The sequence below is a fragment of the Talpa europaea genome (assembly GCF_964194135.1).
Source record: "Talpa europaea genome assembly, chromosome: 1".
NCBI lineage: Eukaryota > Metazoa > Chordata > Mammalia > Eulipotyphla > Talpidae > Talpa > Talpa europaea.
The window spans coordinates 105426877-105571055 of NC_140073.1; the positions used below are offsets into that span (position 1 = coordinate 105426877).

General features: G+C 35.3%; 2 protein-coding genes across 2 annotated transcripts; one reads left to right on the forward strand and one right to left on the reverse strand.

The window, feature by feature from the left end:
• Positions 1-8614: 8614 nt before the first annotated feature.
• SCN9A (sodium voltage-gated channel alpha subunit 9) lies at positions 8615-82220 on the reverse strand (the record flags this gene model as incomplete). Its single annotated transcript, XM_084257828.1, has 26 exons — positions 8615-9804; positions 13184-13454; positions 15071-15195; positions 16007-16148; positions 17045-17098; positions 17757-18038; positions 21826-21948; positions 26429-26602; positions 28364-28518; positions 33449-33569; positions 46288-46764; positions 51668-52024; positions 53031-53204; positions 55445-55683; positions 57140-57269; positions 59746-60117; positions 61411-61698; positions 63201-63407; positions 65800-65941; positions 67199-67262; positions 72470-72685; positions 73666-73757; positions 74793-74921; positions 75765-75858; positions 76193-76307; positions 81963-82220. The coding sequence occupies 26 exons, from the start codon at positions 82218-82220 to the stop codon at positions 8615-8617; spliced, it is 5991 nt and encodes a 1996-aa protein (XP_084113954.1).
• Positions 82221-139581: 57361 nt separating this feature from the next.
• Positions 139582-139905, forward strand: LOC311185422 (ATP synthase-coupling factor 6, mitochondrial-like; the record flags this gene model as incomplete). Its single annotated transcript, XM_084256048.1, has 1 exon — positions 139582-139905. The coding sequence occupies one exon, from the start codon at positions 139582-139584 to the stop codon at positions 139903-139905; it is 324 nt and encodes a 107-aa protein (XP_084112174.1).
• Positions 139906-144179: the final 4274 nt, after the last annotated feature.

A 144179-nucleotide genomic window follows, 5' to 3' on the forward strand; every position in this document is an offset into this window, starting at 1 on the left:
CATATTAAAAAAACTAGCAACAACAAATGCTGGCGAGGGTGTGGAGAAAAAGGAACTCTTCTGCACTGTTGGTGGGAGTGCAAACTGGTCCAACCACTGTGGAAAGCTGTGTGGAGATTTCTGGACCTACTAAACATAGAGCTTCCATATGATCCAGCAATTCCACTCCTAGGTATTTACCCAAAGGACACAGAAACATCAATTCCAAAGAACACCTGCACCCCTATGTTTATAGCAGCACTGTTTACAATAGCTAAGCTTTGGAAACAACCCAAATGCCCAAAAATAGATGACTGGATCAAGAAGATGTGGTACATATATACCATGGAATATTACTCAGCATTCAAAAAAGATAAACACATGCAATTTGCAGCAACATGGATGGCGCTGGAAGGGATCATGCTCAGCGAAATAAGCCAAAAAGAAAAAGAAAAATACCGGATGGTCTCACTCATAGCAGGAATCTAGAAAACTTAAATAAGGGACCAGGAAAATGAATAACTATAAGAAAGTGAAAATCAAAATCAACAAAAAACTATGAACCAGAGACACTTTTAGGGGGGCGGGAGGGGAGGGATTGGGGTCAGAATGGGGGGGGCTGCAATTGTATGGGGAATATAACAATAAAATTTATAAAAAAAAAAAACATGCATATAGCTAAAATCTGGACCCAGATTCCCAGGAAAAATAAGCACAAAAGAAATATCAAGGGGAAACAAAATATATTTAAATTGCACTGTTACCCTGTTGAATGGAAATAAACTCTCTTTGAAAAGTTAAAAAAAAAAAAAGAATTTTAAATTATTTTCCATTTGGTTTTTGGTGTCTCCATGATATCCAATGCTGGCCTGTTTCCCTCAGCCAATAAAAGGATACTGAGTTTAAGGAAAGGAAAGTGGTTGTTTTTGTCGACAAAGGAGGAGGAAAGCCGATTCATGTCTGAAAGACCACCGTCCTGCTCTTTGGCAGAGGGCAGGGGTCTCTATGCAAAGGGGAAAAGAGTGGAAGAAGATGGGCCAGGGCATCTTCTGGCTGCTTCCTGCTGAATGGGGTCATGGTGGTGGGGGGTTTACTATGGAAGGCCTGCACTTGCTGGTGCCACAGTTCCTGATATGAAGTTAAGGCCCTGGTGGCAGTGTGGCAGCAATAATGTGTACACCTTATTGTAGTCCTCAATGTAATAGGGATGGCTTTTTCCCTTCCTCAAGATGATGACATTTAGGGCACAGCCCTCACTGAAGAGGACCAGAGACTAATAGTGACTGAGACATCATTTTTCTCTACCCTCACCCAATTCTGTAAAATAGTAAACCAAATCTAATTTTATACAATATTACCTATATTTGCATAAACTCATAAGGCAGAACAACCAATCAGAAAGTTGTTGGCTTTGTTGAAAACTCAACAGGGCCTAGAGTGAGCTTTGTAACACCCAGTCCATGTGGGCTTCATCAAAGTTACAGGGCTTTTTCCAGGTTTTTTCCAGTCCTGCCAATGGAGGCAAGCTTCCTCACCTTTCATGGAAGTCTTTGGAACCCGATAAGCAAGGTGACAGGCTCTTTATTCTTGGCCCACTCTTCTCAGTTCAGCTCAAATTTTGCTCCCAAAAGAATCTCAATCAAAGCCTTGTAACAAAACATGTTTCTGATTTTCTACTTTAAGGAGAAATAAATAAAATTCCCTATTGAGATTATGCAAAGATAGACATTGTCCTGAGAAATACAAATATGGCCTACACATTTGGGGATGAGAAAAGAGAAAAGTAAATGTTCCAGTTTGCTCATAAAAAGACACAAATTACCAATGCTAATGTAACAGGGTGGTCCCCAGGAAAGGGGGAGGTTCCAGGTTTCCTTCCCCATGAAAAAGGAGGATGGAGCTGAGCAGGGAGGAGAAGCTGCAGAGACTGAGGAAGGAGGGAAGCAGAATGGAGAGCCAGAAGGAGACCTGATGGAGGCACATGAAGCAGAGAGACATGTGAAGAAACTACACTTGCCTTTTGGTTGTGGACTGGGTGACACAGATGTGGGTGAGAGACCCGGGGGGAGGTGACAGTGGCGAGTTTTGTCTTGATTTTGATTTTGCTCTTTTCCCTCCAGACTTGTCTGGTTACTTCTAATCCTTTTCTGTGGGTCCCCACTGGAAGATGATTTAGACTTGTGACAGGCTTTGGGGCCTTGCTCTGGGCCAATCTCATTTGGAAGGACTTTTACCCACAAGGGGACAGGTAACTTTGGGTACTTGATTTAGAAACTATATTCTTTGTCTTTCCTGTATTGTTTCCTAATTGTATTAAAGTTCCTTCCCATGAAAGTCTCATGTGTTTTGTGTTGATGTAGCGGATGGCAGAATCTATTTAGAGCAGGCAGGTTTGGGCGGCCTGGGGGGCCCCTCTCCCTGCCCTGTACCATTAAGATCATAGCCCAGTTTAAAGACAAGTTCTCTAGAGATGAAAAACAAAACATTAAAAACCAATTTTTTAAGTCATTAAATATTATACAAATTCTCCACAGTGTACTTTTCCCATGTGTATTAAGTCTCCATCTTCGGTTGGCAATTTTCATAAATCCAATTTTTCTATAGGCTCAGTAGGTCTTCTCAGTTCCAAAGCATATCTATATTGTCAGTCTCTTTTTGTGAATTTTCTGAAGACAAAGCTCAGCAAGTAACCTTTAGAAATAATAAAAACTTGAAAATGACCATACCTAAAATTATGGTATAAGGCAAAAGACAAGGATGTTTGCTCAATTTTGTCTCACACACATACACACACACACACATATATTTCAGAATAATCAGAATCATCCAATAATATTATACCGGAACATACTAGGTTTTAAAAATCTCATGATTTTAAAACACTTTAATCAATTTTTATATATGCTGAAAAGGTATAACTTTTTCCCTTCATGACAATGTTTTTTCTATGAAGTTTAAACATCTCTAGATCAGTCCAATGTGTTTTAGCATTTTCCTACAAGGAAAATAATTTATTAAGAGTCCTAAGACATATCCAATCATTTTCCTGATCAAAAGCTTTACTATTTCTGAAATTTGACTTCAAGAAAAATATTGTCACAGGCTTAATAAATATATGCAGATTTTTATAAAACAACAGTAAATTACCTAGAGTGGTAACTAGAGGATTTTAAAAGTAGATCTGTTTTTACAGTGCTAGAGTCTTTACTGCAGATGAAAAAGAAATTAAAGTTTGGTTTTACAGACATACACTGATAATAAACTTAAATATTTTTAAAGCAAGTCATTCTAGCACAACATTTTTTAAAGATACCACTCTCAGACCTTGAACACTTTTTTTTTTAGCCTTCCTATCTTGCACCATTTCTTTTTTAAAGATAGCCATTTTGTTTTGACACTACATTTTTCAAGACCTTTAGCATATCTGTTTTAAATACATTTCTTAACACACCTCACTTTATTTGCATTTAGAGTTACGACATTCTAGTTTTTTGATTTTTAGATTGTAAGACAGTTATGGCAGAATTTTGTCTTTATTTATGCCCACAGGCCCAGAAGAGATCTTTTCCCAAAGTCTGCACCCGGACATTTAGGTGACAGAGCATCCATTGCTCCAGCAGGGGCACATTCCCACTTTAAAGCAAGCATGGAGTATAGAAGCAGGAGATTTCCAAGAGGTCATCCGGGTCATCTGGGGTATGCAAGTCAGGCACCTGGCCAGAAACAGTCCCCATCAGTCACTCCCTGAAACTTTCAGTCCACCCCGAGGCCCTGTCCCAACATAATTCAAGTTAATGAACAGGTCAGCCTCACATTTTCCACTTAAGACATTGTAAGAGCTGTTATGCTATTATTCCTGTGTACTGGATAACTCATACATAAACACATGTTTTATTTATTTTTTTCTTGGGTTAGATGACAATAAAGTTTAGTTTTTCTACAATAAGAAGCAAAAAATAAACCAAAACCTTGTTAGGAAATCAACAAATTTTCATTATTAAATGTAGTAGATCCTTAGTTTCATAGGAGAAATATACCACCATTTAAATAATGATAAAAAGAACAGATTTAAGATAGAGATACCAACTGTAGCTATAGTTTTTCTTAGGATAGGAAGTTCAAATTGCAGAGTTACAAATGAAACAATTTCCTATGCCAAAGGTTTTTTATTTATTTATTTTTTATTTTTGGCAAAGACAAGGGAAGGAAAAATCAATTCAGGTGCTTACCCAGGGAACAATGGTACTTCTTTTAAGGGGAAGAAATAGTGGGTTAGTCTTTTTAGAAAAGAATTTTATCAAAAGCAGTGTGGGTATAAACAACACCACATTTACCTGTGTTAACATAGACCAGGTCAATAACTCTTTTGACTACTCCAAGCTTCTTTTTTTCCCCTAATTAAACACATAAAACTATTAACTCCCAATATTATAAATTTAAGACAGTATGCTTTAATTAATCCATTACATTTTGAAGTAGCTTTTGTTAACAATTTTAGATCATGACCTCAAAATTTGGTGTTTTTTTTTTAAATTAGAATTTATATGGGTGCCCTTTATAATAATTTCAACATAACAGCCCTCTGGACACAAAAGACACAAAGGCAAAGACACAGACACAACGATCTCTTTCACTTAGAATTTGGGCCATTTGCACTAATTTTTAGTTCCTCCATTAATTCTTTGATCTCCTGCATTTCTTTTACTTCCCTCTTTAGGGACTCAATTTCATTCTTCTGACCACTGTTTTCCCTCTTTAGGGACTCAATTTCCTTCTTCTGATCATTGTTTTCCTTTATGACTTCTATCACTTTTTTAATCATGGCAATTTTAAATTCTCTTTCTGGAAGGCTCAGAAGTTCTTCCACGTTGCTGTTGTTGCAATCTGGGGAGTGGTTTTCTTTTTGTGGTGTGCTTCTTTTCTGAGGAGTTGTTAGGTTGCGTGTGGTTCTTCTACTCCCTACTGTCTGTTTTCTAATTTGTCGTATGCATTGGGACACTGTGTTGCTCGGACTGGCCGGCATCTTGGGTGAACTTCTCCGCTCCCCTCTGGCTCCTCCAGGAGCCATCTCTGGCTTCTGGGGGAGCTTTCTGCTGGTTTTAGGCAGTCTTTACTGAAGAAATGTCCCTGTTCTAAAATGGCGAAGCGGGATGCAGTCCCTGTGCCTCCGGTTTCAGGCACACTCTTCTGCGCACCCGGTCTGCCCCAGACGTGGGTGCCTGCTCCCTCTGTGGGCTCAGACTGCTGGTCGGAAGGGGCCTGGCGTGGGCTAACTTCCCAGCTGGCCACTGGGTCCTCCAGAAGCCTTCTGCCCTTTTCAAGAAGTCTTTTCTTAAGAAGTTTCCCTGTTCTATGGGGTGTTAGTGACTTTTTTTTTCTAGTCGCTAGGTGGCGCCAGAGATCTCTCCTATTGTCCTTGGGGGGCTGTTTTTCGAGCCCCCCCCCCCCCCCCGTGGGACAGGGAGCAGAGCGAGAATGGTAGGGTAAACCTCAACGGCTTTGGGGTGCTGTGTCTGCCTTGTGCCCCACCGTCGTGGAGAACCCATGCCCCAAATTTCGTGCCCTGGGTCTCTGTTCCAAAGCCCTCAGTTCCAGGATGCGAGCTGTAGCCCAGTTCAGTGGCGCGGGAATGGCGCCTTTTGCACCCGCTCCCGTGCCTGGGCGCCTGGTTCCTGCTCACTCAGTGAGGGACTTTCACCTCAGTGAGGAGGGCCACCGCCCGTCTCCCCGCAAGCCTAGGTTGCAGGCGCAGGGACCTGGGCAGCCGCGATCCCGGTCCGCATTTGCTTTTCAAGGGCGCCAAGCACGCCGCTTTTCCGCGCAAGCTTACCGGCAGCCCGGGCTGTGTGTGCGTCTCCCGGGGTCTTTGTTCTTCTCTAATGGCACCCGGAGCCATTCGCTCACCGCCGCGGCGAATCCTGCAGGGTTCTCCACAGCTCCCGTTCACGGGGTGTGGTGGCTGCAATAGTTCCTTTCCACTCACAGTCCCGCTTGCTGCGTCGTTTGTTCTTGTTGGCCGTTTTGGTTTGTTGTTTTCCTCCTCTCTGCTGGTCAGAGAGTGCCGACTCTGTGGGTGGGGGAGGGGAGCAGGGTTCTGTGCTTCCCTCCCTTCTAGTCCTCTTTTATGGCCACTTTCTTCTTTGGGTAGTTTGCTGGAGTCGTCTGTTTATCTTCCGTGTCCCAGTTCTCACTGGGACCTGCCGCTTTTCCTCCCTATTAACGTTTTTTAATGGGAGATCTTACTCGCAGTGTCTCCTCGCCGCCATGTTGCTCCGCCCCTCCTGCACTAATTTTTAGAGATATTGATTTTACCAGTATTTCTGACAACAATTACTAATTTATTTTTAAATATTAGTTTTTGAACTAATTCCTTCAGATAAGAAAACATTTTTCAAGTTATATTTGTAAGCATGCCCCTTGAGTTCTAAAGAAAGTGGGGCAGAAAATTCCCTATCAGTTTTTTAAGGCCACATTTTTCCTTAAGTTCCTAGAAGAGATTTTTTTTTTAAAAAGATGTATTTATTTATGCATACAAGAGCTGGGGTACAGGCCATAGATGTGGCGGTGAGAGGATTCACCAGAGACAATGGGGAACAGAACAGGCAGACTAACTGAAATACACTGCTGAGGGGAGCAGCGGGCGAGACAGGAGAGGTCTGCTGTGCCATGTGGGTATCTCCCTTGCTGGCCGGGGATTGAACTTGTGCTGCAGAGGCTGTGGATTACTTCATAATGCGGTGCTTAACCCCTTGCACCACCAGGGAGGCCCTCCTAGAAGAGATTTTGGATGGGTGGACAGTTCCAACAAAACTATATCCCTTTTCAAGACAAAGATAAATTCCTAAAATAATTGAAGTGTTTCAAGTTAAGTCGATATAACCATTTAAGTTTGTTTTTTTTTTTTTTGTAATCAAGGAGGTTTCTAATATAAGATGGATACTAAAGTGCTTACATGTTATAATAAGTGTCCCATTTTAATCATTTTAAAACCTCTAGAGCCCAAGATTGGAACCATCTTAAAGACAAGCATAGAAAATTCAAATTGCTTTGCAATGTCCTGGTTTCTGTTTGACCTCACAGATGAGGCCTAGTCCTAGGAAAGATAAAAGATACCTTATTCATAGACCCTGAGAAGGATAGGAGAAGAGATAGATTAAGATCTTACTTTGAAGTTTGTCTGTTCTTAGACCTTTATCAGAAATTTGATAAGGAATGTCATCTACAGAAACCTACTATGTAGTTTTGATTACTAAATTGATTATTTTAAATAAGAAACTTAGATTTTTTAAAAGAAACCTGTAATTTTTATGTTTTTTTTAAAGATGTATTTATTTATGCATACAAGAACTGGGGTACAGCCAGAGATGCAGGGGTGAGGGGTGTGAGAGGATTCACCAGAGACAGAGTGGGGAACAGAACAGGCAGATTGACTGAAAATACACTAATGAAGGGAGCAGCAGGCGAGACAGGAGAGGTCTGCTCCGCCATGTGGGTAGCTCCCTGGCCAGCCGGGGATCAAACTTGTGCTGCAGAGGCTGCTGATAGCTTCATAGTGCTGTGCTTAGCCCCTTGAGTCATCAGGGAGGCCCAAATCTGAAATTTGTAATGGCCAACAAGAAGTTTAGAAATTTTCCAACCAACTGGCAAGCTTTCTTTATAGCTGACTAGAAAGTCCAAAGTAAGTTTTACAAAACCATCAAGATTCGATGTGGAGAACAGAGTTACAGAAAAGCAAGACACTTATTGAGAGGCAGGGAGGGAGAAGAACAGGAAAGGTCCCCACCCACAGGGTCCTGCCAGGCAGCCTTTGGGGGTGGGCGAGAAATGGGTGCTTACACGGAGAGAGGGTGCAAGGGGAGGGTTCTGGTCCTTGGATTTCTGTGTGCTGTGTCTGTTGCTGATTGGCTGGGCTCGGGGGTCTCCTGGGCTTCTGAAATTGTGGGGTTCTCCTGTACCACCTAGGTCCGCTGAGTGTGTGGGGTTGTCCTGGGCTACCCAGGCCCACTGAGGGTGCCTACATGACCTGGCTGACCTTTCTGAAAGCAGCCTTTCATGTCGATAGCATTGTGTTACTGTGTTGGTGTATGAACTCTCTAATCAGACTATTAAATGATGTAGGGTTGGGGGGTGGTCAGTGGGGTTAGGGGGCCGGTAATGGCACCCTCTTGGTTCTAGCCCAGTGTTTCTTAATCAGGCTGAAAAGTGGACTTGGGGGTTGGGGGACCCTGTTCCTAACTGACTGCCTGTAACCAATTCCTTGCTTCTTCCCTCACTATCCCCAAATAGCATTAGTCAGCTCAATGTGATTTTTAAAGGAAAAGGTCCCTTCTCAAGAGCTCCAAGCATCTGAAAATTACTCAAAATGACTAGTTGATTTTATAAAATTAAATCACTTTTGTTTGTTGTAATCAATCCCTACAGTGTAGCTCTTACAATTTTTACAGATTAATTTACTGCTACAAAAAAAGCCATCTGTGAATGCTGCCCACCTATCTTAGGGAATCAGAGCTAGTGAATGCACTGATTTTGAGAATATTTTGATTAAAAGAGTTTTGGCATAGACCCCGTTAAAAGAGTCTTATTAACACAATTATATCACCTTCACAGGCTGTAAACATATATCAGAAGTGAAGCTCTAATTGCTGTCCTTGCCATCTTTCCCTTTATCTTCCTTTTCTGTTTTATCTGTTTCATATTTCTCTTTGTCTGGCTTTGTTACACTATCATATGATGGTGGAGAGATGGTGGATGGGGTTGCATCTGTTTTTTCTGGAGTTGAGTTCTCATTAACATTATCAAAAACCATATCTTCTTTATTGGGCAAATCATCATCTCTGTCTCCATCTTTTATGTATATGCTTGATATATTTTTGACATGTTGCCGTAAGCGGTAACGTCTGTAAGCACGCTGAATAATAGTAGCAGATACATCCTCTTGTTTTCGTTTTAGTGTTGTTGTGATGGGTTCATAGGACACTTTAGAAGGATTTGCAGACATGAACCTTTCTTCCATCTGTGACCGAAGAGAGTCCATTTCCCCACCTTCACCCAAAACCCGCTTTGTAAAAGCAAATAAGATGTCCAGACAATGAATCCGGTCCCCACTGACCATGGGCAGATCCATGGCAATGAGCTGGACTTTGTTTGGTTTTGCTATGAGAAGAGGAGGATCCAGGGCAGCTGCAAAATCAGAGAGTTTGCTATATTCGATAAACTGGGTGGCATCAGGATCAAACTTTTCCCAAACCTCATAGAACATCTCAAAGTCATCCTCACTCAGGGGTTCAGTACTTTCTTCAGTAGCAACACTGAAGTTCTCCAGGATGACAGCGATGTACATGTTCACCACAACCAGAAATGATATGATGATGTAACTGACAAAATAGAATATCCCAACAGATGGGTTCCCACAGTCTCCTTCAACTGAACTTCCAGGATGAATTCTTTTGGGGTCACAGTCGGGAGGGCCACTATTAAGAATAGGAGCTAGCAATCCATCCCAGCCAGCAGAGGTGGTGATCTGGAACAGGCAGATCATGCTATTGCCAAAGGTTTCAAAGTTGAACATGTCATTAATTCCAGCTTCTTTTTTAACATAGGCAAAGTTGGACATTCCAAAGATGGCGTAGATGAACATGACCAGGAAGAGCAGGAGGCCGATGTTAAACAACGCAGGAAGGGACATCATCAGAGCAAAGAGCAGTGTGCGAATCCCCTTGGCCCCTTTGATGAGACGCAAGATTCTGCCAATCCTGGCGAGACGGATCACTCGGAACAAGGTAGGAGATACAAAATACTTTTCTATTATATCAGCTAGAAACATACCTGGTGAGGAGGAAAGGAATTAAAGTGAAATATTCATGCTAAAGAAAATCATGACTCTTAATAGTTTTATCTGCCATCTTATCTCTTATGATTTTGGAACTGTCATTTTATATCAAAAGCAATTTCATAATAAAGATTTGTGTGACTCCAAAGGAAAATTATTAGAATTACTTACTATGACATTTTTTTCTGTTTTATTAAGTTTATGGACCTTATCTTTCCCCCTCCATGATGATTTTTTAAATTATAAGGATAATACCTACTCAGGAAGAAAATTTAAGTGACAGTAAAATACTGAAAAGGAAATATAAATCACCTGAAATATCACCAACTGTAACTATTGTTAATATTTTATGTATTATGATGCAGACACACACACACATAGATGTAATTATGTCATACAAGCATTTTTTTCAATAATGTGTTTTAGTCAATTATAGGTCAAGGAGATATTTCCAGACAAATGACAAGGTGATTTCTTATAATTGAATAATATTTCATAAATATATATACACATACATATATGATTCTGAGGAAATATATGTTTCTGGTTTTGGAGGGCTGAAGTGAATATCTAAGTACATACATTTTTATTCCTGATTGCAGGAATATCTTTTTGTAGTATACTAATAGAATTTATTAGGTCAGATTGTCAAAATTTCATTACATTGCCAAATAATACCAAACCTATCTTGAGAAAGTTTGTACAGTAAGTGGTATGAAAGTGCCCACATTTCACATGCTTACCAGTTGTCATTCTTTATAATTTTTACCTGAAAATATTTGTGATATTTAAAAACATCTCCTTAATTTCTTTTCATTATTTTTAGAAAAAACAATTCACTTTTCTTGTTTACTGGAAATTACGTATGCTTGTTGGCTATTTTCAAATTTATTTTTTTTAAGATTTATTTATTTATGCATACAAGAACTGGGGTGCAGATCAGAGGTGTAGGAAGGGGTGAGAGGATTCACTAGAGACAGAATGGGGAGCAGAACAGGCAGATCTACTGAAATGCAATGCTGAGGAGAGCAGCGAGAGAGACAGGAGAGTTCTGCTGGCCATGTGGGTAGCTCCCTGGCCAGCAGGGGATCCAACTCGTGCTGCAGTGGCTGGTGATAGCTTGATAGCGCTGTCCCCAACCCCTGTGCCACAAAGGAGGCCCAATTTCTCCTATTTTTGACCTATTGAGGTCCTTTGTTAATTTTTCTCTTGGGAAATTTATTATTTTCTCTCATTTATAAGGATAATCTTTCTATTGGAAAACTAACCCTTCATTAGCCTTAGATGTCACATAAAAATTTTCCATGTTTTTAAACTTTTTCTTTCTGGTGCAGTGAGTTTTCCTCCATAGGATATTATATTTTTGTGCAATTGTCTATTTTTTTCTTCATAGACTCATGCGTAGTCATGAAACAAGGATTTTCAAGTTTATGGTTATAAATCTGTTTCTATTAAAAATACTTTTTTCACTTTAATCAGTCTTTGATTCATATGCTCTTTTTTACTGAGTAAGTTAGTTTAATCTGAAGTTTGATTTTTGGATTATCTACTTGAATCCACTGAGTTTTCTTCTGAACACTATTTACTTCCTCAGGGTTATAAGTTTTAATATCTAGCAATATTCTTATTTTCTTACATATGGCTTTAGAATCATTTAGACTTATTTATTTTACATATTTATTTCTCTACCACAAAAAATATATTGATATCCTCATTGGGAGAAAAACTGATCTGGAAAAAAAGTGTTCATGATAACAGAGAGTCTTATCAAGTACAAGAAAAGCCTTTCATTTATTTAAGTTATATTTTATTTTTTAATTTTCCTCATAGAAGTCCTACATATTTCTTATTAAGTTTTTTCTAGATAATTTCTTTTTTTTAAGATTTATTTATTTATACAAGAACTGGGGTACAAGAAAAGCCTTTCATTTATTTAAGTTATATTTTATTTTTTAATTTTCCTCATAGAAGTCCTACATATTTCTTATTAAGTTGTTTCTAGATAATTTCTTTTTTTTAAGATTTATTTATTTATACAAGAACTGGGGTGCAGGTCAGAGGCGCAGGAGGGTGAGAAAATTCACCAGAGACAGAGTGGGGAACAGAACAGGCAGATGTACCAAAGACACTGCTGAGGGGAGCAGTGGGCAAGACAGGAGAAGTCTGCCATGCCATGTGGGTTTTTCCCTGGCCGGCGGGGAATTGAACCCTCGCTGCAGAGGCTGCGGACAGCTTCACAACATGGCGCTCAACCCGCTGCACGACCAGGGAGGCCCTAGATAATTTCTTTTATTGCAACTGTGATCAAGATTTTTAAAACATATTTTCTAAACTTTTGTCTACATATAAAAAATTTAACGTTGGCACATGTCATTTAAAATTTGTACCACTGAACAATAACTGAATCCATTTTTTAGTTAATTCTCATCTATTTTCAATGACTGCCACAATATGATCCAAAAATGAATATAATTTGCTATATTTTATATATAGCAAATTTGTTTCTTTGTTTTTTATCTTACACATTGGTCAATATTTTTAAAAAAGAGGTGATATAAGAACACTTTCTTCTTAGTGGGAATGCTTCCACTGCTACGCTTGTGGTTAGTATTATATTCCAACCTAAATTTTAAGTAAGAATACTCTTTTCTAATTTATATCATCATCAATATTGTGGTTTTAGGTCATGTGACCCTTAACATTTGTTGCCTGTCTATTTCATCATTTGTAAGTTGAGTTTGTATTAAATGATCTTTACAATCTCTAATTCTAAATATAATTCTAAAAATAAATATAATCCTAAAATATTGAGAAAGACGTGTAGATGATGAAAAACAAAAAGACAGAAAAATGCCTATAGCAATCAAAGAGGAGGAAGTGTAAAAGCATGTACTGTAATTCACAGATATGGCAGATTATATGAACAATGATTGAATTATATATATGAAGTTGACATTTCTTGAAATCTTCACATTGCATTCAGGAAGAATTTGCACAGAATTGCTAATAGTCTGGCTATTAATGTTATCATTAATCAGGGAGAAATTCTCATATGTACTAAAACTGGAAGTGATTTCAGATTCTGTGTTATCTTCTAAGACATGTGTATAAAAAGACACAGTTTCTACCTTTGTGAAGGTTAATATTGGAATTCCAGTATCAAGGAATATGCTTCCAGCAAATGAAAACCATTTGAAGACTATAGTATGAACCCTGTGATTCTTATGCAGTTTTGTTTAGTTTTGCTCTTCAATTTCCTTCATTCTTTCATGTAGTTAACTGACTTACTCAAAAGTAAATTTACATTGAACAATTCAGAAAATCCTCTGAGCATCTGTGGAGTTTGATTCAAATGTGATAAATAAATGGTCTTACCAACAATGGAGAGAATCACAACCACAAAATCAAAAATGTTCCATCCCACAGTGAAGTAGTAGTGTCTGAGGGAGATCAATTTCAGCACACATTCTCCAGTGAAAAGGATAATAAAAACCAAATTTATCCAATATAAAACATCAGTCATGTATTTACTTTGCCCTTCTTTTTCTACCATCATGGTTACCATGTTGAGGCAGATAAGCACCATGATAGTGATATCAAAAACTTGGTTAGTTACTAGGTCAAATATACATCCTTGGAATTTGTTCTGCAAAGACACAAGAGAAAAAGTGGAATGCAGATGAACATTTCATAAATTGTATATACAGATCATTACATTAGTTAAAAACAAATCAACTTTAATTTTTTTTTATAAATTATCCCTGGTCTTAGGATCTTACTTTTATAAGAAATATTAATAATGGGTTAAATGCAAATCAATGAAAATTTTTTTTGTTGCTGACTTTCAGTATCTAGGACCAGTTTTCAAGTAACCTTGTATACTAACATTTGCTTTTAAGCTTATCTACCCTAGTATTATATATGAATTGTCATGATCAAAGACAAGATAATTTTACTATGAAACCCTCAGTTTTATAACTTAGGGGATATCTCTAAATTTCTACTTTGTCATTGTTTTAACTAATGTGTTACATAGTTTTGAACTGATATATCAGAGGGATGTATTTTCCTACCTTTTGTATGTAGAGAATGTTTCCATACATATCTTTACTACATATCATCTCATTGCGAGTATTATGCCTTCTAGAATAAAGAAGTTTTTCAAAATTCCCTTAATAGTTGCACAATCAAGTTTTAATTTTTTTTTAATAGAGGCATGTTTTATTTATTTATTTATTTATTTGTTTGTTTGTTTGTTTGTTTTGTTTATACATGCACTGGGTACAGTCAGAAGCGCGGGAGGGTGAGAGAATTCACCAGAGCCAGAGTGGGGAGCAGAGCAGGCAGAAGGACCGAAGTACACTGCTGAGGGGAGCAGCGGGCGGCAGGAGAGGTCTGCGCGCCATGTGGGACCCTCCTCCGGTGGCCGGGGAGCAGCCGGGGATTGAACGGCGCCGCAGAGGCCGCGGGCAGCTTTGCAACCCAGAGCTCAACCGCTGCGCCACCGGGGATGCCCACACAATCAAGTTTTAAAGCATTGTATCAAGACCAAATATGGCACTCAAAAAACTTTATTCCAAGACTTTCAAATCTATCAATTATGATTTAGCAGTTTTAGGTGAGCGCAGAAGAACGTCTATTTAAAAAGTGCTAAGTGATTGTTATGAAGCCAGCCAGGTACTAACTGGGTATGGAGGATGCTCTCTGTCTTTAGCCATGACTCTTTAGTAATGGATGTTGAATATAAATTGAAATGTACTTAGGTGTTTTTTATTTGTTGGAGGAATACAAATGATTCTTTTGACTACTAAGACTCAATATTCCCAGCTGAGTCTATTCTGGTCTCTGACTCTATAGTAGAATAAAGTTTAGATTCATAAATGAGCCAACTAAATCTCTTGCTATTTGTTGTAGTAGTAAATATCTAAATGTTAATGACACCATACTGATAGCAAGCACTACATCATAAATTCACCATTTAGATAAATTTAGATAAATTTCTTTAGATAAATTTCGATCAAATTTCTTAGGCCACAGTAAAACCATTTTACTTGTAGAAAGTTGTATAATGGATATAAAAGTAAAGCATATATAATCACTTAATTTTTATAGAAATATTAAAAGCTGTGATAATGTTCAAAATACATAAATACAATTTTATAAGAACTTTTGTTTAATATATTAAAATGCATGCATTTATGTTTAAGAAACCACTGTACATTATGTTATTGCTACAAGTTTTCAATTCATATTTTTTTTTACCCCTGGTCGAGGTATTGGCTTTTGTGGTTTCTTGGATCCCAGCTTTTTCATTGCATTATAATATTTCTTTTGTTCTTCTGTCATAAAGATGTCTTGACCTCCAAGGTAAAGAAATAAAAATAAATCTAGTTAAAATCAGTATCATTGTCTAGATGTTTCCTCAGATCACTAAGATAGTGTCTGATGTCTGATAAGAACAGAAAAGATACACAGAGAGATAATCTGACCACAGATGCAGAGACTGTTGCCACAAGCCAAAAAACACTTGAGCTACCAGAAGTGGAAGGTGCAAGGAAGGCCACTCCCCTAGAGGCTCTGAAGAGATAATGGCCCTGACAAAAGTTTAATTTCAAATTCTGAACTCCAGAACTGTGAGGGAATAAATTTCTGTTTTTTTGAGATTACCCAGTTTGTGATACTTGGTTACAGCTGTTATAAAAAACTAATACAGTTGATGTGAAGATTAATGAAACAGAACTTTCAGGGGAGTGCCTTACATGCAACATTCAGCAAATCTTAATTTTCATTACTTATATATTATTTTTTCTACTAAAAACTCTTCAGTCTCAGGAACGATATATTGATTTGTTCTCCTTCAAGTGTTAGCCCAACACACACCAGACAGAAAAGTAGCTTAGAACAGAATATAATGAGTACTTATGAAATGTGTTTTGAATAGTGAATTTTTTTATTCAAATTTTATAGAGAACATTAGAAAAAACTGAAGAATGTATATTACTTAAGAAGTTATGGCTTAGGAGATATTTTCTGTGCAGAAATGATAAGATTAAGCATACCTATTAATGTATACTAGCCATTTATTTGAGAAATAAATGAAGCTAATTACTAGTAAACATGAAGTTAAATTTCACATAACATTTTTGGGAAAATAACCATTTCATCTTTCCAGTACAATTAAAAAAAAACTTAAAATACTTATCTTCTTTTTCTGTTGATTGAAATTATCTATGATAACACCAATGAACAAGTTCAAAGTGAAGAATGAACCGAAGATGATAAAGATGACAAAATAAAGATACATGTAGAGACTGTACTCATACATGGGCTGCTTGTCTACCTAGAAAATTAATAAAATTTAGTGGTACATTGACAGTAACATTCAGCTTTTTCTTTGTCATGCTGTTTGACAAGATACTCCAAGCAGTATCACCCTAGCTAAACTTAGCTTTTTCTGACACTAAAGCATTGTTGAGGTTCAACATAAACATTCTTAAAAATTTATTCACATTAAATATGTATTTCATGCATATTATGTACATAAATATAATCTTCAAATGACTGCAAAGTATTAGCCATAAGATGCAGTTGTTCTCAGAATGTTAGAACAATTTAGTAATCAAATGACCAAAAGTATGAGTTTTATTTATAGAAAAAAACAGTGAATGAGAAAATGCTATATTGACATAAACTTTGCTGATTTTTTCATATGGTATAGAAATATCTTCACTTGCTATTTGGGCAACATGAAGTAGCTGGTAGTATTCATACTTTCTTAATGTGAAACTTACTTGACATAAATTCTTATAAAGTATTTCAAAATATAAAAATTAAAAAGATGAATAAAATGTAATTTCATTTTTGTCTGAAAAACTAACATATGCCGATCCATTATTAGTATAAGGCTTCACTAAATGCCATACTTGGATTTTCCTGTTGGATTTTCAGAAAAACTTCATGAAGTAAGCATGAATTGTTTTCCATATACAGAATAATAAATAGACTATGTAAATTTGCTCAAAGTCAGTTGTAAAACATTAATGATTATGATAGATCTAGAATTTTATTAAATCTCTGTCTTCAAATGCTGCACTTGTAACTACCAGGCTATTAGGCAGAAGTTCTTTATCATGTGTGTACATACAAAGAGCTCTTTGAGCTATGGTTTGAAAACTTCTGACCAAAACAAAGGAGCTTGAAAAAGTCATTGAATTTAGGTGAGGTACCAATACTTACATTAACAGAGTCAACAGCAGCATACATGATATCCATCCATCCCTTGAATGTAGCCTGTAAATATAACATTTGTAGATTATGAATATGGAGTTCACTCTCCAAAAACAGTCATAAATGAGTTTAGTTTATTTAATGCTAAAACAATCAAGTAATAAATTACTAACTTTGTATTTCAAAATACCAGTCTATGGATGCTATGTCAAAAACAAAAAGGACATCTTTCCAAATCACTTTAGAAACTTCTCTTAGTTAATCATTCCCAAGCTGTTACAATTGCCTGCAAATTTGCACATGAACTTGTATTTTTCCAGCAGAGGAGGAAGAAAAATCTTTGAAAAAGGCTGAAAATAATTTTGTCCATTTTTGTAAAGATTCTCTGTGCTAGTGGGAAATACTCATTACTGTGTAGAATAAAAATGGCAGTCCAAAAATGACTATTCATTTTTGGAGTAATATTCAGGTGGTGCAATGATTGTGGCTGGGGATGGTGGTACAATAACATCAAGAAGTCAAATATGGATTAATAACTCAAATGCAATAGCACCTAAGTTTAATTTTGCAATACATGTTTTAAGAAAGACCAAGTCTTCTTTTAAATTCACTAAGTATTTTATCTTTAATATCTAATTGATAGATTATTTAAAAAATGATTTATATACATCATCCAGTTTCCCCTATAATATCACATATTCGTGAAAGGGTGGTCACTTACAACTTGCAGCAGAGACAGGTAACCGAGTCCAACATTATCAAAGTTCACTTTCAGGTTTTTCCATCGCACATTTTGACTAACATTCATAAGTGCCAAACACTCGGAACGATTTGAAACCACACTTTGAGGAAAGCGTGACCCATCTGTGGTGTTAATACACTCATAGAACTTGCCGGCAAACAAATTTACTCCCATGATGCTAAATATTAGCCAGAATATAAGACACACAAGCAGCACATTCATGATGGAAGGAATTGCACCTATGAGAGCATTTACAACCACCTGGTATTCAAAAGAAAGAAAAGAATGATAATGATTAGTACAGTGTTAAATAGGTCACATTAATGAAACATACTAGAGAAGTAAAGATGTCAGAAAAGTCACCCTAAGTGTTTAAGATATCAAATTAACCAATGTGTATTTATTGACTACCTAGTAAATGCTCAGCATTATGCCAAGCAGTATAAAATGTCACAGGAGCCTTGAAATCAATGATTTTACAAAAATACATGATGAACATGTAGTGAAATTATTAGCAGATATATCAAACAAAATAGCTAAGGTGAGTCTACATAAATAAAAAGAAAAAATAAACCAACAACCTAATATATGTAAGATGAACTCATAAAATCTGCAATATCTAGAAAAGAAATATATAAATATGTTAAAAATGAATAAAATGTACATTTTAAAAGTTCACAGTGTTAGAATTACCTTTGCTAGGACCTCTGTTTCCTCATCTGTAGAATGAGTAATTTTTTCAAATTTACTATTCTAATTATAAAATACATATTTGTAAGTCCTTTGTTAAAAATAGATAGTGCTGACCTTAGTTAAAACAAAAATGGGGGCCTCCCTGGTGGTGCAAGGGGTTAAACACAGCACTATGAAGCAATCCGAAGACTCTGCAACATGAGTTCGATCCCTGGCCAGCCAGGGAGATACCCACATGGCACAGCAGAACTCTCCTGCCTTACTCACTGCTCCCCTCAGCAGTGTAGTTCAGTCAGTCTGCCTGTTCTGCTCTCCACTCTGTCTCTGGTGAATCCTCTCACCACCACCCCACTCCATACCTCTGACCTGTACCGCAGCTCTTGTATGTATAATAAATAAATCTTAAAAAAATGAAATATAGTTTATCCTTAATACTTCTTCTGTTTCTGCTTTTCAGTATTTCCATTGCTATTGGTCACCAATGCCTCTTGCAACTCCAGTTCTGGCATCCACTGTAGGATTTATAGCTTTTCAGATTTTCTTAATTTTCCTTTCCTTCCAAATCTTATCTTCTTATACTTTGGCTCTAGTCCTTGATGAGTGCAAACATGTTAACAAGGAGTTTAAGTGAAGAGTACTATGTGAAGATTAAGTACTGATTATTATATCCCCCCCTCTTATTTGCAATTTAGCAAGCAGCCTCTCCAGTCATGTCCAGTGGGGAAACATTACAGATTTCTGACTATCTTGGTGATTGTTTATAACAGAAAGGCTGGCAAGCATTTTTAAAGTATATTTAGGCTTTGTTGATTATACCATCTATTTCAACTATTCAAATGATCAATCCATGATCATTGTTCTTATGTGCTCTTGAGGGAACTAGGGTCTATTCAACATTAAACTTTTAAAAATTATTTATTTATGCACAGAAGAACTGAGTTGCAGGCCAGAGGTGTAGGGTGGGGGAGAAGATTCACCAGAGACAGAGTGGGGAGTAGAACAGGTGGATTGACTGAAATACACTGCTGAGGGGAGCAGCAGGCGAGAGAGGAGAAGTCTGCTGAACCATGTGGATTAGCTCCCTGTCCAGGGATTGAATTCAGGCCATAGTGTTGATAGCACTGAGGCTTAACCCCTAGGCCACCAGGGAGGCTTCAATATTCAACTCTTTTCTATAAGATAGAATATGTTTGCTGGAAATATGTAATGTGTCTGGCCTTCCTGGTGGCGCAAGGGGTTAAAGCACCACATTAGGTAGCAATCCTTGCCTCTGCAGCATGAGTTCAATTCCCGACCAGCCAGGGAGCAACCCACATGGCACAGCAGACCTCTCCTGACTCGCCCACTGCTCCCCTCAGCAGTGTGCTTTGGTCAATCTACCTGTTCTGTTCCCTGCTCTGTCTGATGAGTCCTCTTACCCTCCCCCCCACATCTCTGGCCTGTACCCCAGCTCTTGTATGCATAAATAAATAAATCTTTAAAAAAAAAAAGAAGAAAATATGTAATGTGTCTCTGAGAAAGACAGGTGCATCTTGTTCTGATGAGATGCCATTTGGGAAAGCCATTAAGCTGAAGAGTCTCAAGACTCAAAGGAAACTAACTACAGAATGCCTCAAATATAATGTATTCTTCGAAATGCCACTTGTACATGGATGGTTTAGTGGAGGGTGAGTGGAACAACTGCACAAATCAAGAGCAAAATTGTAAGCCCTGAAATTAAAAATTAAAAAAAAAAGCCACAGCAGGATAAAGAAACATCGCCTATTTTACATAGTTAATAAATACAAATATACATATTCCTTCAAATATTCAAATATTTAAAAATATTCTCCTGTATCCAATTCACTGTGTAACAGAAAATGAACAAAATGCAAGCAGAGTTAAATAATGGGCTGGCCTAATAATCACTGAAGGAAGTAGTTTTCTAGTGAAAAATATAGCTTTTGTTCATGAAAATGTAATATATTGTATATTCAAATCCAGGCATCAGCTAATAGATTCTAAATATATTATAACATGTTAATGTTTGAAAATGCCATTAATATCAATGAATTCCAGTATCATCTATGTTGAAATGGAAACATAAATTTTCAATTCTTATATACACTGGATACATTAATCAGTAGAGAAGACTGTCATAATTAGGTTAGCAGGAATAATAATGATTTGCTAGACTAAAAGATATCTAAAGCTCACCTGAGGCTTCAGATTTCTGAATCCAAGCCCAGAATTTATGATTTAGTATGTCTGGAGTGAGATCTGGGAATTTTTATTTTTAATAAGGTCACAGATGATGCTATTAGCTGATCAGTAGACCGCACTTAGAAAATCAGTAGGCTAGACTAAGCTGTATATTAAATTGTACAGAGACTACAGGCCTAGAGGCAGTCAGGTAAATTAGCAAGTAAAATACAATATAAGAGTTTTATGTGTCTGAACACAGAGAGAGGATGCCCAATTATGCCTGGTGGTGGACAAAGCAAATTTTAATTGCGGTTTAAAGTAGGGGTAGATATTTGTCTGCTATATTGATAAAGTAGGGTTAATTCAGGGCAGGGAGAAGCATTCCCAGCCAAGAAAACAATAGTCATGAGAAAGCAGTTGTAAATCTGGAGAAGAAATTCAAGGAAAACAGCAACAAATGAGGTTATGAACTAATTAAGGAAAATTAGGTCATTGTCCTCAATGTGTTTTTATGAGGAAGTTGCTGATTTAATACAGCCCTTAAAGCTAGGCTGTTGGTCGTCATAATCTCACCTCTCTGGAAAATACATCTCTTTTCAGGCACCATGCTGCCTACTGCAAATTAAGTGAACTCTCAGAGCTTTTGTTTTTTCAATTAAAATTGAGATGATTCCACTTTGAAATATATTTTGAAGATGAAATTAAAAGTGATGGTTGATGCTATTTCACTTTCCTATCTTTTCTTATGCCCCCTACCAAGGGTATACCCTTAAAAAATATGATTCCAGCAAGTGCTTGATGACATGTATGTGAGAGATGGTGTCAAGACTGGTAGTGTTCCCTTAACCTCAATTTCATAGAATAGGGAAGATTTTCATTTAAGAAGGGAAAAATTACTTTATTTAGATCTTTGCCTAAAAATATATGAAGGAGGCATTACTGTATTTGCTTTACTCTTTGTTAAACAATATGCATTGAAATACTATGTATATATGTTTATGTGTACAAGTACACACCCTTATGTACATAAATAATTCTTATATATCCATATACGGTATATATATGCTTATATACACATGCTTACTAATATAGAGGTCATAATTTATACATATCCATGTTTTTTGTGTTTTATACTCCACTAAAAATATTAGGAAGTTTAGAATTTTCTTACCCTCATTCCTTCAAATCTCGATAAAGCTCTTAGAGGTCTTAAAGCTCTCAGTGTCCGCAGGGATTTGATAGGGCCAAGGTCAGAGTAACCGAGTGTGCTTGCCACTAGAGTAACCAAAGAAACCTATAAAAAACAAATTTTTCATTAATCTTTACAATGCAATAATAAAGCACAAAGAGGTAAAGTCAATTTCAGAGGTCATTAAGAGAAGCCCTCAGTAAGAACAATATGATTTTATATATTGAATTATTTAGTCAATGCCTAAAAATTTGAGTAAGATGGATGCTTTTGTAAGGAAATAGATTTAAAGGAAGGTTAACCAAAGTAAGAAATAATAAAAGAAAGTAGGTTATTTCTTATCCCTGAATAAAAATCACATGGGCTTCAGACATTTTCAGTTAATGCTTATGTACTTGCTTATTAATTCTGACCATTGAATTAGAACAATTATCAAAAGTTCAACTGAAATGAAAACCAGGGCATAACAAAATATGTGATTATTTTGCTACGTGGCATTCACTCAACCAAATCTAAGCATTCTGAAGACTCATAATTTTTGAAATGGGACTAATTTCTCATAAGATTGTTCTGCTTTATAATTTCTTATATCAGACCAAGGAACTACCTAGTAATAATTAATATAGAAAAATCTCAAGTAAATTGAAAAGAGTGTGATCATACTGGCTTCACAATATAGACATACCGAACTTCACATTAGATTTGCCACTACGATTATATTCAGCATTCAACAGAAATGTGTGTTCTGATCATGATTATTTCAGGAAAAAAAACAGAAATCAAATCAATACCCATTTTGATAATGGATAAATGAGTTCCTCAATGACCTTAGATCTGAATCTGTAAATGCATTCACTCTCTGAAGAAGTTTCATTTAAAATGTTTACTCATTTTACACTATGTATAGCAGGAGGCAATATCTAAGAACATCTGGAATGCAGTTCTTCATTATAAATTAAATGACTAAAAGCTTCAAGTTTTCTAGGGAAGAACAGAAAGGCTTGAGAGTCAATTTCCTTATCTTGATCATTGAAAAAGTAGGAAAAATCATTGCTCACAGTTTCACTTGTTGCTGCTTTGAAAGACAAGTTAACTCATTTCTCAATCAGGATGCGCTGTTTTTGGTCTTAAATAGTTACTTTCCAATAGCTCACTACATTTGTAACAATACTGTTTCTTTTTTAGTCCTCATGATACATATTCTGCACAACTGTCTCTCATACCATTCTTAAATTCACCCATTCAGATTGTTTTCCACTTAAAAAAAATAGTGCATTTAAAATATCAGAATAAAAGTGTTCCTTTTAATCAGTAAAAAATGTAAATGTTCATTATAAGTTGAATTATCCCTAAAAAAATTATAGACCTGGTCTCCAAACCATTGTAAAATGTTACAGTATTGAATATATGTATATTATTGAGAAAAATACAGTATAGTCTGTAACTGAGTAGAATTTATGTGTGTGTATATGTGTGCATCTATTACCTATCTATGTATACACAAGTATATATGCAATATATGCTCATACTGATTACTATACCTCAATTAAATAAGTTTCAAATAATCTAGACACCAGAAGAAGTCAAATAAGTCCACCCTCTGAAATCAGACTAGTGGTTCTAAAACCTGAATATGAAGAAGCAGAAATTAGAGAGCTTGTTAGAATAGCTTACTGGATCCCAATTTGGGGATTTCTCATTCAATAGGTCTTGGGTGTGCCTATGTTGTTGGTTCAGGCATCACAGTCTGAGAACTGCTCTCGAAAAGTTTTTCAATTTTTTGAGAAATAAAAAATTTCAGTCCTTCCCCTAATTGTATTCCTAGGTAACAAGCAAGAATACTGTGTGCAGCTTTGCTTCACATTACATATCAAATACTTATGTTTTATATACTGTTTTTATATTTATATATGTCAATATTTACTTATCTTTGTTCAACATACTAAGTAATACAAACACATGTTATATAATCTCTGAGTTCTGAATATCCCTAAAATATTGGAGTCACTAATTCAGATTTTCACATACAAAAATAATTGCTGTTTATTTTTAAGATTTATTTATTTATTTACACAAGAACCGGGGGACAGGCCAGATGCATGGGAGGGTGAGAGGATTCACCAGAGACAGAGTGGGGAACAGAACAGGCAGACTGATGAAATACACTGCTGAGGGGAGCTGCGTGCGAGACAGAAGAGGACTGTGCACCATGTGGGACCCTTGCTGGCCAGCGGGGATCAAACTGGCACTGCAGAGGCTGCAGACAGCTTCACAGCGCTACGCTCAACCGCGGGCACCACCAGGGGAGGCCCGAATTTCTGTTTTTAACCAGTCATCTCTCTTTCTTAATACATTTAATTGTACTTGTAACCTTTTATTTCTTAAACTGCGTGATGGAAATTACTATGTGATAAGAGGTTTTTGAATATCTTAAATATTTTCTAGCTTAAGACCCAATCATATTTAAAGGTAGGAGGAAAGAAATGAAATAATCTACATTCCTTTTAAAATATCCTCTTCTTGGGCACCGCTGGTGGTGCAAGGAGTTAAAATGCAACCTATGAAGCTATCTGCAGATAGTGCAGCACAAGTTCCATCCCCGGCCAGGGAGCTACACACATGGTGCAGCACACCTCTCCTGACTCGCCTGCTGTTCTCCCCAGCAGTGTATTTCAATCTGCCTGTTCTGTTCCCCACTCTGTCTCTGGTGAATCCTCTCACCACCACCCCCACAACTCTGTCCTGTACCCCAGTTCTTATATGCATAAATAAATAAATCTTTGAAAAAAAATCCTCTTCTTTTGGCTAGCCAATCTTTAAAACTATTACATTATGAAAACATCCATCTTACCATTTCTTTTCTCTGGCAGTTACAGGGAAATATCTATCTATCTATCTATCTATCTATCTATCTATCTATCTATCTATCTATCTATCTATCTAAAAGGTGAATTAAAAAACCAAACAATATGAAATCATTAATTTAAGGTATCATAAATCTGAGTTCTCATAGAGAAAGCACAAAAGAATATATGAGGTGTAGCATGTTTTACCTTGGAAAACAATTTTTTTCCAGATCTATGTAGAAAACAAAAATATTATTGATTTTAATATTTTTATCTGTTAAAAAAGAATTTACTGAGTTTGAGATAAGCTGAACTGAGTAGGTATGATAAGTTTTGGTTTAATTTTATAATCAGACTATTTATAGTCATGCTTAAAATTTTGATATCTATGAATGAAGCTATACTAATTTATCTTTTCTGAAAAGTCATATAATGCAAAAGTTGATTAAATGTGAGAGCACTTGTTTGAACTGCAACAATTTCATGTTGCTCTCTAATTCCAAGCATCAGATGGAAAACAAATCTCTAAAAACTGTGATTATAGGATGATGTTCTTGCCTAACCACAAAGACTAGATTTTGGAAAGTCTAGGAGAATGAATCAAAGATTGAAGAATATATACCATTCTGAAAAAATAAGATTGGGGGATTGAGATCATAACTTAGTGTAAGGAAGACTTTCAAATAATATAAAATAGAATATATAATAATTTTAATATATGACATATTATGAAATGCCATTAAAATACAAATAGATTATACTAAATAATGATGATAATAATGGGTGTTATATCATTAATTTCTACTTGAGATGCCTTGATTTCACTTGCTGTTTTAGGATATTTTTCTTGACTGTTGCAACAAGATGTTTAAGATAGATTTTTGTGTTAAAAAATTTCACTTTGATTCTATGGGGACTCAGTCTGAGGGGGTGGGGGAAAGCAAATATTGTCTAAAAACTTTAAAAAATGATAAATGTTAAAATAAAAAATAAAAAATTCACTTTGAGGCATTCTTACATATTTTCTATCATCCAAGTATTCAATAGCTTTCTGTATTTATTATTCAAAAATGTTAATTACTATTTCTCTACCTTACTATCACTCTACAAATGAAGAGTAGGTTAGATCTTTGAAACGAGTAAGAGTTGTGACTTATTTTGGCTTTCCTAGCATTGTGACTGAGAAATATTTTTCTAACTATTTCTAAATACTTCTAAATATTTCTAAATACTTTTCTCTAACACGGTTATTTAGTGCTAGCACTACCACTTTTACATAAATCTGAGCTCATCTATATCAGACAACTTAATACACCCCTATCCTCTTTTTCTAATTCTATTAAGGCAATATATTTATTCTCTTCATTTGTCTTTGCCCTTTTCTATTGCCACCCCCCACTTCCTGGTTTTTATTTTATTCCTATTGCCAAAAAGAAATATTTAACATGATATTTAAATCATATACATAAAACAATCACATCTCTGATTGCAGGAAATATTTGCAAATATAAATATTAGAATGGAACAGAAGACAAATTACACATGTTGAAGGATTTCTTTTAATATTCCCTTATGTTTCCACAGGCTGTATTAATATCACTAAAAACATAAACCTAGAGCCTAAAATTAAAAAAAGCTAACCAAAATAAAAAATGACAATATATAATATTAGTGAAGGTTTTTCAGAACACTTCGTAGTAAGAATAAACCCTCTTTTAAATTTTCTCAAAAGTACATACATCAACAATTAGGAAATCCAGCCAACACCAGGCATTGGTGAAGTATGTTTTATAACCATATGCTATCCATTTTAGAAGCATTTCCAGAATGAAGACATAAGTAAATATCTTGTCAGCATACTCTAGGACAACCTTAATGGTCTTTTTCTTTTCAATATATATATCTTCAAAAGCCTGTAGAGAAAATATTCAGATTTTAATTCACATGAAATTTAAAGCTTATAATTCATGATAAAAATGGGAAATAAAATTATGATGGAGAAACCACTGAAACAGGACATTAATATGGGACAGCTGACTTTCTTCTGCCTTCCAGTTACCGTGTAACACTTACTTCTAGTCTTCTCACCAGTGCAGGCCACAGGTCATCAGAAATCAAGAGAAAATACAAAGATGAAATTATTTGACAGCCATTCAAAATGGTTGTCCTAATAATTTATGTCATTATTCTAAGGTTAGCTCCTTTTATAAATCTTTCTCACCATGCACTCTCCTTCACACTAGTATGATTTGGACCCTCTTCTTCAGCACAAGATGCTTGTGCAGTCCCAGGGCCTACCACCATGTCAAGAACACAGCAAGAGAATAGCAAAGGTCTGCTAAATGAATGAGTGCAATCACCTAATGGAGCAGCAGAAAATAGAGGATGGTTTCTTCCTCTGCATTTTATACCAAATTTCATCATTCTTTCAAAACTTCAGTTCCCCAAATCACTATATAGTCTATTAATGTTTCCAAGAACTTTTAGTAAATAACAATGATAGTGTGGTCATATTCATAAATGCCTTGGAAAACAGTATGAATGGTCTTTTCAAAGTTTTCTCATTTATTATTATTATATTTACATTATTATATTTTTATATAATATTTATATTACATTATATTATTATATTTTTTATTATTATATTTATTAAAAATATGTTGAAGTTCACATACCTTCCTACACCATGGTAATAAACTCCTTGTCTCAAACTTGGAATTTTCATATCTTCTGCCAATATTTATCAAGCGTAACAGGTTAACTTATTGTAAGTAAGGATAAAAGTAAATCCCAGATCCACCAAGACTATCTCTGAGGCTATTTTAAAATGTTCTGGAATATTTTGTTTTTAGTACAATGGAATTTCCAAAGCTTTCTCTAGCTGAAGATGGATTTCTATTGGCTTATCTCTGTTAGTTTCAGCAGGAAAGAAAAACAGGGAAGAAAGGGCTCAGGGAGTTTGTAACTCTCCCAGGTTCCCTCAGTCCTTATTGAAGGTGGTTGGTGTGTACAGAACGAGAAACTTGTCACATCCATCCTACAAATACAGTCTGTTTAGCCAGATAACACGCACAGTACTTCATAAGCTGACATTGCCGATCTTAGTCGCCATATCTCTGGGCACCACTATCTCCCTGTATTTGCTCTTCCTCTCATGACACTTTCAAAAGATTGGCAACTTTTCAATTCTAGAAAATATAATTCTCTTTATGCTTCCTTACCATATTATACATACCATTTTATACAGTCCACCTTGTTTGGTTAGAAAATTGTTATTAATCCTTTTAGATATTGCAAAGCATCATCTACCTTTCTGAAGTCTCAAGCAGAAAATTGTTCTCCTTGCTCCAGAGGTTTGTCATGTATACGCTGTACTTACAAACATACCCCATTTCTGTAATCACTTGTGCCTCTCTCTTCCTCAGTGTTCGCTGAGCAACTTGAGAAAAGTACCTGGATCTTATCCATCTGTGCATTTTGGGCAGCAAGAATAATACCTGCTATGTAGTAGTGCTCAGTAAATCTTTACTGAGCGAAACTAAGTTTCTCCTTGGTACTAACCATAGTGATTAAATTTTAGATAAAATAATCTGCCATGATTTTTTATCTTGCAACTCATTTATTTAAAAATGCTGACTTAATCAATTTATTGCTTTAAATGTCGGATCACTTACCAGTGCACCACTGCTGAGCAGGATCATGAGGACAATGAAGCTTTCAAACCAACTGTGTTCAACTATTTTGAAGCAGGTTTTCCTGATATTCCACCAAATCTTTCCTTTCCCTGATTCTATGTTAACTTGGCAGCATGGGAACCTCCGTACACAACCTGCCAAGAAAGGCATGCATGTAAAATCTTAATGTTTAGAGTAAAATGCACAAAGGAGATATAAAGCAAAGCTTTCCTTAGGATAGTTCCTCAGCCAAATGGTTTCTAACACCTATACCTGCAGCTTCACATAAATTCTCATTGGATGCTACCTTCTCTCACCTAACTCTCCATAGTGAGATTAATCAGTTGTTTCTAACTTAGAATGTATTTGTGTCTTCTTTACTTCCCCAATTTCTCACCAATCTCCACAGTGATTAAACCACTTACTTTTTCATTATTGCAATTCTAATATGGTGCTGATACAGGATGAACACTCAATAATTACTTGATATATTAATGATGAACTAAAACCTGAAGACAAAATATATTTTGGGGTCTTGTTTGCTAATGAATGACTTCTTCCATGTGGAGTTATATTTTTCTCAAGCTACCACTATACTAAAAAGTCCTTTGAAAAACATTATCCCAGGTAATATTAAGAAAATTAGTGAAAAATCTTAAAACCAAGCTCAAAAGAAACAGACCTTAATTAGGAGATGAAACTATTTTAAGTATTTTAAGAATAAATCCAAATACTAAAAACACTCAAGTCCTAGGTATAAAGCATACTACTGAGAAAAACGGAGCAACATTTTATTTAATATGCATAGTTTTTATTCATTTCTCCATTAAACATTTATTGAATATCTTCTATATACTCAGCTGTCTACATAGCTTCCTCTACATCATAAATTTATTTTTGGTTTTGGTTAGATAGATGATATAGAAATAAATGACTAAATTGGACAACTAAAAGGAATTTAGAGTTAAATTTAAAAAATTAGAGTTGATTAAAATATAAACAACCAGGATTGCTTTGAAGAAAAGAGAAAATGTAATTACATTCTTAAAAATTCTAGATGAAAAACCATTAGGAGAAAAAGAAAGCACTATTTAAATTTAATGGGGGGTGTAATAACCTATTTATTGAACATCTGCTATGCTTTTCTTTTTTTAAAATTGAATTAACACTGGTTTATAACATTATGAAATAACTCAGGTTTATAGACAAATATTGACTTTGTATATTAATCACCAAAAGTCTTTTAGATACTTGTTTTAGAAGTATGTAAGTTAGGTGCTTTAAAAAATAATTGCTTTTTGTAAAAAACATTTTATAAAAATGTTGAGCCTATTATTTCAGATCAGTATGTCTTGAAACAACAAAACTAGAATTCTCATGATGAACTAGACTTAAGACAATGTCTTCTTATAGCTTTTTCCATAATTATGAAGTGAAATTACTTTGTGGGTTCAATTAATACAGGTGTCTCCTAGGACTTTAATTTCCTGCTCCATAATATGTAAAAAGCTGTTTCCCCTCTGCTCTCCCACCCCACCCCACCCCCAGTCTCTGATTTTGTTATGATGGATATTTTGTGTTACTGTGCTTTCTCTCTGGAAGTTTTTAAGTTCCCAGAAAACTAAAGCTGTTTGTCATACTACTTCTTCATGCTTACAGTACTTGCTGTCGTTCTCTATAGCCCTTAAAATGCTACGTATAGTTGGCTTAAAACAGATGTAATCCCCCTAGAGTTTTAACATTTTCTAAGCACTTAATCATTATCTGAAAGGTTGAGTCATTGTGAATACTAGAATTTACACAATGACTGGATTAAAATACAGAGTGAATTTAAAATATACATGTCTTCATTTACACATTAATTATAGTTAACATGACTTTATATCTTAAAGAAATTGTCTTTATTATATTTAAAATAATACTTTATATATCAAATGTATTTAGTAAAGAAAGAATATTTTATAAAATTATATGGAAAGATATATTGGACTTCTACCCAATCTCTTTCAGGACAAAAGGAAATACCAGAAAGAGTAAAAACATTTAAGATAGATTTTTAATATTAACTTGATATTTGACACTGTAGAATTTATTTCAAATTAAAAACAAAGTCTCATCAGAACTCAATCTATCTGCCTCAAGTATAATTACCAGAGGATGAAGTTATCCCTTTGCTTAAGAAAATTTTACTATATGGAATTTATTTTCATTAGTCTTGAAGTTGAAGAGAAATATTACTTTTATGATTGAGGCAAGAAAAGGCACTATACATTTTAATTAGAAAAGTAAATATTTTATCTGAGATGAAGGCTCATAAATATTGCCCTTAGGATTTATCACACCTCAGAGAGTTTCCCTCTCTCATTTTGAGGCAGGAGTGTTCGACCTCCTGTCTGGCTTTTAGCAAAGGAATATCCCAAGTGATTTCCAACCTAGCTGGTTAGCAACGTTATCACACCTTCTTTTTAAAAAGGACTATTAATTAAATGTAAACATAAGAGAGAACCTCTCAAACATTTTAATGGGTCCCCATGGGTAAATGCTATTTCTTTTGGATGTTTTCATTAACTTGCTTCTCGTGATATATTACATAAAGTCTATACTGGGTTTCATCATATTAAACCAATGCTCTCAAAAAAGAAGTCACTTTTGTCTCCAAGACAAATTATCCATTAATAAAAATATATTAGCATTATTTGTATAATTGATGCAAACTTTGATTAGGAAAATCACTTCTTAAAAATTTCTAAATCCTCAAAAACAAATGCTTTATCCACATTTTCTTTGCCAAAAAAGGACAAATACAGGTACAAAGGAGTTGCTATTAAATTATTAAAGTTAGAATTGCCTATTATTTTATAGGGTGTTTACAAAATCAGAACATTTGGGGGGCAGAAGTTGGATTGGCTGACCTATCAAAGTAACAGAATATGTATTACTTTGAGGAAAGAAGGGTATCCTTCTTACACCCTAACCTGCTAAATATGTACATATGTACACATTTATCTGGGAAAGTGATGCTTTATATCACTACTTTACCTCTTACCAATCTTCAAGTCTGGGACTGGAATGCGGAAGGTGTTTAATGATTATTTGTTCTAATTATCCTAGAATTTTAGGTCAAAGTCATAAAATGGGTAGAAGAAATCTTGGTAGAATCTGTACAAATTTACATTTACCATGGTGCTAATCAATTTATTGAGACTCAGGCAACACATGCTATAAGCATTAAATGCCTTTAACAAGAACACTTTTAAAGGAAACCATGTGTTTTGTTTATGGTATGAATTTCAGCAAACAAAATTTCTGTCAATTTGGTGTCAGACTTGTTTGCTTCTCATATAAAATGGTATTTGACTTGCATTTAAACAAAACTTATGTACCTATTATAGTTTATAAATATCTTTATTCATTTTGTTTCCTGAATGACTGTTAAAAGGAACTGGTTGACAAAATCTTAGAAATGAAAGCAAATCAATGATTTTTACAAAAAAAATTAATGATCATTGTAAGCCCATGAGTAGACATTAAGTCTTTAGCATCATTGTAGTCATAGATTCTATATAAGACTGGTAACAAAATACTTCAAAAGAAAGAGGGAGAGTAGGAGGAAAAAGAAGATAGGCATTATACTAATTAACTTATAAGTATTATTTTTTAAAGTTAATCTCTTTTCAACTCTATGATATGGATGTGGTTACTATAACCCATCTTATAGATGAGCAATCTAAGGTATCAGATTTTAAAATGCGTTCAGTGTTTCAGAGAGAGTTGGCAGTAGAGCAAAACATTCATTTTTATCAGGCTTGAAAACCTGCGCTCTATTATTTCATTATACTCCAACTCTAGTTTTGTGTTTTTATTTAGATGACATAATACTTTCTCAGACAACAGTACATACTTTCCTAAGTCAAGTTCAAATAAAAAGTTTGAATGAAATTCCTGAACAATTCCAGTAGTAAGATGTTCAGTAAGGCAAAAAATAAAATGGAATGAAAGGACATACAGTTAGAAAAGGAATAGACTGAAGCCAAATACACAGGCTTCACACGCCATCATCCTACAGAACAATGATTCACAAATTTTAGTGTGAATTGGTTTCCTGAAAGACTTGAGGCCTCTCCCCAGAGCTTCTGATCAACTTGTAGTTTTTGTGATCAATCTGTAACTAGAAAGGTTAAGGCTAACTCAAAGTCTTTAGCTTGAAAGACAGGATTAAATCATAATGTCACAAAATGAGCTAAAGATTGGAAGAAGCTATAGATTACATGGGGGAGATATCACTAAAGTTTATTTGAAATGTATTAAACTTAAAATATTTAAAGACAATAGGAAAAGATGATCAATGGGGGGAGTTGTAAGCAGTACTAGAACTCAAGAATGAGGCGAAGGGTAAAAACAATGATTTAAGAGTCAACAACATAGAAATCATGATATAACATAGAAACACAGAAACCAGAGATATCACGATAAAACCCATGAGCATATAGGAAATGAAAAGAAGATAACCAGACATGAAGTGTTTGTCCAGGGATGTCATTATTTTAGGACGTGCATAAACAACAGTCACTAAAAGAAATGAGAAAATCAACTAAACTCTCAGAGATACAAAACAACAAAGGCAGATTCTAGTCTCTGAAACCAAGAAAGGATAAATGTTGAGACAGACTGCGGTCAAGTTTCTTGAGAGTTAGTGAGTACACTGAACTTTCAGAAAAGGGCAGCAGGACCACTACCCAAGTATTCTAGTGGTCCCATGGTGTTGGGCATGAGTTAAGGATTTTAAGTGAGAAGTATGAACAAGCAACAGTAGCAGGGTGCTTTTCACATTACGTATACAATGTAACATACATTATGTATAACACAGTGCCATTGTAAATTAGGACTAGTGGATTATCATGGGTGTGCAAACTGAAGCTTAGAAAGCTGCAGTGATTTGCCCTTAATCATAGACACATGGCTGGATCAGCATGAAATGGAGTCTTTTGACTTTTTGCTAAACAACCCCCAGGAAATAATAAGTTTTAAGGCATAATTCAAAGCACTAATAAATGAATGCAAATTAAGTTCTTAATTTTTTCTTACCATCTGTAAAACAGGCCTCTGGCTCATCTGGATTTACAGGTTCAGCCTCTGCTTCTTCTCCTTCTCCAGGTAAAGGGTTATCAACTGTGCTGCACTCAGAGGAACTTGATCGGTTTGGTCTCTAAAAAGTAAGTTACCACCCCACCAGATAGTTCATTTAGAGTTCATTCAAATCTTGCATTTAAGCCATATTTAATAATCAGAGTCATGCAGAGTATTATGAAAAAAGATTAACAAGTGATGGCCATAAAAAACATACAAACACAAATTGAGGTCAAGTACCCTTCCAATGTATTTATGCTTGATCTTTCTATCTAAACATGCTGTGAAATATAAATTTATTTCTTTCATTATGTTAACAAGGAAGTACTTTGAATTAACATAAAGTGATGTTTTGATGTGAACATTTGCAAAATATTTGCTACATTTTATTCTGTTTTTAATATAAATTTGTGTGTAACAATTATTACTTGAGGTCAACCAAAACATAAAATGCCAATTGCCAATGCTTGATAATTGAAAGGTCAGATCTGACTGTTGGCAGAAAAAAATCTTGTTGATACTTAAAATTTATAAAAAGAAATTAATATAAAGTGAAATTCAAACATGTTCCTTCTATTATCTCTTAGTTGTAAGAATATATATCAGGATGATATATATAGAAGACATTTCAAGACTAAAAAGTCAAATATTGTCTTGGAGTCAAACTGTCGAAGATCATAGTAAAGATCTCATTCAACAGCACCCATTTTAGTCATACAAATTCAGAATATAATAGAAAAGATCATACAGTATTATTTAAAATGTCAACAAATAGTGGATACCAAAGTGAATGCCACATGCAAACTCTGGAACAGACTCGATGAAATTAAACATGGCAGACTAAAATATGAGAGGAATGAATTTTCATTATGATCACATACTGATCATAACAAATCAAGGTTTTCCCACCTAGAATTTTATGATCAAACATGTTTACACACATACACATACACAGAAATTTTTAGAAAAAATACATACAGCAATTGTAGCAAAACTCCATCAAATTTTCCTAATATTGTTTTCTAAGCAGCACTTTAAAGGAAGAGTTCATTTTTCATTCTCATTTGCTAAACAACATGTGAATATTGAAAACTACTAGTTATTACAGTAAAAACTTCTCTTATTGAAATTACAGATTTAATTAAAAATATAATAGTTCAAACAAATGCAAGTACCAAAAATGAGAAAATACTCATTTTAGTTAAATTGATTGTTTTGATATTATAAATATGTCACTTTGTAACTTTCATGTGGACTTTATCTTTAATAAATATTGAAATATACTTTTGTCTAGTACTTCTTTACTTATCAAGAAAGATAATCTTTTTATCTTTGGCAGTCTACATATAAAGTGTAAAGACAGAGCCAAATATCAGCATTAAGAATAAAAGAATGCTACAGTTAGTATCCCTGCCTCCCTATTAAATATGATATTGACTATAGGTACTTCATAAAATTTTTTTAAAGCTTTATTTATTTATTTATACAAGCACTGGGTACAGTCAGAGGCGCGGGAGGGTGAGAGAATTCACCAGAGCCAGAGCGGAGAGTAGAACAGGCAGAGTGACGAAGTACACTGCTGAGGGGACCAGCGGGCGGCAGGAGAGGTCTGCGCGCCATGTGGGACTCTCGCCCGGTCGCCGGGGATCAACCGGCCCTGCAGAGGCTGCGGGCAGCTCCGCAACCCAGCGCTCAACCGCTGTGCCACTGGGGAGGCCCACTTTATAAAAGTTTATCCTTTAAATTTATACAGTTGATTAAAAAATGTTAAATATAATAGCATATAGCTAAAAATAAAAACCCCCTTCATGCTACCCTGATTCTATCCCTTTGTGATAACTACTATACAGGATATACAAATACACACATATGCAAATTGTATATGCTATTTTTCCATATTCTTCAATTATCCATAATACACTGAAGTAGTACTGAAATATGTCTAATCTTTTTTTTTTTGAAATATGTCTAATCTTGATTATAAACTATTGTGGGTATCTAGGAAGTCTCTTTCAATTATTGAAAATATGATCAAATTAAAAGCTTCTTTATTCTTTGTGGTCTTCTTTTAATTGCCTGAAAGTGTGTTTTCTATATCATTTCATATTAAATATAGGTGTCATATATGAAATTGTCTTAAGCTAGTCACTTATAAATTTATTACTGACATTTCCTGAGATAAGCATTCACATTGCAATGCTATTTCATACTACTATGAATAGTAGCTAATACTAATTGACCATTTATTATTTCTAGAAGTATGAAGTGAGGTTGTCCAAAAACTTGATAATCTGGACACTTAAAAGCAGAAAACCATCAAATATATGACATCATTTTAGAAAACATAGAACTCAACAAAAACCTAAACCCCAAAGACATATAATGAGATATAAATCAAAATTACCTCAATAAAAAAAATTACAGAGGATGGTTGGTGTTGAAAACTTTCCAAAGATTTTAAATTTAAAGTACACACAATGTAGTGTGCTTCATGCAACAAAAAATTTTCTTTGAGGAGTCAAACCTAGAATAGTTATTAACTTGAGCATCAAAACAGAGGATAACAGAAGGTTGAGCAAAGCAAATCAAAAGGAAAAGATGGGCATAAATGAGCAGAAAATTAAGGGAGACATTAGTGATAAACTAAGTTCCAATGTATGTCAATAAACTCAAAGGACACTTTAGAGGGGGCATTCTGCAGATAGCTACTATACTGTGGGACAGAGTTCAGTGTTTTCCAACTTCACCCTTCTCTTATGGGATAACTTGAATTTTAAATAATCTTTTACTGGTATAGAAAGAAAATATGATCTCATGCCCCTTGCAACTGTTAGGGAGTTGCCTATTTATTTGTTTTGTGGGATTTAGCCTTCTTGGGTAAATGCAAACATTATCATTTATAGCCTTTTAAAAATTGGAAATCACCAAAGATATTACTATTTGTGTCTTTCATCCAGAGTATAATGATATTTAGTTTCTTTACAAGTTTTAGCTTTAGGGACCCCTCAAAGTCCCCCCAGTCCTTTTCGGTTCTTGCTGAAATTCCTATCTCTGTTAAGATTCCTTTAAAAATGTAACGTCCTGAGTGAAAAGTACTACAATATTCTCCATCAATGGAAAATTCAGTAGTATTTGCCAATGTTATTAGATTTAAATTTTACTTCCACTTAATTTAGCAGAAAAATTCTCTATTTACTAGTTACAATAAACTCTTGGCTCACATTATAATTATGGGCAACTAAAACACCAGCATTTTTTCAAATACAGATCAAGTAAACAGACTTTTTCATTTCCTGGAGTTCTTTGTTTATTGCTACCAGAGAAACTGTGTAGGCTTTCTGGGAACAGCTGCTTATTCAGCAGGAAATCCACTTAACAGTTCCATCACAGGGTCAATGTGATATGCTGGTGAAATAATGAGGTCATCTCTCAGTAACCACCAGGGAAATTCAAAATAAAACCAACAGTTTTACTGAGAGTTCTTAATTTTCCGAGAACCTTCTAACTAGGACATTTTCTATCCAATAACATGACAAATTATGTGAATAAAAGATAGGGTCTTGAATACAAAATCAAACAAACAAATGCAACAGCATTTAGCCTTATAAGAAGGTTGAACAGGCCATGCATTACTCAGCCAGATTCTGCGGTATCATTGTGGAATTTATTTCTGATGAAAGGAAAGCAGTTATCAATCAGGTCTTGGAATGAAAAGCGATCGAACTATTAAAGGGTTTTTGTGTGCTAACACAAAACTGATATTGCACAGAACAGATATTTCAGTAGCTGGAATACAGTGGGTCAAATCCAAATGTATGTTTTAAAACCTTTGAAGCAAACATTTAGAAGCATTACTAGCACCTGCTAGAAAATTGCAAAAACTAGGTCAATTAGGATCAGAACATAGGCAAATGATGGCAAAAGTAAGGTAAAAGCACAGACTCTAACACTCAAGTTTGTTAAATATTATTTATATTCAAAAATTAGAAAAAGCTAGCTGTACATTTGAGTAATTTCTGTTATCTCCTGAAACTACCTACAATTAGAAAGCAAAAGACTAATTCCAATGAATGGAACAATGACCAGTATTTTAAAAATGTGGATTTAAAATTTGAAAATATAATGCAAGTAAAAATTAGCAGTTAAAACATCTTTCCTAATTTTATGTAGGCAACTTCTGCCAAAGGAAGTGACATATTTCAAGTAATTTGTCATAACTGATATATATCTACAGATTTTTTTTTTTTATCAGAAGGACCATTCATTAATATACACTTCGTGTTTTCTAACATGGCTAAAAAATGCTAACAAAAATTTAGGAATTCAAAGAATAGTTTGCCTGTTTTTCTAATGTCTTTTACTGAGGAGGACTCTTAAAATTAACTTCAAATAAAACAGGACAATAATATATGTCTTTTAAAACCTGAAAGTTTTAGCATTATTAACCCTAGAGAGTATCAACCTCAGGATAAAGTTTTGCTTTCATCATTGCACAATGGAAAACAATAATACAAACATCCCAATATGATAGATAAATAAAAGGTAGGAAATGGATTATAAAAAAAGGCAAGATTCTCATTAACATGGATTTCCCCCCAAAGAACATGTCAGTTATTCAACAAGTTATGCTAAAATTAAGATATTACATCTGAGTTGTAATTTTCTTTTATACCTGTTAGAAATATTATATATATTTCTAATTTTAAGGGAAGTGTTTTTATCTTACTGATAGATTTTTCCATGTAAATTTCTTATTTTCTTGAGGCTACTCTGTATGTGTATATATCTGAGGGAGCTGATGTAGATGTGTGTGTGTAGATATATCAGAAGCTTACTCTCATGAGTGCATAATATTGCTTCTGGAATGAAAATAAGCATTTCAAGCACATATAACTCATTCACTCATAGGCAGGGCCTGTTAATTTTTAACTGATGTATTTTTTTATAATCAAACATTACTTACTGAAATGATTATAGCAATAAAGGCCTAGTTATCATTGTGTTTAAAATCACCTTATAAAGTTTTCCTGGAAACTAGATACTTTGATTGTCCCCAACTTTCTAGATGTATACTCAGAAAGCAGCTTAACTGTCTGAGACTTAATTTCTTTAAATGTTAACAGAATGGTCCTTTTTGGTTCTGAGATTTTATGCTTATGCCTGAAATATTTCTCCCATAAAAATTCTTAATAGTTTCAATTTGACTTTTTAAATATGACTTTTTCCAACTTTGAGATATAATTGTTATGTAACATTGGGTAAGTGTAAAGTATACAGTATAATGATTTGGTACATATGGTGAAATGTTTACCAAATAAGGTTAATTAACATATACATCATCCCACATAATTACCATTTTTTTGTTGCAGTTGTTGCTATGGTGAGAATATTAAAAATCTACTCTCAAAGCAATAAATGTGACATATAATATGTTATACATTTATACATATATAGATAAAATAGGGAGGCAAAATTCAAATTAAATGTTGCTCCATGATTCATGCCACCTTCTATAGCTTACTTTTATAATCCATCCAGTAAAAATCTATGTATCATGCATTTGAAATCACCTAAAAACATGAAGATATATCAAGGAAGTCATTAAGGGAATCACAAAAAATGATGAAATTGCCCCAGTAACATGCTGTGATATCATCTATGGCACAATTTTGTGTTTCTACTTTCGCAATGGGTCAGGCAGAAAGATTTTGTAGCTGAACAGCATGCATGACACTGAAAAAAAATATCATATATGTATGATTTTTTTTTTAAGGTAACCTGTTTATAAGTGGCCACATATGTCTCTGCCTGGTTAAAACCACAGAGTTGCATCTTGATTGATCCAATTTGTTTTTACCCCTGTGAGAAGTAAAAAGGTCAGGTACTGAAGTTTAGAAATATAGCATGATGAGTCACGTGATCTAAAAATGTCTTACATACTTGTAAGCAGAAATTAGTTATATGCTTGAAAACACATGCTACATGCTCAATGCAAAGCAGTATTATTGAAACATATTAATTCTATTAAATATTAAACGTTGACTAAAAAGTCCTGCTATATAATTCTATTATTTTGGAGATTAATTTAAATACTATAAAGTGCTAAGGAACTCTTTTGCTCTTCATAAGAGCTATTTTAAAATATCCTCCTGACTGCAAATCTAAGGGACCCAGAGAGGTAAGATGGGAAGTAGGAAATAAAAAGGGAAGCCCCATAGACTATGGTGGAGGATTACTGGTGCACTTGTTGGGCATGGTATTATACAGACAATTGGAGAGGTGTGCACCTATGTGCCCTAAACATGCAGTGTTATGAGCAAATGTTACTTCAATAAAATAAACTAATATTAAGTGATTCTCAATGTTGGAGTGGGTTAAGAATAATGTAGTTTTTAAAAGCATATGCAAAATTTAGTATTTCTTGATTTACTTTTTAATTGTCACATTTAATTTTGACATTTCAAAAGAACTTTAGGAAAGGGATCTTTTCAAATTGATCAAAATAGAACAAAAATATTAATTTGAATATGTCAGACAAAAATTTCATTGTTTTTTGACAAATGAGCAAATACAATAAAGATGAAAGATTTTCAAATAGTTTGGAAACAATCTGCAAAAAAGAATAGTTGAAGTAAATTTCTATAGAATTTTTTATATTTTAAGAACCCGTGCATAAAATATGGAATCTAATGTCAGTTTCCCATAAAGGTTTAGCTATAAACATTCTCTATATTCTGCCTCTTTGAGGAAAAATCTTTATAAACAGTTTAAAGTGTATCTAAATGGCCTTTGAATATCACACATGGGACCAGAGAAAACTGCGAGGAGTGGAAGTACTAATACCTTAAAATTATCATCAAATCTCTCAGTTAAGCTGATCAAAAATGCTATCATCAAAAAAGGTATTGCTAAACATAAAAAACTAGGCTCAAAAGTGTGTCTCCCGGGTCTGTCGTCACCCAGTCTTACTACCTAACATAATCATAGTTTCAACCTCCCTGAAAAGTATATTTGTAAATCAACCTGGAGCTTCCTTGTCACACTAATGAGGTAATCTGCATGATAATCTTATTGTTAATAAAATGACAATTCAAGCTCTTAAAAAAAATTCTACACATAGTCCTGATAAGAAAATGATTAAGACCACCATATGGTAAAAAGACATCAATATTTAGCCTTGATAACTGCAAATATTCAAACAATGCTTTATCAAATCCATAAAAGAAGAACATTTCATAACAAGTTAACACACTTGTTTTTCCAGAGATGAATAACTGAGTAAACAAATGAATGGAAAGATAAATGAACAAGTAATTAGGTGAATACTGTTTTTTCCTTTGCCTGGAATTTCCTTCTCCACCATAATCACCCAATGAAATGAACATCATTTAGAGTCAGGCTAAAGTTGTTCCACTTTTCATGTGCTTTCAACCTGATATCCTCAGTAGACTGGTTCATTATCTGTTGTGGAATGTGCTATATTACCATGGCAGACTATAAACTAATAAATTAGCATTAAGGAAATTAGAGGCTGAATATGAATCAGCAAATGTACAATATCATTATAAAATTTGATCCTGAATTGCAATATTATATGACCATAACAGAAATTAATTATACTGCTGCTCACTCCCTTGCCTTATGATGTTATGTGGCATGGTGATAAAAAAACTTGGAGTTTGAATTTTTAAAAACTCCCAGAAATATCAGTGTCTAAACAGTTTCATTTCTTAATCCTTTAGCATCTTAGTCATCTGTAAATAATTAATAATATCCACTATCTCAGGTTGTCTCAAGGAAGAAAATTATATAATGTATATAAAAATGGCTAATGTATATATTTTTCTTTGTTCTCTTTGATGCTTTCTTCTTTTGTGTTCACCTCTCAGGTGCTGAATCATCACTTGTCCTATGATTTTTTTTTAAGATGTATTTACTTATGCATATAAGAACTGGGGTACAGGCCAGAGGTGCAGGGGAGTAAGATGATTCACCAGAAACAGAGTGGGGAGCAGAACAGACCGACTGACTGAAATACACTGCTGAGAGGAGCAGCGGGTGAGACAGGAGAGGTCTGCTGTGCCATGTGGGTAGCTCCCTGGTTGGCCAGGATTAAACTTATGCTGCAGAGGCTGCGGATAGCTTCATAGTGCTGTGCTTAAACCCTTGCGCCACCAGGGAGGCCCTGTCCAATCATTTTCTGTTGTCTCTGTAGTGTAAAGATGCTAAGGTACACTGCCCAGATCTTTTAGGCAAGTCACTCATTCCTCCAGGAATGTTGGCAGCTGAAGTCTCAAGGCAAGTCCCTCAATGGGAATTGTTATGCAGAGGGGAACTGTCTTATCCAGGGTTTCACTTCCTCCACTGGAAGGGCAGGGGAAGAGCTTGCATTTGTTAGGGAGGTGGAGTTGGTGATCTCAATCAGCGAGTGACAAACTTCACCCCTACCTCCACACTTTTGACATCTGATTACAACTCCCAGCATGCTATGAATCTGTCTCTTCCTAAAAGAGGGGGGAAGTGGATGGAGAACTGCTGAGAACTAAGAGCAGAGCTGAGAGGCCATACTGACCCTGAAAAGACCAAAACCAGGCGGTCCTCCTCCTTTTTTACTTGGAACAGGCAGTGTGGACCTGCTTCTCTCTTCAAATAGGTTTCAACCATCATCTTCACCTTGGATGGATTATCCAACTTGGATGGTAATTTTGAATTTCAGGTCTCTCTGAACCATAGTTTCTGGTTTCTTTAAGTGTTTCTCCTCAAAGATAGGAGGCTAGTTCTACTCTTTTTCATTTAAGATGGTACCAGACAAAGACCTTTAGCCTATATGCTCTGTAAAAGTGAGTGCACTCATATCATGTTTTCTAGTGTCTTCCATGGCATACATATAGTAACAACCAGGAGCTTAGTAAATGTGAGGGGAACACACGGATAGCAATAGTGCATAGAAAATGTACTTGGGTGGAGTCCTTTGAAATTTTTATTCCACAATGATCAAAGTGAATGAGGGGTTCATATGGGCTTTGTTTCCCTATGGAACTTGAAGCTTTGCATAAATGTGTTTGCAGTGTTTTAATCTGCACCCGGGAAGGTGAGAAGTTGAAGCAAAATATAAAGGTTTTGTTGCAGTATTTTTTCCTAGTACCTCAGCAACAGTGTCATCATAATCTTGACAGAGTGTTTCAAGACTCTAAAGAACAATTAAGTAAAGCTAAGTATCTGCACTGACCTGAGAAGGAATAAATGGGGGCTCCTTCTGTGAGGAGATTTTACCCAGAATGTTGAACTCTGCTGAGAATGTGAACAAAATCACTTAAGCCTGCCTTCGTAAGTAAGTTAGATTTGTCAAAAGAGCAGTAAAAATGGAATTGGGGATTTATTTACAGTGCATTTTAGTTTCTCTGAAAGCTGTAAGAGTTTATACCACTTCAAATATCATATGAGGCCATTATGTTTTAAAATATCTAGAAAAATAAAGTGGATAAATTTAATGTTTTTCTCAGAAACTTGCATAAACTTTCAAAATCAATGTTTTAATTCTTTTAAAATGCCTTTAGTTTTCTCATTTTTAAAACAGAGAATTTGTAATAAATGAAAGCAAAGGGACTCTTTACCCTCTAAGAAGGAACTCTCAGCTTTATTCTTTTTTTTATTTTTTTTTATATAGACGCATGTTTTACTTATTTATTTATTTGTTTGTTTTGTTTATACATGCACTGGGTACAGTCAGAAGCGCGGGAGGGTGAGAGAATTCACCAGAGCCAGAGCGGGGAGCAGAGCAGGCAGAAGGACCGAAGCACACTGCTGAGGGGAGCAGCGGGCGGCAGGAGAGGTCTGCGCGCCATGTGGGACCCTCCTCCAGTGGCCGGGGAGCAGCCGGGGATCGAACCGGCGCCACAGAGGCTGCGGGCAGCTTCGCAAGACAGCGCTTAACCGCTGCGCCACCAGGGAGGCCCGGAACTCTCAGCTTTAATAAAGAAGTTATTTAGAATTTTAGAGCTTTCAATTTTGAGGCTTGGCAGGATTTAAAAAATATATACATTTTAAGGATTTAGTTAAGCAAGATGCCAGTCAGATTAAATTATTGCAGTTGGGTGATTTTTTTTTTTTTTCTTAAGCAACTTTTAGCATAGTACCTGGAGCTTAGCAGATCTCAATAAATATATATTGAATGAATGGGCACATTGCATGCTTCACTTTTGGCTAATAATGAAGTGGCACTTTGCTGATAGTAGTAAATTTCTGTGCAGTATGTTTTTAATGTTTGCTGTGTGCTTAGAGGGCTGCATTGTGCCAACAGAGAAGGCTGATACTGAGGGAGCATCAGCTGTGTTTGCATTCTGAGGAGCAGTGACACAGGGCTTATTTTCATGGCAGCACTCTCTTGATCATAAAACTGACTCTTATCTCCAGTGAGATGCTGATGTTCTGTTGTTTCCTCAGCACTGTTTAAGATATTTTACCCAACACTTTACTTGAATTCATCTCTTCCCTCATTTTATGTAAGGGGTTTTATTGTAAAATATTTGACTTTATTCTGGAATAAATCTCAACTTTTAGATGATAGTGTTAATGATTAATTCAATAATAAAATAGTTAACATTTTCTAATTGTGAGTAAAGTTCTTTGCTCTTCCTGAGTTGGTATTCTTAGTTAGAAAGTGAAATACTAAATGAGCATATCTAGAAGATTCCCTTTAACATGTAATAATTCAAACTACAAAGAATAAGAATGTTGCCAGCAACTAAGGAAATCCATGTAAGATTAGGCACAGGCTATGAGCAAGGAAAAACAACCAGGTAAGAAATAATTTCTCCCAAATATTAAAACATAAGAAGTGTTTTGGATATTCTACCAAGCTATCAAAATTCCTTAACACCTAGAATTCCAACTTTATTCCAAAAGACTGCCAGATTAGGATTTTACAACTCTAACTCTTGTTAACATAGAGTAAAACCAACTACTGTTCCTACTGTATGTGGAATCTGATTTTCTACCTTCAAACTTAAAAAGCCATACATTTTGAATTTGGAAGCTAGTCCTTCTTTCATGGAAAGGTTTAAAAACTAAAAAATATTTTATTCTTTACTTTGTCATCATGGAAAAAATATCTTTGGCTTCTTAGAAATATATATTCAAAATTTATTTGAATTTTGAACATATTTACTTATGTTTTAAGTAAATATTTAAGTAAATATTGAGCATTTACTGTGTACCTAACACTGGCATATGGCCAGTACACACACTCACACATGGCTTATTCCAAATCCATTATAAATTCATGGAAGCAAGCCTTCATATAGGAGCAAGCAGTTAGAAAACATTTAATAAATACCTTTCAAATACATTCAAATGTAACCTAATGACAGGAAATATATTTGAAAGTGATATCTTGAAACTTTAAAGAGATGCCATAAAATGATTTCTCATAAAATTTACTTATGGTTATTATATCCCCTATTAATAAAAGTATAGTTTAATGCATTGAACACATGCAACAAGATGTGGCGAAAGATACAAAAATTTTTAATGAAAGGGTTGCTTCTCTCAGTGAGTTTACAGTTGTGGAATATGCTATCTTACCATGGTAGATTATAACAATTTCTCAAAAAAAAATTAAAAGGCTATATAATAAATGCAAAAGATTTAAATTTTGTGGGTTCAAAATGAGTAGCAATCATACCTGTTTGGGGAGAAATTAGGAAGGATGCAATAGCTACTACTTTTGAGCAGTTTGGGTGCTGTTCTAAGCATTCTTTTTTTTTTTTTTTGAAAGATTAATTAATTAATTAATTAATTTATACAAGCACTGGGTACAGTCAGAAGTGCGGGAGGGTGACGGGTGACAGAATTCACCAGAGCTAGAGCGGGGAGCAGACCAGGCAGACTGACGAAGTACACTGCTGAGGGGAGTAGTGGGCGGCAGGAGAGGTCTGTGTGCCATGTGGGACCTTTGCCGGCAGCTGGGGATCGAACCGGTGCTGCAGAGGCTGTGGACAGCTTTGCAGCCCAGCGCTCAACCGCTGCGCCATCAGGGGAGGCCCCTGTTCTTACATTCTTACATGTGTTAATTCACATAATCCTCACCCAACCCTATGATATTGGGGTAATAGTTTTACACACAGGGAAGGTGAGGGCTACATCTTCAAAGATGTGTATCACATTTTGACCAAAGAAGGAAATCTCAAGTAAAGTCATGCAGATAGTTGACTGTGGCTCAGAAGGAAATCAGCTTGGACAAGGAGCAGGGGAATGCTTCCAGGTAAGTACTTGGAGAAAACTGATCAAAGCTGGTCAAGCCCTAGTGTGAAATCTTACACTGGTCTGTAATTCAGGAGACTTGGGAGACGTAAGACACTTCTAAGGAGAGACTTGTTTACAATGGAGCCCAAGTAAAATTTATCAAGTAAGTGGACTACAGTAGATAGGAAATGGAGGCAGCAGTTGGGACTTACACCTTGGAATGATTTAGGCAAGAAGTAGTAAAAGCAAAGACAAAGATGAAAAGGAGCTGTGGATCCATCAGATACTGGAAGGAAACTGACGTTAGGACTGGTAACAAGCAGGATGAAGGAAGAGCAGACTCAAAGATACCTAGTTCTCTCAAATACACCTAAGCAGGATTAACTAAATTATTAAGAACCAGCATAATCTTACCAGATGAATCTTCAGAAAGTTGTGTATAGACTCACTACCAGCCACATGCTATATTAGAATTTATGACAGCAAAAATCTGAAATTTTGATTGATTTTATACCAATTCATAAGATGAAACAAAGTATATTAAACAATCTTACCCCTTTGCTATATTCACTATCTGTGTCACTGCTTAGTTCTTCAGTATTCATATTTTCCAAATCAGATTCCCCAGGGGCAATTGGCACTGTTACCGTCAGGCTGGCATTATGAATAAATGATTGACAATCACTTTCTTCCATGAAGTATCTGTCCATGCTGCTTTCAAAACCACTGGTTTTATCTTTGTCCTTGTGGAAATTCTGATCTTTGCTCATTTCAGCAAGTGTGCGGTTGGAGATAGAGTTTTCCTTTGTATTATTTGGATCTTTTGCTTGTTTTATCTCTTTGGAAACCTTTGGTTTTTTGAAAAATGCTTTTAGAATAAATTCATGTAAGGTTTGCTTCACATAATTTATTCCCTTCTTGATTCTGGCCACAGCAATCTGGAGGTTGTTTGCATCAGTGTCTTCTTCAATTGCTGTAAGGTTGTCTGAACTAAATGAGCTCAGTAATAAAGCCAGAAATAGGTTCAGGACCTATATCAGGGTGGGGATAGTGTGTGGCAAAATAGGGAGAACAAAAAAAAAAAAAAGAAAAAGAAAAAGAAAATAAGCACAATGTTCTGAAATACAGGTTAAAAGCCAAACCAAAATGAGCAGCCTTACACTTCTTCACACATTGATAAGAATATGTGATGTCTGGGAAGCAGAGGTCAGCCGTATCCATGAAGTATCATGCGAAGCAAAGAGAATGCTCCACCACCATTATCACTGTGTCATTTCCAACCCCATTTCTGCAGCAGGAGTTCCTTGGTCAAATTCCCTACTATGAGACTAAAAAGTCATCCTAACATTCACCTATGTTTACTATTTAGTTACCTTAAAAAATAAGTAGAACGAGAAAATTTTGACTAGTGTCTGTAGCACTGCAGTAACGTAGGCCAAGATTCATGCTCACTTTTCCCAAAAGATAAAATGCCATTTGTCATAACAAATGGAATATATAATACTTGCAGAGCTCCTACTAATAAAATATTCTGTTCAAGAAATTGTGCCAGGTTCCAACTTAATGAAGCTTTTAAAGCACATAAAAGGACCTGCCCATTGAACCCAACTGAAATGAAGTAATGGCAGTTTGATTGGATGGCTTCATTGCCAACCATTTGACCCTGGTAGAGAATAAAAGAGGTCAGGACAATGCCTAGCCTTGAAGCAAAATTTTGTTTGTGTGCTGTCTGAGGTAGGAGTCCTGATGAACTCAAAAGTGCTAAAAAAAAGAATTTTGATGGAGGGTTGAAAATATGTAAAATGTATTTAATTACTTTATATGGAAAATAATATTATTGTTAAATAATCTTGTTAATGAACAAGACTATTGAATTACTTTCTTGTAAACTTTCTTCACGACCAAATACATCCACATGATATTAAAAGAATAAAAATTAGATCAAGTAAGGGGAAGAGACTCACCCCTGATTTTGGTCACACCTAAAACATTTTCTTAGAGATTTAAGTAGAAGAGAATAGGTCAAAACTTTCTATATCAATAAATCTAGATGAAGAGGACTACTTGGTTGGGGGAGAGGAGGTCGAGGGAGGAGATAATCACAGAAAACAACTTTGATGACTCACTTAAGGAATTCTAAAGTTTTATCTTCACTTTGATCTTTACTGCCCATGAGAAAATACATTTCACAATGAATTGTTTGATATGTGCATTTTAATAGTTATGTTGACGATAAGTCAAATTAATTTTACTGCTTTAGCCTCCTTAATCAATGCAAGTGTTAACAGACTTTTAAAAAAAAATTTCATTAGCTTTATTTCCAGATTTATTGAGATGTAATTAACATATAACATCGTGTAGGTTTGAGGTATACAATATAACAGCTTGATATACATTGTTATTGCAAATGATTATTTCAATAGAGTTAGCTAATGCCTCTATCATGCCACATAATTAACATTTTTTAAATAATTTAAGATCTACTTTCTTGGGAACTTTCAAGTGCATAATATAGTATATATATATATGTATAGTATATATATGTATATGGTATAATACAATATATATCAACATATAATATGGCAGTATTCACCATCATCACCATGGTCCCAGAACTTATCCATATTTTAAATGGAAACCTGTACTCTTTGACCAACATCTCCCCATCTCCTGCACCCCAGACTCTAAACACTATCATTCTGGTCTCTGTTTCCATGAGTTCATCTTTTTTTAGATTCCACATATTTCAATAATATGCTTCTGATATATCACTTCTTCACTGAGGATAAATACTACAATAACTCCCATTCCTTAAAAAATTAAAACAACTAATAATTTATCATAATCTACTGGCTATCACAAAGAAACATGAATTCCACACTGTATCATGTACCCATCATCATGTTAAGCAGGGAAAGAAATATTGGGTTGTCAGAAAAGTCATGATGTATTCTTTCTATGTTTTTTCAAGCAAATATGTGCCATGACTTTTCCGACAACCCAATATTAACGTATATTTGATCAAAGACTCATACTGATAAATGTTTGTCACCAGTTTCCTATTGAAGCCATTAGCATACTAAAATCTTCTATTTTTCTAAACTATACTTTTACTGTTATGGTTTTAAACCTTTTCATTAATTGGCAGTAAAGTGACCTAAGTAATAAATAAGAGTGGAAAAAAAGATATGTTAACATATAGCTGTAATATATGGAAAACCATATCAGAAATATAATTTTTTGTTTCTTTTCAGATTTTAATTCTATATCATTAATAATTTCTTAGTCAAGTGATGGTCATCAACTTTATCAATCACGCTTTTGGTTTTCATTATCACTATTGAATAATTAATAAATGTCACATAAATCACTCATGACCAATTCTACATGAATTAAACACTTGCCAATACATCCCATTTATTTTTAATTATAAATTTATATTGCTTTTTAAAGTAATCCCTCACTCTCATACCTATGCTCATGTTTAAATATACTATGTTAATATTCTTTGAAAACCCACTGAAAAGCCTCCCTTGAGTTACCATTTAGAACTTTCCAAGTAGCAACAGCATTTTATTTTTACCTTGCAGCTAGTATTTTCTATTTTTTCCTTTTCTGATAATATTTGCATACTACTTTTCTCTATTGTAAAAGACTGTAAGCAACTTGAAGACTGATTACTTCATAAGTATTTTTTTTCCCAATGGCCTCACAATACCTAAATACATTACCTTTCAGAGAAAATGCATAAAAATACTTAAATGAATGATCTGAGATAGTCTAAGGAATCCCTCTCATTTTACATATAAAATTTAAAATATTTGTGACCACTGACTTGTTTTGACTCCCTATTTGTTATAAAGAGTTACATTTCCATATTTTTTTGTTGAAAAATTTTGTACAAGGAAATATACAGATAAATCCCTTTATGGGACCTGACAAGTGCAAAAGTTAAACTCTGAAGAACTACTCAGAAAATAGGCATTTCATTTCATATTGAAAGGTATTTGTGAAGTCTATATAAAACTAGAAAAAGTTTTACGAAAACTTCCAGGTTATCAAGAATTACAGAATTGAAACTCAGTCAATACTTTGTGCAGTTTGGACTGCATAATTTACTTCATGTATATCTGACCATTTAATGGCACCAAACAGTGCCATTTATTATGTGACTTATTGGATGTAGACATCTGTTCTAGGTTCTGAATTACTTTTGCCATGGAGGCCTTTTGAAAGGATAAAATAGAAACTGCTTCTCCAGTTAGTGGGATTTGAACCACAACCTGGAATACCTGATGAGGAATACAATGTATGGCAGAGCCAACATGGTAGCTTTGAAAAATCAAAGTGGGTGAGTAATAGAACATTCTACCTGGATTTTCTCCTGCTTATAAGCTCAAAAGTCTGCCCTAAGGTCTTTAAGTACATTTGTTACCAAATAAACATTTTATTACATATCAATATCTGGTCTTTTCTTTTGGATTCAAATCTCCAAAAATTTTAAGTAATGATAATAATGCAAAGCCAAAGAAAAAGAGTTCAAGTCAAGCAAACATTAATGAAGTAGTAGGAAGATCAATTTAATTTATTTTTTTAAATTTTTAAAAAGATTTATTTATTTATTTATTTATACAAGAACTGGGTACAATCAGAAGCGCAGGAGGGTGAGAGAATTCACCAGAGCCAGAGCAGGGAGCAGAACAGGCAGACTGACGAAGTACACTGCTGAGGGGAGCAGTGGGCGAGGCAGGAGAGGTCTGTGTGCCATGTTGGACCCTTGCCAGTAGCTGGGGATGGAACTGGTGCTGCAGAGGCTGTGGGCAGCTTCGCAGCCCAGCGCTCAACTGCTGCACCACTGGGGAGGCCCAGAAGATCAATTTTAAAAGATACTATAGAGCAGTGGTGGACAAGCATTTACTGTAATAAATATTACAGGCTTTGTAGGACGCATAGTCTCTACTGGCAACTATTCAACTCTATTCTTGTAGAGACAATAGCCATGGACAATATGTAAATGACTTAGCACATCCATGTTCCAACAGAATTTTGTTTGTGGAGATGTGAATTTTGATAATTTTCATGTGCCATGAAATACTATTTTCTTTTGACTTTTAAAAAATATTTTAAAATATAAACACCATTCATAGCTTGCAAAAGTTCTTTGAGTGTCCTGAAAAAACTCATGGGCCACAGTTTGCTTATTCTTGCCCTAAATACTAGTCTTATATGTCAATGTGATGCAGCAGGACTAACCCTTTAATTTGCCTTGTTCCATTATAACTTAAATTTTATTGTTATTTTAATCAATTCTATTTGCCATCACAGCTTCATATTTGATTACACTTTTAAGAGAGATGAAAAGCAAATGTAATTCATGTGACATCATTATCAAAATGAGAAAATAAAAAAAATTTCCATTAAAAATAGGCCTTATTGGGTCTCCCTTGGTGGCGCAGCAGTTGAGCGCTGGGCTGTGAAGCTGCCCGCAGCCTCTGCAGCACTGGTTTGATCCCCGGCTGCCAGCGGGGGCCCACATGGCGAGACAGACCTCTCCTGCCGTGCCCGCTGCTCCCCTCAGCAGTGTATTTCATCAGTCTGCCTGTTCTGTTCCCTGCTCTGGCTCTGGTGAATTCTGTCACCCTCCTGCGCTTCTGACTGTACCCAGTGCTTGTATAAATAAATAAATAAATCTTTAAAAAAAAAAAAAGGCCTTATTAAGAGAGACTGTGTGGGTGTGTGGGTATATATTATCTGGGTAAAGTATTAAAAGAACATTTTACTTTCTTCTGTGTTATCCCATTTATTAAAATAACTATTATATTACAACTAATAGTTTTAGATAGAATAAATCCTAAAATCTTTAAAATAACCAGTCATATCATCATAAAACATTTTTATAGAGAATTTTAAATATGTGAACATCTGTTTACATACCACAAGGTTTCCAATCACCATGACCATCATGTAAACAATAAGGCACATGGCTTGACCGGCGACCTCCATGCAGTCCCACATGGTCTCTATCCACTCTCCACACAGCACACGGAACACGATCAGGAAGGAGTGGAAGAAATCATTCATGTGCCAGCGGGGGAGTTTGCAGTCTTCATTGATCTTGCAGACACATTCTTTGTAGCTCTTACCAAAGAGCTGCATGCCAACTACAGCAAAAATGAAGACGATGATGGCCAACACCAAAGTGAGGTTACCCAGAGCTCCCACTGAGTTACCAATAATCTTTATCAGCATGTTCAGTGTTGGCCAAGATTTTGCCAACTTGAAAACTCGGAGCTAAAAGTAAACACAAAGCTTAATATTAATTATTGTGAACAAGATCTCAACATATGTAACATTGAGTTTTGCTCCAAAATTTAAGTTTTTAATTACTATTATCACTGAGCTAAATTTGATTATTTCTATTTTCATTTTCAACTATACTCAATATTCCTGTTATTTTTTTTTATACTTGCCATAATATAATTACTATTCAGGTTGAAGGAACTATGTAATTTTAGCTTAGTATTAACAATATCTTTTATCAAGATATCAAGTATTATTTCCCTCAGAACTGATCATTTTCCCTTAAATCTATTTTACTTTTTTTTTATGCTGACTAGGAACAAAATCCAAAATGATACACAAAAATAATTTTAAAAGTCCTTATCTTAAAAATATTTTTGGGGCCTCCCTGGTGGCGCAGGCGGTTGAGCACTGCACTGTGAAGCTGTCCACAGCCTCAGCAGCACGGGTTTGATCCCGGCCGGCAGGGGAGAATCCCACATGGTGCAGCAGACCTCTCCTGTCTCACTCGTTGCTCCGCTCCGCAGTGTATTTTGTCAGTCTGCCTGTTCTGTTTCCCACTCTGTCTCTGGCAAATCTTCTCACCTCCTGTGCATCTGGCCTGTACCTCAGATCTTGTATAAATAAATCTTAAAATTTTTTTTTGATATTGTACAGTTGTTTGGGGGACAATTTTTCATATTTAATTATCAAATCCACAAAATAATGATATTATAATGGTTGCAATTCTTTAAATCATAAGCTTCATATTGTGAAATTATTTTCCTATTATTCATACTAGCATATATATCTGAATATATCTCAACACCCTAAAATTAAAATATTGTGTGGTTTTGAGGTTTTTAAGTACACTTGTTACTGAGTAACATTGTTTTACTAGATATCAAGATTTAATCTTTCAATTCAAATATCAAAAAACTTTAAATAATGGTAATAATGCAAAACCAAAAAAACACAGCCTTATATATAGAATATGTTAAAACTGATTGATACTTACCAATCTGAATGATCGCAAGACTGACAATCCTTCCACATCTGATAGAAAAAGCTCCACTAAACTTAAAGTCACAATAAGGCTGTCAAATATATTCCATCCTACTTGGAAATACTCATATGGATCCATTGCAATTAATTTTAAAACCATTTCAGCTGCAAAGATCCCAGTAAAGACCTAAGGAAGAAATACAATGTTTTTCTGGTATTATTATAAGGTATAGAATTTATTTAATGATGATAATGACTATTTCCTTAGCACTTACTATACTTCAGTGTGCAAGATACTTCAGATGTACATTATTATCTCTTTTTATCCTATATATGATATCACTAACCTAGAGCTCTAATACAAGCGTATGACAAAGCTTAACATTATGGGGTTCCCTTGTGGTGCAAGGGGTTAAGACACAACCTATGAAGCTGTTTGCAGCCTCTGCAGCACAAGTTCGATCCCCAGCCAGCCAGGGATCTATCCACATGGCGTAGCAGACCTCTCCTGACTCACCCGCTGCTCCTCTCAGTAGTGTATTTCAGACAGTCTGCCTGTTCGGTTCCCCACTCTGTCTCTGGTGAATCCTCTTAACCCCCACACCTCTGGTCTGTACCCCAGCTCTTGTATGCATAAAATAAATAAATCTTTAAATTAAAAAAATAAAGAAAAAAAGACAAAGCTTAACTTAACATAGCTGTCAGTTCTCATCTGCAGATAGTATTTTAGAATAACATAGTAAAAGTCTAGATAGATAAAACCTTGGACAATTAGCACAGTCACTCTTTATAAAAAAGGGGAAAAATTATGTGGGTCAACAAGTTATTCTGCAAGAAAATAAAAAGGAAACAGATTGATGCTAAAATTTCGAACAAGCTTTTTTTTTCCCTTGGTGTGATAATCTTACAGTAAGAAAGAACATGTTCATGTTGACTCACTCTTTAAAGATTTATCAGTAAAGGAAGAAAAGTATTTAATTGGCACAGTGGCAGCTAAAGTAAGATTTTTAAAACTTTGACACAAAAGTGCATCACAAAACATCATTAATTCATGGCACTGGTATCAAAGGACTTACTTTAAAGGGCAATAGTGAAAAACTTATGTATGAATCACTCAGGGATATGCATAACTATGTTAGTCAATTTTTAAATAATGCATTATCAAGAAGACTAGCAGGGAGCACCCATACTTGGAATATGGCAATAAGGAACATGGTATATCCTTTTTGGGTTCATAATGAAGCAGTCAACTCAGCAAGGAGATATTCATTTTCATGATCTATCACCACCAACATTTAGAAGCTAGATGATCCTGTCTTTTACCAAAAAGGAATAATAGAAGGGTAGAAAAACAACAACATAGAAAAAATGTTGTATATAAACATCCTGATCAGAAATATTAATAAACAATTTGAGACGAAGACAAACCCAGAAACAAAATGTTTGGCTTCAAAGATCAATTAGTATAGGGCATGGCAAGAGAGATTAACAAAAGACATTATGTGATTTATGAAGGGTTGTAAACTAGGACCCTTTGGTTGTGAAATAGAACCTTTGACTGCTTCATGCAGATTGTTAGAAACGCACTTTCTGTCATAATTAAATTATGTATTAATTAAATTAGAGTGTGACCAAGACTGCACATGTAATAAATTACTCTGGACATTTGTTTCTCAATATTGTGTTTTAAGGCTTGCCTATGTTGATTCATTTAAAGCATAATAATGACAATAAGAACAACAATAGGTTGAATCTGTTAAGTGCTTATTGTATGCTAGACTAATAAGTAGAAAGTTCTTACTCCTCTCAACAATATGATAAATAAAATGTTGCTATCATTATATTATAAAGGATTATAATTGTTATTTTATAAATAAAGTATTATTTATATTTTATAAATGAGGCCATTAGGGTCATAGAGCTTTAACATTTGTTCAAGATTTAGTAACCAATACGAAGCATAATCAGGATTCAAATCAAGGACTTTGGGACTCCAAGACCCAGAAATCTCACCTAGTGTGTCAAAACAAAGCACCCATAGTTTTTCTGAAAATATGTGGTGTATGTTCTCAAAAGGACACCTGCAATGAACTTATAAATGGAAAAGAAATTATCACACTTTCAAATCTTACTGCCAAGGGACATATTGGCACAAACAGATGAAACAAAACAAAAACCACTATCAAATGTCAAATGTCAAGATCCTTTATGGAAATAATATTGTTCTTTATATACCTTAACACTCTTGAAAACTATGTAAAAATATCATCAAAAACTTTTCTCCGTAGAATGATTCATGTTATATATTATGGATATGCATAATTATCTAGCTGGATATGCATAATTACCCCTCTGTTTAAAAAAGTGAAGTGACAATCACGCCAACCAGAGAAACTATGGGTATATAGCACACCATAAGAAACTTACCAAATTTCCCACAGTAAGCACATCTTTGAATTCATCAGTCATTGGGTGATGTTCCATTGCCATAAACAATGTGTTTAAAACTATGCAAATGGTAATAGCAAGATCCACAAAAGGATCCATTACAATAAAATAGATAAGCCTTTTGAATTTTATCCAGTATGGAGAGCAATTCCAGATCAAGAATGTGTGTGCAAATCTATACCACCAAGGTGGACATTTCTGTCTGGACTCTTCAAGTTCTGGGAGAAGGAAAAAACAGAGAACATGAGATCAATCATTTGATATTTTAGTCCTAACAAAATCCAAATCAGCAGTACATTTTAACATTGAAGTGAGCTTTCTGATTTAGACTTTGCAAAATTAGTCATACTGTTTCTATGAAGCAAAAACCTTTTATCACATGTTCTTTTACTAGCTCAAGCATAAAGGAGGGGAAGGCAGTGAAATCAATGACTCAGCAGATACGGGCATCTCTCAGCAAAACACAGCCCTAACATGTGATAGGAAACAACAGAGCTGAGCTGATAGTGTCTGTTTTTAAAGATTTATTTATTTATGCATACAAGAACTGGGGTACAGGCCAGAGGTGCAGGGGTAGGGGGAGAGGGGGTGAGAGGATTCACCAGAGACAGAGTGGGGAACAGAACAGGCAGACTGATTGAAATACACTGCTGAGAGGAGAGAAGGCCAGACAGGAGAGGTCTTCTGTGTCAAGTGGGTAGCTCCCTGGCCGGCCGGGATAGAACTCATGCTGCAGTGGCTGTGGATAGTTTCACAGTGCTGTGCTTAATAACCCCTTGTTCCACCTGCTATTGTCTTAATGGAGAAATATAGTTTTACACACACATTTATCCCTGTTGTCCTAGTTCCATGACAACAAAAATTCAGTTCTACTTTACCCAGGAAAAGTCCTTGCTAGTTCAAAGGTGAAATCAATTCCAGAACCAAGAGACTAGAAATAATTTATGGAATGATTCATTTAACAGATCACTCTAACCAAAAACTCATTTATTTCTCACTAAACTGAAAAGGTAGGTGGAAACTTTGTCTGGGCCCACCATGGGTGTGTGTTTGTGGGGGTAAAATGGTAGCCCATCGACAAGGTAGGACCTGGGAATATTGAAGGGGGACAAAGTGGGAGTCGGTGCATTTCAAAAGTTATCTCCCTTTGATTCTCTTCTCAGCATCTCACAGTTAAACCACTGTTGTTCACATTACAGTCTTAAAATTGCTTTCTCTAATGAATTTTTATTATAATTTTAACTGATGTCATGTCACATACTACCTTTTTACAATTTTGTAGAATGTGCTCAGACAGCAATATAGAGATATCTGGACATATGTGTCATTCACTTGTGTATTAGAGAGATGATAAATTCAGAGATACTGTAAAGTTTCTAATACTACACAGTGAGAGAACACCATAGCCCTTGGTAATCTAGCTTTCTTCATTAATTACCATTAAGTTATTTCTCATTGAAACATCCTATCACCCAATGCCTGTCTTTAATCTCAAAAAACACTAATTATATATTTGCACATAAAGATGGTACTATTCATATCCACTGGTTATCATTACCAGTGCTATAACTGCTTTATGTTCTTTGAATTCTTTATATGCCTATTTAAGGCTAACCATGATGTCTATGAATTTTATTTAAAAATATATATAGTGAAGAGAAAACTATTACATACCTTCTACAGTGTTTGTTAATATGCTTGCTCTACTCATGGCTCTTTGTCTGAGATTGGGATCATTCAACATATCCTCAGAAAGAAGGTAAGAACTGGAACGTCTTTTCTTGTGTATTTGACTGGTGGTACACTGAAAAAAATTTATAGTTTTAAGAATAGAATTCTAATGACTTGTAGACATAAAATAAAGCTGTGTGAAGATACTTGTAGTGAGATAGTTTTACCATGTGAGTGATCTATGTGAAAATAGATATGCAACTATTGTGGTGGGGGGGAGTGTGTGTGTGTAGGGGCAGAAGCTTAATATTCTCTGATAAATTTCTGTAATCAGTTTTCATTGAGGTAATAGCATTAATGGAAGTTACCATAATGATTATTTCCTATTGCCAAGGAAGATCTCATGAACTGTTCTGAGCATATGATGATAAATGACTCAATTTGGAAAGGATAGTTAAGACTATGGAAACTGTAGCAAAATTGAGACTCCAAGCTCCATTTAAAAGAGTTGCCCACTGTTCAGCTGAAAGGAGATCTGCCATGCAGAAATATGAGTTATCTTTCTAGGTATACTCATTTTTTGTGAAAACATCTTACTTCTAACTCTTGGCAACAAATTCAAAGTTAGAACAATACTGGTTCTGGCAGGTCAACAATACACACATGCTCACATACACAAATTTATACACAAACAATGATACAACTCTACATCTATTATCTAGCATCTATCTCTGCGTATGTGTTATACATATGCACATATACACATTAGTTTACAAATATATATGTATGTGTACATATACATACATATATAGTTCTAGAGTTATAAAGCTGAATAGTGGTTTAGATATGGTTATATATGTGAGATATATATACTTCAAAACATAGACACACAGGTATAAATATGTGTATGCATGTATGTATATATGTGTATGTGTACACCGACATGTGATATGAACACATACATATATGCAGGTGGTTTTATTTATAGAAATCGCTCGATAACCACATAATTCTCTGATACAGTTTCTAGTTTATTGACTTTCCAGAAGCAGAGATTTCTTTTTCCTTGAGTCAAACAAGAATTTGTTGACTAAACAAATCCTTCTCCATGTAGACATATTTCAGGTTTCAAAGCTGTATTACTGTCATGCAATTTTTTCAATCTACACTGTTTATCAGACCACATTTTGTTCATTGCATTTCTATTAAATCTCAGTGTATCAACTGATTCTTTTGGTTTTGTAGTTTCTTTTTCATGATTTATGGGGATACTAATTTTTCTGTGGAACAAATAAAGTCTTAAATGAAAACATTTCATTTAAAAATGAAATAATTTCCAAATATGACACCAGTGATGAAATATTTTACAGATAATACACATAATTGAAAAGAAAAAGATAACAAAGATCTGATTCCATAGAAATGTTACATGCTTGTTTGAGAAACATGCTTGTTTGTCAAATACTTTGACATAGAGCTGAAGCTATATCATGCAAGCATAAAGGTCACACAACACCTAGAAGCACATGTACTCATTCAAACTGAAATATGTATGTGGCCATGGTTTTGATGGAACTTTAGTCCCACTTGAAATAGTACATTGTCTGCAAATATGAATATATGAATAAGGTACATGAATTCAAAGCTTATTAGGTTAGTCAAAACCTTTGCTGATATTTAGTAATGCAGTATAATATAATCAGCATTCTAGGAGGTAATCTAGAAAATCCAGAAACCAGAAAGATCTTACTTGCGAACCTAATCAGACCCTTTCCTTTAACAACTCAAATGACTTCTAAATATGTATAAATATTATCTTGGAATGGTTGTTTTGTTTCTGTGTATGTTTTGGATAGTATGTATTCTGGATAGTATATATATATTTCATAGACTCCAGACCAAAGAGTTTTTTCTTTAATGAAAACAGTTGCATGTATATGAGAAAAAGCATTGCTATTCTAAATTATTTCCAAGTTAAGAAGCCTACCACACGTTGGAGAGAGAGCAAAGTGTGGTGGTTAGGAGCATAAGCTCTGAAACAGAGGGCCTCTCTTAACTTCAGGATTAATGATTATTATCTTAATGCCCTTGTATAAAATGCTTTATTTCTGTGCCTTGATTTCCCCTTTGTAAAACAAGAATGATAATATAGCACTTCATAGTGCCATTGTAAATACTAAAAACATGTTTACTATTACTAACAACTCAAATAAGATCCCTTACAACAGGGTATGTTAAGAAGTTACTTGCAAAAGATAGCAGGAGGTAGCAAATAATGTAAATTTTGTTACAGAAATGGTATCTGTTGTCGATGCATTTTTTGTGCTTATATATCATAATTTTTTTCTAAAGGGATGATTTGTAATCTTCAAATATATCAATCAATAAATACCTTTTCTCAAAAACAAGGTTTTAAGTATCTTTTAATTAGATGCCTAGGGCACATAGTATGCATACCAAGTTGATGAATTAAAGGTGTGTTTCTACAGAAAAAGATTGCAAAATGCAGAGCCATTCACAGGACCAGAGAGAAGATCCCTCCAGCAGAAAGATTGACTGATGCAAAAGTAAGGGCTGAGTCATGCCTGAACTATTTAAAACATCCTTACACTGTCATCAGAAGTTGCCTTATCTATTATCACCTCTGGAAGAAGCTGTCCATTGGGGAGCATGAGGGTGGAGGGTCCATCAACCAAGGAGACCACACCATTGCAGTCCACGGCACTGTGCATCTTCCCGTTCACTGGCAGCATTGGGGGGGACCTACTGGCTTGACTGATGTTACTGCTGCGCCTCTCTCGAGGTCTGTGGGGCACGAACAGTGAGCCTCTTCTACTCTCATTGTCTCCAAAAATGCTGTGCTCGTCATCCGCAAATTCAGTCTCGGATCCAACATCTTTCCCTCGGCCTTTGAAACTAAAAAGACTTGCTCGGCTGCTGCGCCTTACAGAGAGCAAGGAGCCACGGATGCTGAGTGGTGACTGTGGGAAAAATAAAAGATGACATATATCTGCTGAAGCACCTGGAAATAGAAGGGTATTCACATACCTACCATTGAAACCATTGACCTGAGATGGCTGTATACTGATTTAAAAGGAACATATCTCAAAACAGAGCAATTCAGCAAAAAGACACATTCTTCCAAAATGGGGCTGAAAAGATTGGAAGAAATTCATCCTTCAAGGACCAGGTAAATTATCTGCTGCTCTCTACCACTCTGACCTAGGGTGAGTGACATGTCCATTCTCTATATACCTTCATTTTGCTAAAAAGAGCATATCACTTAAAAAAGAATTTGGTATTGATAGCTGTTATTTAGCTTTTCATAGATCAATCCCTGAGTTCTTGTAAGTTAGTGAAACTTTCTTGAGATGAAAGACTATGCCATATACTTTATACTTGAGTTCTTGTAATTCCACTTTATGTACTAAAAGTTCAGTGAAAGCATGTTAAGAAAGACCTTGTAATTCCAGTGAGTTTACAAAGTCATAAAATATTAGACCTTAGGAAAAAAGTTGCCCAGTTTCAAAGAGGGCAATTTATATGACTCATGTGCAGGATAAATTGTGTCTACAAGCCAAGCTTAATGCAACTTCTTTGGAAGTATCTAATTCAATAAACTTTAGTGCTTACTATTGTAAAGAACATTATGAATAATGGAAAATGAGTCTGACAAGGTATTTGCCTGAAAACTAGCTTGGACTGCTCTTGTTAGATTTCTTTTCATTGGTATCACATGTATTCAAGTTCTGACTCCTCAAATAGCTTGTAAAATCACTGAAAGCAGGGAGTCTTTGTTTTTATGAATGTCTGGTAGAGTCTTACAGACTTAAGGAGAAGCTAACTTTTTAAAAAGAAAGATAGAGATGAGAAGGAAAGTGAGATAGTAATACCTACAGTGGTGAAGAAAAGATGAGAAACTAATTTGTTTTAGCCAATAAGGCAGATGAAATAAATAAAAGTCAATCTACAGTGTAAAGAATTTCTCCATTTCTATTATGGTTCTCATATATTTTTGTTTTGAAATTCATTTATTAGAGAGGATAAAACAATTACAAAACTATAAGCTCTTTCAAAAATGGTCAGATTTAATGGAAAAGTATGTATATATGTATTCTTTCCATGAATGCCTAGAAAGTGGGCATTTTTTTTTAACCTAAAAACATACCAGTAGAGCCACTTACTCAGCAACACTGCAGTCTCCTACCTCAGAATAAAACATTTTGCTCTGAGTCCTACCTCTGGCAACAGGCATTTGCTAGTTTCAGTGGTACCTGACTAGGGGTGGCACGCCCCTTCTCACGCCCTCGTCTGTGCCCTTCAACGCCAAGATGGAAGCTTTTCTTTCTAATACTCTCCTCTGATTCTGATTTGGACAATTTCTCATCATCTCCCTTTTCTTCCCCACTAGAAAGCTTCTTTTGATTCTTTTTCTTTCTTCTGTTTCTTCTTTCTTTCGCACTTTTAGAGCTCAGTTTGGATGTTTCAGAAGAACTCTCAGAGAGGCCCATAATTCTGCTTCTTCCGATACTTGTATATTCAGCGGCTGCTATTGCTATTGCCTGTTGGACCAAGAGATCACACTATAATGAGTCATTTCCAAAGACTGGAAGACACTGCTACAAGGCACCTCACTATCATGAATTTAATTACACCTGCATGTCTCTTGTACATGAAGTCATGTCAACTTCTTATTCTGATCAGGAAGTTTACAAAACATGTATTTACTGCTTTTCTCTCATTGTGATGAAGTCTGAAATTAAACTACTACATACTAATGCCATATTTATAAGAAGGTAATTTTAAAGAGTAAAGAGGTAATATATACCAGGTAATTACAGGACATAAAACTCACATAAATCATGTAATAGTAATTTATATATTTTGTTCAGGTAATTAACTCAACATTGCCAATAGAATCAGGGATTCCATAGTTTAATGAAGATTGAGTTGTCTGAAAATAAATTATTGTAAAATAATACCTCAAGAAATTTTTAGGGATTTCCCTAATTTCTGTGATAGCCTAGTTATTAAAATAAATAACCCCCCCAAAATACTATTACAGCAACCTTGCAAAAGTCAGAAAATAGACATTGTAAATAAAAATAAAAATCACTCATAAGCCTACATTCCCTAAATGATTGATATTACTATTTCCTCCAGTTTATAAATACACTTTAAAATTTTTTTGTATCTTATACTCAAGTTTACGTTCTGCTACATAATGCATTATTATATTAACAGTGTTTCCTATCATTATATCTTAAATATAATTTTATGTTGGAATAATAGCCAAGATACAAATGTATCACAATCCTCAACCAATTTCTAATTTCTGGAAATTTAATTGCTTTCTAATTTTTATTATTACTAAAATACTGCATTGAACATCTTTCTGCATCCAAATTTCTTTGCATTACAGATTATTACCCTCCACCCAGTAGGTTAGAGTCCTTGAAGAGATTTAACTAGGTGAAACCAATGAAGTATTAAGATGTATACAATGCATTTGAAATTTTTCTTTCTTTAGTGCAAGTCTTTTCAAACTTTTCCACTAAAGTACCCTGCTGTGGGAGGAATCACAAATCAATAATTTGTGATTTTACTATCATAAGTGTGATTTTCTTTATATCTCATGATTTATTGAAAAATGTCCTTGCAAGATTAATAAAACTGATGTACATATGCTTTCTACCCCCACAGAGTACCTGTCAACTTTGACATAAAATATTTTTTCCCTAAACCTTTGCATACAATTATTACTGTGCAGAAATACATATATATATACATATATAACATATATATATGGACTTTGCATACCATAGACACTGAAGCATCATGTGTAACAGATTGAGGAGGAAAAACCTTACAACATCTGGAATGGGGCACATGTCAATTCTCCTCAATCTAAAATTGGTTCCTTCAACCACACCAGAAGTAAGGCTCAGCTTATATAAAAGAATCCATTAAGGAAACCCTCTCTGAGGAAGGCCAAGCATCAGTCACAGGGATTCTGTTGCTCCCCTTCTACCTCTAGGAAGAATTTTAAACCATGTAACATTACCTCAGCTTCTTCTTGCTCTTTTTTAAGTCGATCTAACATCTGTTGAAATTCTAACTGTTTCTGCCTGGCTTCTTCAATGTTTGCCTGGTTTTGTTCTTCATAGGCCATGGCAACTACAGCCAGAATCAAGTTTATTAGATAGAAGGAGCCCAGGAAAATCACCACAACAAAGAAGATCATATAGGTTTTCCCAGCAACACGCAGAGTCTGGAGAAAAATGGAAATCATTACTTTAATAACAGAAAGGTTTTTTGTAAATTATTTCAACTTGAATGCCATACAAAGTATGGATAAATTGGGCAGTTCTGTATAATCTCAAGTCACAAAAAATGTAAAGGAATAAAATTACATCTCCATGGAAAATAATCAGCATTAAAATTAACACGTTCACAATAAAGAATGTAGTAATCTATTAAATTCAAACTAAAGTTATGATTCTTGATTATTACTAGGCATAATAACTGAATTTTCCCCTCACAATCTAAAAATTACTCAAAAAATAGCTACTTTGCACCATTTCTAATTTTAAGGCTAGAGTATAAGCATTTTAGAGTATAAGTCTATCAGTAATTTTTTTACTGATAAATTCTCTCTTTTTCTTGGACAAGAAGTATTAATGATAAGGTATTATGTTCATACCAGACAACTTTATTGTATAAACTTATCTTTGTTTTAAATTAACATTTTCCAAAAATGTTTGGATGTAATACATGGTAAAAAAGTTCAAATGGTATAAACAGATATTAAATGAAAAATAAGAATCTCTTCTACCTTAAATATCTAGTCACTCAATTCCTTTTTATTTCAGTTATTGCTATTACTTATTTCTTCTTTTTTTTTTTTAAAAGATTGATTTATTTATTTATACAAGCACTGGTATAGTCAGAAGCATGGGAGGGTGAGAGAATTCACCAGAGCCAGAGCAGGGAACAGAATAGGCAGACTGACGAAATACACTGCTGAGGGGAGCAGCGGGTGGCAGGAGATGTCTGCGCACCATCTGGGACCCTCGCCCAGAGGCCGGGGATCAAACCGGCGCTGTAGAGGCTGCGGGCAGCTTCACAGCCCAGTGCTCAACCACTGTGCCACTGGGGAGGCCTGTAACTTATTTCTTTTCTTGGATAAAAACAATTATGAAGTATTTTTACATAATTGAATTCATCACATTTCAGAAATTAAACATAAGATGGGCTAAAAAAAGAATCTGAGAAAAGTGATTCATCATTATTTGAAATACAGGGTAATTCTTTTTGTCTCCTTCTTCTTGGGGTTGGGTGCTGAAAATACCGATGTGAAAGAGACAGAGTCCACAGGCCCAAGGATCCCTTTCAAGTTAGAAGAGACAGACATGTGAGTTAATTATAGCTCAAGACATAGAAACCGGGCCTCCCCGGTGGCGCAGCGGTTGAGCGCTGGGTTGTGAAGCTGCCGGCGACCTCTGCGGCGCCGGTTCGATCCCCGGCTGCTCCCTGGCCACCGGAGGAGGGTCCCACATGGCGCGCAGACCTCTCCTGCCGCCCGCTGCACCCCTCAGCAGTGTACTTTGGTCCTTCTGCCTGCTCTGCTCCCTGCTCTGGCTCTGGTGAATTCTCTTACCCTCCGCGCTTCTGACTGTACCCAGTGCATGTATAAACAAAGAAACAAACAAATAAATAAATAAAACATGCCTCTATAAAAAAAAAAAAAGCATATTATAAAAAAATAAAGACATAGAAACCACAAATTGAAGAATACACAAAAGACATGTAAATCTAGAGGAAGGAGCAATTGAGCTGGAAGGAAAAAATTTAGAGAAGTGAACTAGGTGTTTCTTGTATTAGTTTGGTTGCGCCGCCTTAACAAAGTGCCACATACTGGGTGGTTAAACAACCGAAATTAATTTCTCACAGTTGTGAAGGATAAAGATTGAAGACTGAAGGGTTGGCACCCTTGGCTTCTCCTGAGGACTCTCTTCATAGCTTGCAGATGGCTTCCTTCTCATGAAATACTCACGTGGCCTGTTCTGAGTGTGTGCAATTCTTGTCTCCCTTACTCATACCTTAAATTTCTCTCTTACAAGTAAGTTGGGAGTAGGACCTACCCTACCAGTCTTATTTTAACTAAGTTACTCTTTGAAGACCCTAACTCTAAATGCAGTCATTCTAGGTAATTCAATTTAGGGCTTCACATGAAGCCCTAAATGAATTTGAATTTGAGGGGACACAATTCAGTTCATAACAATTGTACATAGGAGTTTAAAAAAGGCATGATGTCCACAGGAGAGCCTGGTGTTTAGGACACTGAAAGTAGAGAGACACATGTGGGGAGTTGTGCACATGTAGGAGTGATAAGAGGGAACAAACTTTAGATTCCTGTTATGGACTGTTATGTTCAGAAAATATCTAGAGATAAAATTACCCCAGAAAATATAAGAATTATGATTTAAGAACTATCCATTCTAATATTGCTGGAAACAAAACATATGTAATTTTAGTAATGACACATTAGGATTTTCTCCATTTAAATTAAATAAAACATCTCATATATAAGACTGATAAGAAACATACATCAGATTCTTATACCATTCAAAAATGCAATGAACATGCCTCTTGGTACTCACCTGTTGGTAAAGGTTTTCCCAGTAATCCTGGGTCATCAGCCGAAATAAGGCTAAGAAGGCCCAACTGAAAGTGTCAAAACTCGTATAGCCATAATCAGGATTCCTGCCAACTTTCACACATATGTACCCTTCTGGACACTGACTGCATACGAAAAAGGAATATTACCAATTAGAGGGTCTTTAGGATGCAAGCTAAAGGTACTTCAGAAAGTTAGAACCTCAAGATTCCTCCTCTGGGGAAACAAGATTGAGTAATGATTATGAACACATTTTTCTGAAAACTTGACCAAAAAAAGGGAGTTCATTTGGAGTTCAGAAGAATTTGGTTTGATTTCTACCCCTACTAGTTTGTGAGACTTTGTCAAATTACTTAAATGCTGCAAGGCACAGTTCCCCCTTTCTATGAAAATAGAATAACAAACCTACCTCAAAGATGGTTATTACCATTAAAGAAAGTAATTTATGCTTATTACCTCGCTTAGTTCCTTCACATAGAAAATTTAATAAATGCTGGCTGCAATTTGTATCATTATGACCATCACATTAAAAGTTGGAAACAAGTGCCAAATGTGATATAATAGTTCTTATATCCATAAAGACTGATGTATAGTCCTCTACCAAAACTGTGATCCTCCAAGTTATTCTTGGAGTGAATTAGAATCAGGAATAGTCAACATACAGCAATTGTATGAGTTTTGTAAATATTTGTAGCTTTAAGATTTCTTCTTTATAACAAAGGGGAATAGGTGTCTACAATGCCATTACACAAACACAGAGTTCTGATGTATTTTTGGGGATCAGCTACCTTATCATCTTTTAATGTTTCAGTTTAACAGAGCCTGGTAGAGAGATACCCTGAAAGGGGGAGATCAAGAATAAAGGTCTTGCAGCAGAAATGAAGTTGGTATGTGGGGAAAATGGCAAGATGGGCATTTGGATAACTATGAGATTCTTAAAATACCTTAAGCCAAGTTAAGCTAGAATGGCAAAAATATCATTACATTCAGTCACCTATAAGCCATATTTGATTGGAAACTGAGTAGAAATTAGTGGAAAGATAAGTTGATTTTGTCAATCTTTTTTACAGAAAGAAAGAGGCTTAGAACTATCTACCCAACATTCAGGGGTGTTTTCCAGAAATAATTTTTTTGTTTCCTTAAGATTTATATGATTTTTGTATTATTTTAATTCAAGCACTATCTCAAAGTTTAGCTTTAAAAAATATGCTTTACCTATGAACATTTAAAGTATGGACTTGCTGTGGGACAGAATGAGTCAAATGATATCATTAAATATATTAAAGCAACATAAAATCAAACATCCTGATCAAGAAACTAAATGGATATGCTTTTCCTTTTCTTACAGCCTTAAGACTGAAACCAAAGCAAATATTACATACCCTGCGTCTGTGCTGAGACCACAAAGGAGAGCATCTTTGGATCCCTCCAAGAAATAAAAATATTCTGTTTAGGATGAAATTGAACAATATAACATTAAAGAGTGTAAAAGCTAAGACTGAAACAATAGGTAAGTTCATTAGTATATGCATATATTCATACACACAGGCCTGGTTCCAGGCAAGATGTGCTCACTTACTAATTATATTTTCATATGTTCTCCCTCAAACATTTATTGACATCTCTTATGGGTCAGGCACTAAATACAATGATAAACAAGATCACTAGTTTTATGGAGCTTTATTTATGTTTAGGCAAGAGTGGAGGGTGGGGTGGAGGAAGATAGCAAATTAACCAATAAATACATTTAAAAGGTATTTTCAGACAGTGATGAAAGTTCTAAAAACTAAACCAATATATATAAACTGTGTTCAGAGACTACATCTAAAATGATAATATTTGAACTGTGACCTAAATGCAACAGAGGCCAGCCATTTTAAAAACCCCGGTGAAGAGACATTTTGAGAGTGGGGAGAGGAAGAGCAAAGGTCCTAAGGTGGAAAAGAAGTTGATGTATGGAAGAAACAGCAAGATGGCCAAGCTGACTACGGTATAATGGTGAAGACTGTGGTGGATGGCAGAGGCTGACAACAACCAGATCATATGAGGCTTTGCATGTCATGGAAAGAGTTTTGGATAAGAAGTTTAATTAGAAGACTCAAAGTGGGAGACAGAGATATGAAAAAATAATTGGCATTTAAAAATCTTACTGTGTTGTGCTCGCTTCGGCAGCACATATACTAAAAATCTTACTGTGTTAAAAAAAAAAAAACCTTACTGTGTTTGTTTGTGGACCTTATGAAAGTAGGGATATCAGTTAGGTGACTACAGGGAGAGGCAACATGGCTAAAATTCAGAGTATATGGATACAGAGAGAAAGGGATAGAAGTAGTGTGGGCAAAATTTGCTGATGGACTGTGTGGAAGACACAGGACACAAGGAGGTATCAGCTGGTGAGATGGTGGTACTGGTTGTTGAGATGAGGAAAATTTGGGGGGAAATGACCTTAAGATAAACCAGGAACTCTGTCTTAGCTATGCTTAGTTTGAGATGACTATTTGGTATTAAACAATTGTCAAGTAGGTGGTTGGACTATTATGAAAGTCTTGAGGTCAATGGAGCTATTAAGAATGGAGATATAAAGATGGGAGTCACTAAGTAGAGTTTTCATGGGACTTGAGGAGCTAACCCAGAGAGAAAGTGTAATAAGGGAAGGAAGAGCATTTCTATTTGAGCTCCAAAGTATTCCAGGAGAGGTGGAATCAAAAAGGCAACACCATAAGTGGGCTACATTGTTTTCTGAAATTTTCTTGTTTATTTAGGAATCATTTATTTATGACTATTTTCCACATGTTGAAGACACAACAGTGAAATAAATAAATACATTTCCCACTTCAGGGTACCCTCTCTGACCATTTTCAGGCAAAAGGAATCTCATAATCTTTTCCTCCATTCATTAATAAGACTTAATATAGGAGGCTGTCTTACTCATACAGTAAAGGCATGAAGAACTAAAAAAATCCATTCTTTCAATAAGTCAAAAGAATAACGATGCAATTATTAGGAGGCTTGTGGACTAAGCATGGTAGAAAGAATGTGTAGTCAGACGTACTTGGATTTGAATGTTATTTCTATCTCTTCCTATATAGGTGAATTACTTCTCCACTTTACCGGTTAACTACTATATCTTTAAAATGTGGATAAGAATACCTACTTTGTAGAGTTGAGAGTATAAATATGTTATTACAAGAAAAACAATACAATGACCCATATATTCTACATAACTGTTCATAGGGTGGAAATTACTTTCATTAAACTATTAAACAATTTCAGATAAGACTAATTGACTAACTTACGCATCATCATGTCTGTTTTAGACAACACAAATGAAACACTAAAGTTTTAGTTTGAAGCAAAAATTTAGGTGAAATGTGTATGAACAACAGTTTTGGGGAAAAAAATCCTGTCTCTCAGGAAGGGTGGTAATGGCAGAATAAAGATGAAGGAAGTTGAGACATTTTTTTACAGATAAATCTTCAGTATAGTTTATTATAGAAATATTACTTTAAAATTATCTTTTAAAGTTATACTTGTTCACATTTACCATCATCGAAAAGCTGCCTTATAATAGAATGGACTCTAGAGCTGCTGTATGAGCATATGTAGGGCTAACACATCAGTATAAGAATGATGAAAGGCAAAGCAATGAGAGTATCTCACTCTGGTCTATTACAACACTTTAAAATAATTCCTAAATAACTAATGTTAAATTATTAGGATAATTAGCCTCAAGAGAATTTAAGAATTGCCTGTGAAGGGAAATGTAAAGAGAAATGAAAACATATGTCCACAGATAAACTTATATATTAATGTCCATAGAAGCATTATTTACAACAGCCCAAAAGTAGAAACTATCTAGATGTCCATTGACTGAGAATGAATAAATAAAATGTGGTACACACATGCAAAGAAATATTATTTAGCAATAAAAAGAACTGAAGTATTACAACATGCTATATGGATGAAACTTGAAAACTTGCTACATGAAAGAAGCCAGACATAAAAGGTCACATAATGTATGGTCTCATTTATGTGAAATGTTTAAAATTGGCAAATCCATAGAAACAGAAAATAAATTAGTGGTGTCAAGGGCTGGGGAATATGGAGTGGGAAGTGACTGCCAATGGATACAGGCTTCTTTTTGAGGGAGATGAAAATATTCTAAAATTAGATAGAGAAGAGAGTCATACAGCTCTATAAACACACAAAGAAACACTAAACTATACTCATGAAAAGTTTACTCATTAAATAATACTTATTTCCCAGTCTTTAAATACATCATATTCTTTCTTGCTTCAGGGTATTTCTCCATGCTATCCTTCTAACTCCAACAATATTTCCCAAACGTACACTCCCATCTATATTTACACTATTTTATGACTTCTTATTACCCTTTAGATCTAAGTTTAAATTTCTCATCAGAGAGATCTTTTGATTTAGATATTCTTTTTCAACCCCATCATTTATTTCTTTGTGTAGTGATTATTATTACACCAATATTCTGTTTATCTGTTCCTCTCATTTTAATCATGCATTCACACTAAAATATAAGCTCTGAAATTTAGGGCCTCCCTCATGGCACAAGGGATTAAGCACTGCACCATGAAGCAATCTGCAGCCACTGCAGCACGAGTTCCATCCCGGGGCCAGCCAGGGAGCAACCCACATGGAGCAGCAGCCCTCTTCTGTCCAGCCTGCTGCTCCCCTCAGCAGTGTATTTCAATCAGTCTGCCTGTTCTATTCCCCACTCTGTCTCTGGTGAATCCTCTCACCCCCTGCATCTCTACCCTGTACCCCAGCTCTTGTATGCATAAATAAATGTCTTTTTAAAAAAAAAAATAAAATAAAATATAAGCTCTGAGAAAGCAAGGAATGGAGCTATCATGTTTATTGCCTTAGCTCTAGACACTTGAAAATGCTTAGCTTAGGAAAGCACTTAATAAACACATGCTGATAAATGAATGTCTGAATTAATCCTGCAGTAAGACCTGGCTTTTATGACACAGAAAACCAAACCAAATTCAGCCCTGACATAAACATCTTCTCTCTAAAACTATTATTTCAGCAGTCAATCAAATCAAGGTACAGAACTGAGGAAGAGGATTATGGGATAAAATTTCACTGTTAACTAAGTTGCCATGCACTAATCTGTAAACACAATATAAAGGTATTTGGTAAAATTCAAAAATCTTTTTCCACTCCTTTAGAAAAAGTACTTAAAGCAATTCAGAACTTTTAAAAATATTTTGAATTATGAACACAAGAATAGAATCAGGACTTAGAATGAAAGAACTGTAGTGATCCTGGTTAAAAAAATTAAATGCTGTAAATTGATTCACAAAGCTAAATGTAAATATCAACAATAATCCATAAATATATTACTTTTATGACATAAAAACAAAGAAATAAAATTTATTTGGAAATTGAAAATAAAATTCAATTAGTAAAAACCAGAACATGAAAGCTAAAGAAAGTTAGGGAAAATATGCTAAATTCCTCATCAAATGCTGATAGTAAAGAAATACATATACACTTAATATTTTTCTTGAAGGCCCTCAGTTTTCTTTTTTTAGGTTCCTAAATTTTTTTTCCATTATTTATAATCTTTTACAATGCTAACTAGGTTTTTTGTTTGTTTTTGTCTTCCCCGGTGAGTAGGAAAGCACACACTTTGTTAAGTAACAAAGATGTATAAAGCTCTTTATTATCTAAAGAGAATCCTGATGTTCATTTCTTGATATTCTGACAATGGCATGTATATTTGAAAGATTTTATTTCCACCCCACCTTTGGATCTAATTATTAAGATTTATGGGTTAATGTGGGCAACATCATATAGACACTGCAGGTGTTAGACAGAAGGCACAGTCTTGCTTGATCTCATTCTCACCCAACAGTTATCAACAACTCAGGTGAGAGAAACTGTGTTAAGGGGATAATTGGTAGAAAACATGCAGTTTACACTTTATGAAAGACACTCTAAAATATACTTGTGAATTAAGCAGAAGTTTGTGTATACAGATAATCTCATATGGTACCTACAGAAGTATTTCTACAGAATTCAACTTTGTTGTGATGCTATCAGCTAGACTGAGGGAAGCCATTAGAAAAAGCTGTGAAGCTCTCACTGTTTATAATATAAAGATAGTGCTGATGAGTATACTATTCTGCTTTATACAAATCTTTAGAAATATTACTGAGATAGACTTTTTAATATGTGATATCATTATGCAATTAATAGAACTATATAAGCATAATAGAACTATAAAATATATTATCATACAATAAATTGCACTATATAACAAACATAAGCATAAATTATAAAACTATAGTATATAAAATATATAGCCTATGATGAAATGAATGGCTAATGTTATTAATTTACAGCAAATGTATTGCTCTGGTTCAATGTTTTTCTTTTCTAATGCACAGAAATTGAGAATTATGGGACTACTGCATGTCTCCAATACCTGAAGAGTTAGAAAGCATTAGAAATAAATAGGGATATTTTAGAAAATATAACATCAAAGTCACTGCAGCAAACTCCCATATATTTGAATAATTTTGAAGTGAGAGAAAGCAACATTTCACTGATAAAAGGGTAATATTTTTAGTCTTATTTCAACCAATTAATAACTGCAGGGACATCCTTACTTCTGTAGGCAGCTTCTTCTTCTTCAATGATATCCCTTATCATTTCTAATGTCTCATTATTTTCAAGTGGATCCCGTAGACATTTGTATTTCAGGTTGCCCATGAAGAGCTGCAGCCCAATGAGCGCAAACACGCTCAGGCAGAACACGGTGAGGATCATGACATCTGACAGCTTCTTGACAGACTGGATCAGGGCCCCCACGATGGTCTTCAGGCCTGCATGTAAAAGGCAAAAATTGTTCAGAATGAAATAAAGCCTCTGAATGAGAAAAAAAGGACAAGTTTTCTTAGAAATGCATGCTTAATAACAAATCAATAACCTTAAATATCCTAGTTCAATAAAAGCCTACTAGTTCAAAAGGATGAATTTGCTGTTTTATATAAATTTTGCATCTACATATTACAGCAAATGATGAAAATTTATAAAGTTTTCCTCCAAAATACTCAAATTGTCAGAATTAATAATTTGTCTGCTTAAACTATAGCTACATTGCCCTGTAAAAACAATTTTTAGAAGTTCTCATTTGGTAAATGCCTGTCAAACAAACCATCTCTCTGTGATGACACCAAAACAAAGAGGCTGAATTGCAGCAAACAGTGAAAACTTAATAAATTTCAATTGTGAAATGGTTTGTTGAAGAAAGATAAAAAAAAATCAAGGTGTCATGCAATACCCACATGCTGGTATTTATTATCCCTCTTCTTCAATAGATGAAAAGCAATTAAGACAAATTGAAATTTTCATTCCTGGAGAAGCAAAATGTAAAATGAGGAGTTAAACAGGAGAGAAAATTTCAAGTTGAGATGTGAGCACAGTGGCCATCTTTATCCTCTAAGATGCATGCAATTGATTAAACGCAAAGGCTGACTTTTAACAATGATTATGAAAAGCATAAATCGAATTTCATTAAAGTTGCATAAGACAAAATCTTTGCCTTTCTTCCAAAAGATCAAAGTCAGCCCCAGTGTTTAACCCCACTCTCACCTGGAATGACTGAAATTGTTTTCAATGCTCGGAGAACTCTGAATGTTCTCAGTGCTGAGACATTGCCCAGGTCCACAAACTCTGTCACATATCTGTAATAGGGGAGTTTATACACAAACACATTGACAACACACACACAAACAAACGAAGAACAACTCCCAAATAGTTGGAGTTATGAGTGGCCTAATGCTTCACACCAATTACTTCTTACCTGGGATTACAGAAATAGTTTTCAAAGCTCTCAACACTCTGAAAGTTCGAAGAGCTGAAACATTGCCTAGGTTTACAAATTCTGTTAAATACCTGTAGAATTAAATCAGAGTTATTCAGAATTTTGATAGTGTCTATGATACTTACCTGTCCCTTTAGTTAAGTCAAGGTATTATCTATGTTTGGAAATTTTTTTTAAATGTATAGTTCTTTTTTTTCTCTAATTATAATAAATTTAATAAATTTTATCTGACTCATTTGATGCAAGTACAATACAAAAATATTATTGAAAAATGGTTTCATGTAAATTCCTAAATAATTAAATGCTTTGATTTAGATTTCAAAGTTAATGGTAATGTAGATACTGAATAGCCTATAAAACATCAGGTGCCAAATTTTGATAACTCTATGCAAACTGTCACAAAAAGTCACATACACTATGACTCCGTGCATATGAAATGTCTAGAGTACGCATATCCATAAAGGGGAGACATAGCTGAATAGTTTTCAGGGGATATGGCAGAATGGATTGGAAGTGATTGCTGTTTTAGGGTAATGAAAATATTCTGAAGTTATAGAGCGGTGATGGTTGCACAATTTTTGTTAACATACTAAATATATAAAACATTGAATTTCCTTCTTTGAAAGGATAAATTTTATAGTTCTGCACATTATACATCAACAAAAAAAAGGAGATGCTGAGAGAAACAGCCTTCTTTAAATCAGGTGGAAGTGCAGCAGTCATGTTACCATAAGGAGTCAGGTTGATGGACAAGCTGGGACAGGGTGAGGAAACTGGAGACTAAAATTTTAAGACCTGTATGCACTGTCTTTTTAAATAACACTTGGCAAAGGTGTGAACCTAAATGACACTGTATTTACTATCCATCCAAGTATTGAGCATGAAGGATGATGATGATCTTAATTATGTCATATATCTTTGAGTTAGAAATACTCTTTCTGAAAAAATTAATATTTGCTTATCAGTGACTATCTTCTATACAACATTCTTGAAATGCAACCATTACATGCAGGAAAAGTCAGGCTCCAAAAGTATATCCTTAATGGAATATTTTGTTGTCTGAGATTTTCATGAATTTGACATCTGAAAATATTAAAAATACTTACGCAAAAACAATGACGACAAAGTCCAGCCAGTTCCATGGGTCGCGAAGGAAAGTGAATTCTCCTACACAGAAGCCTCTAGCAAGGATTTTTATAAGTGATTCAAAAGTATATATTCCAGTAAAAGTGTACCTAAGCACAAGAATGCATTGGTGTGGTAAGGGTGACAAGAATAAAGCACAGTAGGAATCTTCATGATTTATTGTATCCTGATCAACCAAAGGAAATCCTCTATTGTAGTATGTCTGTTGGTTTATGGACCCACTATGTTAGAATAAACTACAGTAAAAATATTTCCTATGGGCCTCCCCGGTGGCGCAGCGGTTGAGCGCTGGGTTGCGAAGCTGCCCGCGGCCTCTGCAGCGCCGGTTCGATCCCCGGCTGCTCCCCGGCCACCGGAGGAGGGTCCCACATGGCGCGCAGACCTCTCCTGCCACTTGCTGCTCCCCTCAGCAGTGTACTTTGGTCCTTCTGCCTGCTCTGCTCCCCTCTCTGGCTCTGGTGAATTCTCTCACCCTCCCGCGCTTCTGACTGTACCCAGTGCTTGTATAAATAAATAAATAAAAATCTTTATTAAAAAAATAAATAAATAAATAAAAATATTTCCTAAAATTTTTTAGACGTACATATCAGAAACTTCTAGAAAGTAGAGGTATGTGAATAACTAAGGATATAGGTACTAGATTTGTTTAGAAAATATCCACATTGAGCCTATCAAAAATACACTTAAAAAGAAGAAGGAAGGATATCTAGAGTTCACTCTTTTAGAAAAGACAGTAGCATCTAGTTATTTTATTCTGCTGCCTAATGGGTTAAATACTGTAGAGATGAAAAAAATAACTGAAAGGAAAACAACTTTGTCACATGGGAAGATAAACATCACAATTTTTACATGCAATAATTTTCTGGTAGGAAAAGGGAAGTATAAAAATGATAATATTAAGACTATATTAAAATATATTTATACCCACTTACTCTACATTCTTGGTCCAATCTGGAGGGTTATTCAGGGTCATAAAGATGCAGTTTGTCAGAATAGTGCACATTATAAGCATGCTGAATAATGTGGCTTAGAATCAAGGAATATGATAAAAGGCCATAATGAAACTTTGAACATATGATAATGACACTTCTTTAAACATGAAGAACTTTTCTTTAGAAACAAATTTTAAACGAGCTTATAGACTTAACAACAATCTCTTTGAACAAGGGAGTAAAATTATCCTAAAGTACTAAAATTGCCATTCCCCCAATTTTCTCAGACTCCAATTCCAATAAAATTAAATTGATAAGCTGCAACTAAGGTCTTTTCTGGTGCAAAAGGAATAAAATCCTTATTTAATTAAAACAACAAAAACATTTAAAAGACCATTACAATTAAACATTTTTGAAAGGATATGAATGTACTAAAATCTTAATGGATATTCTTCTTAGAGGACTGAAAGGAGAGAGCATGTACAAAGCAGGTGAGGCGTTGAAACGGAAGATTGCTTTCCCTTTGTTCAACACTATGAAAGTCTGCAGGAGCAAAAAGAAAACAGTATGAGTTGAGAATTTCAAATTTCAGTCTAGAACATTAATATCAGCAGTTTACAAATCCACGTGGTAGTGTTAAATTAAAGGAATACCATCATATGCACCAGGAAATACAGTTCCAGTGCTACTGATACAGCTCTATACGTCATATTGGTGAATGAACTCCAAGCACATTTCTTTTCAGCATATTAAGAATTGAGCTATTGAAAAGTATGTATGGCTTAGAGCTCCCCAAATACAGTTTCTTAATTGTGACAATATTCTCAAAAAAAAAAAATCTAATATTTTCAGATGCCATTCCTGATTATTTCGCTATATCAATTATGTCTAAACTTAATTTAATGAAATTTCACTTTTACTCTGAAAATTACTTTTAAAATTTATGCCTAGTCTTTGAGTGTAACCATTGTTTCTTAAATTTCAATATACTGTGCTTTTTAAAATTTATTCATTCATTATTTTCTGACTGTAGAGTAAGTAAGTATGACATATGAGACAATGAAAGGAGTCTGAACAAAAATAAGACATGGGTTTGCACGCAAAAATATTTCTGAAAAGGTGGTAAGAACACAGTAACTCTAGTACAAGGCAAGATGTGACAGGCGTACTGAGAAATGGAAGAGCATCAGGGTGAAGAGACGACAGAGTCACATGTCTATCAGAATTATCTGGGAGACTTCATGAATCAGAGGTCATTGAGCTAACATGACATCCACATAACTACATAACCTTGGCAAAATCAAGTTACCTTACACTTGAAACAATGTGCTATTTTAAATTTAAATTCTTAATTTTAATTCACATTAAAAATTTCTTTAGGAAAGTTTAGATTTTAATACACCCAGAAGTTAATAATAAATAGGGAAAATAGGTATACCTATGAAATTTGGAGGATCAGTATGAATCTCGTCAGTAAATTCTAAAACCCTAGGTAGAGGAATATGGGTACTTACATGGCAGGTGTTCTTTGGTGTAAATGTCTATTTCTAAATCATAAACAGTATTAAAAACCAACAATACCTCAATACAAAGTCCTAATAGCAAATGTGTAGAGGTAATAGTGTAAATAAATTCCTTTAATTTTGCTCATTTATTAAGAATTTTTAAAAATAAATTTAGAGAATTATGGTACCTAAAGATCATAGTGTTGGACAAATCTGATTCTAAATACTAGATCCATCATTTAGTAGCCTGAGAGCTAGAACATAGTGTCTGTGAAACTCTTTAAGTTTCTGGTTACATTACAAATTCTTAGTAAATGGTGGGAGCAGTTGCTGATATTGTTGGTTATATAGTAAGTACCAAGGATATGAAAATAATAAGACAATGTACCTGTCCTCCAAATTCCCAGAGCAGAGAGTGACTGGCAATTTATTATTTCTTAAAGACACAAACTTTCACTTATAATGAAGGTACTTACAACAGTATTAAAATGCACTTATATATTCATCCCACATAAAAACGAAGTCTTAACTTCTATTATTAACTTATTCAGTACTATTTGTTCTAACAAAGTGTTGATAATTCCACTCAGATATAAATTAAAATTTGAACTAAGATCCATTCAGGATTAAGATTTTTAATCGAAGTGATGACTACAATATAGAAGAAATAAAATTTTTGTCAATTAATATGAATAATTTGAAACATCAAGGAATTAATACACAGAGAAGTTAACCCTAAAGTTGTAAATGAAAAATCAAAAAATTTTATCCAGAATGTTTGAGGAGCTAGGAAAAGGTACAAAAAGTCAATCATTTAAAGTCTCAAATCTGGGGCCTCCCTGGTGGCGCAGCAGTTGAGCGCTGGGCTGAGAAGCTGCCCGCAGCCTCTGCAGCGCCGGTTTGATCCCCAGCTGCCGGTGAGGGTCCCACTTGGAGTGCAGACCTCTCCTGCCATGCCCACTGCTCCCTCAGCAGTGTGTTTTATCAGTCTGCCTGTTCTGTTCCCCGCTCTGGCTCTGGTGAATTCTATCGCCCTCCCTTGCTTCTGACTGTACCCAGTGCTTGTATAAATAAACACATAAATCTTTAAAGTCCCAAATCTAAAGAAAATGACAAGATTCACTTAGGTCTTTGGACATTTGTTTACATATTAAGACTTGAGGATCCTAAAAAAGAGATTTTGTTTGGCCCAGTTCTACCCAAGGACACTGAGCAAATGTGGGATAGCCTTCTGTTGGTGTTCTGTTATGTGACTGGAGCTGGGATCAAGACATGGTGATAGGGTCATGCCCCAAATATTCTCTACCAAATAGTTCATCATGTAGTTACTACTGCTCCAATAGTTAATAAAGCTGTTATCCTCCATTCAAATGCAAATGTTTTCTCCCTACCTGATTGGTTAGTTCTTCAGTGGTCTCACTTAATCTGCTACTGAGCTGGGGATCTTCCTTTATCACATTCCTTATCTTTCATTGTCCTCCCTATGGAATGTCTTGTTGACCTTAGTCTTGGAGTGTTTGCTATTCCCACCAGAATTCATTGTATTCCTCTTGTCCTTATCTCTGGAGCCTTCCTTAACTCTCTGGAGGTCCCTACCTGCAATGTCCCTAAAACTACCTGATAACCCTAACTTGCCCTGTGACTCACTACTTTCCAAATCATTTTAAGGCAATTGAAGTTTATATCTCTGAGTTGGGGATTATTCTAGCAATATTTCTTCCCTCCTTAAGGTGCAGCTAGGTAAAGAGTATCCAGGTCCCTTTTGGAGGCATCCACACAGAGCTAGGAATTTTTCAGAATGAAGCAGTAAGATGAGAGAATACTTTTTATTTTGCCTGCTTCATTATTTACTCATTCCTTATTCATTTTTGTAAATTTATCAACATGATAGTTGCTACACAACAAAGACTAAAATATATTAAGAGATAGGGACTCAAACCAATTTGAATTTAAATATCTACAACAGGGCCTCCTTTGGTGGCTCAGGCGGTTGAGTGCTGTGCTGTGAAGCTGTCCGCAGCCTCTGCAGCACCAGTTCAATCCTGGCCAGCCAGCGAGGGTCCCACATGGCGCGGCAGACCTCTCCCGTTGCGCTGCTGCTCCCCTCAGCAGTGTATTTCGTCAGTCTGCCTGTTGTGCAACCCGCTCTGCTTCTGGTGAATACTCTCACCCTCCCACACACCTGGCCTGTACCTTGGTTCTTGTAGAAAATAAAAAAATAAGTCGTAAAAAAAAAATGTTTAAATATCTACAACAAAGACTTAATAGTATGTAAATTAATTTTGCAACTTAATTTCTTTATGCCCTTTGTCTTATCTAAAAACTGGGTATTACTTCCTGTTTCATCAAGATGTGATAATTGTGCTATTGGTTCATTAGAAAGCTTTGTAATATTTCTGGGGTTTCTTAGATACTCTGCTTTCTATTGGGTACTATCAGCTGTTTTTAATGTGAAACAAAATATTATGCTACTCATAGCAACTACTACTGAGGTAGATGTGTTTTTACCATAAAAAAGTAACTTTAGCCTATTAAATATTTCTTGAGACTTTTCAAGTTGTTCTTTTCTTTTAGTTGCTACAAAACTCCCTTTTATTTGTATCTCAGATGATTTCAAGCATGCATATATATATATATATATATATATATATATATATACAAATTCTTTTTTAAAATGGAACATATTCTGTCTTTCTTGGGACCTCTCAAATATAAGTCTGCAGGTGTTGTACAGCAAAGGACTGACAGAGAAAATTACACTTATCTAATCCTTTACTGTCTAATCTTCTTTGTCATTTTCAACCTGACTGTGTTGGCTCTGTGTGAGAAATGATGTTAATTCTCTTTTCATTTCCCTAGTAAAATAACCTTTAGTATAGTTGTTTCAAACTTTCTTGCATCTCCTTCATGTAGTCAGCACCTTCTCAGTTTTGCTACACTTATCAATGACTCTCCAAGGATAATTTCCACTCTTGAAGTATGAAAAATACTGAGACACCCCCCACCCCTCCCCATTTAATAGGCATTTCCTCTGAGGTGCCTACATTTACTTTAACCTATCAGGATTCTTACATTTATCCTATTTGCCCCTCGCGTCTCAGACAATAAGGTTTTTCCCTATTTCCCTAATGCAAATGCAGAATGTACTGTAGCTTGTTCCATGTCTGTTAAAATCATCAACCCCCTACAATAGCACTCCAACCATCTGTGTTTTGCAAGCTGAGAGTAAATTTACTTTACTTTCAAACATGCTCTTTTTTTTTTAATTTTATGTATAGATTTTATTTGATTTAGTGGTTGCTCAAAATAACATTTAGGTATCCTCCATACTTTTCAGTAAATACTGTCACTGAATTGAGTTTCATTATTTAGAGTGTAGTCTTGCATATCTGTGTCATATATTTCTGTTAGGACTTTGTTTTTTTTAAAACTTTTTAAAATTTTTTAAAATTCTTTTTTTAAATTATTATGTTTTTATTTTTCTACATCATTGGTCATTTTTAAACAATATTTGCTTCCCTCCACACCCTCAGGTGTAGTCCCCATAGAGTTTCCTTCACCAATGCACCCGTGCACCATCACCTCAGTCCCTTGTGCTCTTCCCTCCCTTCCTGATCCCTCTCCCTCCTTCTCCCCTGCAGTATGTCTCTGATTTTATAACTGTCTGTTTTTGCTTTGTTGTGTTTTGTACTGTTATTCTTTTACACTGATGTCTTATTTGGTTCCCCTATATTCCTGCTATAAGTGAAATCATCCAGTATTTTTCTTTTTCCTTCTGGCTTATTCACTGAGCATAATTCCTTCTAATTACATCCATGTTGTTGCGAATGGCATGAGTTTATCTTTTTTGATTGCTGAATAATATTCAATTGTGTGTATGTACCACATCTTCTTGATCCAGTCATCTATTTTTGGGTGTTTGGGTTGTTTCCAGGTTTTACCGATTGTAAATAGTGCTGCAATAAACATAGGGGTACAGGTATCTTTTTGGTATATTTGGCTCCTCAAGTGACCATCTTTCTGGTGGAAAATTTCATGCTATTAATACCTTCTCTTTGAATTTGTTATCCACCACTACCTTGCTTTAATTTTTCCACCACCTAACATAAACTGCTGACAAAGTTACCAAATCATCTTTCTTGTTCATATCAATAGATTTTTCCTAGCCTCAACTTTCTGGGTAATTTTATGAGATACTCAATTCTTTTCTTTTTTGAACAATGGAAAATTTTCTAATTTATGTCCTACTTCTCTGAGATTCCTTTCTAACTAACACCTTAAATGAAATAGCTCTTATAAACTCCATTATTCATTGACTGATAGTATATATTCCCATGGACTCAACTGTCACCTCCATGCATATGTATTCTAGATTATATCTCTAGATCTCATTTCTGGAGAAATTATTTTGTTCCTACCACTATGAGTTTATGTCATGTCCAGAAAGGCAGAACATTACACTGAACAATTTTAAAAGATTAAAGAAATCAAAAGTATTTTGTTGCTGTCAGAACCAGTTTTGATAAAAAATTAGAAAAAGTACATGTTCTGAAGAGTCCACACATGTATTCAGTTGAACATTATTGTCACAATGTGGTTTTTCACTAAAATCCACTTAAACACAATTTAAATTATCTTTTTGTACAGAAAGCAGCAAACAGAGACCCCACCACCGCAGTCACAGTAACCTCACTTTTTTGTCTGCGTAGTAGGGGTCCAGGTCCTCCAGGGGCTCTGATACCATGCCTGGAGGGATGTCGCCGTAGATAAAGGGGAGCTGTTTGCCAGCCTCCAAGTCACTGCTTGGCTTGGGGCCTTCTTCTTCTTCATCTTTCTTTTCTTCTTTGGGTTCTTTTGCTTTTCCTTCAGCAATACGTTGTTCAATAAGGGCAAGAGACTGTTTTGTGAAGTACACAAAACTCTGAGATCCTGGGGGAGGCAACATTGCCATCTTTTCATCCTGTATATTTTATTTCCCCTTGAGTTCCTTACATAAGAGGCCTAAGAGGAAACAGAAATAAAACCTTAAATGTTTGCCAGCCAGGAATGGCACATTAAATAATTGTTCTTCTGCTACTATTACTAGTACATTCAGTTTCAACTATAAGAATAATATTTTCAAAGAATGATTATCCTATTAAGCTAACATTTAAGCATACCATGTATATTCAAGACTTATTTTCCATACTCGAGACTTTTTTTTTAATTGAAATAACACTGCATTATAACATATATATATATATATATATATATCAGGGGTTCTTCATTGAGAATTAACATGTGTATATACTACATTAAGTTTAAGTTCAATTCTATCCTTCACCATATCATTACTCCTTTTGTGCCAATTTACCCACGCTTCCCTTCTGGTAACCGCTAATTGGTCTTAGAGTTCAAAGCTTTGTCTTTGTTCTTATACCACATGTGAAGGAAATCATATGTATCTGTTTTTGTCTGGCTTATTTCACTGGACAATTTCCTCTAGGTCTATTCATGTTTCAGGAAATGATAGGATTTTATAACTGAATAGTATTCCACACATTTTTCTTTATCTACTCATCAGTTATAGACACTCAGGTTGTTTCCAGTTTTTGGCTACTGTAAATAATGTTGCAATAAACATGGGATTGTATATATCTCTTCCAATTAAGGTTTTTATAAATTTTGGGGTAAATACCCAGAAGTAGGATAACTGGATCATATGGAATTTCTGTTTTTAATTTGAAGACTCTCAACACTGCTTTTCATAATGAATGCACCAATTCACATTCCCACCAACAGTGTTTCCATATCCTCTCCAACACTTGTTTCTTGTGAAACAGACTATATCAAAACCATCAACAAAATAAGTATAAAAGTTTACCTCAACATATTAAAGGCCATATATGACAAACTACAGCCAACATCATAATCAATGGTGAAAACTGAAAGCCTTTCCTCTAATATCAGTAACAGCACAAGGATGTCCACTCTCTCCTATTCAGTGTGGTAGAGGAAGTCCTAGCTAGAGCAATTTCACAAGGAAAAGATTTAAAGAGTATCCAAACTATAAGGAAGAAATAAAATTTCACTTTTTGCAGATCACATAATAGAGGAAATTTTAAAAATGCCATTAAAAAGCTATAGAAATAAATTAATTCAGTAAAGTGGAAGGCTACAAAATTAATATCTAAATATCTTCTATTTCCATATGCAAAAAGTGAACTAGCAGAAAAAGAAAAAAATCCCACTTATAATCATATCAAAAGAATTAAATGCCTTGGGGGCCTCCCCTGTGGCCCAGCGGTTGAGCACTAGGTTGCGAAGCTGCCCACAGCCTCTGCAACACCGGTTTGATCCTGGGCTGCTCACTGGCCACCTGCGAGGGTCCTACATGGCGCGCAGACCTCTCCTGCCGCCTGCTGCTCCCCTCAGCAGTGTACTTTGGTCCTTCTGCCTGCTCTGCTCTCCGCTCTGGCTCTGGTGAATTCTCTCACCCTCCCACGCTTCTGACTGTACCCAGTGCTTGTATAAATAAATAAATAATTAATTAATTCTTTAAAAAAAAAGAATTAAATGCTTTGGAATACATTTAACCAAAAAGGTAAAAGACATACACAGACATAAACTATTGTTGAAAGAAACAGAAGAAACAAAGAGATGGAGTGGGATAATTAACATTGTTAAAATGGCTATGTTACCTAAAGCAAGATACAGAGTCAATGCAATCCCCATCAAAATTCCAATGACATTTTTCACAGAAATAAAAAAAAAAATCATAAAATTTATTTGGAACAAGCCACTCCAAATAGCAAAAATATTCTTGAGAAAGAAGGAAAATAAAGGGAGTTATGTGTTCCCAGACTTAAAATGATACTACAAGCAGTAGAAATTAAAACAGCTTGGTACTGGAGTAAAAACAGGCACAACAACCAATGGAACAGAATTGAGAACCCAGGGGAAAATATCGAACACACTCATATGGACAACTAATTTATGACAATGAAACCAAGAGCTTACAATGGCGCAAGAAAGTCTCTTCAATAAATGGTTCTGGGAAACTGGATAACCACATGCAAAAGAATGAAACTAGATGACTAGCATCAAACAAAAAATTAATTTAAAATGGATGAAAGACTTGAACAGAAGACCTGAAACCATAAACATCTGTATATTAATATCTAAACTCAAAACTTCACAATTTTAAAGTAAAAAAGTAACATTTTCATAGAGAATTTTTAAAAATTCTTTTTACTTTTCATCTGTATCCACTTTCAGTGCAATTCAACTCAGATTTCCTCTTTCAAAAGTCTAAGACAGGGCCTCTGAGGGTGCCACCCTCTGTTTTTCTCTTGTCTCTCTGATCACATGAACCTCTTCTGTCCTCCATCTTTAACATGCTTACCTTCTCTGCTTCTTTCTCTTTGGAAAGCTAATTTTCTGTGAAATGAGGTGGTGGAAGATTGTTTTATCCATTTATATTTTCTAACAATAAATATATATCCCTTTACAAATCAGAAAAGAAATATATTTCCATTTTGAATTAAAACATTTCAGGAGGGCCTCCCCGGTGGCTCAGTGATTGAGCGCTGGTTGCGAAGCTGCCCACAGCCTCTGCGGCGCCGGTTCGATCCCCGGCTGCTCCCCGGCCACCGGAGGAGGGTCCCACATGGCACGCAGACCTCTCCTGCCGCCCGCTGCTCCCCTCAGCAGTGTCCTTCGGTCCTTCTGCCTGCTCTGCTCCCTGCTTTGGCTCTGGTGAATTCTCTCACCCTCCCGCGCTTCCGACTGTACCCTGTGCTTGTATAAATAAATAAATATTAAAAAAAATTTTTTTTCAGGAAAATATTTTAGGAAAAACAAATATGGGAAATGTTTGTAATATATTCAATATAATAAGAAATGAAACCATTCTGATATAAAATTAAAACTATGATTTCCATAATTATATATATATAAATACATACAAAAATTACCAGAGGAAAGGGAAACTTTTATTATTATTTTTAAAAATTGATTAATTAATTTACATTTTTGCATAGAAGAACTGGGGTGTAGGCCAGAGCTGGGGAGAGGGGGCAGTGAGAGGATTCACCAGAGACAGAGTGGGGAGTAGAATGGGCAGTTTTACTGACATACACTGCTAGGGGGAGCATCAGGCAAAAGAGGAGAGGTTTGCTGCACCATAGTGGGTTAGCTCCCTGACCAGGCATCGAACTTAAGCCATAGCAGTGATAGCGCTGAGATTTAACCCCTAGGTCACCAGGGAGGCCCTGGAAAGGGAACATTTTAAAATGTAGAAAATTTTTTTCTATAGTATTAGTTTCTCTATAGTATTAGTTTGGAATATCATAAATAAAAGAGCTTGAAAAATAACATTTCTTACTTTTAATAGAACAGACTCATCATTTGAATGTCAAGTTAATTTTATAACTCCTCCATCAGAAAATATTATGAGTTTTTACTTTGCCCAAGATTTGGAGTACACTAACTTCCAGTATGTCAACCCTCTAGATGATTTCCCCTCAGTATTTGGGCACAGTATAAGCATAACCCTTTACCAGAAATTTATGTACTTTAAAAAGAAGTCATAAATCAGTATAAATATAATATAAAAATGATCATTTTACAATGTAATGATGTGTTTTAAAATTTATAAAGCATATCTAGCTATTCTGAATGATGCTTTTTTTTTTATGGTTTACTATATATGTGAGTTGGCTTCTTGGCATGGCATGTATCATCACATTTCCTGTACTCACTGATCTTCATTTTAAATGTTTTTACTGAATACTTAATCTGGGCATATTACCATATTAGGTATTTAATGCTTGGAGAGTAAGGAGAAACATAGTTTTTCTCTTTAAAGAACTTATATTCTAAAAAGAAAAACCAATCACTGAATCAAATAGTAAAGATAAACCTGGTTTCCCTGTAGTAAAAAGTTTCACAAATTTCTGATATAAATTCATGGATACGTTTATCAGTGTCTCCAGTGTGGAAACCTACAAGTCTCTTATAATAGGTCAGCAGATATGTAGCAACATTTCATGGAAGAGAATATATTGACAACCATGCAATGACACATTTGAAAATAAGGATACATCCATACTTACAGGTTCAGTATTAAGAGCAAATAAGGATAAGTTTGGTCTACTCTATTGGCCACAAGTAGCTAATATCATTGTTTGTAAAAAAAAAAAAAAAAAAAAAAAAAAAAAAAAAAAAACTGGGACAATTAATTTACTATGTGTTTGTTAGTTTGCCCTTTGTAAGTTTTTTACTAAGATTATTCACTACACATTATACATCAACATCTGTAAATAGATAAAAAGCAACCCCTAATGATTGTCTATTTTACAAGGCTGCAGATATTTTCCCATCTGTATTCAAGTATGAAGCAATGGGGTTTATCCCCAGGATATTAACTCTTACTTAATTGAGGTAAGACATTCTCAATTTTACTAGAGCTGAGGGAGAGGTGGACTCTTCCTGTCTGTTCCTTACACATATGCCCTAAAAAAACTTTTAGAAATCAATAAAGTGACTGGCTACAGATCTATTTCAAAAATCAGTTCTGTTCCTATATGCAAACAACAAACTAAAAGAGAATGAATTCAAGAAAACTGTTCCATTTATATCAACATCAAAAAAAAATTTAAATACCTAGGAGTAAACTTAACAAGGTGAAGGATCTGTACAATGAAAACTATAAGACACTGTTTAAAAAAATGTAAAACACAGGAAATGTAAAGATTCTCTGCTCATAGTTTGAAAGAATTAACATTGTTAAAATGGCCATCCTACCCGAAGAAATATACAGATTCAATGTAATCTCCATTAAAATTTCAAAGGCATTATTCAAAGAAATAGAAAAAACATTCAGAAATTTATATAGAACCACAAAAGCCCCCAAACAGCCAAAGGAATTCTGACCAAAAAAAAAAAAAAAAAAAAAAAAGAACAACAGTGGAATCATACACCCAGACCACAAACTATACTACAACACTATAGTAATAAAAACAGTATGGAACCAGAGTTAAAAAAAAAAAAAAACAGACAAAGGGAATAGGAATGAGGATCCAGAAGTAAACATACATTCATATGGACAGTTAATCTCTGAAAAAGGAGACAAGGACATACATTGGAGAAATGAAAATTTCTTCAACAATCGATGTTGGAAAAACTGGATAGCCACATGCCAAAAAAAGGAAATTAGGTCCACTTTCTTATACCACATAAAAAAATTAACTCAAAATGGATTAGAGACTTGAATGTAAGACCTGAAACCATAAAATACATAGAAGACACCTTAGGCAAAACATTCCATGATATTGGCTTCAAAGATGTCTTTGGGGACTTGACTACGACAGTAAAGGAAATAAAAATAAATGAATGGGACTACATCATGAAGCCCTACATACAGGGATAAACCCTGGGAGTAAGAGGATGAATTCAACCTCAAATTTGAATTCAGAGTCCAGAGTGCCATTACATTATGTCCCCCTACCTCTCGCCAACTAATTATAGTCCAAGTCACAAATCTTGAGAAACCACTGACGTAAACCCTAACACCAATTCTTATCTAAATGACTGAAAAGGAAAAATGTGACTTGTGCCCATCATCCATGTTGGCAAAGGTCTCTGGGGCCTCTGTTATCTTTTTGGCACATGGTAGGTACCTAATATTGGAACTCGAAAGGACAATTCCCAAATGATTAGTAGTGTCAGAGTGTCAACATCTCAGGTAAGACATGTATGTATTCTGTCCACAATTTTGTAATATGAACTGTTTTTTTGGTAATGCTTATTAACAGCATACATTGTCTTATATATGAAATCCACTGCTAAAGAATGGAGTAAGTTATTCTCTTAAAACTATTTCCTATAAAATTCCTCCAAAAGTTTCATAGGGCAACTTCCAACATTTCTTGTAGAAAGCAATTAATGCTTGAAACTCTTTAAATAAGTTTAAAGGGATTAAGGTGTGACTATTACCTTATCCCAAGGAGCAGAATAATTACATGCTCATAACTATATAATAATCTCAGGCTCTGTTTTACATTCCATCACTGAGCCCCTTGTATGTAGCTAAATTAAATTCTATTTGTATAAAATTAAAATTGATCCAATAAAGCATTTTGAAGATCTGCCAAAATATGAACTAAATTGGGTCAGTTCTAAATTACTCGAGCCAATGTAAAAATAAGCAAAAAAGAATGTTTTAGTAGTGTTCATTGTTGTCAAGTGAAAAATTGCTTTGAAAATCACTTCTCTAGAAATAGTTTCCACAGGTCAAAATTTGACTAGAGTGTCATTTGTCTTTAAAGCATTCTCAAGACACCTTGAAATCTATACATGAGCATTTCAAAAAGCCCCTGACGAGAAGTCATGCCTAACATAGCAGTGATAATTCATGTTGGTGATATGTACCCTTGATAAGAAATGCTGAGAATGGTACATATAAGTCTTCATTTCCCAAGCTCATAACCTCAATCTAATTACGAGAAAAACTTCAGAAAAATACCAGTTCAGCAACATTTTACAAAATAGCTGACCAATACTCCTTCAAACAGTTAAGACCATCAAAAACAAAGACAGTGTGAGAAATAACCCAGAGATGCCTAAGGAGATGTGATAATAAAATATAATGGAGTATCCCTGGAAATAAAAAAATACAATAAGAAAAACCTAGTAAAATATGAATAATGTAAGAACACTGGCTAATAATAATGTATCAATATGGTTTTTATTAAATTTGACAAATGTATCACATTAATGTACATTGTTAATAGTGGAGTAAACTGATATGGGGCACATGGAACAACTGCATAACTAACATTTCACAACCCTAAAACTATGCCAAGATAAAAAAAATTTTAAAAATCATAGATGTAGAATTACACTATTATCATATAACATTAAGAATGTCTCAGAAATTTGACTTTGTCAAATATATTGTTATCTGTATTATCTATAATCTACAGAAGCAATAACAGACCTACAAATTTGAACTACTTTTAATTAAAATTAGTCAAAATTAATACACTGAACAGTATTTTACACAGTACAAAATAGCATCAGTTTGATCAGTAGGCAATCCATTAGAAATACTGGTTAATTTTTTACAGTCATTATGCTAGAAAGGATACTTTTCTATAAATATGTCCTAGTAGGTAAAGAATGAGCTTACAACTTACAAACATAGAACTAGACCGTGGTCACAATGTCTGCTCTAATTATACTTGAATCACTCTGCCCAAGTAGGATAAAATATATCCGTAAAGGTTGGTGTGTTTTTTTCTTTTAGAATAAGGATAGTTTTACTCACTTGGTAGTGTTAAGTATTATAAACATTCTTTAAGTAGATAAATTAAAGCTTTATTATCTATCTGTCTTAATGATGCTGTTAAGATACAAAAGGCTCTCTTTTGGTTTCTGTACTACTTCAAGAATTTTGGGGAATACTGAGATGAAAGAAAATTTCCATCTTACTGACTTCTGAACACCTGATAGCATCATCAAACCAAGACAACAGACAGCTCCACCCTGGCTGTCAGGGATATATAACCCCTTTTCTTAAAAACCACAAAATCTTCTTTTGCCATCATGACATTTAAAAATCCCCTCCAGGGCCTCTCTGGTGGCACAAGGGGATAAAATGCAACCTATGAAGCTCTCCGCAGCCACTGCAGCACAAGTTTGATCCCTGGCCAGCCAGGGAGCAACCCACACGTCACAGCAGACCTCTCCTGACTTGCCTGCTTCTCCCCTCAGTGGTGTATTTCAGTCAGTCTGCCTGTTTTGCTCCCCCTTCTGTCTCTGGTGAATCCTCTCACCCTCCACACCTCTGGCCTGTACCCCAGTTCTTATATACATAAATAAATAAATCTTTAAAAAAATTAAAATAAAATAAAAATCTCTTCCTATATTCAATGATATCCCCTTGATATGTTTTATAATCATAAAATCTAAAATGCCCTGGTGAAAGAGAATGGCCTCACTGGGAAATGGGTGCAATGCTTACTCCAGTATGAACTCCATGATATAAGCTCTCTTGCAAGAGAACTGAAAAACTTTCAGGAGTTGGAAAGTTTGTTTTACCATTGCTCAATTGGCACCAAAGAAAGCACTGGGATCTTCCTGCCCCAACCTCAATACACAAATGGAATATCAAGGGTGGGAGTGAGGGTGAAGGGGCCCAATGGAACATGGTGGAGGATTGTTAGGGCACTGGTGGTAGGTAGAGTGTGAATGTGTGGAGGTTTGAACCTATAAGCCCTGGAATAGGTACAAAGATGTAAACCTACTTTACCTCAACAAACATAATTTGAGGGAGGGGAAAAAAGGTGCTGCAAATTAAGTCAACAAGGCAGATAAAGCTGACACTTTCAAAGACAACAGGAAGTAAAGTCATTTAGTAACTTATTTAGATTAAAAAGAAAGAAAGAAAGAAAGCTGCCAGAGAACTGAATTTGGAGAATATAGGGGGAAAATACATTAAACAAGATTTGAGCCCAATTCAACCTGCTATCCGAATGGTAATGTTAAGGCCTCTCAATAGTTTTCATTTTACTAATTTCTAAACACCTGATAACATCAATGGAAGAAGGAAACAGACTTATCCACCCTGGTTGTAAGGAATACAATTAAAAATTTGGCTCCATCCTTGGCAGAATGACCACAGCATCTATGTTACAAACTAAGATCTTTTATCAAGAATAAATGCTACATCACCTTAAGACAGTATGCTAACAGGCATAAACTGTGACTAGGCAAGCTCAGATAAATGCTCATCTTGCTTTTGAGAGGTCTTTGGAGCAATTACCAAATAGGACCCAATATCCTGGAATTGTTTTGTAACATTTTTCCTTTTTATGGAAGAATATGAGCAAATTGTCTCAATCATCATTCTTTATCAAATTATGCCACAATTATCATGTACTTTCCTGAAAGATAGATTTTATGGCTGCACAGCCATATTAAAATAAACATAAGCAGAACTTAACTCTTCAATTTTTCAGATTTAATCATTCTTAAATCTAACATTTGGGAAACTTGTTCTTTAATACATTCTATTGAGTCTGAGAGCTTGGGACCATTCAGATAACTGAAGATTCCCAACTCCAGATTGAAGACTGGAAATTTAACAGTGTAATCTCCATAAAAAAGGGCAGGTTACAAGTTCCCTGTCCCCCCTAATGAAGGGTGGAGCTGAGCAACTAGGGGAAGCTAGAAAAGATTAGGAGAGAAAGGAAGAGACAGGTAGAGCAAAAAGACATGAAGAAGTTCTGCTTGCCTCTCAGTTTTGGATTGCACCAGGGACCTGGGAGACATGAAAAAAGATATATAAGATATGTAGAGACGATGATGAGTAACCTGCAGGGACAATGGCAGCCTTTACCTTGATTTATACTTTGAATTTGCCCCTTTCATCCCAGGCTTGCCTGGCCCCTTCTGCCCCTTTCCTATAGTTCCCTACCAGAAGGTGCCTTAAACTTGTGGCAAGTTTTAAGCCTTCAGACAGCTAACCTTGGGCCAACTCTGTTTGGCTGGGCATTTACTCACAAGAGGATGGGTAACGTTTACTGAAAAACTATTATCCTTTTTTTCCCTCTATGCATACTATTCTATTTCAGTTCTTTCACACTAATAGCATGCTTTGTCTTTATGCAGCAGATGGCAGAACCTATTTAGAGCGTGTCTGCTTGGGGGTCCCCTCATTCTGCACACTAACAGAAGCAGCACGGGTTATATCCAAATACTGCTTGGCATCACACTTAATAAGCAATTATGTATGGCATTGAAATCCCTAGTCTTTGAAACCCCTTGACTAATCTTTTAATGTGATATATTGAAATTTCTGTCTTATTTGGATCAAAATTAATACAATCTGATCTAATCCACAGAAGGGGAATGACTTTAATTTTAGCAGAACCTACAACACTTCCTGAGTATCACTTTATCATTTTGAAAATTATACAGATTTTCTATTGCCCTACTTCAAGTGCTTAATCTAACCCTGTCCATTCTAAGTTCAGTAAAACTAATGGTTGTAATCCATTCTATTAAGGGATTTAGGTGATGACCTGTTTACTTTATTACCTGAAATTCTAAAATATATCAAAATTTTTAAAAATTTACTTGAATGTATGTATGTATATTTATTGAGGTAACATCGATTTACAACACTATATGATTGATTTTGCATATGCATATGCAAAATACATATGCAAAAATGATTATCTATCTGTCTTATGTATGTCTGATCACCCTATCAGTTATAAAAACGATTGCAACATTTGTGAAATCATTTGATGCTAACATTCCTTTAATATAGTCATTCCATTTTCTTTACCCTTCCACATATTTTAAAAGTGATCAGAAACTGCCAGATACAATGCCAGGTGCTGGGGACACAAATACAAACCAAGCAGCCGTGTTCCTTGTCTTCTGGGACCTACAGTCTATTGGGGAATGCAGGGAGGTAAACAAACGCAAACTACATTTCATAAGAAAGCAATGAGGACACACATAAAGGCACCTGATCTGGACTTTGGAAGGAAGATTTTGGTCAGGGAGGAAAGATGAAGTGAAGTTCCATAGAACTTCTAAATCACTTCAGAATTCTCTGAACTATAGATACAGAATTTCACAAGTTAGAAAAGCATCAAAAATTCTTATCTTGGTGGGGAAGAGCTATCTATTACCATTAAATAGTACTTAAATTCAAATGTAATATGACATTTTGAGAGCTACAGCACTTGATAAGGTGCCTGCCTTTGCTTCCAGTATATGAGGTGTATTCATTTAGTCATTCAGTCACCAGTCATTCATATCTGACTATACATACCCAATCAGCATTATATAATTGGATATTAATTTGCTTTGTTTAATCTAAAAGCAAATTATAGCTGTATACATATTTTGTGTATACTATGTATACATACATCTAATTATATATATGAACACACATACATATATATACATATATAGTCTAACACCCAATCTCCCTTTTTATCTGAGGATACAGGGATTTACTATCCCTGTGTATAGTGGTGAGAGGATTTGAGCCCCACTTCTTACTATGGAAATCTAAGGTAAACTAGAGGTGAACTACCTCTCAACCCTGATTAATGTAGTGAGGTCACATCTCCCAAGTTTAACTAAATGAACTCATGTGCCTTTTACTTTGACATTATATTGAGTGACACCAAGATAAGGGTAAGTCAGTCTAAAATTCCTTTGCCCTGCATAGGTTTTATGTACCTATGGTAGAGTCTAGCTGTGACAGAATCATTTAGTAGTAAATGATCAGCTAAACAGCTTCCAATTCTCCCTTGGGCCAATTCATTTTCCATCCAGCTCATCCAGCTTCCCAAAACCTTCCAATAACTGTGAGAACTAAATACTTTCCAGTTAAACCCACATTTGCTTGAGATAGTCAACATTTGTTTCTCTTGCTTACAACTAATATTCTTGTTTAATATGAGGAAATTACTTTGACTCACTGTGTAGAAACAAGGTTATGAACAGAACAAACTAATTTTATAAAGGGCAAATTTGCTATGGGATAAGAGCATTTTTTTCTGAATTCTGAAAATTAACTGACCTTTGAACTAGTGAATTAAAAGAAAAACAATGTAATCTATAAATGCAGAACCCATTTCATATTAGCTTACAATATAGATATGATGTTAGGTATAAACTCTATTAATAATATCAGTAGTCTAAAACGTCTATACGGACTAAATATACTGTTATTAGAGAGACACCCCACTGATTGGGAAAAAAATCTTTGCACTCCAGTCAACTGAGAAGGGACTGACTGATCATAAGGATATGCAGAGAACTCATGCGTCTCAACAAAAACAAAGTGGACAATCCAGTCAAGAAATGGGCAGAAGAACTTGAAGGACATTTCTTCAAGGAGGAAATGCAAATGGCCAACAGGCATATTAAAAAATGTTCAACATCCCTTGTAATCAAGGAAATGCAAATTAAAACCACATTGAGATGCCACCTTACACCAGTGAGAATGGCACATATCAAAAAAACAAGCAACAACAAATGTTGGTGAGGATGTGGTGAAAAAGGAACCCTCCTACATTGCTGGTGGGAGTGCAAACTGGTCCAACCACTTTGGAAAGCCGTCTGGAGGTTCCTCAGTCCACTAAGAATGGAGCTACCATATGACCTGGCAATCCACTACTAGGGATCTACCCAAAAGACACAAAAACACTGATTCAAAAGAACACCCGTACACCTATGTTTATTGCGGCACTATTTAGAATAGGCAAAACCTGGAAACAACCGAAATGCCCAAAAATAGATGACTGGATCAAGAAGATGTGGCATATATACACAGGAATATTATTCAGCAATCAAAAAAGATAGACTATGCCATTCTCAGCAACGATGGAGCTAGAAGTAATTATGCTCAGTGAAATAAGCCAGAAGGTAAAAGAAAAATATTGGATGGTTTCACTTATAGCAGGAATATGGGGGAGCCAAATAAGACATCAGTGTAAAAAAATAATAACAGTACAAAACACAACAAAGCAAAAACGACAATTATGAGGCAGAGACTGCAGGGGAGGAGTCGGGAGAGGGATCAGAGGGAGGGAGGGAGGAGCACAGGGGAGTGAAGTGATGGTGCATGGGTGCATTGGTGGGGGAAACTCTATGGGGACTACACCTGAGGGGGTGGGGGGAAGCAAATATTGTTTAAAATGAGCAATGATGTAAAAAATAAAAAAACTAATAAAAAAAGAATAAATATACTGTTATTGTTAGTGCACAGGGAGAAGCCACCTCCAAGTCTGTGGGGCTGCTCTTACTGAAGGTGTAGCTTTTTAGACTCAACCTCCTGACTCCATGAATGGACCCTGTTGAGAACTAGGGGCAAAGTTGATCTACAATGTTGACCTTACAACATAGCACACAGGCAACTGACTTCCAAAATAAGTAGACTTCACCCAATTGGTTATCTAAAAATTCAACAAGAATTTGAGACCTTCTTTACTGTTGAAGTATGATTTAAATTATTCAAATATAAATAAATAAATAAAAATAAATTATTCAAATATGCTGAAGATTTTCTCAATAGCATTTGTTAAACAGTCAAAGACTTTTAGAATGTTAGAACCAAAAAAATGCTGAAAGCAGATAAAATTCTAAAAATCCTTTAACCATTCCGTTTGAAGAGAATAAATGCTGAAAACAGTATATTTCATGATAATTACTTTACTGTCAGTATTAGGGCCTTCAGATTCTGGGTATCATGTTCACTATGGCAGAGCAGCTAAAGACTCATTGTGCTTTGTGTCAACTTTGAATAAACATTGTACATTCAGCAAACATCCACCAAACTAATATTTGTATTATCTCCACCAAAAGAAGTAAAATTTCTGTAGTTAACACCTAACTCAATTAGAGGAAAGGTTATTTCCTATAGACATCTGGTGGGAAGAGGCCAGGGAAGCTGTTCAACATCCTACAGAAATGTCTCTAACAATACAAAATTATAAGGTCCAAAATGTCAATCTTGTTGAGCTGAGAAACCTGCATTCTGCCTGCAATTTCATCTGGAGGCCACTAACAATGTCCAGGGTTCTGAGGAACTTACTTGTTAATATGACTCTAATTGCCTTGTTTATAGTATCTAATTGCTTTGTTACATTGTAAACACCCTGAGGGGATGGCTCAGTTTTTTATCTCTTTCTCTCCTGAGAGATATTTCAGGCTGTCAATAAATCCACAAAGACTAATAACTGTTTTCAGTTATAATCATTCCATTCACTCTAGCTATGTTTCAAGCTTTGGTACTTCTATCAGTACTCTTTAAAACACTAATTCAAGGGGATATATGCATCCTATGCTCATTGCAGCACTACTTACAATAGTCAAGCTATGGAAACATCCTAAGTGCAGAAGGACAGAGTAGTAGAGCAGAAAAATCTGGTGTGGTGTGTATACACACATGCACACACAGTGGCATACTACTCAGCTATTAAAAAAGAAAAAAAAGATACTCTTGCCACTTGCAATAAGATAGATGGAACTGGAGGGGACTGTGTTAGTGAAATAATTCAGAAGAAGAAGGACAAATACCGGATGCATATGGAGAATATAGAAAAGCAAAACAAAAGGTCAGATAAAGAGAAACCAACAACAAAGTTTAGAAATCTGACTGTATTGCTGAGGCTGCTAGAGAGGGAAGAGGAGCTGAGAGAACAAAATAGGGAGGGAGCAAAACGGACTATGGTGGAGGATTATGGGTGTCTTGGTGGTGGGTGTGGTGTGGTTAACAACATCTGTGTTATTTGATAAATCTCAGTATTATATGATAAGAAAGCTTTTTTTAAAAAAGATTTATTTATTTATGCATACCACAGCAGGGATGTAGGCCAGAGGTGGGGGTAGTGGTGGTGAGAGGATTCACCAGAGACAGGGTAGAGAGCAGAACAGGCAATTGAAATACACTGCTGAGGGGAGTGGTAGGCAAGACAGGAGAGGTCTGCTGTGCCATGTGGGTTACCTCTGTGGCCAGGGATCGAACTGTGCTGCAGTACCTGCAGACTGTTTCATAGTGCTGCATCTCAACCCCCTGAACCACCAGGGAGGCACTGATAAGAAAGCTTTTTGAAAAAAAAAAATAAATAAAAACCTAAAATTGGACCCTTATGTGGAACAAAAAAAGCAATGTATGTATTCTAATATTCACTCTCACCCCCTTTTTTTACAACAGAATTCTAGGTAATCAGCCCAGTTGAAACCTTACATTACCAGTCACAGGAAAGGGTGTCACCTGCTCTGACTGAAGAAATGTGAGATCTTTTATATGGAACTACTGTACATCTCTGCAGAGGGAGAACCTGAGTCTGCCCTTCTTTCGGTTACACTGACTGTGGATATTAGCACCCAACGATCATCTTTCATGGCAGTATGACCTTCTCGTTAGAAAGCAGAAGTAACAGCAGGAACACAGAATAATCTGGGTCCCCAATGACTGCTCTACCAGTCTGGATGTCTTCATTGAACTTCTATTAAATGAAAGGATAAAATCTGGGAGTTTAAGCTCCTGTGATCAGGTCTTTATTATTAGAAGTTGAATCAAATCCCAAATAACACTAAAGCAATATGGTATAACTATCAAATTAAGGATATAAATTTGATTCATATTAAATTAAACCTATTGAATGGTTATTCTTAGTAACATCATATACAAAATTGAAATTCATTTTGCATGGTTCTGTTCTTTCACATTTATCAAACTTTATTTTGTTTTTCCACAAGAATTCCTAATTTAAAAACATTTATTACTCTGTGTTTAACAAGTTACTATATGGGCTTGTTTTCTCAAGAAGCACAGATTTAAGAAATGCAGAAGGCTATAAAAACCATCCCATAACTGAATAACTTTAATACCATGGTATTAATTTTCCAAAGAGAAAAGTATAGCTCAAGACACCTATTTGATCTTTGGAGAATTCAAGAGGTCAGTGCACAGCAAAGTATCAGTTTCACCTATAAGAATCCCAAAAAAATAAGTATACAGAGGTAATATTTAATAGGACTCCAGCAACATTCTAGTTTATATAGACACTGGGCCAAATGGTGTGCATATAATGGCTATATTAAAATTAATTCTTCCCTATTTGAAGTTTTTCCAGATAAATGGTACTAGAATGTATGTGAATGCCCAGAAATATAATTTTTTAATACTTTAAGAAGACTGCATTATAAGTGACTGCAGCTCCACAATTATTAATTACCTTGATTTAGTATGCAAATCTCTGATGACAATTATCAGACTCTGAAAGAAGCACGATGCAGCAAAGACAGAATTAAAATTTAACAATCGATTGACTTTTAGGATATTGCAAACACTCAAAAATGCACCTCATCCTAACAGAAGAAAATACTCTTTAGTAACTTAAACAGATTCCTTCACTTCCATGACTAAATTTATGGTAAATAATAAAAAATACTCTATAGCACATGTATCTCAGATATAAAGTATTTTCAATTTTTTCACATTGACCCACAATGCAAACAATATTTTACACTGTCATCAAGAATACTTATTCACCTATATTTGAAACAAAGTTTTATAAACAATGTGTATTCTTACTATAAGTAGCACTCCCTGATGTTCTTACTCCTAGTCTACCCCTATTTCATTTGTGTGTTAGAGTAAATCTATAGGCTATAACTCAGTATCTCATTTAAAAACAAAAGAATGATTGGAGTGTCAAGGAAATCTAAGGCAGATCTCTCTATTCACAAAGAAAGAAATTGAAGTGTCATCTAGAATGTTTAATACTTTGTTCACCGTAACAAGGCTGTGTATAGCAGAGCCAGTGCTAGCACTAAGGTCTGTTGATTCCCAGTTCAGTGTAGGAAAAAAAATCACATTAGGACAGTGTTGTCTGTGTTTTTAAAAGCTCAAAATGAGAAGTCTAAGCCTAGGAGTATGTACCTGTCACAATGGTCTTGACATCTGAATTACTAAAGTTTTTAATTGATGACTCATTTGGCTTTATTCAACAGGCTTGAGGTTAGAAATTTAATCAGCGAGTAGTTTATCTGGTAAACTGCTCTTATAATTAAATAAAACAATCCCCAGAAACTTAATTCAAGAATGCCTACCAATCAACAACACCTAGAAGCTACACTGTGTTGGTGTGTTCATGTCAAATTTTTGGCACTCTGCTCTTGCAAATCAAATTTGAAATGACAAGAAGGTTGCTCTTAATTTGCCTAAAGACATGAACAAGCAGTTAGATACTGTCGTGACACCCATAACATGTTACAGAAAAAGCTGATTTTTTAGGTAGTAATCTTTTATTGACAGCAACATAATTTGGGAATTTCTAAATTTGTAATTGAGCTTATTAAAATTAAATATTACTAAATGTGCAAAAATAGTAGGGAGGAGAAAAATCAAAGAAATATCTTGGGAAGGAAATCCATTTCCTTCGTACTTTGTTAAATAATAATAAATCTACAGGTTCTTGCATTTTTATAGGCCCTAATGAACTTATCAAGGTAGAGAAGGTTCTAAAATCTATTACTTTCATCTCAATTATTTGATATCAAGTGTCTACAGGTTTTCTCCTCTATCTGAAAGTAAAAGATTCCCATCTTATATGATTTGATAGGTTATTTTGGGGGTCTGGGAATGCTCAAAATTTTTTCTCTATTAAGTAATGGTACTAGCATTCCCAGGCCACAAAATTAACTTACCAAATCATATAAATGGAAACCTTCAACTTTTGGACAGTAGGCTCAATTTGTATATTTAAATAAAAAAGAAATAAAATAATCAACAACAAAATTGAGTCTCTTACATCTGTCTATAAATGTTTTGTAATTAATCACAAAATCACCTTTGCAAAAAAGAAAGTTAATGTTAGTATAAAAATTAACATGACAAATCAGCTCTTTCAATTAAATAACTTCTAATATTAAAATGGTTTAAAAAATAAGAAGCTTAGTTCAGAATATAAGTAATTAACAATTCTTACAATTTTTCTCTTTGAAAAGAGTCTGCTGTCAAAGATAGGCAGAATGTTACACTTGGAAAATCACAGCCTGTTGTCACAAAAGCGTAGTCCAAACATTGGCTTTACCACTAATAAGTGAACAGATGTGTGAAACAAGAGATTTCTCCTCTCAGAAACTCAGGAGTTCTACATCTCATTTCACGGGTGAGGAACTTAGCTGGCTAGCTAGTTGGGAACAGAGGATAAGTCATGACAAGAAACTGGCTATTGTATTCCACAGCTTTATAGCTTAAGAAAAGGGAGAAGAAACAAATGGAAAATCAGGCTCCTTGATGCAAAGGAGTGAAAACAAAATCCTCAAATAATACAAACTGGGGAAAACAGACCTTCAGAAATTTTATCACATATTGATTATATAATTTATTTTTGACATGGGTTTTCTTCCAAGCTAGTACCATTTATTCATCGTTTTTGAATTTTTTTTTATGAGATTTCTAATCTTTTAGACTCAGTTCTCTAAATCACATCATGAAGTTTATTTCTTGAGGTACAAATGTATGCCAAGAATATGATACTGTGTGTTTATTTTATATTTTATTTTTATATTTATATTTCTTTATGTTTTTCACAGGTATTAATATGCCAGCATATTTTCTAAAATCTAATTTCTCTGGAAACATTTCTTAATTGATAACTTTTTAGGAGGAAAAATTGAAAACTAGGTTGAGATACATGGAAAATGTTCTTTTACTAATTGTGCATGTAATAACATTTGTCAAACAAACATGCATTTTGCTTTCAAGAATAACCTAGACTTACAGAGTTCAATATCTGCAAAGTCATGTTTAAGGAACTATTAGAGCTAAGATAAGAAGGCCAGTTTTGCATTCAATGACTTCCAACACTTCATACTGCTTAAAACAGGTTACTTTGAGAGTTGATAATGGAAGAATTGGCAATACTAAGACTAAAGATATTGGTTGTTAAAAAAAAGTCACAGATAACCAATATGCCTAAATACTTACATTGGTCATTTTAGTTTTAAGATTCTCATAATGAAACACTAAGAAGAGTTCACAGGAGTGAACGAGGCCTATCAATTCTTAGTGCACAGTTGCTGTGGAAGAATGAAAGATCCAATTACAAAGTCTAAATGATTTCCTATAATTAGTGGCTATCACATTACTTTTGCTGATGACACAATACAGAGGAAAGGAATAAAGGAGAGGGATTGCTGTTTCATTTCTTTATTATTTTCCTAATTGCTCCTTTTTTTTTTTTTTTAACCAACAGCCTACATCTTAGGGAAGCCAAGCCATAATCATTTCATCAATAACATTAACCTGTCATTTCATTCAGGCAATACAAGTTTTGATCTAACTTTAAGAATACTAGGAGATTCTGGTGTCTCTTACATTGTCTTTTAAGCTTACTTAAAGAAAAATGTGGTCAATACATAGGAAATGGCTCAGACATATTTGTGTGTATCAAATTTCTATCAAAATAATAACTGACAGATGATTGTGTATACTTTGTGGTTCCTAAATCGTGTCATGATGACACTGTCCTTGATATACGGGCAATTGTGATGTCTTACAAAGAGAGAAAGATAAAAGCACATAACTATATGAACACATATATTTTTGAATTAATTAGAATTTTGGCATCATTTCAAGTTTGCACAGGAAGAACAAATAATTTAAATCAGTGGTAGAACCAATATATTTGATGAAAGTCAGGTGGAGATGGGAATTTTTGGTTGCTTTCTGATACCCTGGAATACAATCAACTTCTGCAGTCAGTTTTACTTCCTTTCTCTTAAATGGTGAAAATTATAGGATCACTTTTTTGATCCTTATCATTAAAAACTGTCCTAAACTCATCCTCACTAACAAAGTAATAAGATAATAAATTGAGCATCTCCCAATACATGAATTTACACTTAGAGAATTCTAAGAGAATTCTACATGTGCAATTGTAAAACATTATATACATTAACAATATATACAAAAGTGAGAATTGAGAATTTAAAGGCCAGGATAAAAAACAGATTTATAGCCTTCTAAGATGTACATATTCTCCTTGGAGACAATAGATAATGCCATCCCTGTGTTCAAAACATAACTTATTTAATAGGCTCGGCTTGGGTCTCACATCTCACCAAAATTCTCCCATTAATTTCTAGCTTCATATTGCAAAATTGCTTTTAACACTGTACATTTAAAATAAAGCTAATTTCAGAACTAGCATACTTTCAACATCGAGATGAATTTTAGTGTCTTTTGTACAACATTTTCTTCTAAGTGTTAGAAAATTAACTAGAGAATTCAGTGCAGGTGAAAAAATCTTATCCATATGAAATAATTATTAGTGTTTTTCTCAGTGTGGTGAAAAAGTACACAAAATTTTTGTCATATGCTTTGCTAGCTTTACAGATGAAAATTATGTTTGGGATAAGCCATTTAGAATTCTAACTGATGTCTTATTTTTAAAAGAAAACAAGAAGCAAAGTCTTTATCTGAGGAAACCCCAAGCTTTTAAGAGACATTACAAATGTGAATGTTTCTTAGAAGGACTGTTTTGCTTCAATAAAAACCTTCCTAACTTATGCAAAGTACTTTCCAGATACCTTTACTGAGAAATGAAATAAGGTCAATAAAATCTTGCTCTTTTTTTTCCCAGAATATTTTATACATTTTAAAGTCAGGCAAGAGGAAGATTTTGGGTTATGTAACAGCACAGTAGTAGGAACTATGAGTCAGAAAAACCTTTAAATTCCAGCTCTATCATTTTGTTGTCTGTTATGGTGAAGAGTCTTCTTTAAGCCTCAGTGTCCTCATGTAAGAAGGGGAGATGACAATAATGCACATCCTCATTGTGCTTCTGTGTGCATTACAACAGATAATGAATATAAAACTATCCCCTTAATAACAAAGTGCTCACAGGGGTGTTGAACAAAAGAACCATTCACTATAAAGCCCAACATGTTAGGGGTCAGTTTTATCCTTGCAGGAGATAACTGGCCCTAGGTCAGGGAGGATTGACTGAGAATATAATATGGCTTTCCATATTAATGCTAATATGACTGTATAGTGATCCAATCCATTATATTACATTGTATTTGCCTCAGGGGCATGAGATTTCAATCAAACAAACTAAACTGGCACAAATACTTAACTGAAAAAAATTGTTAACCATCTCACATTACTCAGGAAAAAAAATGAAGCATTATTAAAACTAGGCTTTGACATATTTTTTAATTTTATAAGCTTTTTAGCATAATTTCATTTGAACTTGACAACATTGCACTGCTGAAGATCCCATCAACCATCACCTAGAAGGAGTTAACAGAAATGTGAAACATGAAAAACCACAAAATTAACTAAGGATTTTCAATTTTTTACACTGATTTTGAAAGGTTTTGCCTAGTCATTTGTCATGACTCATTTTTTCAACCTTACAAGAGAAGGCTTGGTCAAAAAGCAGAGAATGAATTTTAAGAAGTAACTGAGCTGTATAAATAATCATTGTACTAGCTATTCATCAGTATATGTAAGATCTTGTGTAAAAGTCAAAACAAAATGTCCTGTTGTTAAAAGTTTTTGCTCCCCATAAGCACTATCTGATTTATTTTGAAATTCCTTTTAATGATTTCCTTTCATGTATGTTTTATGAAAAGTCACCTAAAATCCTTCATGCAAACAGGAAAAAAATCAAGATAACAAAGCCAGAGATGGAAACTTCCACCACTGATGTCACTGGTGTCACAGCTGTGCCTTTAGATGAGAAGATCCAAAATATGTGGGAGGAGAAGGTCACTAAACATAAAATTCTCTGCTTCTGATGTGAAGCAGGAGTGCAAGTCAGAAAGCAGTTGAGTCATGTCCTTTGTTATTTTGGCAAGCAGCATTTTCTCAAGGCACCAAAAGAGAGACCTACCACGATTCAGCTCTCATAAAATTGACAAATTAGATTTGAGCTGATTGTATTTGCAAATACACCCCTAGTTACTCCAGCAGTAAAATATCACAGCCACCATGTAAGATGGACATTCAAAAGCTTAAATAGAGTCTTTAGCTATTAACCATATTGGAGAAGTGCTAGCAAATCACTGCTTTACATTACATTTTCTGATTTTGGAGAAGTGCTAGCAAATCACTGCTTTACATTACATTTTCTGATTTAGTGGTGCCCAAAGTTCGTTCATAGAATTCCTATTCTTAGACAATTTTTAGAACATTTCATGACAAAACTGTTACTGAGTTGTGGTGTACTAGCTTAGAAAATTGGTCAGGGTTCAGAGAGCTTTTATGCAGGAAAAAATAAGGTTTCTGAGAGTGAGTGGAATTTGGTTGTACTACAACAAGAAAACAATACACAGCAGCTACTCCGTGTTAAATACTGTGCTATAAATGCAACCTTTTCAGCAACACCAAGAAGGTGTTGTTATTCTCACTGTAATTCATGGAGACTTAAGGATATTCTTGAGACTGCTAGAAAGGGGACTGAGGCTTTGGACACAATTATGCCTGATTTTTATGTTTTTACCGTGTAGAGATTAATAGACTCGTGAAAAGGTAGAAGAAGCTAAGCCAAAGGTGATTATTGACATAAAGATATGTTAAACAGAAATCAAAATAGAAACAGGTATTTCAAATCAATAGAGGGATTATAAAAAAAATCAATAAATAAACAGGTATATTTGCCAGTATGTGTTGTTGAAGGTGAAAGCATATGTTGCTTTCCTTCCTCCTGTCTCCTGGAGTTCTGCTGCAGTGATTAGAAATGAGGATAATCTCCCTACTTCTGTTTTCCCTGACTATCACCTCCTCACAAAATAAAACATACAGGCATAACCTGTATGTTTTATTTTTACCCTATAATTTATAATGCCAAGCATTATAATTTATAATATTTTCACTAATAAGAGCGAGACCTAGAATCCTGAATCATGAGAGTATTCTGCACCTAAAATGGCCACCATGGCGCCTGTGATAAAGTGCTATGTCATTAGGTCTATATACTGGGATTTATAGGCTGAGGAACTTTTACCGGCCACCTTGAAACCACCAAGATAGAGGAGGTTTCTGTACTGAAATGTCAATAAAGAGTGTCTCATCCTCCTGCTCCTCTGAGCCTCTTGATTAACCTGCACTGCTGTGGGAGGTAATTTGTCTTGCCAGCTGTAAACAAACAAGGAAGGAAAAATTGGTAATGCCCTAACATTTGACCCCTCTTTCCTGCCTTCCTTAGCTTCTCAAAACACCGCGGACTTGGTTAGGGATATAAAAATGGGATAGAGCATCAGGTATATCTTCTTATTATTTAGGTCTAAATTTAATTTCAAATTTCATACCAAAGACTCTGAAGTTTTTTTCCTCTTTTTTCACAAATGGACTATCATGACTTGGCATTTCTCATAGATCATGTTCAGTCTTGCCTCAGCATGCTGAAAACCTCTTATTCAATGAAACAAAGCAAGAGGATGTACTATAATTCCTAATGTTTTAAGAACAATTCAATACTGTACAACTGAAAACTTATTATTCATTTTAAAGTATACATCAGTGCATAAGCCATGTCCATGAAATAGAGCTAGGCCTCCAGGGGCATTTCTCCTAATGAATGGGAGGTGCTGTGCCCAAGCTGGAAAAAAAATTATTACCTGTTTGTGAAGGATAGAGTTCAGCTGCTACCTTGACAACAAAAGCAAGCACATTAGTGACCTAGGGGACTGCAGAGATACCTGCTATTGTTTGACACCAAAAGGAATTGGAAACTTGCTAAACACGGAGCAGGTGCAGAGAAACCTATCATTGTTCTCTCTAAAACATGGGTTCGGGTGAGAATCAAGCTCACGAAAAGGGTATATAGTATCTATATAAATGCATAATAAAGTATATAATTTCTCTTAATGGGTGGGAAATCCAGGAGAGGAAAAACTCAGAAAGAACAAAAATATAAGACAGGATATCTACAATAATTTTGAGACAGTCATTCAAATCATTTGAAACTCAGACTGAATAGGACTCAGTTTGCTTGAAGAACTAACAACTTAAAATGTAAAATAAAATAGAGAAATGTGATAGGGACTGAGTAACCCACATTCATCCTTATCAATTTGTTGATATCTGCCAAGACTACTATTTTCAATTGTACTATAGTGATCTCAAATTAATAAGAATTTTGGGGCCTCCCTGGTGGTGCAGCGGTTGAGCGCTGGGTTGCGAAGCTGCCCGCAGCCTCTGCAGCGCCGGTTGCCGGTTTGATCCCCAGCTGCTCCCTGGCCACAGGAGGAGGGTCCCACATGGCACGCAGACCTCTCCTGCCACGCCCACTGCTCCCCTCAGCAGTGTACTTCGGTCCTTCTGCCTGCTCTGCTCCCAGCTCTGGCTCTGGTGAATTCTCTCACAGCTCCTGCGCTTCTGACTGTGCCCAGTACTTGTATAAATAAAATAAATAAATAAATAAACAAACAAACAAATAAATAAATAAATCTTTAAATAAAAAAAAATTAATAAGAATTTCATTTAAAGAACACAAACAAGAAGTGTTAGTATTGCGTTTGTCTAAGCTTTTGGCACTGGTTGGCTATTCTCTTTCCCTCTTTCTAGCACATTGTCCTTTCAAGCTTCATATTCTAGTTTGGAGGTTTTGTTCTTTCCACTTACACACAGATAATTCCTGGATCAAAACAAAAAATATTTTAATCATGTCAAGTAATAGCTGAAAATAATTTCACAACATTGTCCTAAGTCCAGAAGGTTCATGAATTACTACTCTTAGAAAGCTTTTGATGCCTAGGGGCTATTTTTTCATGCAGGCGATGGTCACACTGGGAGATCAGCATTCCTAGCAGGTGATGTACCTCATGTACATGTTGTGTTTGCTTTCCTGGCTTAGTAAAGTGCTATTTAAGTGGACCCCCCAATTGAGGGGAAAAGCCTTGAGTTCTGTGCTATTTAAAATGTCTCTCAACTAAATGTTTCATAATTAGCTAATTAATGCTCAAAACACACCTGCAGTACTGTTAGTACTATTACATCATTCTTCCTGATTTCTAAACACATTAAGGCTTTATGTGAAGTAATCAATAAATGACAACACTGTAAATAAATCCAGGAATCAGTGTCTGAAAAACCTGGAATTGACTGGCCAATTATCTTCCCCTAACCTGGCATTCTCATGCATTGGAAATTCATGATCCAGAATTTAAGGGGTTTAGTATATCTTGATTTAGAGTTTACACAATGGAGCCCTGAGGATAAAGAAAAGTATAAACATTTAAGAAAAGCATACGATAGTATTGTCAGAAAAATGGTGACCAGATGAGTTTTAATTCCAGGGACAACATGAGGAATAAACAACTTTTCATGAGTATGTTCCAGAAGGACTAAGCCTTTTTCCTATAGCATCTGATCTAATCAGATGTACATTCAGGTAGAACACGTGGGAGAGAAACTGCTCATAGCAGTTCCCAGCTGACAACTTGTGACTCTCAAAGAAGATATATCAACTCACGAGCCAATGAAAATGAACTCATACACCACTTTTGCACATGTGCAATTATTTGTTGATTGTAATATACTGCTCCTTACAAACTAAGAATGGAAAAGCTTTCGCTAAAAAAAAAAAAAAAAAAAGGAAAACAACCATTTTCCAGCCTAGATATATCCTTCAGTTTCAGCAAACCAAATCTAATTTCCCTATACTCATGTTACTCTGCCCATTTCAATGACACTATTAATCAGTAAATAGTGCTAGAAATGACAAACATTCACTACCTAAGTATTCAGAATAGACTCTTGTTAGCTATTCTTTCTAAATCATCTCCAAACTCCTTCCCTTTTACATCACCATAACTTCTATTTCCTTACCTCTTGTCTGTACTATCTCCAATAGTCTCCTAATCTCTAGGTGTGCATATCTTTTCCTCTTACCTAGAGGCTACCTATTATTATGGAGTGGTAAATAAAAGCTGATCACATCACTTCTCTTACTAAGCCAGCACTGGCTCCCTCACTAGAGCTTTTGAAATTAATCTACGAGAATTTTTCCTAAATAGCTCCAGAGTCAGATTTTTGCAGATTTTTGTGATCAGTCCTTTATCATTAGTGTTGGGTGCAAAAATGTTCTCCCAGTTGGTGGGGTTTCTCTTTGTTTTTGTTACTGTCTCTTTTGCTGTGCAAAAGCTCTTTAATTTGATGTAGTCCCAGCTGTTTATCTTTGCCTTCACTATCACTGCTTTGGGTGATGTGTCTGTAAAGATGTCTTTGATGTGCAAATCACGTAGTGTTTCGCCTATATTTCCTTCTATATATTTTATGGTTTCAGGTCTTATGTCTAGTTCTTTAATCCATTTTGAGTTGATTTTTGTGTGTGAAAATCTGCAAAGAGCTGATGAGACTCAACAACAACAAAGAAAATAATCCAGTCAAAAAATGGGCAGAAGAGCTTAAAAGAAACTTCTCTGAAGAGGAAATGCAAATGGCCAACAGGCATATGAAAAAATGTTCAACATCACTTGTCATCAGGGAAATGCAAATCAAAACTACCATGAGATACCATCATACACCAGTGAGAATGGCACATATTAAAAAAACTAGCAACAACAAATGTTGGCGAGGGTGTGGAGAAAAAGGAACTCTTCTGCACTGTTGGTGGGAGTGCAAACTGGTCCAACCACTGTGGAAAGCTGTGTGGAGATTTCTGGACCTACTAAACATAGAGCTTCCATATGATCCAGCAATTCCACTCCTAGGTATTTACCCAAAGGACACAGAAACATCAATTCCAAAGAACACCTGCACCCCTATGTTTATAGCAGCACTGTTTACAATAGCTAAGCTTTGGAAACAACCCAAATGCCCAAAAATAGATGACTGGATCAAGAAGATGTGGTACATATATACCATGGAATATTACTCAGCATTCAAAAAAGATAAACACATGCAATTTGCTGCAACATGGATGGCGCTGGAAGGGATCATGCTCAGCGAAAAAAGCCAAAAAGAAAAAGAAAAATACCGGATGGTCTCACTCATAGCAGGAATCTAGAAAACTTAAATAAGGGACCAGGAAAATGAATAACTATAAGAAAGTGAAAATCAAAATCAACAAAAAACTATGAACCAGCGACACTTTTAGGGGGGCGGGGATGGGAGGGGAGGGATTGGGGTCAGAATGGGGGGCTGCAATTGTATGGGGAATATAACAATAAAATTTATAAAAAAAAAAAAATAGCTCCAGAGTCATTCCCTGTAATCCACCCCACCTCCCTACCCTGGGGCCTGGATGGCAGCTGTAGTATAATGTAATATTCCTATCCATCCTTCAAGAGCTATTTTACCCAGGACCATTTTCCTTAAGTCTCCATAATACATCCATTGTTTAGCCCAATGAGGCACACAGTAGATAGTCACTGGTTCCACATTTTTTTCTCCAAAGAGAACAGAAACAGTGAGAAAAAGTTCAAAACATTAAGGCCCCAGAAAGTGAGAAAAAGTCCTCCATTTCCCTCTGTATTTACTATTTTCTATACAATTAATTTATTTCAATTTTTGCATTGAATAAAGTGTTTTATTTGCCTACTGAGTACTTTTTTCTCATCATATAATTTAGGATATTAAACATTCTTAATGATGAGAAAAGTAAAATATTGTCAAGTCTGCAAATTAGAGTTCTCTTACTCCACTTTAAATTAGGGCGCAGTTTTACTAAACATTGTAAATAGGTATGGGGGACAGTGTACTATAGAAATCTAGTGTCACCATGTATATAGAAATATTTGAAATTAACATGCTTAGTCTGCTATATTTTCTGTTGAAAGTCTTTGCACTACTTTGTACTATTGGTTGATTGACTTGATTCTAACTTGCTTTGCTAAAGTATTTCTGCATACCAGGGACAAAATCAGTAACTTACAAAATGACTAGGACATCTCTGTAAGGTTCTTGAACTTAAGGTAGTACATGCAGACATTATAATGATGCATACCTGAAACTTATGTTATAAAGCAATGTTACTTCAAAAAAAATTTTTTTAAGGAAATCGTATTATTTTACTTTTTCAGCATGTATAATTCACAAGTTAATGCAAATAGTCTACATAACATGGAGATTATCAAATAGACATTTAATATTCATTTTTAGCTGGGTTTGTCTGTGAAGCTTTTCTTTTTGTATATAATATGCCCTTGAGCTGGTCTCATGAGCAGGCATTTCTATGTGTTCCTCAGCAGCACAGAACCCATAAGTCAGAGCTTCAACCCTTTGGTTCTTCTGATTTTGGGGGTTGAGCAATTTAAGAATATGGGGAGAAATTCTGATTCGGGGGAGAGGAATTTGTGTGTATAGAAAGGTGCTCAGGAATTCATAAACACACATTTTTAAGTGACAGTTCCTTTACATCCTATTTTTAGCTGTGCTTTCTATTATCCTATACACACTGAATTGAGCTCTCAGGAATGCATCTGTAAAATGAGGAGGCAGAACTATATTTCTTGAGAACACTTTTAACTCAGTCATCTATCATTCCATGATTACAAGCACATTGTCAGTCATCTTGCAGTTGCCTGCAACTGGTCACCAGGGAAAAAGTAAAAGGTTATTCGTAGCTTAAAAAGAATATCCTAAATGCATGCATTACCTCAAGTGCATTAGTAGCAGCATATTAATATATGATGGACAACATATCATTAATCAAAAGATGGTTATAACTAAGAGTGAGAAAACTGGAATTTCTAGAACCATAAATGTAATCAAGGGTTAATGCTATTTGATGGTAACATTTCTTTATGACTAAATTTTCCTTAAATACTATTTTGACAATAAAAAATGCTTATTTGGAAAGCCAAGAAAAAATTGTTTTGCAACACATGAATTTTTTGTCTAGTTAGATATTTAAGATATGTACATGCAAGTGAAAAAGTTTAATTTGGCAACACACTTCCACTGGCATAATTTTCAAAAATAACTTAAATCATAAAATGCCTAAAACATAAGGCTAAAACAAGCAATGGGAAATAACAAGTGAGAAATATTTCAATATTTATAAATATTCTGCCTACCACACAATTACTTTATAGTTCACCAAAAAAATCATGAACTGCATAAATCTCGTTGGGGAAAAAAAAAAAGTCTTCCTGCAACTGAATGGAGGAATTTAGAGTCATACATGTCAAAGGTAAAAACATGTTTCTTTTTCAAGCAGGAGACAAATGGGTCACATGATGATGTGCTGCTGCAATATCTTCATGGCTCCCTTGCCAAAGGACTGATGCATATTTAATCACTTTATCTAATGGATGTGCTCTCTCAAGTCGCAGTTACCCATTAGAAAGCTCTTGTTCTGGTTCAGCTGAGCACTCTGCATTTCCTGACTTTGTGGTTTCAGAGAGGCAGAGTTAGTGGAGAATTCCCTAGCTGAGCCATCTGTCTTTGCTATGGTTGAAAGAATACAAGATCATCTGAGTGCTAAGAATAGGGGGCAGGGTGGTGGGCAGAAGAACCACTTGGGTTCACAACGTCCAAACCTTTTGAGTCAGGTGCCTGCATGGTTAACTTTAAGTACCAGTGAAGAGATTTCTTTTTCTTAATGCCTTATCCTTCTGAATTAGAATGGGAACAAATCTCAGTCTGGAGTTTTAAATTACTACCATCATGAAGCACTTCACCAATATACTTGATACCACCTAAGAATATGTTTATATGCAAAATAATACAGTGACACTTGAAAAGTCTTTTTTTCATTCCAGTATAGTTTTCTCTGTAGTTTTATTTGTCTATATGTATATAGACTAGACTGTATAACAAGTACTCTTTCCCACTGTCTTTCCGCATGCTCTTAAAGAACAGATACAATGTTGAAATTATATCTGACATTATTAAAAAATAAATCTTAGATCTTTAAGATGGGAAAGAATTGCTAATTTAAAGTATTAGTAAATTTTCCTATCAAAATTGAATGGAGTGTTATTATATACAGTCCTACTTTGGACTGCTTAATAGAAAATTTAAAATAGATATATCCATACTGACTTATTATGCACTTTTTATTCAACAAAATATTTACAGATAAAGCATATAAAATATGACCTAAACAAGTTTAAAAAAATGAAACACTATGGAGAATTAATGATGTTGATAATTTAAAGTTAAACTTACCCTAAGAGAGAAGACCGGCAAGAAAGAAACCAAATAATACATTAGCAAGGACCTTATATTCTGTACTGAAGTATGTAAGTATTTAGGAAAGCAAGATTCAACCATGAAATAGTACTCATTAACTAAAATATGTGTTGTTTCTATTAAATGCATCTTCATTACAATTTTAATTAATAAAATATATTGCTTCAGTCGGTTCATTTACAATAACATTTTAGGATACTTTTCAATATACTGATTAAGATACTTCTGCTCCACACAATGACATTTTGAGATGTTCATAGCAACCAAAGTTAAAAAGAAGGAAGAAATTCCAAATTGGAATCTATTACAGGAACATTAACATTCTATGTAAAAGGGGTCTCCAGATTTGTGCCCTACTCCATTCTGTCAACACTGTAAACAGAGTGTCATTCCTATGCAAATATAAATTCCACACCTTATTAGCTTCTCTTTCATCTCTCCTGTTGTAGGTTCCCAAGTGACCTTCAGCTGATTTTTATCATAGCTCCTGTAACACCTCACTTCCTTCATTAAGTTCCATATCTATCTTCTCTGAGTAGATTCTAAGCTCCTTAAATAGGAAATTTTTCTTAGGCATCTTCTATCACCAGTGTATGGCATTATATCTAGCACATCATAACAATTAGTAAATGTGTGCTGAATGAAGACTTCTCCTGTTGCAAACACATGAAGATGCTTGCATGCTGACATTAAGACAACATATATGCCTTCAAATTAGTGTTTTTGCATCATTTTGGGTAGATACCTAGGAATGCAATTGCTGGATCATATGTAGATCTATTTTTAACATTTTGAGAAATCTCTACACTGTTTCCACAGAGGCTAGACCAGTCTACATTCCTATCAACAGCGTATAAGGGGTTCCTTTTCCTCAAAATCTTCACCAACACTTGTTTGTTTTTTTTTTCTGCTCTTATTAATATGCCCGTCTATGTTCATTGAAGGACTATTTACAATAGTTAAGTTATGAAGTCAACCTACATGCCCAATGCCAGATGAGTGGTATACATACACAATGGAATACTACTCAGCTACTAAAAAAGGATAAACTATTGCCATACTATGTGACAACATAGTATGTGACAACATGGGAGGAATTGGAGGGGATTATGCTAAGTAAATAAATCAGAGGAGAAAGACAAATACTTGATGGTTTCACTCATGTGTGGAAAACAGAGAAAAAAAAGGTTAGACAAAACCAAAAATAAAACAAACCCTTGAAATCTGACTATAAAATTGAGCCTACTGGATAATAGAGAGGATGAAGGGAAGGGGCTCAATGGGCAATGGTGAAAGACTATGGGAGTCTTGGTGATGGGTGTAGTATGTGTAGTATATCTGAGGAGGCTGCCCTAAATCATATACAATATTGTAAACCAATGTTACCTCAATAAAAATTAAATAATTGAAAAAAATCGGCTGAGTTGGCTACCCACTGAAGAACTTCTAATGTTAAGTGTATAACCTCTAAATTAAATATAATAAGCAATACAAAAGTGATCATCTTAATTAAGTAGTTTCCTGACTAAATCTTACTAATAGCATTGTTATATAGTGATATATAGGAAGGAAAAAGGGAAATATTTCTTAGCTCACATTAGATCTTCTGTATGTCAGAATTGATCTTTTCCTGAGGCCATAAAATCATCACAGACTTAGTTGACCTTTGGGGCCACTAAGCTATGGCTACAGAAGAGATCCTACGCCTAAATAAAGTATACAGAGAATGCATTTCCACTTTGATAATTATTAGGATGTAAAAGAAATCATTCCATGCCCTTCTGGGTTCCTCTAGGCCAGCAAATAATAAAACAATCATCAGACAGCTTTATAGGAGATAAGTCATAAAGAATGTTAATAATAACATGTATGCCTCCTATTATACGTGGAAGAGACCCAGCAAAACTGAGTACCTTACACAAGCTTTTAGATACCATCACAAACAGTTTAGCTAAGAAAACAGAGTATAAGGTAGGAAAAGTGAGTCAGTGGGTTTACCAAAGCAAGCACAGTAAATAAAGGTATGCAGATTTTTCCTTTTCCATTGAAAGAGATAAGGAAATCAGGTCTTCCTAGTAAGGTGGAGGGCATGCCTTTAGAGAGAAGTTTACATGTAAATGCCTTTTTCAATACCAATCTCTATTCAGTCTCAGAGCCCCTCCCATGAAATCAATCTTTTATCAAAGACATAGTTTTGGCTTGGGAGTACATTATTCATGTATCCACCTCCAACAAAATATCAACATGGTTTAATAGAAATGGCAGGATAATTTTGTGCCAGGCAAATTTAGGTGTGAATCCCTGATCATAATGCATGATGGCTCTGTGGCTTTATGCTAATTCTTCATAAATGAAACAGAGAAAGTATCTGTCTTAATAACATGATCATGTAGATATAAGCAGTTTCTCTAAAATGCCTACCATAGGACCCAGGTGAAATATATATAAGCAACATTATTCTTTTACCCTGTGTATATTGTGAATTTCAAATGGTATATTTGTTAGCAATGCTTTGCTACATTTTCCCTACATTTATGACTTTAATCTAAAATCTAGGTACAGTAAAATAGAAGAAAACATAATACAGTTATTAAGTTTATGATTCCAGAGTGAAAGAGACCTGTATTCAAATCCCATCTCTGCTGTTTGCTAGCTTATATCCTTGGGCAATTTGAGCTTCTAAAGCTTGATTTCTACATTGTGAAAAAGAACTGAAAATCATCATGTGAGGTCATTTTAAGGAAAGAAAAAAAGACTATTTTTATCATTATGTATATTTTTCTACCACCTTTCAAGTGCACAGAAAGTTCTTTTATTAGTGATTTTTTATCAATCTTATAAAATGATTTTTCATGAATAAGGCTATAAGATTACATTATGACAAATTTTTGTGTTGCATATATGAAACTTTTCTTCTTAAACAGATTGCAATTTAGGGCATTTTAAAGATCAAATAAAAACTTGATCATTACCAAACCAAGACTATACTGCTTTCTACCAATAGATGGTGATATATGCCACAGAGAGCCATTTAGTGGTTACCAACATAAGACTACTTAGTTGCTGCAATGCATGCATGCAAGATGTGTGCATTGTTCTTAAGTGGTGATAAAAATTATTAAACTCATCAGGCTTGTAAAATGCAAAAATATGTAGATTGTTATAACATTTAATAAGCAAAGGAATTGGAATATGATGGAGGTGAATGTGCTGTGACATGCATCTGATGAGGGGTGGCTCTGAATCACATGTAGTATTGTAAACCAATGTCACCTCAATAAAAAAATGAAAAAATAATAAAATTAAATTAAAATGCTTTCAGAAGATGAAAGGCCTGCCAATTTTTTAAAGGAGAAAATTGATGTATGACATCAATTGTACCACTTGGAGACAAGACTTTTGCTGCTTCATGATAGATATAAACAGGTATAGAATTTTGAAGAAAACTCCAGCTTAGAATGAGGTAACAGCATAACTACTAACTGGAAAGAAAATAAATCCTATTCTTCCAAACTTATATTCTGGCAAACATCTGAGGTAAGGTGAGTATTTAGATTCTGAGGTAAGGTGAGTATTTAGGCAAAGAATATACAAAAATCCAATGGTAAAGGTGCTTAGCTTACATTTATTGACTTCTCTAAACTATTGTTTTAATTAATTGAAATATTTATAAATAAAAAGATGTCATATGTCATATTTTATGACAATATAAACTGTACTCAGTGACCTTGAGTTTCCATAAATAGCCTCCATTTTCTCACTTGCTGGTAGCTACCCAAGGGGAAAAGGTACTGCCTATGAGACTTAACCTCTGCACAGACTGTCTAATGGAACAAGAAGTATTTTTGGTATAGACTCTAACCTTCAAACTTCAGTACTCAGTAGCAAACTCTTCTAAAAATACTTTAATAAAATTGATTGAAAAATTAGTATCTTCATTAAGAGTTCATGGAAAGGAGAAAGATGATTTTTTAGCTTGCTTTATTAAAATGGATCTAAGATACCAAGTAGTCATTGATTTACTAGATTAAGAAAATAAGACCATTTTTCTCATTAATTTATTCATTTGTTTACTCATTCAAGTATTTTTGTAAAGTTATATTTATTGAGATAATACTGATTTACATCACAATATGTCTCACCAGTATAGGTTTTCACTCTACAAATGCATGTTATTTCATCACATCCATCACTAAAGCCCCAGTAATCCTCTATTGTAACCCCCTCTCCATTTTGCTCCCATCTCACCACATCCCCATTCTGGTAGCCTTAGTTCATAGTTTTTTCCCTCCTGTTTTCACTGCTCTCCCTTCCCTACTCCAAGATGCCTCAGATCTATGGTCACCTTTCAAGGTTTACTTTTGTCTGACCTTTGGTTTGGTTTCTCTGTATTGCAAATACAAGTGAAACCGTCCATTATTTATCTTTTTCCTTCTGACTTATTTCTCTAGGCATAATCCCTTCCAGCTCCATTCATATTGCTGCAAATGGCATGAGTTTATCTTTCGTCATCACTGTGTTTACTCACTCAATTATCAGTGAGTACCCAAGATGCACAAAACATTATGCTGGGATGGAGGGCATTATAACTGTAGCATGATAAAAATTTTGCTCTACTAAATAACATTTAATAACTAGGATCAGATATGAAGAGCTCCTGAATCTATCATCCAGCTAGTAAAGAATCAGAAAGCTCAGACACTATAGGAAGTGGCCCAACTCAAAGATGTTTTTCAAAAATGGGATTGGTCAAAAGGAGGAATAAACCCCAGTAGTCTCCTATTCTTATATGAATATAGTCTTTCCAAATCAGGAATCCCCCTAAATTGCTGGTATATTCTTCAAAAATTCAATACTTTTAATCTCAGCATATAAGAAAAAAAATCAGATGGGGATTACTGAAATGGCAATATACAAATAAAAAGATACTCAGCTTCATTAATCACTAGAGAAGTACAATAAAAGCCACAGACACCACTTTACAACCTGTAGGATTGCTATCATAAAGTAAAAAGAGAGAGAAAATAAATGTTAACAGGGATGTGGAGAAATTGCTGGTAGAAACAGAAAATAGCTCAGCCACCATGGAAAAATGATATGGCAGTTCCTCAGAAAATTAAGTATAGAATTATTATGATCCAGCAATTCCACTTGATAGCAAAAGAATTAAAAGCAGGAACTCAATCAGATATTTATACACTAATGTTCATAACAGCATCATCCATAAAAACCAAAAGGCTGAAACAAACCAAATGTCCATAGATAGATGAATGGATATATAAGTTGCATAAACGTTCAACTGAATATTACACAGTCTTAAAAAGGAATGAAATTCTGCTCTAAGCTGTAACATCAAATGAAGCTTTAAAATGTTTTGCTAAGTGAAATAAGCCCAAACAAAAGATGAATATGACTCCATTTATATGCTGTAACTACAATAATGAAATTCATAAATAAAATAGAATGGTGGATATCAGGATTAGGGGAAACTGAGGTAATAAGGGGTTAATGTTTAAGGGGTACAAAGTTTCCATGCTGAATGGTGAAAAATATCTGGAGATAGGTGGTGGTTATAGTTCCACACCAATGAAAATGCACTTTATGATCCTGAATTGTACATTCACTGCTTAATATGGTAAATTTTGTTATACAAATTTTATCTTGATAATTATTTAAATTTTTTAAATTAATTGATATTTTACATCTTTTTTTCATTTTTTTTACAATGTTTGCTTTCTTTTCTCAGGTGTAGTCCCCATAGAATTTCTACCACCAATTCACCTGTGCACATCACCATAGTCCCTTGTGCTCTTCCCTCCCTTTGTTTTGATCCCTCTCCCTCCACCTCCCTGCAGAATGTCTCTGATTTACAGTTATTTTTGTTTAGTTTTGTTATGTTTATTGTTATTATTTTTTTATCTAATGTCTTATTTGGTTTCCCTGTATTCCTCTTATAAGTGAAACCATCCAATATTTTTCTTTTTCCTTCTGACTTATTTCACTGAGCATAATCCCTTCTAGCTCCATCCATGTTGTGAATGGCATGAGTTTTATCTTTTTTGATTGCTGAATAGTATTCCATCGTGTATATATACAACATCTTCCTGATCCAGTCATCTATTTTTGGGCATTTGGGTTGTTTCCAACTCTTACCTAGTATAAATAGTGTTACCATAAGCATAGGGGTACAGGTATTCTTTTGGATTAATGTTTTTGTGTTATCTGGGCATATCCCTAGTAGTGGAATTGCTGGGTCATGTGGTAGCTCCAGTTTTAGTTGTTTGAGGAAACTCCATATAGTTTCCACAGTATCTCAATAAAATTTTAATTCACAAGAATTTCTTGAAAACTGTTAATGAATAGTCAGTAGGATACCAATGGCATATCAGTTAGCAGTAGATCAGCCTTGATAGGATTCAGGTGGCTTGTTTCTCTGTTATCTATTTTACTGAGCAATATTCATTTATATTTCTACAGCACCACTATTTCATGAGGAATAACTGTGCAAGAGCTATAAAAATTAATCAAAATATAAAAAAATTACTGTATCTCATTGTTTTGGTTTTCAGAATTTAAGTGTTTAAAGATATTCTCAATTGTAACCTATATCATATCAGCCTTTTTCCCAAGAATCCAATCCATTGCAGATGGGAAAAGAACATTTACACATAAATCACCAGAAAAGACAAAAAGTTTAATTTTGTATGGAAATTAGGGTTTTCCCAAACATTACATTTACTCTCACTGTGTGGTACTGTGTCCAGAACAGGATCCAGTAAAAAAAGGCTTTTCTGACCATCCTAATTAAATAATGCCTCCTTCCCTCAACTCTCTCTGTCTGCTATATGCTTCTTTAAAACATACATTATAATAAAAAACAGTAATTTACTCATCGGTCTTAAAAAAATCATGAAACCTCTGTGGGTTGTTCACTGTTGTATTTACACTGTTGTTCACTACTACAACAGTGCCTGAGTAGCTGCTCAATAAATACGTGCTGAAGGAAGAGAGTGAATAAAGATAGAGGGAAGGAAAGAAGGAATTATTGTTAAATTTCTTTTTTTTTTTAAGATTTATTTATTCATACCTACAAGAACTGGGGTATAGGACAGAGTTGTGGGGGTTGAGAGGATTCATCAGAGACAGAGTGGGGAACAGAACTGGCAGATCAACTGAAGTACACTGCTGAGGGGAGCAGTGGACAAGACAGGAGAGGTCTGCTGAGACATGTGTGTAGCTGGAGATCAAACTCATACTGCAGTGGCTGTGGACAGCTTCATAGGTTGCAATTAACCCTTTGAGCCACCGGGGCTCAGGAAACACCAATGTTGAGAGTTCCAGGAGCTGCTCTGGAGCAACTCAGGATCCCTTTAGCGCTGCCCTTGGGATCTCTGCCAGGTCCTTCCTCTCCACAAACCTCAATGACACCGATACCAACCTGGATGCCAACTCTTGACCTACATATTTTGGAGAGCTACCAGATAGGGCTTAATGATTGATCACCAGCTCAAAAAAAAAAATTAGCTATTTTTATTTTTTTACTATCTGACTGCCATTCTATCTCTTAAGCAAATCCTTCAACAGAAAATGCTTGCTTTTAGAAAGAATTCAGATTTGTCTTTTTAATGGATCAACTTGAGTACTTTTAAAAAATTTGGCTCTTCATGCAAACAAAGCAGAATAGTGTCATCTAGAACTGGAAAACCCAAGCTGTGACAGAAAACAAGCAAAAATCTTGTTGCTTTCTTAAGAAATAAGAAGTGACTTTAATGGTGATAAATAGCAGACTTGAAAAGCAAAAGTTACTAAATTATTGTTAACTTATTCCCACCATATCTGTAGCAAATTAAGTTTCAGTGGATTCAGAAGTTGAGCACAAAGGTGTATATAAATATGTATCATTTACAGCAAATAAGTAATAAGAATGACCATGTATAAGGCACCATGCAAGAATTTCAATATGAACACATATGGTCCCTACCCTTAAAACCTTAGTGGTTCAGAGGGCAAACTGTCAATCATAGTCACTAGAACTCAGGGGTCTGATTTCCAATGGTTTTTATATCTCAAAGTACAGTATATAGGTAAGATAATATGTTAAAAAGTAATTTGCATTAGAAATTATAAATATAATGTAAAATAATTTTCTAAGCATTTAAAACCCTTAGAATAAATACCTTAAATCATTGATATAAAGAACGCTTTACCTGACATAAATCATTGACTGTGACAATAAGTACTGTGATTTAAGTTACACTTGGGTATATCAATTTGTAGTACTATAAATTAAAAGTGCCTAAATTCTTAATTCCTAGGATATGAATACTTTTAGATAAGCCCTGCCTTCTCTCTTTACCCCCCGCAAATCACTTTGCTTTTTCTACTTCATTATCCCAATACCCACCATCTCCTCCATGACTTCATTTACCGTGCTTGATTTCAACACATATTCCTTTAAACATAGTACCCTGCTTCTTTAAACTCCTGTCCACCTTAGGAAAGTCCCCTTTCCATTTTTAATTTCCTCATAACAAACAAATAACATTTGTCTAATCATGGCCAAGTAAAGTCAGAGCAGTACAATGACACCACTAAACCAGGAAAGCAAAAACATTTGACCTCTTTAACAATGTCAAAATCACTTTAAATATATAGATACTTTTCAAATATCAATGGTTTCACTTATAACAGGAATATAGGGGAACCAATTAAGACATCAGTATAAAAAATAATAATAATAACAGTATAAAACACAACAAAGCAAAAACAGACAATTATAAACCAGAGACATCCTGCAGGAGAGGAGGAGGGAGAGGGTTGAGAGGGATGGAGAAAGGAGCACAGGGGACTGTGGTGATGGTGCATGGGTGCCTTGGGGAAGGAGATTCTATGGGGACTCAATCTGAGGGGGTGGGGGGGAAGCAAATACTGTCTAAAAAGGTAAAAAATGATAAATGTTAAAGTAAAGAAAAGGAAAAAAAATAGTTTTTTTTCAAAATGTCATAGTGTCTACAGACTTTCACCTAAATCTCAATCTGTTTCTCACAAGAATCAGTATTCCAGATGAACATTTAAACAACCGTCATTCTTTTTTGGTATTGTAATTAGTTTATTATGTTCAATGGGAAATGTAGATAATTTCTGCTTCATTAGGTGTTAAAAGGTTTTTGTGGAATACTTTGTAACATAACCAATAGACATATGTGTGTGTGGACTACATGCGAGTGTATTTGTATTCTCGGTATAAATAATATTTTCTTTCCTTTAAAAGGAATGTGTATGTCAGTCAAGGGAAGTAATCAACATGAGGTTTTGGGACGATTAGGCAACTTCTGAACATTTCTGTTCTCACTCAAAAGTTGGTTGTGGGAATTTAAAGAGAATTTGCAGAGTCCTTAATGTACTACTCAGCAAAAATGAGACCTTCTACATGAGGTTGTTAAATAAATGTCATTATCAGAAATATTAACAAATGTACGTTGTCCTGTCTACATTTTCCCTGGTGTCAATGTACCTATTTATACTCACTGTCTATTTCCATGACATTGTCCTGACCAACTTCTTGCAAGAGATAATCCATTATGCTTACCAACTGAACAAGAATTGTGGATTGCCAAATCATAAATAAAAATGATTCTATTATTACCCTTAATTTGATGTTCTGCATTACAAGACTAATTTTTGTTAATGAATCAACAGTGAAATAAAGTGAATGTTCATATTGGCCAATATATCTCTCAGGTTCAAACATTTTATTTGCATATTTAAAAGTGTTGAGTTTTATTTCTGATGACAGAATTGATGGAGTAAGTTAAAGGTTGATTTTAAATATATGAGTAATTTCATGATATGTTCTTCTTAAAAATTTCCTTTACAATTAGATGTTGGGGTCTCCATGGTGGTGCAAGGGGTTGGGACACAACCTATGAGGCTGTCCGCAGCCTCTGCAGCATGATTTCAATCCCTAGCTGGCCAGGGAGCTACCCACATGGTGCAGCAGACCTCTCCTGTCTTGCTCACTACTCCCTTCCGCAGTGTATTTCAGTCAATCTGCCTGTTCAGTTCCCCACTCTGTCTGGTGAATCCTCTGACCCCCGCATCTCTGGCCTGTACCCCAGCTCTTGTATGCATAAATAAATAAATCTTTTTTAAAAATAAATAAAATTAGATGTTATTTGTTATGAGTGTACTAACAGACCTTTAGTAGGTCACCTCCTCCACTGAACTTTGCTCCTTGAATGCACAATTCTGATAGATGAGGTTCAAAAATAAATTGAATAATTAACAAATTCCTGAATTTTAACTCCTCTACCATGTTTTCCTACTTATGAATATTTAAATACTTCATATAAACAAATGTAATAGTTTATAACTGAATACTTTACCAACAGAATGCTAATAAAGACTGCATGATGGAAAGGTCCTTAGAGATATACAATTACATAACTACCATTAAAAACAAGAGAAAATGCATTACTAGCATCCACTGAAATAGGATTAGAAGTGAAATTAACAAAGATGAACTTTAGATTTACACTGTATTCAAAATATAGAGTACATTTTGATTGTAATATACTATTACCAAATATCTAGCCAACATTACTGAACACCTCCTGATCTCATACTAGACACTAATGTGATCATTTTGAATATGCTTTTTAAAGTTAATTTGTACAGCAACCAATTTTACAATGGATTGCACTTGAGAAGTGAAAGCATTTGACTAAGACTACAGGTTGAGCAAGAGAAATATCTAAAAAAATACTTTTTCATGACAATAATATGAACAGAATTCTATTTTTGTTGCGCTTCTAGTACTTTTCAAAAGTATTTTACAAAGATTCTGAAATATAGTAAGATGTGATAAGAATTTTCAAAAGTGTTTCTCTGTAGGGCCTCCCCTGGTGGCGCAGCGGTCGAGCACGGGGCTGTGAAGCTGCCCACAGCCTCTGCAGTGCTGGTTTGATTCCTGGCCGCAGGCAAGGGTCCCACATGGTGCACATACCTTTCCTGCCACACCTGCTGCTCCCCTCAGCAGTGTATTTCATCAGTTTGCCAGTTTCTGTTCCCTGCTCTGGCTCTGGTGAATTCTCTCACCCTCCCGCACTTCTGACTGTACCCAGTGCTTGTATAAATAAATAAATCTTTTTTAAAAAAAGTGTTTCTCTGTATAGCCATTCCACAAACACTCATTCCTGAAAGTGTGTCAGATGATCTCATGGGATTGTAAGAACCCTGCTCCCAGCTGACCCTGAAAATGCCACTGCAAGTCTTCCCATCTGAATTATGATGCATCAAGTTTGTCCCAGGTAACAAGACTACATATTATATTAACGAGAAAGAAAAAAGTCTTCACTTCAGGTTTGTAATATTTTGTTCCACAAAAGGATCATCTATAAAATTTAGTCCCATAGTATTTACCTAAAGGAATGTTAACTTTAAATTATTATCCAGAGAAAGTAAAGGCTTAATTTACAAGTGAAATATTCTATGCATTCTTTACAAAATAGGCATAATTAATAAATTATCCTTGATTTAAAGTATTTTTTATTGTAGTTGACAAAAATCAGTGGCATTTACATCAGTATATAAGGTATATTTCATCAACAATATTTTTCTCATTTCCCATGTTCCACTTTTCTGCATGGACTTGAATATCTACATTTACTTCCCTTTTGAATTTTTAAATAAGTCCTCAAGAAGATGATAAAGAGTTACATGACTCCAACATCTAAAGCTTATAAGCAACATAAAAGATGACAGACACCATACCAGAGAAATCATCTCTATTTTTAAAATAACCCAAAGACTAGGGTTCTAGTTGAGCATACAACACAAAGCAAACTTCACTTGTCTTTGTATATATATATATTAATGCATTTGTCTACTCTTCCAAATTTTTCTTTAGTGGTTCACTAAATAAACTATTTGTAGTAATAGTTTATTTGATGTTATAGCAAAATTTGCAACACTGGCAAATATCTCAAATGTTTAGGTATAAAATGTAGAAGAATGAAAGGACAGGAAAAAAGCATTCAGTACAAGGCAGGCGTGGTAGGTTATTCTTGGAGCCTGCTGACCTAAAGGGAGCTGGAGTTTTTGGTATATACCTGTTTACTCTACATACAGAGTTCCAGGACATTACAAGTTCTGCAAACAGAACTTCTTCCCAGAATTGACTCCTGTTTTCTGAGGATGTACTGGCTTGTGTGCATGTTCCCTACTAACCAAGAAAATTTGTTTGCAGCAGTAACTTATTAATCTGTATAAGCGAAAACACAATTGTGTGCTATTTTCTTGTTGCTTTGTTCATATCTGTAATAAAAGCTTGAGCTGGGAGAGTGAAAGGCAGAGCTGCTCTTGATGGCACTCTCCCCAGCCTCCCCCACTCCCTGCAAATTCATTTAGACTCTGAGTCTTCGTTAATGGCAGAGAACTTCATCGGCTGTCCTGTCTGCAGCAGATTATGACCTTGTAAATGTACACATTCCCTCTAAATTTCTAAGGAAATGATCACGGGTGCAATTGGAATTTTATTGTATTCTGATAAATGCTTTAGAAAGCTTTGTAAAAATTCCAAGGATACACTTTAAAGAAAGTTATGATCAATAATGGCAGCCTCTCAAACACTTGACACAACAAAAGGAAATCATAAAATGAATAGCAATACAATGACAATTAAAATCATGTTTAACAAAAATATATGGCATTTTGACTCCCTAACATATCACTTTAAAAATCCACAAGCATTCCATTTCCTGTTTTAAAAAAGTAACAGTAGAGTGTTTTCACTTAAAATACAAACAAGAGTTGTTAATAGTGCTGGGAAAACTGGACAGTCACATGCAAAAAAAATAAATAAAATGAGACCACTCTCTCATACCTTACACAAAAATTAACTCAAAATGGTTAAAGACCTGATACTATAAAATACATTTTAGGCAAAATTCCGCCACACTGACTTTAGTAATGTCTTTGGAGACTCAACTACAATGGCAAGGGAAACAAAAGCAAAAACAAATGAGACTACATCAAATCAAAAAGCTTATTTACAGCAAAAGAAACTATCATTAAAATAAAAACACATCCTACTGAATGTGAGAAAATATTGACACATCATACATCCAATAAGGGACAAATATCCAAGCTCTACGAAGCACTCAAATAACTCAACAAAAAAGAAATAACTCAATCATAAAATGAGCAGAGGTGCTAAATAGACATTTTTTCCAAAGACACACATATAGTGATTAGGCACATGAAAAAATGGTCATCCTCACTTAACATGAGGGGAACACAAATCAAAACCTCAACGAGATACCATCTCACATCTGTAGGAATGGTCCAGATCAACAAGACAATGATACAGAGAAAAAGGAATACTCATGTACTCTTAGTGGTAATGTAGACCGGTATAGACTCCATGGAAAACAGTAGGGAGGTGCCTCAAAACATTAAAAGTAGATCTACCAAATGATCCAAATGACCCACCAGTTCCACTTCTAGGTATCTACTTGAAGGCAAAATCACTAATTTTAAGGAATATATGCACCCCTGTGTTCACTACACTATTCACAACAGTCAAGTTAAGAGGACAACCTAAGTGTGCAAGGACAGATGAGTGAATAAAGAATATTACTCAGCTATAAAAAGAAATGAAATATTGCCATTTGCCATAACATGGATGAAATTGAAGGGGATTATGCTTCGTGAAATATATCAGAGGGAGAAAGACCAATACAGTATGATTATACTCATAGGTGAAATATAGAAAACAAAACAGGAACAGAAAAAACTAAAACAAAACAAACCTTAGAAATATGACTGTAGAATTGAGTCTACAAGAGGGAAAAGGTGGGAATAAGGAGTAAAAGGAGAAGGGAACCCATTGCTTTATGATTAAGGTTTATGAGCGCTTTGGTGATGGGTATGTTGTTACATACCTGAAGAAGCATGAACCTAGTCCCCTAAATCATACAATGTAAAGCAATGTTACCATAAAAAAAGGATACAGAAAAAAATATATATAGTTGCTATTTTAAAGAGAAAGACTGAAGAACTATTTTCTCAGTGGTTCTAAAATGATACACAGTGATTTTATTTATTATATCAACTAAAATTTGTTTTTTGGCACAGCTCATGGCATTCCCTCCTTGTTTGCCTCTTTATCATGGTCTGGCATTTGTCCTTACCACCTTCCAAACTTCATTCCACCTTTAGCTGCCAACAGTTGATAGCTTTCCGTGTTGCCTAAAGCCATTTCCTTCCAGCTACATAAAGAGGAAGAGTAAGTTAAACCTTCAATGAAGAAATTCCATTTTGCAGGATGGCAAGGCACCAAAAATGTTCTTTTATTCTACAAAAGTAGCCTACCCACATTCTGTGAATGCTTTCCCATAAATCCTCATATGAGTATTATGTTTATGCAATCTTACATCCATTTTATTATTATCTTGTCATCTTAAGTGGTAATCTAAGTCCAAATAGTTCTACAGGAAGGAAGTTATACTTCTGTGTCAGAAAAAAAACAGCTAATTGTGACATGTAAAATGGAAAGCCATCTTCAATTAGCACGCAGATGTATTCCAACACAAGGAAACCAGATGGGTCAACTTCACAAAAAATTTAAGAAAATCCCTGGTGATAACTGATGCAACAGTTTAGTCATTTCAGAAGAAACATGATTATCAAATTCTTTACCAAAAAAAAGTGGCTGGTCACTTGCTAGATTAAAAAAAAATAGCATTAATGAAAGCTTGTCACCTAAAGGAAAACTTAGATTTTTACCAAAGTTAATAGTAAAACTACTCGTTTACTTAATATCTTTAAGTACAGTCTCAAAAAATAAAGATGAGACTTACTGCCACAGAAAGTATATATATATATATATATATATATATATATATATATATATGTGTGTGTGTGTGTGTGTGTGTGTGGATATAAACTCTAGTGTAAATATGACACTATCACTAACCAGCATGGAATCTGAGTCTCCCTCTTACTCCCACTAACAGCGATGGATCTTCATGGTTAGTCCACAGTGTCCCTCTGAGCTTTCCTTAGTGACACTTTGGATTTGTGAGATAAATGCCCTTGAACCTGGAATAAACATCAACATGGATCTAATCTGGTGGCAGGTTAGAAATAGACAACAGTGTGGAAGAGACCCGTCTGAGAAGTATAACTGAACAGAGGCACGTTTGGAAGATAAGACTGATAGCTCTAAATATGGACTGGATAGGGATTAAATGCTGTCACGAGGAAGAGAGCACAATCAACACTTGGTGGATAGTAGAGTCATTTATTCAGATGATAGAATGGGGAAAAGGTTGAGGCAATACTAGGGAAAATCATAAGTTATTATCATTATGACATTTAGAAACATCCATTTACATTAATAAATTTTAAATTCCTTTATAAGGTCATGTCTTGTCTTAGAAAAAATCATAAAAATTCATCCAGTTTCACAATCTTTCAAATATTTAATAGGAATAGAAATTAAATAAATGCTAGTTTTTATTATTTGTGCAAATGCAAGATTCCAGGTTTTTTTCCTTGCTATTGAAAAGTGGGTTTTTCATATTAACTAAGGTGAATAAATAGGACAAAACTGATTCAGTCCCTGAATTCCTTACTTTTTCTTTGCTGCCAAAACTCATCAGCAACAGGTAGCAAAAACACAAGAGAGCAAGCCAGCTCCCTTGATTATCTCCCCACCCTAGGAGACAGCAGAAGGCACCAGGATGCTCCTGGCAGAAAGCCAAACCTGACTCATCTCTCTTCTGCAGAAGCATCAGGTACCCAGTGAGCTTTTCTTGCAACACAGGAATCAGTCATGGGGTCTATACCCAACCTCCAAAAATACCTCACTGTGTCCCAAGATTGCACAATGGTTCATTTCTAAAGTCAGGTACTTTAAACATCTACAAAACAGAAAAATTTATTCTTAAGCAAACTATCATCAGTTGCCTAAAGAGAGGGCACATCCTCCTTTATATCAAATGCGATATTTTGCCTAGCATTTTGTTGTGAGTCAACTATTCTAACAATCATTATAATCCTTACAGAGCAACTGGCTAAGGTAGCTTTCTAATAGTGAATAATTATTTTAAAATTCTACCTAGCAAAGTTACAAAGAAATTGAACTTTAAATTTTTTCAAAAATGGAGAAAGAATGTAAAAAGTTTTCAATAAAATAGATAATTGGATTGAATTTGCAGATTAGATATAGCCAGGTTTTATTAATGTTAAAGTAAAAATCATGAAAATATATTTTAAATTACAGAAAAAAAGAACCTGATATATATTTTTCTGTCAACAGAGGAGGAGAAATAGAACAGTGATTGTGTTTCCTGGCAAGAACTGACTCTCCCAACACTGGCTTCACATTGAGCAGTTGAAAAGCCTTCACACATTTAAGCCCTTGTGTTGATTTGGTCCTTATCTTATTTGAGTGAGCTTTTTAAAACATGTCCTAAGCTGCTCTTACATAAAAATTTCTCTCGGCTTCAGGAGACACACAAATTACTATAAATGCTGCAACTTAAAAGAGAGAGAGAGAGAGAGAATAAAATGTTAGCTATTGTCGCAAAAGTTGGCCTTGAAGTTTCCTGTTAATCATTCTATTTTGATCTTTTTATTGCCTTTAATAGAAGTAAACATCATTTTCCCCTAAAACTAATTCAGTTGAAGTCGATAAAAAGTTTTAATGACTCTGAATCTTATCTGAATTTGCCTATAAAATGCTTATTCGTGCGGGGAAAAAAATAAAAAGGGGCTAAGCATTCTTAATTGTATTTATGTACTCCTAAGGGGAGCGGCGTTTCTTCACCGTCCTCACAGGTAGCATCAGCTATGCTGGTTCTGCACCCTCAGCTTTAAAGACATTAAATACAAAACGTGCTGTTGGTTCCAAAGAATACGACCAGCCCCCCGGGAACCGAAACCCAAGCTAAGACATCCGGCATGGAGAAACTGCCAGGAAACTGCCAGGTGTAGCTGCGTCTCTTTTCCACATTCTCAGAACGTGGCAGCAAACCCACACCTTCTAAACCCGCAAAGGATCTGCCTATGGAAATAGTGGCCCTGCCAATTCCCACTGCATCAATTGCTGGGAACCCCTCCATGCAGCGTCTCCCCGCTCCACTTCCAGGGGGCCTAACTCCGGGTAACCAAAGCCCAGGGATGTGAAACCGACACAGGTGGGTGTGGCGGCTGAGGCCAGCGCCGGCGAGACCGGCGGCTCCCCTGCCCCTCACTCGCCACACCAGGGGAGCAAGAGAAAAGGCACTTACTTGCCACCTTGCCCGCCGTTCCTGCCCATCCAGCGCACCCGCAGAATCCGCTCCCGGGGTGGAGGGCGCAGGCTTCAGGAGCCCTTCCTTCCTCTCTCCCGGCCTTTTCCCCTCGGTGTTCTTTCTGCTGTTGCTTCTCCCTCTTCCTTCGGGCTCCTGTTGCTCAGCCGCGCGGGCACCAGCCGCTGGCACCCAAGCGGGTACGGTCTAGACACCCGCCGCGGGAGCGCGGGCCACCGCCGGCACCGCGGAGACCGCGCCCCTCCTTCCGGGGCGCGCCCAGGGAGGCGGCCGCCCCGCCCTTCCCCGCTGCGGAGCCGCTAGTTCTCGGTCCACGCCCCCTCCCCGGCTAGCCCCTCTCCAGGCGGAGGCGCTGGGCGGGAGCCCCCACCCGGGGCGTGGTGGCGGCGGTGCTGCAGCCTTCCACTTGAGCTCTTGCAGCAGAGGAAGGGTCACGACCCCCATCCACGGCGACCCAGCCCCATCCTCGGTGTGTGTGTGTGTGTGTGTGTGTGTGTGTTTGTGTCCAACAGCAAAAAGAGCCCTTCCCTTATTTCACCCTCACACCATCACCCCCTCTACCCCCCCTACTAGTGTTTCCGAGAAGGCACTTAGTGTGGCTTGGTGGGTGGAGAACTCCAGGCAGAGCAGGTGGGGACCTATGGCAAAGGTCTGGCCTCTTGGGGATCGGGCTCTAGAGAATTCTAGGCTGGGAATCCGTTCCTTCCCTGGGGATTTGCCCGCGGAGGTTGGGAGCGGTGGTCGTGCAAGACCTGTCTCTAGATTGCGGGTTTTCTTTTCTTTTCTTTCTTTTTTTTTTAAATAATAGATGGATCCAGATGCCAAGGGTTCAGGCCAGCAGAGAATGCATTTTCTATGGAAGATGGAGGGAGGACTCAAAGGTTGCTGTGGCTAGAGGAGAACAGAGAAAGACACCCCTTTCCCGGACCTTGGACCGCTCTTCTGCAAAAACACCATCACTCAGGTGGGTTCTAGAGTTTCAAAACTGGGTAGGAGTAATTGAGGGGGCCTGGGGGGTGTGGGATCGTGTGTGTGTGTGTGTGTGTGTGTGTGTGTGTGTGTTCCAAGGCAGCCTGTTGGGAGGAAGAGCAATGAAAACTAAATTGAATTATGTTTCTCAAAGAGAAACAGGAAATTTCCACCAAGAGTGCATTTCTGCGTTCAAGTCTTAAAAGGAGAAAATTACTGCAGTATAAATATGAGTGATGGGCATTGGCAGCTGTAATGTTGTAGAAATGATACTTAGTGGTAAACACAGAATTTTAAGCCCCAGGGTTTCCTTTCCCTACTGTCTTCTGGAGTTTCTGAGGTTTGCCCCAGGACTTTGGGCCATTTTCTTTGTTTGTTTATTTGAATTAACTTTGCTTTTACTTGGTTTCTTGTGTCTTAGAAGTATAGGATCTTCCCATTCAAGTGCTGTTACTAAACCACACCCACCAGCAAAGCACCCTCAGCCCCTCCCCATAGTCCTTTGTGCTCCTTGGCCACTTTGTTCTTGCCCTACCCACCCCCTCTGGTAGTTCCAGCCTATAATTAACTTTCTAGGACTTGTTAGATTGGCTCCATCTCATCCCTTGTTTTGTTTCTCTATTTTCCACATATAAAAGACATTATCCAATATTCTTCTTTCTTCTCTGGCTTATTTCGCTTAGCATAATTACTTCAAGTGCTATCCACATTGCTCAAATGCCAAAAGTTTATTTGTGGACCATTGTTAAATTATAAGGAGAGTTACTGAAGGAAGGGACTTTTCTGTGCCTGAGGATATCCTCTTTCACTTCGGGGTAACTCTCAGTGACACATCATGGGCAACTCACTTTCTCTTTCCTTATTAATTGCAGACATAGCCCAACTATACCAGGACTCACAGTCTTTTTGATTAGATGTAATCAATATCACTTTCTTTTCTTACCACATTGAAGTGCCTCTTCAAATAAATTGATAAACAGATAGCAGTAAAACAACTTAGTCAATCCTTTCTCTTATAGATCTCTGACATCTGATCTCCATTCTATCAGGGAATAATCCATGTGACACTGACAATAATTAGAACCCATAAGATTTCAAATCTGTTTTTTTCCATAACAGGATGAATTAGAACATAAAGACTCTAGCTGAATAAGATAACTAAAGAAAAAAATGATCAATGCCTCTAAAATTATAAATTTATTAATATGATTAACAAAGATCTCATCAACAAATTCAGTAACTCAAAAGTTTTAAAGAAGCAAATCAGGAAACGACCAAAGTACCCTCTTATAAAATTTGTTAATTCCTACAGATAGTGCAAAATGAAGATAAAAATAGATTCAGGATGAATTAAGAAATAAATCATGGCACTATATATAATTATTATAGGAACTTAGGGTTATCTATATAATTAACATCATATAACTCTACCCAGAAAACATCACCTGAGATAGTGACAGTATATTGAATGGGGTGATTAACTGGTTTCAAGAACTGTAACAATTTTTAACATATTTAATATAATAGTGGACAAAAATACTTTCCATCTCTATAGTTAGAAAGACATTTGATGTCCCTCTGTCACTAAAAAAATTTTCACATATATGCTATATATATGAAGAAATATGTATACATGTATGTGTTTGTGGATGTGTGAGAAAACATCCATTCACAACTACAAACTATTTTCAATTTACTTAAATTCTTGTTAGGAGTCTTCAAGTATGAAACCTCCCTCATCTGAGAGACCCCTGCTAGGATCTTGCCTTTGAGCTCATTGGCAAAGCATGGTGTATATTATTAATTTCTCAATTCTCTTTCATCTCATATTTATTTGCCTCCATCTATTTATTTCATCCTTAGTCTCTGAGCATTTTTAATCTGTTGCTTTTAATCTTTGAAGTCTCTGTTTTTCAATTTTTTAAGCATTGATTTATTTATTTTGTAGAACTATAATATAGGCCTGAGATGCAGGGGGTGAGGGGATTCACCAGAGACAGAGTAGGGAGCAGAATAGGAGGATTTACTGAAATACACTGCTAAGAGGAACAGGGGCAAGACAGGAGAGGTCTGCTGCAAGCTCCTTGGCCTGAGATCAAACTCAGGCAGTAGTGGTAATAGCGCTGAGACTTAACCCCTAGGCCACCAGGGAGGCCCTGCCATCTCTGTTTTTATTGTTATGCCAGCTTTGGGATTTTTGTCTCTGTTTTAATCCTGAATAATACCATCTGAGTCTCTTATTGAATCTTATACTTACCACCTCCGAGAGTTCACCAAACACTATGTTATTGCATAACATGGGACTATATACAGGTAGGACTATTAGAAGATTAAAGTGTAGGTTTGAACTATATGAGAAGCAGAGCAGATACCTAGTTGAACTAGGTGTCAACCAATAAAATCCTGAGGTTATTCACAATGATCTCCTTTCATTTGGGAAGAAAAAAGTAGAGATGTTTACATGTTGAAATTAACTAATATTATAGTTCAAAGACACAACAGGAATAAATCTATTTTACTTAGTGTCAACATGGAAATATATACCTCTATCTTTTCCACAACTGCTTCTCCAATTTTCAAAATTATAGAAGCTTCTGGATGAGAGACAAATACACAGTAATATAAACACAATAGAATTAAACAGCATAGTAGTGTTAGAATTTACTTTTTTCTCATTAATTGGGATTAGAAATATATATTTATCATTTAATATTTGATACATGACAATATTCTAATTTGGAAAAAACAAGCTGTTGTGAAAATGGAAATATAAAACTATACTTTTTTGTGTATATATAATTGAAAGCTAAATTCAAAAGTATAAGGAATATTAGCAGACACAAGTTGGAATAAAAAAAATGGACAGATTATGTATGATGAAGCAAGGGAAGAAAAGCTGTCTCCTAAATGTATCAGCATTGCAGTGTTTGCTGATCTGATTTGATATGGTCTGGGCTTTTCTGCCAGTAAACTCATGGGGAAAAAAAAAGTGTTTTCTCTTGCATGTAGTAGATGCTTAGTAAGTATATTGATTGATCAATTATTCATAAAGAATTCTTTCCACAATGTCAAAGAGCCCACCAATTGGTCCTTGCTTTTGCCGATGATATACTTTCTGTGAAATACTTTCTGTGAAATACTTTTTAAACAAAACTGCTGTTATAAAATAATCCCAGAAACCTTAACCTAAACAAGGTTACATAATATACAAAGCACTAGTTTTTAGACACAGGGCAAATGGTCTGAAAAACTGTTATCCCTGGGAGAAAGCGAATAAACAAGTTGAGTCCTCTGCTCATCTCAGCTTATAACATGAAGGTAGTTTCCATACTGCCACATAGAAAGGGCAACCCCCCAAATTTCCCACAATCTCCATGAGTTAAGAACACAGAAACCAGTATTTGAGAGGTCAGGGCAACTGTAATTTGTGTAAGAGTACCAGAGAAAAGGGAACTGCCAGAGATTAGCAAAGGCATGCCATTGAGTTTTTGCTTGTATTTTGTGCAATTATGTGACGACAGAGCTCAGTTCAGGCAAGGAATTCATGGAAAGCAGCAGGTCAAGAAATTCCTGGATTTCACATAGGGCTAGAAATATTTGTGCTCCCCCAGGGCAAAGAGCAAAGACCTCCTTGACATTGAAACAAAGATATGTGTTATAGAGGGGAGGAGCATTATAAAGCATTGAATTGGCACCATTTTCCCTGTACCCACTTACCAGCATCCAACTTGATTTACAAGTCCCAGTATGCCATGAACCAAACTTTCAGAGCAGAGGAGATGCTGGGAACTAGGGTGTAACTGAGCAGACTATATAACACAAAAGGCAAGCTTTCTTGCCTTTCTGATTTCAACTTGCACTCAGGGACTTGGAGAAGTCACATGAAGGGGAGACATAGAGATTCTTTGAAGAGGCACATGGATGACAGATACATGGGGAGGCTTCTCCTAGTCGTTGGCAGAGACATTGGCAATCATTGTACTGACTTCATGGTAGATTATTTGGTACAATTGAAATTTGAATTTCTTCTTAGTTCCAGCTCTCAGAAACCTACCTAACCCCTTTGGTACCCATGAGAAGGTGCCTTAGGTTTGTGGCAAGGTTTTAGGCCTTAGTGGCACTGCTTTAGACTAAACCTGTTTGGCTTGCCATTTGCCCATGCAGGGGTAGGCAATTTGGGGGAACTAACATCCTTCCTTCTCTTTATATGCACACTAACTCTGTTAAAGACCCTTCACTTTGAGAGAATGCTTCCTTTGCCTCTGTGGGGCAGATGGCACATGGTTTAGACCATGAGTCCCTTAACAGTTTAGGGATCCCTGGGTGCCCCTCAGTCACACCCTAACATGGGGATGAACATTTGAAAAAGAAGAAACAATGGAATAAATGTTCTCAGTTTGTGGATCAAAAGTTCTGAATGATTTGGAGACCTATGGGAAAGGTAAGATCCGGGGAGTTTGAGCAGACTCCATGTTCAAAGGGTCTCAGATGCATTTATTTTCTATTATTGATGCCTTTCCCCATTATAAGTACTAAATTTGTTATTTAAAAATTGTCGCACTTCAACTTTTTTCTTGTAAATGATAGTTAGAACTTTATCTTTGAAATTTCAGATTTTCAAATTATTGGGTTATCACTATTGTGGGTTTTTGACATTTAAAAAGCTCCGCAGCCGGTTCCCCTGGTCAAATGGCAGTAGCGCCCCCAGGGAGTTCCTGAAAGACCAGGCTCACCCCTGCCGGAACCTCATCCCTACTCCGGGGAGGAGAGGCCCAGGTGGATGGGCTTGGGCGAGGGCGCATGCGCTGTAGCAGCGGCAGGTGCAGCCAGGTGCAATGGGCGGGGCTGCCACGGGGCTCCCGGAGGCCACACCACCCGGCCAGCAGCAAGGGTGGGTCCGTTGGCAAATTCACACTGAGATGCAGACAAATATGCCTTGTCCTTGCCCAAAATACTGTGACCCTGAAATATCCACAAGTCATTAAAACGGCAAATAAATGAGCATGAAAGTTACGATAATTAAGTTTGATATGTACATTTTTCATTCTCTCAGCGGTGGTGATCTGTAAAATCTGTGTATTAAAGACTACATTTCAAAGACATCTGCCTGTGTAGCAAAGATGTGAATCCACATATCTACTGACAAAAACTCAGATCAAATGTGACCTGACGATTCTTTTCTAAAATTCCACTAGCTTTTCAATCTGTATTTTATTATTCTTCAGAGCATGTTTCTCTATCAAAGATTAGTTTGCTTATTTGTTCATACTTACCAACTCTACGTTCAAATATATATACATATATATATATATACATATATATTCCAGTTATATATGAAATCCCCAAATTTTTGTACTTTATTCTTGTAATAGTTATTCATTTCCTGTCTCCAGAAACAAAAAATAATAAGCAATGTAACTGTTCATCACCTTAACTTTTTTTAATTTTAATTTTATTTTTATATTCCCCATACAATTGCAACCCCCTTATTTTGACCCCAATCCCTCCTTTCCCCACCCCCCAACCCCCATAGAGTGTCTCTGGTTCATAGTTGTTTGTTGATTTTCTTTTTCCTGGTCTCTTATTTAAGTTTTCTAGATTCCTGCTATGAGTGAGACCATCCAATATTTTTCCTTTTCTTTCTGGCTTATTTCGCTGAGCATGATCCCTTCCAGCGCCATCCATGTTGCTGCAAATTGTATGTGTTTATCTTTTTTGAATGCTGAGTAATATTCCATGGTGTATATGCATAACATCTTGATCCAGTCATCTGTTTTGGGGCATTTGGGTTGTTTCCAAAGCTTAGCTATTGTAAACATTGCTGCTATAAACATAGAGGTGCAGGTGCTCTTTGGAATTGATGTTTCTGTGTCCTTTGGGTAAATACCTAGGAGTGGAATTGCTGGATCATAGGGAAGCTCTATGTTTAGTAGGTCAAGAAATCTCCACACAGCTCTCCATAGTGGCTGGACCAGTTTGCACTCCCACCAACAGTGCAGGAGAGTTCCTTTTTCTCCACACCCTCGCCAACATTTGTTGTTGCTAGTTTTTTTTTAATATGTGCCATTCTCACTGGTGTAAGATGGTATCTCATGGTAGTTTTGATTTGCATTTCCCTGATTACAAGTAATGTTGAACATTTTTTCATATGCCTGTTGGCCATTTGCATTTCCTCTTCAGACAAGTTTCTTTTTAGCTCTTCTGCCCATTTTTTGACTGGATTATTTTCTTTGTTGTTATTGAGTTTCATCAGCTCTTTGCAGATTTTTGTGATCAGTTCTTTATCATTAGTGTTGTGTGCAAAAATGTTCTCCCAGTCGGTGGGGTTTCTCTTTGTTTTTGTTATTGTTTCTTTTGCTGTGCAGAAGCTCTTTAATTTGATGTAGTCCCAGCTGTTATCGTTGCCTTCACTATCACTGCTTTGGGTAATGTGTCTGTAAAGATGTCTTTGATGTACATATCATGTAGTGTTTCACCTATATTTCCTTCTATGTATTTTATGGTTTCAGGTCTTATGTCTAGTTCTTTAATCCATTTTGAGTTGGTTTTTGTGTATGGTGTGAGGTAGTAGTCAAGCTTCATTCTTTTGCATGTAGCAACCCAGTTTTCCCAGCACCATTTATTGAACAACACCTTAACTTTTTGAGAAAGGATAGTTTCATTTTATTGTCAAAATCTAGTATGGTTATATACTTTCAATTTCCGAAAATAACCTTCTTTCTGGAAAATGTTTTTAAGTTTTCTCTCTATGTTAATACATATAACAGAGAGGTGCTGGGGTACTGAAATGATTGCAAACGAAAGAGAGATGTATGTGTTCCTGGATCTCCACATTTCGTCATTTGTAAACCCAGATGTCATGAAAGGTGAGAATAATTCCCTGACCTTGAATTGCCTGTCTACTTAGAGAAAATAACTTTTATTCTGACATTTAACATAGTTAATTCATATTGTACTTTTGTACTTATGGAAAAGAGAAACTATACCTCTAAAACAAAAAGAATAAAAACATTTTCATAAAGTCTAAAAGTTGTGTATCTTATTCAAAATAAAATGAATCGGTGAATTAGTTGATCAGGACTTGTCTTAATGTTTATTTCTCAATGTTTTTGTTTGATTTTAAGAAACAAAGATAGCACATAGAACTCTGTTGATATGCACTCTATCTGAAAAATATAACCTATAAAAGGATAGAGAGCAGCCCTGGTCAAGGACGTAGACCTTGTAAGAAAATAAATCCCATGAAAAAAGTGCTTATGAAGAGTACATCATTTTCAGAGGGACAGAGCATGCTTTGATCTCATGGCAACCATATGCAAATTTCATTAAAGTTAGATAAGCACAGAAATGATCATTCCAGAACAGTTTCCCTGTGTGTTGATTTTCTTTTCACCCCAATTTATTCTCCCACAAACACAAGACAGTCCAAGAATTAAATATAATATGTAAAATATCAACACTGAGATCACCCATTTGCAATTTCTATGAGATATATTAAAAATCACACATCTAAGCAGGAAGAATACATGCAATTCTAGTGACAATATTTTTGATTAAAGATTGAGCATACAGATAACTGCATCTCTTCACAGATGAGCAAAGGGAAAGAAAAAAACAGCAACAAGATGAATTTTTTATATTTTATATATTTTTTACATCTTTTTTAAAAAAGATTTATTTATTTATTTATTTATTTATTTATTTATTTATTTATGCAAGCACTGGGTACAGTCAGAAGCGCGGGAGGGTGAGATAATCCACCAGAGCCAGAGCGGGGAGCAGAGCAGGCAGACTGACGAAGTACACTGCTGAGGGGAGCAGCGGGTGGCAAGAGAAGTTTGTGCACCATGTGGGACCCTCACCGGTGGCTGGGGATGGAACTGGCACTGCAGAGGCTGTGGGCAGCTTCTCAGCCCAGTGCTCAACCACTGCGCCACCGGGGAGGCCCTTTTTTCATCATTTTTCATTTTTGTACAGTGTATGCCTTCTCATCTTGGTTATAGTCCCCATATAATTCCCACCCCCCTTATTTTGACCATAATCCCTCCTACCCCTTCCCCCCCACCCCGTAGTGTGTCTCTGGCTTATAGTTGCTTGTTGATTTTGATTTTTACTTTATTATAATTAGTCTTTCTCCTGGTCCCTTGTTTAGGTTTTCTAAATTCCTGCTATGAGTGAGACCATCCGATATTTTTCTTTTTCTTTCTAACAAGATGAATTTTACACAGTTCTTTTTCAAGTACAGTAGCAAAATAAATGGAAAACAAGAAATGTCAGACAGTATAGAGATGAATAACATACATTGTATGATTTGTAACATAAATAAAATATAATTGCAGGCTAAAATAACTCATTCTCCCAGAAATTCTCCAAAAAGTACTCTTTTGAAACAAGTGATAAAGTCATGGAAAGTGATGAAAAGATTATTTATGAACAGAATTAAGATATAAATGCTATTGTACAATTTACAACTTGATCAGGAGGAGAAAACAACAGAATTAAGATATCCAGATGAATCACAGACATTAAGAATCTGTGAAAAATCTCATATAGTTTTGAGGACAAAAAACAAATTAATTAAAGACATAAAACAAAGTTGTAATTAGGGAGCATAACCAAGGGAAAATCAATGTAAAAACTGTTATTGTGCCTGTACAAGAGAAGAAAAACAAAAAGCAAAGTGAAAACACTAGATAGATGATTGATTGATTGATGACAGATAAAGGGATGGATGGATGGATGGTTAGATTGATCCTTCTATCGACTACAGGTTGATTGATAAACAGAGAGTAGAGGTATAGATAGATGAATTTGGTAAAGTTTCTACACTTCAAGTTTAGAAAGAACCTCCTAATTTCCAGAGATCATTCAGAAAATTCTGTTGACTTGTAAAGAAATACATAAAGTCACACCTTCTTGGAAATATTAGATGCAGAAGTGAAAGGGACAGGTTCTGCAGATTTCTGAAGAAGGAAAAACTGAGATTGATTATACTAAAGCAAGTTATTATTCAAGACTGAAAAAAGAGGGGAAAAAGGGAAATTTTAAAAATTTACCGAAATTTAAGAATATCTAAAGATTGGTACAGCTCAAAATGATAATAGTAATGGTGAAGCAATTAAGAGTACAATAAATTTAGAAAAAGAACAATTTTTAAATAATGTACAATGTTTTGCTTTCAAGACTGAATTTTTACTAAAAATAATGATTAACTAACATTATGGGCTAAAAGTAAAGCCCAAAACTTTGCTAAAAAAACAAAAAGAAGCTGTTTGGCATCTGTTTCACCTAGAGCCGTCTGGTGGCAGACTTTCTCTGAGACGTTTCCTGTCCTTTACAGAATCACCATGATTCTTCAGAGGCTCTTCCAGTTCTCCTCTTTCATTCAGTCTGCAGTCTCAGTTCATTTCAGGAGAAACATTGGTGCCACGGCAGTGGCATTTAAGGAACTTGATCCTGTACAGAAAATCTTTGTGGACAAGATTAGAGAATACAAAACCAAGGGACAGGCATCTGGAGGACCTGTTGATACCAGCCCAGAATATCAGCAAGAGCTGGGTAGAGAGCTTTTTAAGCTTAAGCAAATGTATGGCAAAGCAGATATGAATGCGTTCCCTAACTTCAAATTTGAAGAACCCAAGTTTGAAGTTATTGACAAACCACAGTCCTGAAGAAATGATGTAAAATGTATCTAGTAATTTATCGTGCATTAGTTTACAACTTAGGAGAAGTATCAGAATAAACATTTCACCACTATCAAATGTGATTTTAATTCTGATTCCAAATAAGTAATTGGTGATGCTGGGTAAAAAAAGAAAAAAAAATAAAACAAGAAAGATTTAGATGGGTTTGGAGATGGAAGAGGGGTCAGAAGACTATAGGGATATCTTTTTCATATTTCCTTTAAAAATGCCATAGTAATGTTTCTTTCTAGGCATGGGGAGTGAATATATATATAATTAATATTTATAGATCAATTTTCCATTAGAACAAACTAAATAGCTCTTAAGTTATAAGTCAAAAGTAATTTTTAGTAACATTGCACACACATAAGAGTATACAGAAAGTATACTGGAAAAACAAAATATGAAAATCAGATGCCAAACAAACACATATATATTGTATATGATAAACTTTCAAGAGAAAAAAGATTCACCTGAGGAGAGAGTACACTTGAGTGAATACAGAGCATACAGCAAAACCTAAAGAATGCTGAAAGTCAAGATTAGGAAAATCGTTCATATGATTGAGAGGAATGAGAACATTAAAAATCAGGTATCTCAATATTTATGTCAGAACCTTGCAATTAAAATTAAAAAATTTTAAGCAGACATAGGCTTTTCAAGTGATCATAGGAACAATGTACAATAAAGCTGTGAGTATTGATAGAATAATGGATAAACAGATGCATGTAAAAATGTTTGAAACTCATAGAATTACAATATGATATGCTGTTAGATATCCATACACCAACTCCTTTATATATTCAAGAGATCAATATCAAATCAGTACAGAAAAAATCTGAAAAAATATAATTTTTATGTTCCTATTAACTCCTTTTGCCCTAGGAAGATAAAACACATTTTTGTCTGTTTTGGGATATTTGCAAAAACTCTCTCCAATAAATGTCTGCACCCAGTTTTATAAATGAATTTCATGAGATCTTTGTCTTCTTCTATTTAGAATTTTTAACTTCAATTTTCACACAATAGCTATATTTTTTTCCTTGAGTTCCATTTTCTCTTCATGATGTGTCTTAAGAGTGAGCTCAGTCCACCACATAAAAGATATCAGACTCTTTTTTTCATCTGTACCACTAACACATCTTTAATTATAACAATACCTAGCAAATGTACCTTCATGTTTCCATTATTGTCTCATGTTGCACATTTGTTGGCTGTGTGACCAGACAATTGTATGTATGCATGCGTTTTCATTTGTCTTCCAGTCAAACACTATATATTTACATTATGAAGGTTTTTTTGTTTGTTTTGGTTTCTAAGATGTGTGATCTCACTATTTATAATTACTGAATGTGGTGTTGAGGCTAAGTGCAGGGATCTGTGTGCTGTATTGCTGGAAGTGATGCTAGCTGCAGACTTATTTCAGGAAAAACATACTCCACTATTTGCTACCTATGTTTCAATGTGGACAATTTAGTTATGAAACATCCATCAATCATCAGAAGATGCAGCTTACAGAGACTGATTTTTCAGGCTTCCAGCAACAATCATTAAGCAATGGTCCTTTTATATGTTCATTTCTATTTTGTCTACATTATTTTCCAGACTGAGGAGTTATCCTGCTGCATCATCGCCTTAGTTTTCATTCATGTCTAGAAGAAGGGGGATGCTGACTAGAGTTAGGAGTAGCTCTAATATTTGGGGGGGGGGGGTGGAACACAATATGACTCTACTGGAAGCTTGTGATAATCTGAAGGGATTTTTACCAGGATGCTGCACAATCAATGAACATAAGGAAACGTAGATGCCCATTGTAACATTCAACCTTGATCCCTGAGCCTGTGTTTACCTTTGGGGCTCAGATGGGTCTTCTGGGTACTGCATAAGTCAGGTTTTGTTTCCTAAACCAAGGCTGGCCTCTCTCTGCCTCTTGATTGGAATCCTAAAGCTGGAACCAACAGAGAGATGAATAAGAAAGAAATAAGACAAAAAATAAATCCACAAAAAAGACAAACAAAATAGCAAATACAGATGCTAATGTATTAACTCTAAATGTAAACAGACTAAACTCTGCAATAAAAAGACACAGAGTCACAGGCTGGATTAAGAAACAAAACCCAAGTGGGGCCTCCCTGGTGGCACAAGGGGTTAAGACGCAACCTATGAAGCTCACTGCAGGCACCAGAGCACAAGTTTGATCCCTGGTCAGGGAGGTGACCCACATGGTACAGCAGACCTCTCCTGACTTGCCCACTGCTCCCCTCAGCAGTGTATTTTGGTCGATCTGCCTGTTCTGTTCCCTGCTCTATCTCTGGTGAGTCCTCTCACCCACCAAAACTCTGGCCGGTACCCCAGTTCTTGTATGTATAAATAAATAAATCTTTAAAAAAAAAAAAGAAAAAAAGAAACAAAACCCAACCTTTTGCTGTCTCCAGTAAATACATTTAACTACAAAAGATAAAAAGAGACTGAAAGAAAAGTATGGAAAACAGTCCTACAAGCAAATGAAACAAAAAGAAGGCAGGAACAGCTATACTTATATCAGATGAAACAGACTTCTAACTCAAAAAGGAAAAAAGAGACCCAGACAGTCACTACATTATGATCAAGGGGACAATACATCAAGAAGACATAACCCTCATTAACATATACTCACCAAATGAAGGAGCACCAAACTATATCAGACAACTATTATCATCTCTGAAAACAGACATCAGAGAAAATACATATGTAGTTGGAGACTTCAACACGCCACTCTCAACAATGGATAGATCAATGAGACAAAAAATAAGTAAGGTCACTAAAGCTTTTAATAAGCATCTAGACCTCATGAGCTTAACAGATATCTATAGAATACTGCATCTAAAAAAGCCTGAGTACACGTTTTTCTCAAGCACACATGGATCATTCTCCAGGATTGATCACATATGGGGACACAAGACAAACATCAACAGAGACACTAAGATTGAAATCATACCAAATATCTTCTCTGACATGAAGGCATCGAACTAGAAATAAACCTAAAAAAAAAAGAAGGCAAGGAACCCTCCTACCTCATGGAGATTGAAGCCAACACTACTGGAAGATGACTGGATTAACGAGGGGATCAAAGAAGAAATTAAAAAATACTTTGAGTTGAATGAAAAGGAGACACCAATTTCCAGAATGTATGGGACACAGCAAAAGCAGTAATAAGAGGAAAATATAGAGCAATACAGGCTCACATCAAGAAACAAGAAATAACTCAAAGAACTCAAAAAACTCAACTCTCACATCTCAAAGAACTAGAAAAAGAACAACAGAAAACCCTAAAACCAGTAGAAGAAAGGAAATAATAAAAATCAAAGCAGAAAAAATAGAAATTAAATAAACAACCTAAAAGGTCAATGAAACCAAAAGTTGGTTCTTCAAAAAAATAAATAAAATAGACAAACCCCTAGCCAGGCTCACAAAGAAAAAAAAAAAACGGGAGAAAGCACAAATAAATAGGATTACAAATGAAAGAGGAGACATCACAACAGACACAGCAGAAATAAAAACAATCAGAAACTACTATGAACAGTTATGCGCAAACAAGTTCAACCATCTAGAAGAGATGCACAACTTCCTACAACTTTATAATCACCCAAAGCTAGATAAAGAAGAAATAAAACACCCAAAAGACCAATTACAAGCAGTGAAATTGAAATGGTAACCAAAACCTTCCCCCAAAACAAAAGCCCAGGACCAGATGGATTTACAAATGAATTCTACCAAACATTCAGAAAGGAACAGGTGGCTGTCCTTCACAAACTCTTTCAAAAAATTGAGAAGGAAGGGATAATACCAAACACATTCCATGAAGCCAACATTACACTAATACCAACACTGAACAAGGACAACACACAAAAAAGAAAACTATAGGCCAATCTCTCTAATGAACACTGATGCAAAAGTCCTCAATAAAATTTTAGCTAACATAATCCACCAATGTATCCACAAGAAAATTCACCACAACCAAGTAGGATTTATTCCAGGGACACAAGGATGATTCAACATCTGAAAATCAATCAATGCAATCCAACACATCAACAAAAAGAAATATAAAAAACATATGATAATATAAATAGATGCTGAGAAAGCTTTTGACAAAGTACAACTCCCATTTATGATAAAGGCCCTCAAAATTCTCGGGATACAAGGAACATACCTCAACATGATAAAAGCCATAGATGACAAGCCCATAGCCAATATCATTCTCAATGGTGAAAAGTTGAAAGCAT